The sequence below is a fragment of the Eupeodes corollae genome, chromosome 1, assembly GCF_945859685.1.
Source record: "Eupeodes corollae chromosome 1, idEupCoro1.1, whole genome shotgun sequence".
NCBI lineage: Eukaryota > Metazoa > Arthropoda > Insecta > Diptera > Syrphidae > Eupeodes > Eupeodes corollae.
The window spans coordinates 211,737,216-211,859,111 of record NC_079147.1 but is presented as its reverse complement, the minus strand read 5'-3'; the positions used below and the strand labels follow the sequence as shown (position 1 = coordinate 211,859,111).

The 121,896-nt window shown below is 33.5% G+C and overlaps 2 protein-coding genes across 2 annotated transcripts in view; one reads left to right on the top strand and one right to left on the bottom strand.

Moving 5' to 3' along the window:
* Positions 1 to 8,613: 8,613 nt before the first annotated feature.
* On the top strand, positions 8,614 to 87,576 carry LOC129942726 (uncharacterized). Its single transcript, XM_056051770.1, has 12 exons — positions 8,614 to 8,760; positions 31,304 to 31,632; positions 40,770 to 40,942; positions 41,724 to 41,789; positions 51,076 to 51,219; positions 51,379 to 51,508; positions 69,243 to 69,376; positions 73,513 to 73,657; positions 81,903 to 82,162; positions 82,217 to 82,306; positions 83,070 to 83,202; positions 86,817 to 87,576. Exons 1-12 carry the CDS (start codon positions 8,694 to 8,696, stop codon positions 87,435 to 87,437), a joined length of 2,292 nt encoding a protein of 763 aa, XP_055907745.1. The 5' UTR covers positions 8,614 to 8,693; the 3' UTR covers positions 87,438 to 87,576.
* Positions 87,577 to 101,323: 13,747 nt separating this feature from the next.
* The window catches only part of LOC129954275 (uncharacterized), a 214,844-nt gene continuing 194,271 nt past the window's right edge, over positions 101,324 to 121,896 (bottom strand). The window contains exons 21-23 of the mRNA XM_056068118.1: positions 119,126 to 119,264; positions 118,268 to 119,047; positions 101,324 to 102,810 (exon numbers count right to left, since the gene is read on the bottom strand). Of these exons, the coding sequence (XP_055924093.1) occupies positions 101,807 to 102,810; positions 118,268 to 119,047; positions 119,126 to 119,264 (1,923 nt within the window). The 3' untranslated portion in view covers positions 101,324 to 101,806. The remainder of the gene's footprint in view (positions 102,811 to 118,267; positions 119,048 to 119,125; positions 119,265 to 121,896) is intronic.

The window sequence follows — 121,896 nt, the reverse complement described above, 5'->3', positions numbered from 1 at the left end:
AATATCAACCAGTTCTTGGTTGAAAATTCACTCCTTTCCCGAATTTTAAAAAGGTTGAACTCGTAGAAACGTTTCATTATTTAATTTTACTTCATCTTGATACTTCCCACGTATTGGATGCGATTCGTAGTGATAAATCCCCAACAATACCTTCAAGATACATCAAATAGTATTCCTTTTAATAAGCCAAACAAATGAATATTATAAGAAGTAATTTCTGCGCAGCTTGATGTGTTTATCGGTACAAACAAAATTATTCCAAGTCGGTAACTCTCTTCCCCTAACCCATCTCTTTAAAATCATTTACTTATAAATATTTATTTAACTAATTTTCTAACCGTTCAACACAAGTTTTATTGGATAGTTTCAAGCCTGAAATTCATAAAACAAATGATGGTTTTCCCCAGAGCACCGTTTTGTTTCCAAATCTTTGTCTGATATTCATTGACGATCTGTTGTCCGTCACTTTTATTCCATTTAATTGTAAACTTGATAACAATACTTAATAACAGTACTCACATCTTTGGCTTTCTGATGTGAAACTTCAACGGCAGCGTATCTTATGCTCATTAAATTCCTATCTCTACTTAATTGTCCATTGGAACAGAATTTAATGCTTCCAAAACTAAATGCTGTGTTCAAGATGCCACTATCCATGAGTGGCACTTGTATCCAGGAAACTAATCAATTTTCAGTATTCCGTATGTGTATACAGATCACCTCTTATAGAATGATCACATATTCGATATTTCCAAAAATACTGCTAAGTGCTTAGGATTTCTCCAACCTACGATACGAGACATTTTTCACCCATTTTAATCTGGCTATAATTTACAAAACATTCATTCGCCAGGCGCCCGAAAAACAAGTTAAAATCTCTTGAATAAAATTCAAACCAGGGCTTCAAAAATGGTTGTCGGTAGAACTATAACCGAAACATTTCCCTCAAACAATGCTTCAATGTTCCATGCCTTCCGTTGCTTTTTCGATATTTTTACAAACAATATTGTCGAATATGCTAGCTGCTCCTTAAGTAATTCAACTGTAATACTCCCACTTCCAGGAATGTTTACAGTTTACCCTTGCGCTCAATTTCAGGCATACTGTCAAGAATTGAGTTTCTTTCTTAAACCGAACATCGAGAATGTGGAATTCTTTGGCCAGCTTTGCTTTTCCCTCCTTTTTTGTTGTTGAGAACTTTAAGACCAATCTGCACCGGTATCTAATCTTAAATCCGTGTTTAAATATAAACAGATAGAGTACTACTAACCCCTTGAATGCCTGTAAATTCTTAAATTTTCCAAAATACCAATCGACCAATGATAATAAACTTTGAATGCGAAGTAAAATTAAAATGTTGTAAGCGATTTCAAATGATGAGATCTCAGAACAAGAAGTCCACCATCTATGTTGTCAGTGAATTTTTACTAGAACGAGTCTTGATTCAGGTAACATTGATCGTACGTAGAGCTATCAATGTTATTACAATTATAATAATTGACACATTGATGGGATTCAAACACATTTTAAGTTCTTCAATATTAACAGACAGAACATTGATAATGTGGTTTGCATTTTGGTTGTGTCAGGGTTTTGTGTTTAAAACGGTAAATTAGCTGTAGCAAAATGTCTGACAGTGTTTTCAGGATTTTTGAAGGGAATTTATAAATGTATAGAAGAAGAATTAGTGTTAGTTGAAAATATAAAGCCTTAAGAACATACAAATAAAGACTTAAAACTAAAACGTTACCAAAAGCTTCGCGTTAAATTGAGAGAATGCCACTATTCTGAGTGCGAAAAATAAATTGAATAGCTTGAGGCAAAATTTTGGCCAATAACTAAACAAAAATTTTATAAATTTCAAAGGTCAGGAGCTAGAGAAGATGAAATATAAGAACCAACTTTATGGTATTTCTAAGAGTTGCTATTCCTGAAAGAATCAGGAATCTCCTAGTAGTGGGTTGAACAACAAGCTGCAACTCCTGCAACAAGCACCCAGACATCATAAGCGTCCATTGTCTAAAAACAATTAAACAAAACTAAAACGTTATGTTTGTCAATGGTAACTGATGCGTTACCTGACAATGTTACTTGACAATAATGCTTGATGGTGTGTAGGGCCCTTTAAGAGTGCGTACAATCTAATCGCTGCCATTTTGTCATGGGCTAGATGAATATTGATTACCACCTATTTCTTGGTATTTCTTGTTTATGCAAAATGGTGTCAATTAACGCTTATCCAAGAAAAACTTGTTAATTTGTGTGTTACAAGTGTAGGGTGTTCTTAAACTGCCATACACCGAACCGAATTTCTTTCTTTGAACACATATAAATGTCATAGAATTAATTTAACGCGTCACTCAAACGTAACATAAAATGTGATATCTGGGCTTTTCACGCTAAAAATCTATCATAGCATACGCCACGTGTTTCATTTACCCTGAATAGGCTTCAAGCACATTAACAACTTAAATACGTTGAAATGTCACTACATATCAGCATTTCATTTTCAATGCCTCAATTATTCGGAGCCATAATGTTTAACGTATGAAACACGTGTCACGTTTTACTGAAAATGGGTCAACCTTTTTATTTGAATTAAAATATTTAACTAACCAATTCCGAAAAAAAAACAAAACAAACACTTCCTAAATGATTCAATAGCCCTTATTTGTACACTCGGCAGGACAGTTTAACTTATTATAAGACCAAATGGTTTAATTTGCCATTTATTACCTAAATTTTCGTCCATCGTAGCCAAACCCTTCGAAAATACAAAATGGCAATTATTGTGACAAAATCAGAATTGAAACAATTAAACACAAAATGTTACAAGTAGCATCTGATTTCGATTTGTGATTCTATAAATTAGACTTTTCTCTCTTTGACGCGAGGCACGATGGGCTTTACGCAGAACGCAGTGTAGGTGGTAAATGGTGGTGGCACGTTCGGTGGTCGAAGGCGGCGCGGCCGGCGGTGAAAAGCCTTCAAATGCCATGAACCGTTTTCCAAATTCCACCAACTTAACAAGTTGGCTTTAAATCCAATTTTATTAGCTATCCTATAATAGTTTAGACCAAATGATATCGACAAACGAGAAACGGCCCACCATCGCGACCCACGGACGATAGCGATTCTATACTCGTACATATTGTATATAAAATAGAGAATGTGAAAATTTCAAAAAAGCCTTAATGACAGCCATGATGAGTATTCGTAGTTGCTCCAATGGATATATTTGATCAGAGATAGCCACACAAAACTGGGTGAATTTATTTTATCCCTATAAGTCTAGCTTGAATATATATGGGAGTTCAAATCCTGTATTTTGTGTGCCTCCATCTATATGAAGTTGAACCTATAGAGAAGCTGCTTTATAATTTAATGTGGGTGGTAATTAAAGCATCTGGAGTCTGGACGAGTGCCATGAAAGTGTTTTTGAAATATATATTCAACCAAAATCTGAGTATATCTAATTCCTAACCTAACCTTATGTACATAATATATAATGCTCGAATATATATATACGATAGCCAACAACTGACTATTGAAACATTATATAATAGACTATTCCAGTCCAATGAGGTGAGTTTTGTGTGGACCTTAGACATTCATTTGAAACGTGTGGCATATAGTCGTAAAGGAAAGCCTGTTTACTGCATCACTATATACAATTCAATTTGTACCATGCTTATTGCTAACATTGATTTATTTTATATATATTTATGGCGGCTTATTCCAAAACTAATTAACAGTTTGTTGTGGTTGTGTTAAGCGATCTGGTTTATAATATTGCTATCAATTAGTAAGTTTGGTTGGTATACCTTACCTACCTACGTTGTGTTTGGCGTTTAAATGCGTGGTTGTTTTGTTTTTAATTTGCTTAAGGTTTCTCTCTATTCTACATCTAAATATAATAATTTAATTTTAAAGAGATTAAAGATAAATATATGAAATGTTTTATTCTATAAATATAGAAGAAATACGATAACAGAAGCCTTTCAACTAAAATTGGCGAATAAAAAGGAAATCTCAAAGCACCCTGAATTAAACAAAACATCTTTGATTCGATTTTCAAAAAAAAAAAACGTTTTGTTATTTGAAAACACATAAAGAGAAACCGAATTTAACAAAACAAAACAAAATAAATAAAATTTAATGCACTCGTGTCTATAGGGGGTTTCTTATAGATATAGACCTTTTTTTCTTTTTTAAATAATTTGTACCCACTAAAGGGTTATAATTGACCTAAACTTGGTTAAAATTTCAACACCTTAGAAGAATAGGTAAAGATTTTAGGGAAGATACTGGTCTTAAAGTTTTGCATATGACAATAAGAGCCAAAAACAGAGTCCGATGTGCAGTTAAAGAATCTTTGTACCTGACAGGTTAGTGCCTGGGTAGTGCGTTGGAGGCCTTGGAAACGATTCCTGCCTGTTCCATTTAGTTTTTTGTCACGGTCACTTCCTCTTGCGAGGAATTGAAAAATCCTCCAAGAGTAATTCTTGTCAAGAAAAGTGCTTCTCAAAGAAGCCGTTCGGATTCGGCTTAAAACTGTAGGTCTCCTTCATTTCTGACAACATAACTCGCACACAGGAATGGTTGAGATTCATTAGTCACAAGGCCCTAGTTCTGAACGCACGTTTGCGTCACCTAATTTATTTTATTTTTTATGCCCGAAATTTCGCTCAACTGCGGTGTGAAAAGTCATGATGTAACCGGCTTAATCGACAAAACGTTGTTTGTAAAAATATCGATAAAGCAACCAATGTCAAGAAAAATTGCATCGATGTTCGAGTGAAGTAAATGTTTCGGCTATAGTTAACGTCTAACATTTTCAAGGCTCTTTTTTGGATTCTATACAAATATGGGAATTATATTCTAGTTTTGGACGAATAAAGGCTTTGTAAATTACAGCCACATTAAAATAAGTGACAAATTTCTTGCACCTTCGGAGAAATACTAAGCACTTAGCAATATGTTTGGAAATGTCGAAAATATGACAGAGGTTATCTGTGATACACATACCGAGTACTGAATGTTAATTAGTTTCCTGAAAGCAAGTGCCCCTCGTGGCATGGGATGGACAATGCTGTCAAGATCTGAATTTACTGAGTTTCAGACAAAATATCATTTATCAAAATAAGGAAGAGTGTCGGAGACAAAACGCAACCGAATAAAACGGTCCGGAAGGTACTTTCTATCCCAACAAAGAGATTTGCCAATACAAAATTAATCCTTTTTCGATAAAAGAGCTTGTTGCCAAACTCTATTACATCCCTTAGGAATATCAAGTGCATTTATCTTAATTTCTCCAAAACGGTGTTCCACTGTTCGGTGAGATAGACCATTAGATCACCAGTGGACCTATTGTTACGAAAGCCGTACTACCGTAAAGTTTACACAGCATTAAAGGACACCCCTTCAGAACACGTGAACTAACTAGATTCCAATTTTGACTTTCCAATAGAAAAATTACTGAATGACAAATTTATGGAATAAAACAAGGATGAGTTTTTTTTCATTGTCTACAAATTTACTTTATTTGAAAGATAATCTTTTGAAATTGTAATTTCCTTCATGTTGCTGGCTGTGTTGTCTGGCTCAGAAGGTCCAATTTTTCAAGACTTTTCTCAGCATCTGTGGCCGCATATCGGCAATAACATGACCAATATTGTCCAGCCTTCAAGCTGTCTAATCGTTTCGGGCTTATTTTCGTTGGCTCATGTCTTCACATACACCCCCTCTTATATATTCAAGCAACTTTTAATCGAACGATCTGCAATTCTCCAACAAATCAATTGAGGCACGAAAGGCTTGACCTGTGGCTCCGTCATTTTGAAACCACAGCTCCCGTGCATCATCATTGTTCAATTTATGAAGAAACAATTCACTAATTATGTATGTCAACATCGACTGAAACGTCTTAGCCAACATCGTTTTCAACAAAGTAGGAACAATTATTGCATCAACTAATAAATCATATCCAACAGTCAATTATTGTGAAAGTTACGAAGTATTAAAATACCCTTGAGGATTGTGATCACTTTAAATACTGCAGTTTTGACTATTGGCGTATAAATTGAATCTAAAGTCAGCTTTATCACTGAATAAAATTCGTATTCTACGTATTTGGAACAGAGACATGATTTTCAAAATGAATTTGCACAATTTCAAAGCGTTTTTCAGGCTTCAGTATATTTATATGAAAATGTCAAACTAAATTTAAAATAGGTTACTTGGCAGCTGACAAAATGGCCGCCGGTTAAAATAGTGTTACCAACATAAAGTTGGTGCTCTTGTCTTTATTTAAAAATCAATGTTAAAAGAAGAAAAATAAAACAACAGAACTCAAAATTTTGCATATACAGGTCACTTATCGGTATCGAAATATGGTTTCCAATTTGCTTTGGTTTTTTTTTGTTGTAGAGGGTTACCCATACCCATTTTGCGGTTTCATAAGTAAAAGTAAATAAAACACACATAAAATATTATTTTTTATGATATTTATTATTATAAAGTTTGAACGTGAATATTATGGGTAAAACACAACATCATTTAAATGTAAACCACGGGAATTGTTGCTAGCATCGACTCTTTTAAGGTAATTTTCGACCACTTTTTCACACATGTTGGGCGATATCTCAGCTATAACTAGAGGAATGTTTTGTTTTTAAGTCATTTAAGGGTCTATCTGCGTAAACATAGTATTTTGGTAGTGTCAAATAGCATGAAAGCAGGCAAAAAAAAGTCAGTTATCATATAACCATAACGCTTGACATAGACAGTCGTTCCATTGTAGTTTTCTAAGCAAAACAGTCCAATCACACCTTCGGACCAAAGAGCGCACCAAATATTGACTTTTTGCGGATGTAATTGCCTCTCTTGAAATGCTTTAGGATTCTCAGAACCCCAAACACCACAATATTATTTATTAGCATACCCACCCAGTGAGAAATATTCCTCGTCGCTTAAGAAAATTTCGTTCGAAAGATCACAGTCCACGGCCTGCGCCTGTTGTTCAAGTACCCAATGTAAGATCCAATTGCAAAATATGCCATAATGTGCAGTAAGACAGTGCTTATTTCTGAGAACAACAAGGAATGAACATTCAGGTCTTCTGCAACACTTTCACTTAAAGCAGCGATATTTTAAGTGATACTAGGAAACGATGATGAACATGCCTTTCAATATCTGTAACCAATCCAGTCTCTTAAAATTTTCTTTCAAATTTTGCCAATTAAGATTAAGTAAACCATAATCTTTTCTTAAAGTACGATATGTGGATGTGGCAGAATCACAATTTTATATGCATTTATATGCACTGGGCGATGGTCAAGTGATACATTTTTGTAAATGTCAGGCATTTTAATTAAAAAAAATGACAGCTGTCGAATTGCAGCCCCATTCTTTGAAATCTCAACATTTTCTTATAGAATGATCATTAAGTACCACCTTAACATTTCAAAACAAAAACGGTTCGTTTTTGGTATTTATAGTCTCTTGTTTCACGAAACAAAAAAACATGTTTTTCCTCAACCTGTTTTCTGCAACAAAAATAATAGGCTAAAACAAAAGAATTTAAATACAATTAATATGTATTTATGATGATTTGCATGCGTCCTTAAAGTGGCAGTACGTTTCCTAATAAATAGAAAACCATTAATCATAACAAATTATTAATCTTTAATGTTAATGGAAAAAAGTTTTGACTTAAAAGTCCAGTTTTTTTTAAATTACATTTTATTTTATTATCAATGCACTAATTTACGATTTATTTATGAGCATTTTAAACACGTATCAGAATATTTGACAATTTGTTGCATTGTTAAAGACCAATTAAAAAATTAATATGAACATGTTTTTTTTAATGAAAGTAAAATCTTAAAATATTTTTTAACAAAACAAGCTTATTCCATCGATTTCGTTCCGCACCTCATTTTCAAAAAATGTTTGGATCATGAATCACCTATTAGTCCAATTATTACGTTTGTTGTCTTCTGACGTCTTTTTAAGTTTAGTGTGCATTTTCAAATAATTTACACCGCTGTGTTGGAACTTGCACTAAAAACAAATCAATGTTTTGTGAAGTTACTTATTTAAGGCTTTTCTAAAATTCTTATAACGTTAAAGCAATTTAAAAAAAATATACTTAACAACAAAATTGGATCATTTCACATGCTGTGACGTGACGACTTGTGCCTAAATTAATACTTTTTATTATAAAAATTAAACTCTGAACATTTTGTTGCTCTTAAAAAAATATTACTGGTTAAATTCATTAACTAGAACATCACTTCAATTAGCGTTCCTTTCTTTCAACTTCAAGACATTGAATAACTATCATGCATTATTAGACCTGATGCCAAAGCTCCATCATTTGTGTTTGGCTGTCGATAAGAAGAACATCTAGCTCTGAATTTTTGGTGAAAACATTTTGTTTCTTGATTCATCTCGAGTGTTTGGAAATTTAGTTCCTAAAAACTGTGCCATTTACGTTTAAAAGCCCGTTCAAAATATACTATTTTCAGTATGAACGGATTAATCTTGAGATTTGGAGAACGAATTAGTGAATATTTTTTATATTAACATTATAATTTTTGTTTTTCTTTTTGGTTTCTTTTGATATTTAAGAAACCATTTTTGAAGTGTTTAAACTAATATTTTAAATACAAACAATACCCTGATAAGTTATGGGTGGGGGAGTGGTATTTTTAATCGTCGTGCCGACTTTAAACTTTGAACGTGAGCTTGTGTATGGTAAGTGATTTCTTTAATAAAATATTAAAGTTCTATCAAGAAGATTTATGTAAACGAAAGTGAATTTAATTATTATTTGTTTTTATTTCTTGTGGTTGGTTAAAATTATAAAATTTTAGCAACCCAAATCTTAACGAATTATCACAAATAAAAATGAGATTCACTTTTTTATATAATTTTAAATTGCATCTTTGTTTTGTGCGAAAGATTTGCTGACTTCAATGCATCCCGCTAATGAACACTGTGGCGTATAAATACTAATTTCACTTGCTAAATATGTATGATAATAAGTTTTGGCTATGAAATAGATCAAAAATAATTGAAAATGAAGTCGGTATGTTCTTCGATTCTTGTGTCCATTGCAAGCAAACTATTTCGGTGTTGTATTTTATTGAATAGAAAAGGTTGTCTAATTTTTTAAAATCTATAAAGCTGCATTTCCATAAATAAACAAAATTATTTTTTAAATATTTTGTTTCCATATTTAGAAAATGAGGTAGGGGTAAAAAAGAAGTCGGTGTACATAAGCCTTTAATTCTTGAACATTGCAATAAAAGGGAAGATAAAGCGTAGTAAGGAATTAAGAAAACGAATCTCTTATTTTTTGTGCGGCCAAAGTTGGACTAAAGTGATAATTGATGTGCATTCCAAGAAGCGCGAGTATCACGTATGAACTTTTTAAGGGGAGAAACTGGCTATTTTACTAGAGCATAGTCCTTTAATATAACGATAAAAAAGGATGAGACAAGAAACCTTACGACGATGTCCGAATGAATTGCTTGATTTATTGGTGTCACTCCTGCTAATCATTTTAAAAGCTCTTCTTAGTGTTGTCCAGGAGCCTTACTTAAGTTTCTGGCTAGAGCACCAGCCCATAGAAGGGTGTTATACTAAAATTTTTTAAATTAGATACCCAGATTAGAAGGAGAGAAAAATGTCTTGTATCGTCTCAGGAATCCTTAACATCTTGCGCCATTTTTGACAACATCGAGTATGTGATCGTTCCTCAAGATGTGGTTGGTGATGCACATATAGTCCGGTCAATTTAGGCATTTGAAATTCCCTAAATTCCCACCAAGCTGAAAAACGGTAAGATTGTTTGAAATATCATTAAAAACTACATACATTTTATAGTACCCATCTTTCCCCTGTAAGGAAAAAAATTTATTGAAGGTCAAAGGTAAAAAATGAGTTTTTCGCGATTTTCAGCAAAACGGTAAGTTTACCATACAAATATTTCAAACAAAAATTGAAGATCATAAAATTACCTACAAAAAACTAATTGATTTTTTTTCTATGAGCCACCGTTTTTTGAGATATAACGATTCAAAAAGTTGTGAAAGTTGTAATCGGCATAATATGCACACGTTTCCTCGCTACCTATATGAGGTAGTGTAGTTAGCTCGTTTTTTTTTTTGTGGTTTCCCCAGTAGGCCTATTCCAAGGGTCAGTTTTGATCCTATTTAATTTGAAACTATTGAAAAATAATGGATATTAGCAGAGACTGAAAAGATAAAAGCAATTTAAGTTAAAAAAGGAGTGAAATTTAGTCGTCCGAGACGTAAATTTCAAAACCTTCTTCTTGTCCTCCTTCTTGATCTTCTTGTTCTTGTTCGTCTTGTACTTCTTCTTCTTCAACATTAGAGCACTACCGGCCTTGACAATGTGTACATGCTGTCATGATACTATGGCAAATATTTGTGTATACTAATTTTAAGGGGTATGCTCATTTTCGGCCCGGAGTGTACACCAATGAATTTAGTATCAAATAAAAGGTTGTTCCAAGCCGGATATATCTGCACAAATATTTTGTCGATAACTGATGGGAGATCCGAGATATTTGAGATTGAAGTTCGAAATGTTCAACCATTAAAAATCAGCACTTTTTCGACATAAATGCTAATATCTTTGGATATAGAAAAGCAAGAAAAATCAAAAAGGTGTGTAAAATATCTTTCAAATGAAACTAAAATTACATTTCTATGATTTATAAATTTTGAGTTATTTTTAATCAAACCTTTGAATAACAGCATTTTTTATGCAAACTTTTGTACAATAATATCTTTTAAAATTCAATGATGATATTAATTTTTTTTGGCACCAATAAGTGGCTTAGTTCACAACCTTTATTTTCATATATAATTGTTTAGGGTTTCTTCAACAATTTATTCACTTTGCCAAAAAAAATCTTATCTCAACACTAAAATAAAAATAATGCTTATATAATAGTGGACAAATTAAAACAAAAAATAAATAATTCTTATTAAAGTGGTGGAAATATTAGAATAAAAAAGAAGTTGTTATCACAATATCGACAAAACAAAATTAAATTAATTAAAAAAAAAATAATAAATAATTATAAACTAAATAATAATTCAAAGTAAAATAAATAATTTTAATGGCAATGGGTTCGGCAAAACATAATGAAAGCATATGCGATCTAAATCCTAGAATTGACCTTTGGCAATTAACGCATACCTGTCTTCCATTTCCCACACCTAAGCTAGGTTCACTTGGGAACTATTTACGTTACTTGGATTTTCATTAAAAGTTGAATCGTAATCCATTTTTGTCAAAAAACATATTTTAAGAAGAAATCACATCAAAAAACCAAATATCAACTGCATCAAACCAAAAAATATAACGGAAAAAAACTTATTGACACATATTTAATAGCGTGAGTGGTTAACTCTTTCCTGTATGTTAAGCTTAAACCGCTCACACTCTTCTAACATTATAGTGTTAGGTATAACATTCTTTATGTATTTTGGGAGCATATTTTTGAATTATTATTGGCAAAATGAACAAATTGTTGAAGAAATTATATATGAAAATAAAGGTTGTAAACTAAGCCACTTATTGGTGCCAAAAAAATTAATATCATCATTGAATTTTAAAAGATATTATTGTACAAAAGTTTGCCTAAAAAATGCTGTTATTCAAAGGTTTGATTAAAAATAACTCAAAATATATAAATCATAGAAATGTAATTTTAGTTTCATTTGAAAGATATTTTAAACACCTTTATTTTAATACCTTTTTGATTTTCCTAGCTTTTCTAAATCCAAAGATATTAGCATTTATGTCGAAAAAGTGCTGATTTTTAATGGTTGGACATTTCGAACTTCAATCTCAAATATCTCGGATCTCCCATGAGTTATCGACAAAATTTTTTTGCAGATATATCCGGCCTAGAACAACCTTTAATTTGATACCAAATTCATTGGTGTACACTCCGGGCCGGATGTCCCTTATAAAATGAGCAATCCCCTTTGATCGTTTATTCTTTAAAATCACTTTTCTACAAAATATGCCAACGATTCTGGGATTTCATTATTTAAATCTTCAAACATGCGACCTGATGGAGGGAAGTTGGAATTATCAAACACTGCGGTTTGAATATCTTCGCGAATGATATCTGTAGCTGCCTCTAGGACTCTGAATTGTTCTTCTTTTGTATTAATTTTTTTTTTTCGTACCAGGCTTGATTCAAAATATCATGATGATTATCTACTAAGCATATGAATGTTGATGCTCCCGATTTCTCAGTGATAATAAGCTTATCACCATTCTTCAGTTTTGGTCGTAGCTTAATCGTTCTGTTATCTAAAATCGTAGTTTTCCAAATATTCTTTAATTCGCTTAAAGTAAACTGACAGTCATAGCTATTTTGCATGCATGTAATATTTCCTCCATTGCTCGATTCGTAGCTTCGTCTTTAGGACGACTGATTTTAAGTCCAGTGGAAGGTTTCATGAAAGAAGCATAGCAATCGTGATGATATTTAGCTTCTGCATTAACTAAATCATTTTCAAATTCGACTTAAGCAAGAACAGCTTTTGTTGTAGTATTGTTACAATTCTGAGCTATTTCCAGAATTGAATAACCTACAGTGATGTTAGAAACATACCGATTTTTTTTGTATAGTGCCTTCCTTAATATCAACTAGGAAAAATCAAACTGAATTTGTTATTTGTATTTATTACAAAAACATATTGGTATACTTTATAATTACTTTAAAAAAATAATGATCTGATGGTAAAAAAAATAAATATAAAATATATAAATTTACCCCATAACATCCCTGCTCAAAACTAACCGGATTTTATACAAAACTTTAAGTCTTGATGTTTAGGTAACGGTTTTTCTTGTCATATAGATATAATTGATTAAAAAAACTAAGCAGGTTGTGAGCTGTCTAAATAGAAATTGATTCGATTAGTAAAATGGCTGTAACACGTCACACAAACGCTATTCGTTATAAAGTGTTAGAAAAATATCAAGCCGGTACAAAACAAAATGTGAAATGCTGAAAAATCCAACTTTTTCAAAAAGATTAGAAGCGGATAATCAGTAGAAGCAGAACATCGTGGTGGTAGCCCTAGCAAATCAATATCTAAAACAGATAGGCACATACAAATTTTTTTTCTTAAGGACCCTTTTCCGTCCTCGAAAAACATCTGTGAGGATCTAAATTTATCAATAACGCCATCTAAGGTAAGGAGTCATTTAAGGGAATGCGGTCTTTATGAGTTCCAACCAGCAAAAAAGCCACTACTTACTAAAAAAAAATCCTAAAAGAAGGTAAAATATGATAGGTGTATCGGAAAAACTTTCAATTTCTTAATTAAAATATTTGATCAGGGTTGAATTTGCAAAATATCATCTGAACTGGACTATAAGCAAATGGAAAAGTCTGTTTTCATTGATGATGTAGGCGTTGGTCCGATACATCAAATCGCATGAATTATGGACCGTTTTCAATATAGGGATATTTTAAATTAGTAGTGTAAGTTACAATAACCGATAGAAATATATTTAAACATATATTACAACTATAGAGATGTATATACACGGAGCGTACTCACGCATCTTATGACGATATATCTCAAAAAAGGGTGGTTCGTATTAAGTATTAATTAATTTTTTGTAGATAGTTTTATGGTCTACAATTTTTGTTTATTTTTATTTTTATTTTTATTTTTATGATAAAACTTACCGTTTTGCTGAAAATCGCGAAAAACTCATTTTTTTACCTTTGACCTTAAAACAAACATTTTTCAAGTTTAGTTTAGTTAACTTTACTCTTATTTGTTGGTCTAATTAATTAAATTAAATTAATTAATAAGTGCCATAAATGATGACAATTGGAGCGTATTTCTCTTTAACGACGCAAGACTGCGTTTTCAAAGCATTTAACTCCACTCGGCTTCTTATTCAATATTGTCCAATCGTCGAATCGCATCATCTTGATATTGCCACATCGAGAAATTACGAGGCCAGAATAAAGAATAAATAAATAATAACAGCAGTAGATTTGATCTTTCCGCAGTAGAACAAAAAATATACAAACAAATAATTTTAAAACTACGTCATACATACGAGTCCATATATTTATATGTGTGTTTTTAACGGATGGGATTAAAACCATATATTGGAATACTAACTCAATATAACAGTCCATAACTGTCGAGCATCTCTAATGGAGATGGCGCAACAGTTTAATATTCACCTTTGCTGGGTGCCGGGCCATAGAGACATTCCAGGTAACTGTAAGGCAGATGAACTCGCCTGCAGGAACGGTACAGTACAGCCCATCCTACCACGTTTGGCAAGTACTGGCATACCAATCGCTACTTGTAAACTGCTACTAATGCAAGACGCTGCGAGGAGGGCAGGCACCAGGTAGACCAACATCACCACGTGTCAAGCCACAAAAAACATCTGGCCAACACTGGATTTTAAACGTTCAAGGTGCTTGCTCTCTCTAAGCAGACCGCATATAAGCTCGATAATAGCTGTCATAACCGGACACTGTCTAATAGGAAAGCACGCCACGAGACTAGGCGTATTCTCAAATGATTTTTAGAAGCTGTATGGACGAGGAAGAGGGAGAAACGGTTCTTAATCTTCTCTGCACACGCCCTGCTCTAGATCGAAAATGCAAGAATTACCTAGGAGAATTCTTCTTGAACGATCTAAACGATCTAAATCATATCGGTATAATCGGCCTCTCACGTTTTGTAAGGGACTCTAACTGGTTCCATTGAGCTTAGGAGGAAGCCTCAAGATTCATGTGGTATCACAATGGGCCATTAAATTGGCCTAAGTGTGTCCGTTTCCATCTTGGACAGCCACTATAACCTAACCTAACTCAATATTTAAACTTTTTTTCACAGACTTTCTATCAGTTAAATTTTGGAAAGCTCAGGGCAGTCTGACATTTACTGACATTATTCATTTCTTTACAAAAAATTACATTTGCAAGAGTGTTTACCTATATTTGTTTCGTTATTTAATTTTAACTCGGCTTAAAATAGAAAACATTAGCCCCCTGCAGTAATCGGAATAGAGAAAGGATTCTAATAGAATATATATTAATGGCATAGCACCATCGAAAACTAATGTAGCATCAATGTATTTCAGCAGTTTAAGTTCTGTATCATTAAAATCAAAACCTGGTTTATTTGGCTACAAATATCTACATAAAAACGTAAAACTTTCATTTTTTATCAGTTCTTTGTTCAGGACATTTTTTTTGTTTATTCTTGAAATTCTGTTCTAAAATACGAATTGAAAGCTATATACATTTCTTATGAGGATCCATGTAAAGATTAAGAATGTGTTCAAAAAGATATATAATTTGAGTGTACTGATATTTTATTTTGTTTATAATAATAATTCTTGTAAAATGAGGAATTGCCAGTATCACCCAATAAATATACAAATTTAAATAAGCTCTCAGAATCCTGTAGTTTCGTAGAAAACGGAAACATTTTAGAAACAGAGACAGAGATTTGTATCATGAATAAAAACGTCCAACTAATTTCCTACTGTCATATCAAGTTCACAATGAATTAGTCTCGTTCGGACGGTTTTTACAGCTTTATTTGTGTATATGTTTTAAGACAGCTGTCCAAGAGAAGGTTTATTAAACATAACAAAGTGCAGTAGATTAAATTTAGTGGCAGAAGATTTAGATCTTGCGAAATGTGCAGTAGATTTACTGATTTTGCAGCAAAGTGGCATCGCTGATTATAAGAAAATGCTTCGAAGGACATGGGGCACACCAGAATTTATTTTTTGGTTTTCAGACTTGAACCCATCCTATACTTCTTGTATTGATCGGTCCGAAAAATAATTTCTAATTCAACGAAGGAGGGATTTGGTGGCGATTCAAGTTATGAAGATTCAGGCTTGTTATATATTCGAAGTAATCATGTACTTTTTCAATATTTTCAGTGTCAGTATCATCTATACTGATCCATTTACACTGTGGCATAGACGTAATATTTTTGTAAAGCATCTTTCTCTAAAAATTTTATGGTTTTAATACGTTGTATATTTTATTCTGTAACGATATTGTGATCCAATAAAATGGGAATTCTAACTTTGTAATATATTCTGAAATGGTTTTGTCAAAAATGAATTGACACAAATAAATTCCTCAGAAGTCATTAAACCCTTAAATGGTTGACGATTCTAACTTAAAACAAAAGCTTCTTTGTTGGGTTGCTACAATTGTGTCTGACTTTATTGATAGCCAATGTCGAGCCAGACAAAAAATGTGATCATTATTATTGTCTAAAACTTACAACCCAACACCAAAGCTCTGTCCAAAAATAACAATAACAACAAATCAAAAGAAAGTAAAAGAACACGCAAAACAGGCAGACACAAAAATTGAAAAGTCAAAGTTAAACTGTAACTGACATTAAAAATCAATAAAGTAAATGCCGAAGCCAATACAGAAAACAATCCATAAACAATGAGAGTGTTGACAGATTGACATGATGACAGAATTTCAACTATATACGAGTAGTATGAGTGCCAAACAGGAACAGGAACGGGAACGGGAACGTGAATCAGAACGGTCCTTGTTATATGCAGATTTATGAACTTCAGGAAAATGAAAAGGAGGCAAAAACACTACACTAACACAAACACACCCACATCCACATCCTTTCAATCCATACGTAGACACAATGTCATATTGATGTTGATATTATTTTGTGTGGCAGAAAAAAAGAAAAAATGTTCAGCCGGATTTCCGGTGACAAAGTCTGTTGAATTGCTTTTTGATTGAAACTTCTGAGTTAGAGATAAAAGAGCTAAGAGGCTACAGAAATGTGATGGTGTTTATGATTTATTGTGTGTGAGAAAAGAATAAATGAGCGTCAACAAAAGTCCTCTTTCCTTTCTCTGCCTTTTGGTATCAATTTACCGAAATGCTATTCATTTTTATTTGTTGAATTTTGTATGAATTGCGGTTTTTTGGTATAATGAAACATGAGGGTTTTGGTGGTGCGTATAAATAAGGAGTTGGGGTTTTGTGTTTTGTTTATAATATTTTTGAAATATTTGATTTTTGGGCATACAAATGAGGGAAATAACTACGAAGGGAGTAGTGGTAGGACAAAAAATCGATAGGCAGAGCTGTGAAGTAGCGAGAGACTAGCTTGTTAAAAGGACGCAAAAGAGATGTTAGGAAATAAGCTACGTCAGAATTTTCAAAACAACATTCAACCTTTTTGTGGCTACAACTTGAAATATAGTTGAGCTGGTGCTCCCATATCTTCCTTAAGCCTCTCGGATTAATACGTCACCATCCAAATTTCGTCGTAATGTTTCTTTCCTCACCCGTCTTAATGTTATTTTAATAGGCTAAGTTCTAGTGAAAAAATCAGTTGTCTACTTAAAAGAACAGAGAATCGTTCAGTGAGAAGGTTTAATGCCTTATCACGATTTGCCTCTCTCTTCCCATACAGTGCTCAAAAGTTCAAAACCTACATATTTCTTCTAATCTTTCTTTTTTCTCCCATAATGCTCACACGATGTTACTGGCATATAAAAGGGTATAAAAATGCCTTGAGATTGCGCTAATAACACAAAAAAATATTTATCACGGTACGTTATAAATAAAAAAACCAACACTTTTGAAATACAGACTTGTGAGATGCAGAATTTTGATCATGCAATATTTTGTACACACAAATATCTTGAAATACAGTATCTTGAGATACAATACTTTAAATACAGTATTTTGATCCATACAGTATTTCGACCCCAACCCAGTTTTACCTCTAAAAGTCGGTTTATTAATAAATTAGAAGTCGAGTGAGTTCCAACTCATTTTTTCATCAAGTTCTTAAGCATTATAACTCTGATTTAGACCTCAGTTTGATCTAGAACTTTATAAGACTCTCAAATTTGGGTGTCTAAGATTTTTGAAATTGGTTTAGTATTGGCTTTATTTTTCCATACACCAAATTTTTGGATTAATTCTGGTATTGGATGTATGTAGGAGTTGCATAATGTTAAATGTTGTGGACGAGGACGCTGACAGTTTCATAAAGTGTAAAATTCACATAAGCATTTAATTATTTACTTGTCGTGAGCTTTAATTCATGTTATAATTTAAATTATACTTATTAGCATTTATAACGACCACAAGTATTGAGTCTGCACAAATAGACATAAGAGCTATTTAAATTATTACTATAAGGTTTTTGCAATATTGTTGCATTTTTAGTCTTGACAAAAGTCTTTTGCTGAATTTACTGAACCCACGATTTCTAGAAACTTTCAATATAATACTTGCTATCATTTAAATTGCATGCATCATTTCTCTTGATATTTAATCGAGTAAGATGTTCAGTGCAACACGAATATACGTACATCATACATATGTAAGTATATACTTAAATATGTACATACATTTATCAAACAAAAATATTTTGAAATAACACAAATCTTAACCGAAATCCATTTAAAAAAACACAATTTTTATTTCGAAAAAAGTGAGAATATCAAAACCAAATGCTTAATCCAACAAAAACTGACATATTTTTTATTTTATTTGTAAAATGTCAGAATTTTGAGTCAGAACCAGCTACGGGGTTCTACAAAAATAGCAAAACACACGTTAGAACTCAGATCTAATCAACCGAGATCTAAAATTCGTAGAACTCAAAAATGATTTTAAACCGAGTTCTACAAACATAAAGGTTTGAAGAAATTCTCGAGTTTTACATATGCGGCGTTCCCAAGACTAAACAAGAATTCCTTGATCGAAGTGAAGTTAAATTTGTGATCTAAGATCTATGTCCCTTAGCAGTGTTTTAAAAACTAAAATTGATTTGATAAGACACCAAGAAAAAACCAAATGTTCAGCGACACATTATTGATATCTCGACAATTTGTCATCATTTTTGTATGAAAATTTAAAGTGAAGATAAAGATTTTTGAAGAAAAACTTATTTTAAAGGTAAATTGTCTGAATTATAATACAAAATTACAAAAACTATTTGTAAATAGAGTCTAGTTCGTGCGACACAGTCGTGCACATAATTATCAAAACTAGTCTATTGCAATTGTTTTTACAGGAGAATGGTTTTAAAGCTGATAACATTTGAGTAAGAAAACAAGGAAAGAAGAAAGGTTCTTACAAAAAGTACGGACCAATTGTTCCACCATCCTGTTGGTTGTTATGACAGTTTCTCAACACACTTGTGGATTATTATAACTCGAAATACGGGAATTTTGTTTATCGACATTCAAGTATTCAACCAAAAGTGAGCTTCATTGCTGGACAATATTCGCTTATGAAAATTTCGAACACAACCATTATTTTCAAGATACATTTGCACAATTTGTAAGCGTTGTTCAGGCTTGAGTCTATTCATATTGAAATTCAAAACTAATCTTAAAATAAATCACATGACAGCTGTCTAAATGGACGTCTGTTAAAATAGTGTTTCCAACTTATATTTCCATACTTAAAATAAAAACACCCATTAAAAGCCTCTTCTGATTAATAGGGATAAGAGAAAAAATTGTTTGCATACACACAGAAAAATACAGCAATATAAAATTAACATAAAAAAATGTTGTTTTAATATTGTTTTGTTATTTTACTTTAAGTGTTGATTCATCAATTTTTCATTACAAAACCACATTTTTAGCGTTTACTGAAAGTAAATTTCATATGATTTAACATTTGAAATAGTTTGATTTCGATTTTAGTATATAAGCAATGTCAGCTTAACGCGATTTCGTCTTGAATTAAAATTTAATGATTTTGAAACAAAATCGTTTCGTATTGATTTAATAGTTAAACCATTTTCGAAATCTCCGTTATATTTTTGTTTTCTATTTGAGAGTTCATCTGCCTAAAATTTATTTAATGAACAATGGTTTCGCGTTAAATCAACATCCATCCGTGTTGAAGTGTTATTGAGCAGTGTTCAAGTAACATTGAATTGCAACACAGTCAGTTATTTAAATTCGAGCACCTGCATTTTTCCAAAAACTAAAATATTGGTTCAAAGTGTTCCCTATTGCTGATCAAAATAAAAATATTAATTTAATACCTTCAAATCTGCATAATACCGAAATAAGTTTATTCTATGCAGACAATAGTGAGATAACTTCTAAACTGTGGTCAAAAACCACAATAAATTACGCAACCGACGCAAGGAATATTATACTAAATTTACCTGTTGCTGATGTAAACCAAAGCAAGCTAGAAGAACGAGGTTTTGGAAAAATTCAGTCTCCAAGAATCTACGAATTCCTGAAGAGTTTTTGTGTAGCATCGCATTAATAATTTTGGTTTTGTATTTTTCTTTAGAGGCATCGATTACATATGTAAATTTTAAGTACTTGTCCAAGGAGGAAATTAAAAAAGCTATAACACAAATCGGAGTAAGAGCATGTAAGTGAGTTTTAAAATAGGGAAATATACATTTTTCTAATTACGAGGATGAGCGTTTGAAGCTTAAAGTCAGAAAATTAACACTGTAATTCTGGATCAATGACTGGAATAATGTTCATGACATGGATTTTTGATGCAGTTTTTCATGACGCGGATCTCCATAGATAAATAAAAAAAACATTCGGGGTATTATTGCCGCATGAAATTTTTGAAAAACAATACATATTCAAGTACAGGATTTTACAAAGCAATTGTTTCCAAATCAGTTCTTTGTTCATACAGTTTATTACCTAGGAGAATTTTTTTACAGAACTATAACAAGCTGACGATTTCGATTTATTTAAACAAGTTACTTAATATTTTGTTTGTTTTAGTTTAATATAAATATAAACGATGAGATATTGTTTTGAAACCGAGACCGATTTCAAGCTGTGAGTCCAAACTCAAAGTGTTGAGATCGATGTCTCGATGAAAGCTCTATTAGATAAAGTTCTAGTTTTGATATGCAAAAAAAAGAGCAAATGCTCGGTTGTATGAGATCTACATATCAATCAACCCTATCTTAGGGGGTAGAGCAAGCCGTGCAACTGATTGGAGCATATTCCCATACACTTCTGAAGAAATAGAAGAAGTGCAAATGTTATGGAGCAGTAATAATGAGTTTCCTTACGCCATTGGTGTTCTGAATTGTACTCATGTGCGTATAAGGAAACCATTCTATCACTACGAGGAGTACATCAACCGCAAAAGATACTATCCAATAAATGTACAGGATACATCCAACGTAAATGGGAAATGTAGTAATGTACAAGTATTGAAGTTTGCTGACCAGGATCAGTATTTTGAAAAATAGTTTCTTTTTTAATCATATAAATATAAAAATCAATGCCACTTTTCGTTGTAATTTTATAACTCAACAATGCCTTTACCGATTTGGCTAATTTTGGTCTTGAATTATTCGTGGAAGTCTAGAGAAGGTTTGTACGTAGAGAAAATTAAAAAAAAATCTTCAAAAAGGTATAAAATCAACATCTTTCTATATTCCCATATACAACCATTTTGTACGTAAAGAAATCGCGATTTGTTGATCACCTTGAAAATGTAGAACGAAGCTGTAACAATAATTGAAGATATGAGTTTAAAGATTGTAAATAAGGCGTTAGAACATTTGGGTATGACCGCAACAAGTCGTAAGATACATGATTTTTTTGACTGTGAATTGCAACGTGATTTACATTTATTTGTACAATCGGATTTAACTAAATTAAATATTCAACAAAAACATATGTATGACACAATCATGCAAGCCATTTCCAATAATACAGGTGGATTATATTTCTTGGATGCATCTGTAGTACAGGCAAATCTTTCGTTGTATCATTGATTTTAGCGACTATTCGATCGGAACAGAAAATTGCATTGCCACTTGCATCTAGTTAATTGCTGTAACATTATGGTCGGACCGCACATTCTGTATTAAAATTGTCATTGAATGTACATTGTACGGGTGATTGAAACTCCAACTTGCAATATTTCGAGAAATTCTGCTATGGAAAAAAATTCTGCGATTAACGTCAATTCCTACTAATGAAATAAACGCCTGTTTGAAATCATCAGTTCTTTGGAGATATGTACAAAAATTGACACTTAACATTAATATGCGTATTCACTTACATTATGCTGCACTGCCCATGAGTTATCAAAACAATTTTTAGAAATTGGTGATGTCAAAATACCAATCGACAGTACCAACGGATCACTTTACCGAACAATTTTTGTACAATTGCGCAATCTATAGATGAGTTGGTTGAATGTGTTTATCCGAATTTTCTTCAGAATTACAGAAATCATGATTGTTTGAGAGAACGCACCAGTTTAGCACCGAAAAACAATCATATCAATGCCATTAATTTTCAAATTCAATCGAAACTGCCAAGTGTAGTCACGACATATAAATCAATTGACAGTGTTATGAATCAAGATGAACCAATGAATTATCCAATTGAATTTTTAAATTCATTGGAACCCCCTGGTATACCACCACATTGCTTGAATCTGAAAACTGGTTCTTTGATTATATTATTACGAAATATTAATCCACCAAAACTGTGTAATGGCACCAGATTGGCAGTGAAAAAGTTATTGCCAAATTTGATTGAAGCTACAATCCTAACTGGTAAATTAAAATGAGAAGTGTGTTTAATACCGAGTATCTTTATGATTCCAACTGATATGCCATTTGAATTCAAAAGATTACAATATCCTGTGCCTTTATCATTTGCGATGTTCATAAATAAGGCCCAAGGGCAAACACTTCACGTTTGTGGTGTCAATTTGGAGGAATCATGATTTTCACATGGCCAACTTTATGTTGCCTTTTTCAGAGTCGGTACCCTCAACTCTTTATTTATTCATGCTCAAAATGAAAAATGCTGATAAATATAATATAAACAATATATCATTTGGACTTTTAAATAGCTAGCAATTTGAAATATTTTTTTGTTTGAATAAATGAACTTAATAATAATTTTTGTTATTACTATGCCTTATACGTAGCGAAGCACGTACCGAGCCGCTAGTAATCACATAAAAAATAATTCCTCAGCACTATTACTGTACTAATGATACCATTTTCCTTCTTGACCCGACTGATCACATAGAAACTACTGTTTTAACTAGCGCAAGTGCATACAAAGAGCTTTGAGATCGTTCTCATATCACTGAGTCAGAACTGTAGAGAGGGAACTCGATCGATCTCACATGCGAGTTCAAGCTCGTCAGCTCTGACTTTGAGAACTTTCTCATCTTTTAGCATATGACCCATTGTCTTTGTCGGATAGAGCGACAAGAAATGTAGTTTTCTGGCTTCAGTCTCAGTCTCGTTCGATTTCCCAATCGCCTTCGATATCAAGATCTTGTATTTTTTCAACAGATTTAACTTCCCCAACCCAATTATCTAGAGTACAATATACAAAAAAAATGTCAATACATAATCGTCTACATTTTGGTTTTTAGAAACTTGAAATTTTGCTACAAGAAATCTTAAAAAGCAAATCGATTCTTTAGTCCAATAACATCAATGGTCACTTTATGGATTTGTTTCGAATCGATTTTATAAACATTAGTATTGAAGACTTTAGCTTAGTACCCGTGGCATGATGGTTAGTGCGTTGGACTGTCATGCTAGAGGTCTTGGGTTCGATCCCTGCCTATGCAATCTAAAGTCTTTTTACGGGTACTGCCTCTTGCGAGGAATTGACAAATTCTCCAAGAGTAACTATTGTCATGAAAAAGTGCTTTCTCAAAATTAGCCGTTCGGAGTCGGCATATAAACTGTAGGTCCCCTTCATTCCTAACAACATTACTCGCATACAGGAATGGTTGAGAGTTGTAAGTCACTAGGTCTTGGTTCTCAACGGACTGTCGCGCCACCCAATTTATTTATTAGCTTCTATAACACAACACAAAACATTTTGACTATTAGTAAACATTTCTTTTTAATTGATTATTATTTGCTGAAATGTAAGTATTCCAATAAACATATATTAAAGAAATGTTGTGTACACAATGTTACGTACATAGCCATGGTATACTTTCAAGAATATTCCAATAGTACCAAAGTTACAAGAAAAACAATTCCGAAAGATAAGATTTCATTTTCTTAATTCTTTTTATTGTAAAGAAATATTAAAATAATATTTACATATATATATTTTTTGCTTTCCATTGATATTGAAATTTCAAAATAACTATGGATTTAAAAAATAATATTCGATTTTTACTAGAAATTTTATTATATTAGAATAACCCCTGTGGGAAACTCTGGGATAAATACTCCAACCAAAGACGGAAACGTTTCCAATCCGGTGAGGAGTAAGAAATTCAAAATTCTTTATTCGTAATAATAATGGAAAATTATACTTAAGAAATAAATGTATACAATTATTTTGATCATTATAAATGATTTGAAATAAATAATTAAATATAACTTAACCCAACTTGAGCTTTTGCACTTATTTCAATTTATTTAGAAACTTTATGACAGTAAAAGATTTAAGTATACTTTAGTGGTTTGAAAAATAGTTTTTTGTATATTAATACCATGTAAACATGTTCCGCTTTTTATTGGTAGTATTTTTCGATAATCTAAACCGTAGTGATCAGCATTTTAAAAGAGATAAAATGTTTTTTGATTTTATTTTCGAGCAGGGTTATTTCAACGTGAACTATAGTGTTATTTTAAAGTTGAAACCATTTCATTTTAAGAGTATTTTCATGTCAATTCAACAGGGAAACCAATTGTCTCAAAAAGAATCATGGTAATAATTCATAACAAACTTCTTAACAAACATATTTTAACAAGGATTATTAGTTGAATCGTTATGTTATTTATGTCGATTTAAGTTTAGTTCATGTTATTTTTACGTTACATTTCTGCGCATCATTTCAACGAGAAAACATGTTAAATTAACGTGAAACATTATGGAAGCAAAATCATAGCTAAAAAATGTTGAATCATTTGTTTAAGTTGATTTTACATTGATATTTTTCTGTGTGTATTAAATATTAATTCCAACTCTGGATGAACTATAGATGGGTTACCACCTTAATGGTCTTTAAAAAGTTCAACTTTTTCGTCTTTGTTTGCTGAAATGAAGATCACGGATTCCTCGTGTTCTGGTCGCCTTGAGAGTAGTCATTCGAGACTAAACATTATCTAAAAGTTTTCTTTGTTTTCCCTAAAACTTGGTTTAATAGATAGTCAGAGCACATTAAACTCCACCCTTCCCTTTTATCTTATGGATTTTTTTTTTTTTTGAGTTTAAAGCCCAACTAACTTTTACACACTCTTGATTTGTTTTTAAAATTATTTTTATAACCGTTTCAAAATTTAAGAAGTATGAAAAACCTAAATCCTTTGTCATTTTCCTTTTTGTGAAGGAAGAATGCGAGCTCCTTTTTTTGTTCTTGATTCCTTAACGGGTCACGAAATCTCATAAACAATTTCAAGAATTTCGTTGAATGTCTCGAAGGGGTTTTCAATTTCCCATGGGAATTCCACTGCGAAAGCTTCTGCTTCTTCGCATCTTCATTTTTTCTGTCCACTTCTGCTGCGATGCTACGAATTGTAATCAGGTCCTTTTTTGTTTTTGTTCGTCTTTTGTGGTTTCTCTTAATTTACGTTAATCCCAAGTTCATGAGACAGCTCTGAGGCAACCAAACGAACGTTGCTGGCCGTCAGATAGGAATTATTATTTGTCTTGGAAGCGAATCCCAGCATGTCCTTCAATTTCAGTTAACAAAAAAACGTCCTCTCGCTCGTCCTTTCTTATGCCAAAACAAAGGTGTTATCGATTTAGTTTTTGTTAAATTATGTGTGTGTTTGTGCGTTCTGGTATGGTCATGGCTGTCCTCCTGTAAAATTAATTCATTTTAAGGATTTCGTCTTATGTTTTTGGCCCAGAAGGTTCTGTTCTTCTGATTATTAATAAAGATAAGCGTATACGTATACAAAGTTGGTTTAACTAAGTTCGTATATTTTGTTTTTCTTTTAAATTTTTTGTTTAATAAGAACTAAGTTTCAAAAATAGGTATCCCAGCTATTGACCATTTGAAGATGTAACGTAGATTCACCTGAACCCTGCCGCTCCGCGCCGGCCGCCTTCTGCTGGACAGATGTGGTATGAAATTTTGGAAACTTGATGTGGTTTGGAAAGGGTCACTTAATTCATTTTTTGTATGTTGCTCATCTTGCTTCTTCTTCTTCTTTTTAGTTGTCCTTTCGGTTTAGTTGTCCTTTTGATATCTTTTTTATCAAGCGAAATCTCGCTTTGGACTTTTTTTTTGTGTTGGAAGCGTAGGTGGATCAGGGTCTGGGTATGGGTTCTGTTCTATAGGCAAATTCAATTTATGTGGGTTTTAGAATTTAAATTTAAAAGACAATTTTGTTAAAGGGGTTGAAAGGTGTTCCTTTTTATCTACCTTTTAGCTAACATCCGATGGACATATTGGTTTCCAAGAATTTAATAAAATCGAAAGAGATATTGTTTTGTGTAGAGCCAAGATACAGGTTAGAAAAGAAGTTTTCGTAGAACAAATTTTAAATATTTCTTCGTTTGAAATTGAAATTGAAAAAGTTTTTAAGTTTTGGCTTTTATAAATGTTACTTTTTGCAGAAAAATATTTTTGAAAACTCTTAAAAATGAGAAGTGTAATCTTTTAGTCACGAAACCTTACATTCTAAAGAAAATAACATAAAAGAGTAAAAACTGTCACATGACATATTATGTATGTTTGTCTTTTATTTCTAGAAATTCTAGTTGACAGTTAAGTCAAAATGTATCATTCATCTTCATTAACAATTTCTTGAATATAATATTAAATCACGTGTTTTACTTTAATATGAGTCTTGTATGATTATTATGATACAGATACTGCTAATTTTTATAGAAACTAAACGATAAAAATTGTTCAAAAATTATGAAAAAAAAGCGAGGACAAGAATAAGTCAGGCCTCACTAAAATTAACATTTTTATTGTTAACTTTAGTGGGGGCCTTAATACCCATTTATCCCCCTTAATTCAAGCTATAAGTATAACTTAAAACTAACTTAAATCTAAACTTATAACTATGAGTAGGAGGGGGGGGCTGCTAACAGGACCTTGTGGTTATAGGAGCTAAAGTTAAAATCAAATGAATGTGGTTCGGACCAACTGAAGCATACGGGTCAGACGTTCGTGAAGGTCATATAAGGTCGGGTGTCTTGATAAATAAGCGGTTTTTTTCAGTTTGTGGGGTTTTTCAAACTTCGGGGGTTAATGTTGAAAGAGATCTATTATACAAAGAGGAGCAATCAAGTGAACCAGAGACAGGACGATAAAGGATGAAAATTTGTCAGCAGTTTCTCTAAGTACTGTAATAAGTCGAGTGTTAACAGATGGAGGCAGTCACGATAAGGGAGTAAGATCAACAAAACTTACCAACGAAGGTATTGCAGTGCAAATCGAAGACATTTTAGTTAAATTTCTTGATATGGAGACTTAACCTGAAAAGCATATTCAAGAAGAAGTCGGGCAAACGTTATATAAAACGATCGGTTTTGTAATGATTAGAATCATTCTTTGAATGATCTTTAAACATCTTTGGCCTTTTTAGTTATTTCGTCAGTTTGCGGTTATATGAAAGGTTCATTTCTATGTTTTCTACTATCCGTGTGGGATGATTGTGAAGATAGTAATGACTGAGAGTAGTGTTAATGCTTTTGCGTGGAAAATTCATTGTCTGAAATGTTGATCTCTAATCCATTTTTCGTACATCAGGTTGGGAAATTCTCAAGATCTATTTGGATTCATATCCTGCAATGATTTTAAAAAATTTAGTTTCGTCAGCGTATATGGATATTTAATAATGTCAATGCCATTAATTGTGAGGATAAAGAGGCGAGGTCCTAAATAACTACCTTGAACGTGCGGTAAAAAAAAATAAAAACCTTAAGATTTGAAGACCATAAGATTATCTATCTTACCAAGTTTTAAGGAAAACACAACAAAATTAGATAATGTTTAGTCCCGAATAACGATCCTCAAGACGACAAGAACACGAGGAATGACTTCAGCAAGGCTTTTTAACAAAATTTCTTATAATCTTATGGTCTTCTAATCTTTAGGTTCTTAACGTTTTTTCCTTAAACGGATTACTCAAATTTCATAACAATTTCATTCGAGTTTTCTAAAGTTCTTAGAGTGAATAATACTAACTTCTCAATGTTTGGGATTGATAGATCTTTATTTTATCGTGCTGTGCTGGGTTAGTAAGGGATTGCAATTGAAGCTGAGGAGTTAACTTAATTGTGTACTTGGATAGATCTCTGTTACTTCATTATCCATTTATTCCTAATTCCTAAAACTTTTCCATTGAACCAATTATTTGAGCCAATACAATAACACTGGTCGACAAAATTAATTTTTTTTCTATTACATAAACAAAACAATACTTTTTTAAAGGATGAGGATGTCCTTGATTCAAATCTCACCTTACATTTTGATTTAATAAATCAGCCATTTAAAAAATACCGCTTTAAAAATGATAAAACAACTAAAAACTGTGTTTTTCAGATCAAGTTAAAATGAAAAACATCTCTTAACAATAAATTGTTTAATGATTCTGTGAAGTTCAAATGTTTTTTTCGTAGATGTAATTTAAAGCATTCGAAATTCTTGTTAGTTTTGAATCTTTATTTTAATATATGTATATGATGTTGCGAGAAATTGTTATTGAGTAGTACAGTTGAAATCTAGCAACTTTTATTTTTTTTTTAAATATTATATGAATAAAGAGGCTGGGATGCTACCCACACTGATAACCTCCCATCCCGTCTGTCGATTTGTCTTGCTTGAAAGTTTGTAGGTTTTCGTGTTGGGTAAAAAGTTGTCAGTTGAATTATTCTTAAAAAATTTGAAATTATCAACAATATTTTTCATATCAAGAAATAATCTAGTTTAAAAATCTAGATTTTCTAATTTTTTGTAGATTTTATTTTTTTTATGAAATCCGACTTCTCAGGAATTTGATGCTTAGTCTGACTCTATTCAAAGAATTGTCTCCCTGTATCCTCACACTGAAATTGTTATTACGGGCGATTTCAATGTACACAATTCTTCATGGCTTCAAATTTCGGGCCAGACAACACCAGAGGGAGTGTGTGCTGAAATCTTCGCTGAGTTGAACCCCCTAACTCAGCTGGTCAACGAGCCCACTCGAATATCGGACTTAGTAGGTCGTGCAGAAAGCACTCTGGACTTGTTTCTTACCTCTGACCTTGTTAAGTACACTGACCATTGTGTTATATCAGCAAATTTCTCGTGTCGAAACTGTCCAGTTAAAGAAAGAGCTCCTAAGAGAACCGTTTGGCAATACGGGAACGGATGCTTTGATGGTCTCAATAATGTTTATTATCTTTAGCTGGTACTATGCTTCCTCGATAGTGACGTTGATGCCAGCGCTGATGTGATTACAAGTTTGATTCTCCTGGGAATGAGAACTTTTATCCCGAATATGGTTAAAAGCAGCAGACCTAAGGAAAACGCATGGTTCGTTGCGAGCTATAAAGAGGTTATTAGGGTTAAGAAGGTAAATTTCCGTTGTTTTAAAGCCAATCGAACTGAGGAAAACCGGAATAAGTTCAAGCAAGCCAAGAAGGCCTACAACGCCCATATTCGACGGACGAAATATTTGCATGATCAAAACTTACTGCAAAAAAAACTGCAATGTCCCAAATGCTGCAATGTACAAATTTTTGGTCATTTGGAAAAATATGTTCCTCGGTTCCTGCGTTCGTTGTCAATGACACTCCATTTGTTAGCTCTTTAGAGAAAGCTAATCTCTTTGCTAGGCAGTTTGCCGCCAATTCAACGCTGCCAGTGAGTGTTATGACTCCGCCTGTCATCGAGCGCGTTAGTGATTCTATGGGACAAATCTTTTTTCGCACTGTGGCAAGAGTTCATAAATCCGCTGGTAGGGATGGTATCCCCGCTATTGTTCTGTAGAGTTATTCTTCAACGCTGGCAAAACCATATTTTTCACGTGGTCCTAAAGAAAGATGTCTTAGGGTATATCACAAGATCTTGTTTCGCAATTGTAATTAATCAGGAAATCTTTTCCTGCTAAACCGCTTGCTGTGACTGCAAAATGTTTGCCATTTTTGTAGTGAATTTTAAAAAAGTAATGCAAGATGCTTATCTTTCCTTTTTTAGTAAATGTGTAGTTGTCAAATATTCAAATGCAAAATTAAACCAGCTTTAAAAGTGCCAGATGCCCTTATATAGTGAGCTATTCAAAACAAAACCGTTTTTTGGGAACCATTTATCGTTTTAGCAGTTTTCTTCATTAGCGTATTTCAATTTTTGCATAAAAAAAAACACTGGTGTTAGAGCACTTCCTTGAGGAACCCCAGCCACAATGGCACAATTTTATCGTAATCTGAATACCGACCTGAATACCTGTTTTGTTAGATCATTATTAGTAAACTAAATAAAGGTGATTTTATTGATTCACTGTACACAACATATAAGAATGCGGCATACATACATAAGGGTATAGCATAAACCTCCCTTAAAAGTAGTGTAAGAAAAGGCTAAACCTATTATGCAAATTTAAGATAGAAAAAAAATAAAAATAAAGTTTATTCGATTTTGAACAAAGAAACATTTTATTTTTTGTTTTTGTTTCACGGCTTCTATTTTCGTCCTCAATATATCTTGTGACTGTTTTAAAATATCATATGTCTTCTGTATACCCATCAGCCATCTAAGCTATTTGTGGTGTATTATTTTCTTAAAATGAAGTTTATAATTCTCTTGTCTATGAATTTATGACCACATTAAGGTTTGTTTTTATTTGTTGTTATTTTCCCTTCTTTGATAAGTGTAATCGATTTATGTTTAGGTTGTTTTTTATTACACGTATCCTTTTTCATCTTGACCTCAGAGGAATGGTTTTAGTTGAGTTTCAGGGTAGGACTTTTGGCTTTTCTTGACCTAAATTATTATCCGTATTCAAATTTTTTTTTTCTTGCTAGTTTTTGGTTGTTTATGTGTTTTACATGGGATACACCTTTAATCCCAGTTTTGTGGAGGAAAAAATGGTTTGACAAGGACAACAACTGCACCAACTCTGCGACAAGTTTTTGACATTCAAATCATAAAATAAACAAAATTTAAAATCAGTTTTGATATTTTTCTGAAAATAGTTTTTCTTCTTTTTTTTTTATTTCATGTTTTTAAATTATGGCTTCAACAACAATAACGAAAACAAATCAAAAACCAAAGGCAAGCAATTAAATACTAATCAAGAGGTTATTCTACCATCTATACCGACAGTGACCACTGGTGCCGGAAATGCAACCCGACTACCATCGAATGCAGATACATCCGGCAACAATTTAAACATCAATCTTCCCGACACTAATGCTGTGCTTCGTCTTGAGGTCGAACTACGTGATAAGAATGCACCGAAGAATCGTAGGGGTGGACGTGGTGGTGGGCGTGGTGGTGGTGGTGGTGTTGGACGGGGTGGCGGCGGCGGCGGCGTTGGTCAGAATAGAGGCAAACTAAATTCAAATGACGACAAGGATAACCTTATGGTGCCAATGGAAAAGGTATGTATATATACTGGTAAATAGGGAAGGGGAATGGAGATGGATATAGTTGGGTTTTATCATTTTCAGCACGATTTTGAATTCAAGTGCGATAATGTGTAGTTATGCATTAAAAGTTAGAAGCTGTACTCGTATATGTATAAAGATCCTTTTATTTATTTTTTTAAATACCCATCCAAGGGGGTGTTTTTATTATGTCCTGTGGAAGCAGAAAAAGCTAGTGGTTCCCTAACACAAATGATTGAGTGAATGGAGTGCATGATTGGATAGCACGTACTTATTCCTGGCGGGTGTTGAAACTTGAAAGCTCTGCCCTGGCCTGGCCTGGCCTTGCCTAGATATATACATTATAATGTATACGAGCACATTGAGTTGGTCGAACAGTGTGTTGCATTTTGTGGAGAGATTTTTATGGAATTTAGATCGTGCTATATACAAGGATTAGGACTGAGAGCAGATACATTGTTGATAAGTGAATAAAAGTCAATCATTCGGGTTTGAATTTATCAAGATCTGAAATTTAGAGAATGAACATGTGTGTATGAACTTCAAAGTGTTTGGACAGCTAGACGGAATTTATTGTTTTGTTTTGTATTTGTTTTTTAAAAACTTGTATTAGGTTTGGTAAAAATTTAAGACTTTTTGAAAAGCATTGTGGTTTGGCTTGTGTTTCTTCATATTTTGATAATATAACGGGTATAACACCTGTCAAACTAAGATATTAAACCAATTTTTTTTTCGTTGAAATTCCGACATTTACGAAAAAATTTGAAGAAATTTGAACAGAGTGGATTGATAACAGGTATTGAAAGGCATGTGCATCATCATTTAGCTCGTACCACTTGCTTCTATAAATGATAGTGTTGCCGAAGACCCGAATGTGTCGATTCCTCGTCGTTCGCAGGAATTAGGACTGTCTTACGGCACATTATGGCGTATTTTCCATTAAGATCTACACCTACATCCATATAAAGTCCAGCTCACACAACAACTACTGAAGTGCCCGTGGCATGCTGGTTAGTACATTGGACTCTAATGCTAGAGGTCTTGGGTTCGATCCCTGCCTATGATATCTAAAGTTTTTTTCACTGGTACTGTCTCTTGGGAGAAATTGACAATTTCTCCAAGAGTTATTCTTGTCAAGAAAAGTGCTTTTTTTAAATAAGCCGTTCGAGGTCCAATCCATTCTTGACAACATCATTGCAACACAGGAATGGTTGAGAGTCCTAAGTCTTTAAGCCCTAGTTATCAGCGGACTGTTGGGCTGATAAGTATATTTAAAAAAATATGAATTTACACAACAACTGAAGCCATTAGATGACCATTCACAACATCGTCGGCGATTTTTCGAACTTACTTTCGAAATTTTCTTCAGTGACGAATTACACTTCCTACTGGATTGGTATGTTAATAAACAAAACTGTCGTATTTGTAGTTCTGAGAACTCTTAAGTAATTGAAGAAAGGCCAATACATCCACAAAAATTCACTGTTTAGTACGACAATGGACGACTGTCACTGTCATTTCGGAGCAGTATGATCATATAATATCCGATTTTGCTATTAAAGAATACAACTTTGAAGAATATGAACAAGACGGTGCCACATGCTACACATCTCGAGCAAATATTCCTAAATTGCAAGACACAATTTTTGGCCGTGTAATTTCTTTTAGTGTCGAAATCAACTGCAAATAAACCTTTAACTCTTGAGCACTATCAAACCATCATTTGCATAGTTATGGCTCTCAGCCCAACACTGCCCAATATGTGTACAAAATGTCGAAAATTAAAAAAAAAATTCGTGTAGAGTTATTTAAAAGATGTAGTGTTTTACACATAATATCAACGTTCAAACTTTATAATGAAAAAGAAATATCTTTTCTGAATATATTCCTTCTGATTTCTCTGAGAATGGACAGTATATTTTTCCTTTCTGATAAGTTGCACACATTACACTCGAGGTGTAAGCCAGGGCTGTGTGGAATGAAATTTAAATCTATTAGTTCACTACGTATTCTGACCATCATAGAAATCACACGGACATTATTAGAATCCCTAAAATAGTTGTTTTCTGCAAGGTTATGATTTAATCGTCTGTACAAGGAATTAGATGCTTCAGCAATATATTGAGGTCTGCATTTCTCATCAACTTTTAAAATGACTCCATACAAGATGTTTTTAGCGGTTGTTATATCCTCGAAGGGTAATTCAAAATTAATTTGGCATTCCTGAGCAAGATCTTGCCACTCTCGATACCAACTGTTTTGATCTTGTATCGCTTTTATGGCCACTCTTTTCACGACCTGTGAATCATTCATTTTAAAAATGTTAAGCAAGAAGTCCGCTAGTAACTTCATTGTTTTGATAAATAAAGGAGAGAGACCCGTTCCAGCAATCTAACGTAGTTTGGAGTATTTTTCGGCAAATGAAATATTCTTTTTATAAAGTGCATAAGGAGTTTTTCAACCGAATTGTACTTTTAACCTATACCTGGGAACCAAATAAAAGTTTGCTCTCAGCTACTGCTTCACTTATTTATGAATTATTGTTTCCATGTCATATTAATAGCAGTTTTTGCTTTAACCAATTTCACCTTCAAGTGTTTTTCAATAGTCTCCCACACATTAAAAATTTTCACTATTAAAGCTCCATTTTTCATTTGATGCATTACGATTTACGATGAGGTTTCAAACCAGTCTAAGAGTTCTTCACCTGTCCATACAGCCGCTCTCGTTCCTCTATTCGGCTTATAGAATAGTGCACCTCAATCGATTGTATCAAAAGCTGTTTTAAAATCGATAAAAAATACATAGAGCTTTTTCATTTGTTTCAGGATTTTCTCTGCCAAACTCCTGAATAAAAAATGTTATCTATTGCTGAATATCGTGGTTCAAATCCAGCCTTGAACTCCCTCAGCAAGTTTCCGGTCTCAATCAAATATCTTGTAACATGCATTTTAAAAGGAAATTTGTCTGTAGTTAGATGCATCAAATACCGGTCCTATCTTGTGGATTGTAAATATAATAGCATCTCGTAATCCATCTGGAGACAGTTCTCCCTCTAAAACTGTATTAAATTAGCTTAAAAATATGCTCTTAAGCATGACAGCCCCATACTTAAAAAATTCCACTGGAATACCATTCGAAATGGCTGCTTTTAAATCTTGAAGCGCCTCCAGCTTTTCTTCCAACTTGCTAAATGTAAATGCACAGTCCCGAGAGTCGACTACGAATCCAGTTGCTGCGAATTGCCACTTTGTCGGCGTTATTGCATGATTTAAAAGATCCTTGAAATAGGAAAGCATTACATTTGAAGACAGTTTTGTGTGGGTAGTAAAGCGTTTTCCATTCAGCTCACTAGCCAGTTTCCAAAAATCAGTGGAATTTTTACAAGATGCTAATCGGACTGCTTGCTTTTCTGCGTATAACTTTCTTTTAGCCTTACATATCACTTTAAGCTTCTAATTTGCCTCTTAATAAAAATCCTTAAATAATCCTTTTGTGGAGTTACGGAAAATACTCCATCACGCATATGATGTTTTACGAGACATTCTTCGTCAATCCAGGGCTCTTTCTTTTGCATTTCCTTTGCTTTGGCTTAGTCCTTCTTGTTGGTATGAGGCTTTCACAATCTGCTCTAAGAGGAAAAAGTCCTCGATTTAAAGTGATTGGAGTTGCAAGTCTGGAGCTCGTCGAAACTCCTGAGCCTTAGCCCTCTTTCCATTTGAGTTTGGGCAGGAGCCGCATAAAGGTTATTTCCTTATCATGCTTTGTTTGAATTTGTATGAATGAATAAATAGATAGCCTCAGATAGGTATCGATTTTTCGATTTTGCTTTCAGAACCCTGAGAATATAATTCAAAATTGAAATATGCTCATTCTTCTTTTTTTGAAAAATGTCTAAGAAATCTTAGAGACATAAACTGAATAATATTAAAACCATTGAAAAATTTCACCATGGCAACCAATACTTTGATATTGTTTCATGGAATGAGATTAAGCTCAATCAACCGTTGAAGCAAGAAAGAAACTAAGTTACAATCAGATGTTTCTATGGTTGATGTGACAATCCTTTTTTGTCTCCACCTTGGCATATTCCAAAACCTGCATCCAGATATACTAATACTTGTAAATGTGAGATGCATTTCTGTAGCGTGTTCAACGGTTTTTAAATTATTTTTCCCCCATACACTCCCCCAAAATGTAAAATAGTAAAATCCGTATTTCACTATCAGTTCATCATGAATATTCAGACGTATTTTCCATACAAATGCCTTATCCAAAAAATTCCCAAGGGAATACAAAAATTTATTGTCTACGTAAATCCCTACTTCATATCAAAAACTAGGTGGTATAGGAATAATGCAAAGCTATGTATGAACGACTTTATATAGTATGTACATATAAATATCATAGCCATTGAAAAACTGAACTGTAGAAAATGTCTTGAAATTGCAAACGTAATCTAGATAAATAGTTTTCGACGCATTAATTACCTTTTATGTCATTCTCGACAGACGCCACCACCAGCAGGAGCGGTGGCATGGCGTCGGCAGTGTTGCCACAACAAGGAAATGCTACCAAACTATTAAATTTTGATGAATCAGAGTAACGTTTTTTTGAAAATTTCCCGAAATTTATGATGGTCAAATTTTCTTGAATATTGTTCTTTGGTACATTAGACGTTTTGTTTTTCAAACAAAATTTGTGTTTCTTTTTTGAATCTGAACGTTTAAAGCTTAACTAGTTCTAAGCTTAAGTATAATAAGTTTTCCCATTTCAATGTATTCAAAACTTAACTTTCTTGTCTATGCAGAAGAAAATGACAAGTGAACTAACAAATGTCAAAAATTTACAAATGTCAAAGAGTGACTGATAAGTGTTCACGTATGTTTTGAAAAAAAATCTGAGCACTAATAAAGCTCTTCGCTTAGAACGTACCGAGCGATGTGCTCGGACTATGTTTAAATAATTTTAAAAGCTAAAAAAGAAAAACGCATATTATAAACCGCCATTTTGAGAAGGTAGATATGTAGAAATGACAATCACAAGCAGTCTTTTCTGTGCAGCTGAAAAGTGCCGGTTTGGCACCATAAACTTGTTTGACCTAGGTAATAGAAAATAAATATATAAAGAGAAAATATTATGACGAATTTATATTAACAAAATTAGTGAACCTAGAAGCACTTCGCCGCATTCAGAAAAGAAATCTGGTCTCGGAAAGTTCATGTAGATCTTTGAGGAATACTCTTCCAAAGCTTAATACCTAAAACCAGCCAAGGCAGGAAATCAATAGCGAAAGTGAATCTCAGTTTCACTTCATGTTGGTATCCTCAGCTACGGCAGTGAGTATTGTAAGCGATTTCTAGCTTTACTGCATGGAGAGAAGTTAAAGTTGTTTTTATACCCAAAGCAGGTAAATGCTCGCAAGTCAATCCTAAAGATCTACGACCTTCAAGGCTATCATCATTCCTTCTTAAGATCTTAGAAAGATTGATTGATATCCATTTAAGGGCAAGTATTGATACAAGACTTCTGTCTTTCTCACAACAAGCCTAGTGTAAAGGTAAATCGGTGGAAACGGCGTTACACACCTTAGTACGCACCGTCGAATATTCCCTCCATCATAAAGAGTTCACTATGGTTGCTTTCCTTGGCCACCTGGCCAATACTAGATTTAGAGCGTTCAAGGTCCTTGCTTTCTGTAAGCAGATCACATGTAAGCTCGATAATAGGAGTCATAACCTGACATTGTCTAATAGTAAAGCACGCCACGCGGATAGGCGTATTCTCGAATGACTTTTACAGAAGCTGTATGGACGAGGAAGATGAGGGAACAGTTCTTCACCTTCTCTGTACATGCCCTGCTCTAGCTCAAAAACGCAACAACTACCTCCTAGGAGAATTCTTCTTTAACGATCCAAACGATCTATGTACGTTTCGTAAGGGACTCAGACTGGTTCCATTGAGCCTAGAAGGAAGCCTCAAAATTCATGTGGTATCACAATGGGCCATTAAACTGGGTGATTCCATCTTAGACAGCCACATTAACCTAACATATAGGTAGGCTATATCTTCCTGAGTATGGTACATTCCGTTAGACTGTTCCACCTGCGGTTTTATACTCTCAGAAAAATTGAGAAAATTTTGCCTTTCATAGCTCCAAGGGGAATATTTATCCTTTCCGCAAGTGACCTATGAATGACCGATCCTTGCCGGGGCAACTCACCACCCCGTTCATTTCCATCAATGTCACCATGACTTTGAACCCAAATAAGAGTAACACACATGTTGATATTAATCTTGATAGTTGATAGCTAACAGGCTGTTGGTTAGAGTTTGATATGAGTTTTGATTGCTTCTCTGATTGCTAGTAATTCCGCTTGAAATGCAATGGCACAATCAGGTAGCCGAAAAGATTTAGAGACATTTAAGAATTCAGAGAGAAGATCTCGCACAACTCCACACTTCATATTTGACCCGTCCGTCAGTAAAGATAGTGGATAGTCGATATGCTATACACTCAATCTTTTCTGGAAAGAAATCTTCTGATCAATCAACCGTCAACCAGATTGACCACATTGCGATCGACACACGACACTTCTCCAGTATCCAGGATATCCGAACATTCCGAGAGGCCAACATTGACTCAGTCCAGTACCTCGTTGTAGCCAAGGTACGGCTGCGGATATCCCGATCCAAGCCAAAACAAGGAAGTACTGTGAGAAGATTCGACGTTAGACGGCTACAATCACAAGAGACTGCCAAGTCCTTTTCCGATCGAGTCTCTAATAACCTCTTAAGGAGTCCTATGCTTCCTGCGTTAAGCATTGAAAACCAGTGTCAACATTGCATTGCAGCCATCAGAGATGCCGCCTCTGAGGTGCTAGGTTTCACACGGCCACCACAGCGAAACCCCTGGTTTGACGACGAATGCCGACAAGAGCACGCAGCGAAACAAGAGGCATACAAAACGGCGCTGCACAAAAGGACTAGAGCTGCTCGCGAGCTCTACGAGCAGAAGAGGAGAGAGGAACACCGGCTTCTTAGATGGAAAAAAAGGGAGCATGAGAAGCTCGCGATCGAGGAGATAGAGGGATGTCACAACAGAAATGAGGTTCGTAAATTTTACCAAAAGGTAAAAAAAACCTCCCAAGGGTACCAGCCACGAACCGAAGCCTGTAAAGACGATCAGGGGAACATCGTAGTAGAACCGCAGTCGATGCTGAGAATATGGAAAGATCACTTCTCTAAATTATATAACGGTGATGACGAACCGAATTCCAATGTAAGAGAGATAGAACCACTCAACCTCGGCGACGCAGATCAACAATTCCGCCTACCCGACCTTGACGACCTAAACTTAAGTCAAACAAAGCTGCTGGAGCTGACGGCATTGCTGCCGAACTATTCAAAGCAGCAGGCGATGATTTGGTACGGAGCATGCACCAACTCATCTGCAAAATATGGTCGGAAGAAAGCATGCCCGATGAGTGGAATCTCAGCATAGTGTGCCCGATACATAAGAAAGGAGACCCTCTAAACTGCGCCAACTACAGAGCCATCAGTCTCCTTAACATTGCGTATAAGATCCTCTCTGCCGTATTATGTGAACGTTTGAAGCCATTCGTCAACAACATGATTGGTCCTTATCAGTGTGGCTTCAGACCAGGAAAGTCCACTGTCGACCAAATATTCACACTACTGCAGATCTTGGAAAAAACCCAGGAGCTTCAAATCGATACCCACCATCTCTTTATCGATTTTAAAGCCGCGTATGACAGCATCTATAGGGAAGAGCTCTACCGAACAATGTCTAGTTTTGGCATCCCTGTCAAACTTATCCGTTTTTGCAGAATGACGATGCTTTATCAAGGTCGGAAAAGGTCTTACCGATGCATTTGATGTCAAAAAATGGTTTTAGACAAGGCGATTCACTGTCATGCGACTTCTTCAACATCATTCTGGAAAGAATTGTGCAAAACTCAACCGTCAACACTAGAGGCTCAATGTTCCAAAAATCCATCCAATTACTCGGATACGCAGATGATATTGACATAATTTTAAGATCAAAGCTTGATGTCAGTGGAGCGTTTTTGAGCATTGCGACGGAAGCGAAGAAGATGGGTTTATTGGTCAATGAGGGCAAGACCAAGTATATGCTGTCATCAAAAAAGGACACTGAACAACGACGTCTTGGACAAAACGTCACCATGGACAGCTATAACTTTGAGGTAGTTAAGGACTTTGTCTACCTAGGCACCGCTATTAATGCAGACAACGACACCAGCGCTGAAATCAAATGAAGAATAACTCTTGCAAATGGACATCAACGCTCCAGCCCGAAAGGTCTTCGAATCCAATCCCGAGGGACGGCGCAGTAGAGGAAGACCGCGACTCAGGTGGCGCACGCAGGTGGGAGAGGACCTCAACTTTGGCGTGCGAAACTGGAGACAGCTAGCTAGGGACCGAACTGGCTGGAGACGCTTGTTGGTTGAGGCCCAGGTCCGCCCCGGACTGTAGCGCCACCTTAAGTAAGTAAGTAACCAATATTTCAAGACTAAGTTTGTTTGCAAACATAGAAAATACAAATACAAATACAAAACAAAGAAATTTTTACTTATTTTCCAAAAATGTATATGGAATTCCGAGTGAGCCTCCATCCGTCAAAATTCTAATTCTTAATAATGTTTGGCAGCATGTTTTAAAAATATGAATCCTTTTGGTTTCAATTTGTCAAAAATTCATAAAACTATATTTTTCAAACATAACTTAAAATGTGGACTCCGTTAAGAAAATCAAAAATCACTTTCAGGCTTACATATGTTCAACTTAAAAATCGTCCTTCTGCATCTGCATTGTCAATTTTAATGCAATTCACAAGATCGATTTATTCGTCGCACATAAAGCTCCTACTAAAAAGTACCACTTCCTCTATATCCTCAAGTAAAAATGTCTTGTCACTAGAAACTAAGTGCCTTAAGATTTTGTGTGACAAGTTAACCAAAACGGCAACATTATTTATCATCCTTCTATAGTCCTTTACCATACACATAAGCATTCGTTTCCTCAGATCCATATTCTTCCCTTAACTTACTTGCACTTTTTCTGATTTTGCTTATTTTTTTACTTAACAGGTTCTAGAAGAATTACTCACAAAACTTGAAATCGAACATGTGACATGGTCAACTGGGAAAAAAGGATACTACTACCATGTTGTATTTCCGCTTCAATCTGGTGAACCATGTGAAACGACATTACATTGTCTGACGGAACTAGGCATTGGCACGAAATTGAATTCCAGCGTAAGGTAATTTTCGTCCTTTATCTATCTATCTAGCTATCAATGTAGTACAAGTATATCCTGTATGAAGGAAGGAATGTAGTTATGTATGTGCATACTTCCAATAGCACTCATCGTCATTTTCATCGTCATTGTCCTCTGATGCCATTTCCTCTTGTTCTCTTGCTCTCTAGTTCTCTGATGGCGTGTATGTCATTCATGATCTATTGATTATCCGCCATCAGTCGGCTGACAATTTGCATACAAAAGGACGATGCGTATACGTACTCGTATATGATGTATTCTATTGTGTGTGTGTGTGTAGTGTAGTGTAGGACTAAGGTGTGGAAGGACCTCAAACGTACTTTGTATGAAATGAACTAGGGATATACAGTTACAGCAGGTATAACTAACAGCTTTATGTATACACGGTAAATTTGAAATGAAACTGGTACAACAAACGAGACGAGATGAGACTAGAAGCGAGATGAGCTCATGATACAGCGAAAAGACTCTTGTAACACAATGGCTCAAAACACACTACTCGCTCGGATCAACATCACAAAAACATCCAAGTTAACATATCCAATCCCTTCATTTTGCATATCACTTTCAAAACACAAACAACAACAAAAAAGGAAGTGGAAATATACATAAAAACAGTTTTACTACAACAGGATAACATAGAACATACATACATACATATAAAAAAGTCTTATTACATTTTTCTTATTTTTTTAACTTTTTTAAAAATTTTCTTTTTTATTCTAACACACTTCTGGGGGTTCGGCATTCATCCCGTTGGTAGCGTTTTGCCTTGCAGTGTTAGCTACGATGCTATATCGAATCCTGCATACAACAATGAAGAATACAGGTGAGAGTTCCTTTTATTTTCATGCACCGCATAAGCTTTTTCTTTAACTGAACAGGGTGTTTAAAAAAAAAAAATAAGGCAGTGCTTCAAAAACTTTGTATATTTTTTAATGTTTGAAAATGTACATATGTGTGATCGTTCTGGTAATTTTTGCCCGTGTGTCGGTTGCGATAAAATGATTTTTACATTTTGACATTAGCGTGGTAAACAAAATGTATTCTGCTAAATTTTGACGTTTTTAAAAATGGAAATAAAATTACGAGCGCTTTTAAAATTATTGCTTTCTGAAAGTTCAAAAATAAACCGCGACGTTCCTTTTGAATTAAATTGTATATATTTTTCCTGATCCACAGATCAAACCAAGCATTTTGGACATTTTTGCACATTAATAGAGATTGTAAATTGTTGTTCGAATTTATGGTCCTTTTTTGAAGTCATTCGTTTTAACATTTCATTATTTAATCTCTCTTAACCATGAAGGGGTTCAGATTTCAGACGTGAATAACACGAGCAAAAACTACTTATTTTAGTTGAAAGAAGTTGAGAGTAAGAATTTAAAATACAAAGACGTTGATGTTTTAAAAAACATCTATTGAAAAACGAAATATGTCTATAACCAAAGATATATATAAAAGGTGATTTTTTTGAGGTTAGGATTTTTATGCATTAGTATTTGACAGATCACGCGGGATTTCAGACATGGTGTCACAGAGAAAGATGCTCAGTATGCTTTGACATTTCATCATGAATAGACTTACTAACGAGCAAAGCTTGCAAATCATTGAATTTTATTTCCAAAAAGTTGGCAGAAAATCCGCTTTTTTATCGACAAATTTTGTTCAGCGATGAGGCTCATTTCTGGTTGAATAACTACGTAAATAAGCAAAATTGCCGCATTTGGAGTGAAGAGCAACCAGAAGCCGTTCAAGAACTGCCCATGCATCCCGAAAAATGCACTGTTTGGTGTGGTTTGTACGCTGGTCGAATCATTGGACCGTATTTTCAAAGATGCTGTTGGACGCAACGTTACGGTGAATGGCGATCGCTATCGTTCAATGCTAACAAACTTTTTGTTGCCAAAAATGGAAGAACTGAACTTGGTTGACATGTGGTTTCAACAAGATGGCGCTATATGCCACACAGCTCGCGATTCTATGGCCATTTTGAGGGAAAACTTCGGAGAACAATTCATATCAAGGAATGGACCGGTAAGTTGGCCACCAAGATCATGCGATTTGACGCCTTTAGACTATTTTTTGTGGGGCTACGTCAAGTCTAAAGTCTACACAAATAAGCCAGCAACTATTCCAACATTTCCGAAGAAATTCGGGCTATTCCGGCCGAAATGCTCGAAAAAGTTACCCAAAATTGGACTTTCCGAATGGACCACCTAAGATGCAGCCGCGGTCAACATTTAAATGAAATTATCTTCTAAAAGTAAATGTCATAGACCAATCTAACGTTTCAAATAAAGAATCGATGAGATTTTGCAAATTTTATGCGTTTTTTTTTTTTTTTAAAGTTCTCAAGCTCTTAAAAAATCACCGTTTATTTATTTCGAAGACTATACTCACGCAACAAACTTCTCCATCTATCCCGGTCCCTAGTTAGATCTCTAAACTAACTGTTACGTGGACTGTGCTGTGTGCGTGGATTCAAAGACTGTATCCGTACAGCCCGTAGAGCTCGTCGTTCCATCTTCTCCTCCACTCACCTTCAATGGATATGAGAAATTGATCACGCGAAGAACTAGGGGGCTTTGCCACTCAATTGCTTTAAGCAGTTAACATGAGTGATTTTTCGTTTGATCTCAGCGCTGATGTTGTTTCCTGTGTTCATAGCGAAGCCTAGGTTAGACAAAGTCCTTAACTACCTCAAAGTTACGTCTGTCGATGGTGACGTTTTTACCGAGACGTTGTCGTCGGTGTTGTAGTTCCTTTCTTAATGACAGCATGCACTTTGTGTTGCGCATGATTTGCTCATTACCGGTTCTTTTAAGTTTTTTTTTTCAACTTTTATTTCGAGCGTGTAATCCTGCACAAACTATAAGTTTGGTAGGGATGTCAAAACTAGACACGGCTCCATATATTTTGTTTCCGTAGATGCTGTCATCTGCGGCTTTGAAATCAATGAAGAGATGGTGGTTGTCGATTTGATGTTGTAATGTTTTTTTCCATGATCTGCCGTAATGTGAATATTTAATTGACTTTGGACTTTAATGGTCTAAAACCACACCGATAATGACCTTTTAAATTGTTGACGATAAGCTTTTTACGTTCACATATTAAGGGAAAGAAGATTTCTTAAGCGATATTTAGTAGAGCGATTCTTCTGTAGTTGGTGCAGTATAGAGGCTCTCTTCCGATCGTATTATACAGATAAGTTATTATCTCCTGCTGCTTTGAAAAGCAAGGCATTCAAGCCATCTTCCTTACAGAGGAATTCGGTTCGTCATCGCCGTTATACATTCTGTGGAAGTGGTCCTTTCATATCCCCAGCATTTACTCCGGTTCTGCTAATGTTTCCACTTTCGTCGTTGTAGACTGCGGTTCGAGGGTTATGAAATTGTAAATTTTGTTTCACCTCATAAAATTCATATAACTTTTAAATTTCATGTCCGTTTTTGAACCTCTCAAAATCTTCGATCGATCTTCTCTTTTTCCTTCTAAGAAGTCGGTGTTACTCTCTCTCTTACTGGTCTACAAAATTAAGTTTTTTTTTTCTGAAACACAAATTAAAATATACTTTTGTGAATTTGTTTAACTAAATTTGAATCCCATTTTTTAATTTTCTATTAGATCACGAAATACATAGCCTTAGCTTCTAGATTTAGTCAGGTGGCTTATTCGTAGCTCCATTATACTAATCTGTCTGAAGTTTTGAAAAGCATTGAATTTAAGTCCTTTATAGTATTAAATAAGTGTTTTATGCTTAATTTTTGGTGCTTTTGCCTCACTGAGATTTAAGCTTGATGTGCTTTGAATCAAAAACATCTGTTTTCAACATTGTTTTTATATTTTTTGTAAAATTACAATGGTTTTTCAACTGTTTAAACCGTGATATCGTTAAAGTACGAAAGAACTAGCTTGCGAGACTCTACGGAAAAGCCAAAATCATTTCACAGCTTATTACAGAGAATTGGATAACTTGAAGTGTCAAAGGCTTTAGAAAAGTCCAATAACTTTAATACTGTCATTTGATCATGTTCAATTGCGATTTTTATTTCATCAGTCACAAAAAGTGAGGCTGATATACACCTGCGATTTGCCCGAAAACTACATTCCTTGGGACTTAAGAGGATTTTAAATGATAAGAGTAATTCTGTAACGGCTTTAAAATATTTTTTTTAGATACCATTAGAGGAACAAAAAAAGTGCAATCTAATGAAACTCCACGTGATTAATATTCTGTTTAATATTTGTCAAAAAAGAAAATATGATAGGAAATAAGGTTCCATTAAATCTAAGCGCGTCGCATTATCCTCTGGTTGTATCCTTACAAAGTTTCGTTTAACTGTTTATACCAGTTGATTACTCTTCAATTCGAGAATCAAAGTTGGTATTAAATAAACTACTTCAGTAAGATTTGTGTAAAACCTCTAGCTTGTATCGTTTAAATGAATGTTACAACATAGCAGTAATGCCAGCATTCTACTCGGCTATAAGCGGAGCCTCTAAATAAACCTTTTTGATACTGATGACAAAAATTTAAACAATGAAATACCATTAAGTGATGAATTGATAAATCGAAAACATCTTAAGGGATTAATGTATATAAGCCTGGGGCATCTAAGCTATTTTTAGTTTTACGCTGCCGGAATATGAACTCAGTGCTTTCAATGCTATATAACAGGAATATCTAAGTGTATTTGAGGATATCGTTTTGTGCATTTTAATGTTGCCCTTATTTACATTTACAAAATGTAAGTGGACTACCAAAACCGATAGGGTATTGGAAATTAGGGCAACATTAAAATGCGCAGAACGTAATCTTGTATATCACGTAAAGAACTAAAATGTTCGCATCAAATGCATTGAAAGCAGTGTGCTCATATACAGTCAGCTTAGAACTATATAATAAGAAATTGTCAAGAGTAAAGATTGGTAAATTGAACGGTTGTCTATACGTTTTTAGCGATAAGTAAAAAAAGGCTCGGCGTTACCAAAATGTTTTCAAATTTGATTGTAGTATTAAAAATATAATGCTTGCTACAATTTGTATGCTATCGTTGCTTGGTACCTATTCCACTTGCAAGAAATAATTTTTAAATCAAGAATATTCTTAAAAGTTTCTTAACTACAAATCTACAAATCTGCTAATGAAAATACCTTCAACACAATATTCAACATTGTTTTAATAAAATGTATCGTCTCTTTACTGATTATTTGTTATCAATGAAAAGAGTATCGCTTCAGACAATTATCAACAACCACCCACAAGGCGGCTGCTACTATAATGTTTAGTCGAATTTTCAAAAACGTCTGTTAAACTCTGAACACCCGGTTTCTCTCTGGTTAATGCATTCTTGTTTTCATTTAAGATATAGGGTTAGTCAAAAGCTCTTGAGAATGTTAAACAATTTCTATTTTGGCAAATAAATAGTTAATTTTTCTGTTGAGAGCACACAGAAGATAAAATAAAAAAATTCCTAAGTTAACTAAAGAATGTTTGAGTGAAGGGGACTCAAGAAGTCAACCCATATTGTTGACGGGTTTATTTTGTGTGTCCCCTGTTTGTCGGTATTGTCATTATTGTTGTTGTTCTTCTCAATGGTCCTTAATATCAAAGCACTTAAACCTTTATTCTAATTATTATTTTGTAATTGTCAAACGGAAATATTTACTTAAGAAATAATTTACTTTCTTTTAAGAATAATTTAATAGAGTTTATTTATTTATGTTTTTGTTATGGTTGCATGTGCCCAAAACACAATGACATACAATTTTGAAGAAAATAAATATATTTAAAAAACTAAGATTAAGAAGAACTCGCATAACGCTTAAATTTTCAAAGGTCAGATCTCAGTGCCTTGCAGTTTCCGATGCGGGCGAATATTGAAATAATTGTGATAGTGCGAAAATGATAGCAAATACATGTAACTAGGTTAGAATTTAAATCTTGTCATCTTGGAAACCTCCACTTTCCATTGACGTAATCCTTTTTTTATGAACAACTTTACAAAAATTAATACATGATTCAACTTTTAATGCGTTTGTGTCGGGAATTTAATTTTTTAGAGACTCTAGAGGGTATAAAATACATAAAATGTAGGTCAGTTGTATTTATTTCACTCTCTTTAAGTAATGAAGAGTAAACAGAATAATCCATGAATTGGAAGCTTTAACTTTTAATGAAGAGACTATACAGGTTTGCTCATCAAGTGGTTTCTTCGAAAGATTATTCAAACATTTTCATCTGTTTTACTCTCGAAATCTTAAGAGAAATTAAGTGTCATATCTCCGCGGGACTACCAGGGTCACTTTAACTACATTCACAAATGCGCCAGCCCGGATGGTTCCCCTACTTTTGATGTCAAAAATGTTCTTCAGGTTGAAAAAACCACGGTTTGTCCATCAATATTAATCTACAGGCCTCTTTTCGAGTGGTTGGAAAAAAGCATTTGTCAATCCTGTCCCTAAAAAAGGCGAAACCTCTTTACGCTCTTATACTATAGCTGAACTGCATTTACGTTCCTTCTTTTTAGGGTCATGAAAATGCTGATCAAATTTCACCGAACAGTAAAACAGATGTTTACATAGTTTTGGAAAGCTCATGATATTTCAAAGACATTTGATAGATAAATCCCTTCTATGTTAGGTTAGAAACCCTTCCTCAATGACAATATCCATGGTTCGAACCTACTCGGGAAGACTGGATAGCTTTCTGTTTTAGGTATGCTCAGTACCTTTCACAGTGATCACATATTTGACATTGCCAAAAAGGCGGCTTAATGTTAATGCTTTCTCCGACTTTGCAAGAAATTGTTTACCCCTTCTGATCAGGCTACGATTTACAAAGCTTTTGCATAGAATTGAAGAGAGTACTCTAAAAATATAGCGATTGTTCTCCTTGTGTAATTTGAGACATTCACTACTCTTAAACACCGCCACAAGGTTTAATACCTATAATAAAGAGAGTGATAGGTTTGTGTGGATTGTGAGGTAATGGCATTATCGGATGCTTCTTCTTCGAAAATGAGGCCAGAACCAACAAACATTTAGTTCATATGGTAAATTGGTGGTCTCAGAACTGCAATTGAATCCCTTTAAATTTCCAAATCCAAAAACGATTAAAGCCCTTAAGTTTACTATTATTGCTCTTACTTATAAGGTCACAATCCATAAAAAATAGGCTTTTTACATCATTTCCAAAAAGAAACTTTTACAATCTTATTCTAGAACGTTTTAAATGTATATTATTTTTAATGATTGGGGTTACTTTAATTAACAATACAAAGTGGTTGTCATTATTATAATTGCAAAACGTAACATTTTGATTGTTTCTTTAGCTTCTGTTGATGACTTTAAAAAAATCTTTTTGAAGAAGGCCTTTTAGATTCAAACAAAAAATGATGCCTTGTGTTTTAATTTATATTTTTTAAGCTTAATAATTAAATAGTTGGCGCAAAAGTTCGTTGAGAACTAGGGCGTAGTGACTTACAACTCTCAACCATTCCTGTGTGAGTGTAATGTTGGAGGGATGGAGGGGACCATCCTGTACCCGTAAATAAAACCTTAGATGGCTCCAAAATTTCCTGTACAAGCATCAATATACCATGTGGATCAAATCATAAGAATTTGAAAAACGAAAAAAGAAAAAAGAAAGGTGGTGTTATAATTTCCCAGATATCAGGGATGGGGGGGATCTACAGCTTATAAGACTAATCCAAACGGGTTATTCAAAAAAGCAAGCCAGACGCAGTACCCGTGAAAAAAACTTAAGGTTGCACAGGCAGAGATTGAATCCAAGACTTCTAGCACAATACACAATAACCTTCACGCCACGAATACCTAGATTTCCTATAGAAGAAAGTACAAAACTAACTTAAAAATTAAGTTAAGAACAATTAAGAAAGTGTTAATAATTACGTCAAAACCAAATTCGTATTGAACCAACGTTTGCAGGAAACAGTTTTAAAAAAAAAACCCACCTTAATTTAGCGAATCAATTTGCTTGAGGTTTGACAATACATTTTATTCTTTGAAAATGAATTTTAACAATTCATTCTAAGCTAAAAGTATCAAAAGCTTTTGGCTTACTTCAACGAAGTTTATCTCCACATAAGATTAATTCGGGTGATAATTTCGAGAATCTAAAGAATGTTCCATCAACTCTTCATACAGAAGAGATTTAAAAAACTTTCTGACATTGTCGAATTAAAAAACAACTCTATGTTAGTAAAAAAATCGAGCAAGGTTTTGCTGGTCTATAGGAAACTAAATCTCTCCAAATAAAAATTTTAGTTTCTATCACCTTCACTTCACGTGAAAGTGTTTTTATAGGTACCTACTTATTATTAAAAGAAAGTGAATTGTCGTAAAATCCTATTATTTGTCGTTCTTTATAGACCAAAAGAAGGCACGGCAACAGCAACAGCAACGGATTTAACTTTATAACTTCATTTTATAGCAAGGATGAGAGAGAAACTTTGGTCACACAGAAAGATTTATGGCCATAAAATATAACAACGATGGCGAACACTGTGGTTCTGTTGATTATGTTTATTTTTTTCTATTAAATAAGCTAAATTTTATAAAAAAACAAAAAGATAGTCTATTTAATTTTGGTTCTAACTCAAAAACGAAGAATCTAGATTAAGAAAACCAATGATTTTGAAAAATGACTGCTTTACTGAGCTGTTAAAAAAAAGATCCATTGGCGGTTCTACGGCAAATTTCGTTCTGACGTTTCATAAGAAGGGTGTTTCTTAGAGGCATGAAACTTTGAACTAAAATAGACCAGAAATGATTTCTTTCTTCTGGCAATACAATTTAAATATGATTTCTGGGATCTGACGTAGTCTAACTACGTTGGAATTAACCGTGACGGAGCTTTAACTTGTCATTATTTTTTCCAAAATTGTTTCTGTTCGGTATTGTCCTCAAGTGATCAATAATATTAAAAATTTATCGGCGTAGACTAGCTACTTGACATTACCCTACAGAAAATAGTCAAGCGATGTTAAATCGGCCGATTTTGGAGGCCAATAACAAACGTTTTCTTCAATTGATCCGTCTTGTTGAAACCACTACTAGTGCAAAAAGCAAAATCAGTAATGATGAATCTATCTATACTATTCATTTAAAAGTTCTGACCAGCTTCATTTTTATGAAAGTAAAGACTATTTACTCCGCCAACTCATGAAGCCCAGCGTCAGTTTAATGTGTCTTAACGCACACTTGACGAGTGTTCTGACTCTAAATACCGCAGTTTTAAATTACCGCAATCGCTAAAAAGAACTCAATTTAAAAAAAGATAAGAATTATGATTTGCGTAATAAATTTATACAATTAAATTAAATAAATAAATTGGGTGGCGCAACAGTCCATTGGGAACCAGGGCCTTGTGAATTACAACTCTCAACCATTCCTGTATACGAATACTGTTGTCAAGAATGGAAAGGACCTACAGTTTTAGGCCGAATCCGAACTGTTAATTTGAGAAAGCACTTTTTCATGACAAGAATTACTCTTGAAGGATTTGTCAATTCCTCGCAAGAGGCAGTACCCGTGAAAATTAATGATTTTTTTTTTAAATAAGGTTACATGTTATATGTTTCTTGTTAATGTAATATTTGACTGGTTAAACATAATGCTCGTAGAATTTTGTTGTACGTTAGCCTTTAAAAACCTTGCTTCTGGTTGTCTTTAGAACTTTGAAGTTATAGAAACATTTGAAGGCAAGATTTGAATTCAGGACAACTTAATCCTTAAACAAAACTATTGTTTGTTTTTGGGGCTACTTAAAGAAAAATGTTATTTTGTTGACTAGTGTAATTTGTGCGATATGCTGGACATGTCAAATTTGTTGACTGAAACTTTTTGTTGGGATTTTAAACATTTTAACTTTCTACTTAGGTTAAAAGCCGTGCGATACCCGTACCTCTTTTAATGTTAATTCACTTTATTCTGATTTTACATTTCTTTACCGTTAACTTAACATAATGACATAAACTAGACTAAAATTTAATGTAGACTAAATCTACATTTTAAAGATATTTTCAAAAACATAACTTTTAATCGATACAAATTGAGTTTGACGATTTCTTTTTCTATTAAAATTTCAGCTTGGACGACAGCGAAGATTTTTCAAAGTGGAATAATTTTGTTGATTCAATAAAATCTAAATTAACCGTAAAGCAAGTCGTTGATGGTGTACGTGCTGGGGGTTGTTTAACATTTGACTACCTCTTGTTAATTGTTACAGCTGAGTAAGTATTTATAAACTTTCTAAATACAAAACAATTATAACTATGAAGGTACATCCTTTACCTAACCTATAACTCTACTTTCCTAAAGAGTAGACTATCATACAGACGACAGTCACCCGTTTAAGAGTACCTAATAAAAAAAAAACTTTTTCATTTCAGTTCGTTGGCAGCTCTTGGTCTTATAGAAAATAATGCTTCGAATATTGTGGCTGCTATGTTAGTTTCGCCACTAATGGGACCGGTTATGTCGATAACTTTTGGAACTATTATATCAGATAGAGAATTGATAGTAAGTAAAATTTTGCAAAGTATAATAAATTGACTTCGAAAACTTTCGGTTAGGTTAGTTAAAGTCTGATGGGAACGGGAAGTATTTATATGTAAGTCCTAAGAGTGATGTGAGTTAGAAGACACGTCATTGAACTTATGTTTTATAGAAGAAGAACTTAATTGAAGTTCTGAATTTTGTGGAACCTACCTTACACCTACATAAACAATATTTTTGTAGTCTGACATTGAAGTGTTATATTTAAGGGAATATCTTAAACTTTATTGATTAACAAAAAAATTTGTCGCTATGTTGAACTTTTTTTTTATATTTTTGCATTAAGTGTGAGATTCTGTGCAAACACGAATTTAAAATTGGGATAGATGAGCTTTGAAATCCATGTTAGTTGAAAAGATGTTTTCTACACTGATAAGGACTTATCAGGTTGTTGACGATGGGCTTTGAACGTTCACATACTACGGCAGAGAAGATTTTGGAAACGATTTTAAGTTGACTGTCTTCTTTTTTAGGATCGGGCAAACAATACTGAGGTTCCATTCATCGGACATGCTTTCTTTCGACCATACCTTACAAAAAAGTTGGTGCATGCTCCTAACCAAATTATCTCCAACTGCTTTGAAGAGCTCGACATTCAGGCTATCTACTCCAGCGGCCTTGTTACACTTCAGCTTAGATATGGCAATCTTTACTTCGTTTAAGTCGGGAAGTCAGGATTGTTGGCTTTCGTCGTTTATATTGAATTGATCATCCTGCTTTACAGCGGAATTCGGTTCGTCATCGTCGTTTACAGTCTGCAGAAGTGGTCCTTCCATATCCTCAGCATTGAGTTCGGTTCCAATGTGATGTTTCCACTTTCGTCTTTGCAGCTTTCGCTTCTGGGTTTATGGACCTGTGACTTTCGTTTCACCTGTTCATAAAACTTTCGAATTTCATTCCTGTCCTCTCAACATCATCAACCAAACGCTTTTCATGCTCTCTCTTTTTCCTTTTGAGAAGTCGGTGTTCCTCTCGCCTATTTTGAGAATAGAGCTCATGAGCAGCTCTCGTCCTTTTATGCGGCGCTTTTTTAGATTTTTTATTTTTTGTAAAAAATTGTTCATTAGATTTTTCTCAAAAATTTTACCACATGTCAAAAACGTTATTCTTCGTCCCATACAATTATTTTTGAGATAAAATCGTTTTTGTTTTTAAGATATTCGAGGATTTTTTTCATTCTTTTTTATTTATAAAAGAAACCGTTAAAAATTTACTAGTTTGGTATCACGGCACAATACATAATAAACAATTTAATTCAATTCGCTAGCGTTATTGGTTCGTGCACTATTTTTTGTTTATTATCTGTCTACTGGATTATTATCTGTATAACAACATTTATTAGAAGTCCATTTATCTATTGGTTCTTGAGCTATGGACGACAAAAAAACTTCGCTAAGGTGCATATACAAGCACAGACATCTCTCTAAAAATCTGTTATTAAGACTCTTTAAACGTCAAGAAAAGTCAAAATTTCCAATTTGACAAATCGGACCGATTTCATAACTATGGGAAGTTAATATTTACATGAATGAATTTTCAAAACCGATTTTTTTAATAAACACGGTAGAGGAATTCTTAAAAGCATTAAAAACTTAATTGAATTCGAAATCTAATTTAGAAACAAACTAAAATAATGACACACAAAATGATTATAAGGCTCATCCTAACATGTGGTTTTTGTAGGCGGTTTACAATTTCACCTGGTGTAGCAAAAGAATTTTTGATTTTGGAACGGAAAATATTGAGATTCTGCCAAGGATTGTTTAGAAAGCCAGATAAGAATCGGTTTTCAAACAAAAAAATGTTCGAAGCAACTCAGGTTACACCATTATTGAAGCACCAAATAGATCTGCTTTCTTAAAAAATGGAACGGATAATGTCGGGTATTAAGATACAAACAGTTTTAGTTTTAATTTAAGTCATTAAGTTATATTTGAATGTTAAATATTCTTTAAATTGTATATCTATTAAGTCAGATATACATATATCTTAAATCGGAAAAAAAAATAAAAGATTGTAAATAAACTTGTACTGAGTTTATTTGTCTCAATAAAATTTATCTTGAACGCGACACAATCCCGATTCCGAATGCAAAAACAATTATTCAACTAAATAAACTATGCTAATAATTGATTAAGGTTTGACTTGAACTTTTTATGGTCATCTTTTTCACTTCGTACAAAGAAAATAGTAATTATGATATACTCAGGTGTATACGTATTTTTATTTTTTATAATCTTATTTTAGTCTTGTAAGTTTACTACTTAAAATTTAAAGTTCGATGATCTATAAATGTTGTATGCATTTAAATTGGTATTTTTTTTCGTATGTATCAATTTTATTAAATACAAAATTAACATGGTGTGTTTAATAATGAGCTTAAAGTCTACATATTTCGCAATCCTAGCACTGCCTTCCTGATCAAGATCAAATAATTAGTGTTCCATTGTGTACAATGATTCTTTATCCTAGGTTCTAAGTTTTAAAGACTAACATTTTTACAAATAAAATGTTTGACTGGGGCGTAAGAACCAGGTCATGTATCCAAAGAATCTGTTTAAAAATATGTCCTGTATTTTAAGATTTAAAAATGTACCTGCAAAAAAAATTATTTTTGAAAATTTAAACGCCATTTGATTTCTCAAAAAAAAAACTTAATTTAGCAAAATTTTTATTTGAAAATCGTTAGAATGGGTTTTTTTAAATAATTTTGTTTGTATATATAACATTTTTAAATTTTAAAAAATTTGTAAACATATGATGACTCATCTACAAGATATCGATTTTCGAAAAGATTTTTTTCAACTATTTTTTAAAAATCAATACAATGAAATTTTTATTTAACAAAATTTATTGAAATCGGTTGATTAGTTATTGAGAAAACTTAAATACAAAATAAAATTTCTGTGAGGGGTACCCTTCTGGAGCATCACAAAAATATTTGTTTTATATGGAAGGATTCCAAATAAAGAAAAAACAAATTAGAGAAAATTTAAAAAATCTATAGGTTTGTTTTTGAGAAAATTTGAAATGTAGATTTTTGACGAAAAAATGTGTGTTCAAAAAAAGCCTGGGATTCGACCCACATTTATAACTTCCCACCCCGTCTGTCGATTTGTCTTCCTTAAAACTTTGTAGGTTTTCGTGTTGGGTTAAAAATATCAGTTGAATTGTTCTCAAAAAATTTAAAATTACCAACAATATTTTTCATATAAAGAAATAGTTTAGTTTGAAAGTCTTGTTTTGTAAAATAGATATTTAGTCGAAAATGAATTTTTATCAATTTAAGTTGTAATCCTTAAATTTTTACAAAATGGATGAATGAAATTAATTTAAGAGATATCAAGAACCGAATATCAATTTTTATCAAATTTGCGTACTATTTTTGTAGATTTTATTTTTTATTATACATATAATATTTCTTAGGAAAAAACGGACTATTAATTTTTATAAAAAAAAAACTTCTGAATATCGAAAACAATATTTTCTTTGAAATAAAAAAAGTTTTAAGAATATATTTTTAATTTTTGGGTCTAAAGTAAATTTTTACAAAGTTTTAGTAGGTATTGTTTTTTTTTAGGTTTTTATCTTTTGTTTTGAAAGGATATTTGGGTCAAAAATCAATTTTAACCAACTTTTATTAATTTTTACTTGCGACATATAGGAACTATATGGCAAGTTTTGCATTCGTGCAAAATTTCGAACTCGAGATTTTAATCAAACATGATATTACGATGGTAGGTAAGTCGAAAAAAGTGGGTCCCGCGATTCCGTCGGGTCGGTTTTGTCTGTCTGTCCACGCTCCTACAGCCTAAACCATTGCGTCGATTGAGTTCAAACTTGGAAGTTAAGGTTTTGAGCAGATTCGCGTTAGGCGTTTAACAGTGGCCCCCCTACAATTTTGTTGGTCAAAAACCGAAAATTCGAATTTTCTCAAAAACAAACCGATAGATTTTTTTTAAATTTTCTTTAAAATTTTATTTTTTAACTTGGCTTCTTTTTATAAGAAAACCATATTTTTGTATCGCTCAGGAAAGGTACCACTCATAGAACCGTTATTTTGTTTTTTAATTTTCTCAGCAACTTATGAACTGATTTTAATAATTTTTTTTCTGAATAAGCTCCTATATTGCCTTAACAATTTGATTAACAAAAATGCAATTTTTAATTGTTTGGATTTTTTAAAAAATATTGAATTTTTATTTTTCAAAACTCTATATCTCAAAAACAGGTCAACAATTTTTTACGAAATTCAAACGTAAGACGTATATTTACAATCACTAAACAACTGCATTCCAAAAATATTTTTAGAACAAAATTGGAAAATTTTATATATAAAAAATTAATTTAAAAAAAAAACCGCTCTAACGATTTTCAAAATAAAAATTTGAAAAATCAACGGTTTTTTTATTTGTAAAATGGCATTTAAATTTTTGAAGACAAACTTATTTTTCAGGTAAAATTTTGAATCTTAAAATATTATTTTTTTAATTATTTTTAGTGTGCATGAGCCCGAAAGAGCGCATTATTTTGACAAAATTGTAATAACATTCCTATCTTTCATCCAAATTAATGCATTTGGTACACATTTATATATAATATAGGTATATGATTTTAAAATATTATTCTTTACGAATAAGATTGTTTCACACATGATTTACTGGCCTTCGCCTATATAGAAAAATAAATACTTAGTACCTACAAGTTAAAGAAACTGGCCAGAGAGAGTATATGTATTTTCTATTAGAATCACTTTTTCAACGCATACCCATCGTACCTATTTATAAAGGTATAACGTACAACTTCTACAACTACTGCTTACGTGTCACTTCTTAACTAAAATCCAAAACGCACAAGAGCCTGACTGTAAACAACAAATGAACAGCAATTTCTTGTACTTGTTCGTATGCTTGTTTTTTAAAACTTTAGTGAAAAAAATAGACTGAACGTAATAACTCCATGTTTGCGCTGAAAACTTAAGAAGAAATGTAGTATGTACCTTCTAGCCACCAATAACATTCCCTCATTATCATAATAAACATGTCCTTATCTATCTATCTGCATAAAGCTAAGCACGCCAAGTGAACTATTCTATGGTCGTTTTAGACATCTATCTGCTACCTAACTACACAACCAATAGGCGATCGCCTTACAATTTAAACATTCATGGTCTGCCTCTTTCTTATCGTATTTATTTTCCATCCTGGTTCTTCTAATATGAAATTTCAATAAAGCTATCTAAAGGAACAAAGCTTTTAAGGAACAAGTTGAATCTATATGAATCGCATTGTAGGTTTATAGGTAATAGAAACCATTTTTCATATACAAAGATCGTACACAAGTAAAACAAGACTTATGAATGTAAATAAATACAAATATCGGTAAAAGATCCTAAACAGCTGACTTAAGCATGAAAAAGTTTGTTTCATCCCCTTATTAGATACAATATTAAGCCATTTTGTTTGTTATATAAAGTGCGTTGATATAAATAAAACAAAAACAAATTCATCAACCTTCATATGGAAGCTCTTTATGTGAAAACATATACGAGGTTAGACTCAAATAAAATGAAGGAAATTGTGTTGACTTTTTGGGTCGAAAATTAATTATCTCCCTTATTCTGCTGGCTGCTTATGGAAATGGAAATAATATTTTTCTCTCGCTCTCCCTGAATTTCTCCACTTTCGGTACAAACGCCACGCCAACGACTCGGCATCTGGTCGCCCTAAAAGTTTCTGCTCATGAGAGTACTATGGTTTTCATATACAAAGATCGTGCGGTTTTTTTGACAATTCAAATGGCATTTATATCTTTGAAGCCAAACTTATTTTACAGGTATATTTTTAATTCTCATATAAGTACTTTTTTAAACAGACTCTTTGCATACAGGAGCAAGTTCGTGCGACCCAGTCGTGCATTTTATTTTGTTAAGGTTTTTATTTTTTGCAGGAAAAATTGTCTATTCGATTTTTCTCAAATTTTTTCCCAATGTTGAAAACAATATTTCTAATAAGAATTAGTTGGAAGCCATAATTTCAATTTTTTAAAAAAGATATTTGAGTCAAAAATCAATGTTTACCAACTTTTGTTAAATTTTCTTTTAAGTTTTTATTTTGTTTGGAAAAAAACTGTCAATTCGATTTTACTCAAAATTCAACCGAATGTTGAAAAAAATTTATTTTATAAGGTAAAATAAGTTTGAAACCATAATGTCTAGTTTTTGAAAAGAATTTGAGTCAATATTCAATTTATACCAACTTTGAGTAATGTTTTGTTTTTTAGGTTTTTATTTTTATAGAAAAAACTGTCAATCCGATTTTTCTCAAAATTTTACCAGATGTTCAAAACGTTATTCGTTGCACAAAATTGTTTTGGAGATAAAATAATTTTTTATTCGTAAAATTTTCGGGGTGACATATTTTTTTTCATTTTTTTGTTTTTTATCGAAAAATGTACTGGTTTGGTATCAGGTTACAATATATAATATACAATTTAATTCTTGTTTCTATAGTAATTGGTTCGTGAGATATTTGGGGTTAACCGAAATTTTCAGCTTTTTTTTAACTGCTATGGTAAAAAACACCATCTACGCAATTTTCGTGAGAGCCCTTTCTGCAACTTTCTGCCTTATTATCTGTATAACAAAATTTATTTGAAATCGATATCTCTTCTGGTTCTTGAGCTATGGAGGTACGTACACACGCACACTTTTTTCTTTTGACTATAGGGACCTTGAAACGTAGAGAAATGTCAGTATTTTCAATTCGAAAAAAACTCTTATGGGAAGTTAATAACACCTAATGCGAGTCCGTTCAAAACCTCAGTCTTCAAATTTGAAGTCAATCGAATCAATGCTTTGGGCTATAGGGACTAGGACAAACAGACGGATGGAATCGGAAGACCCACTTTTTTCGAATTCTCTATCATCGTAGAGCAAATATTTTGTTTGTTGACATTTTTTTACAACTGTTGAGCTGTCATCCAAAGCAAATGTTAAGATAATTGAACTAGAGCTTCGGTTTAGAGTCACATTACGTTAAATTACGATCTTTTCCTTAAGATTATCGAACGAAACGTGAGGTCGAAGCCCCATTGAATTCCTATGAACTGAACGTGTTTGTGATTCATCCATAAATTGGATTTGAACAAACGTAAGATCAAATAGTGAAATGGTATTTTTTTCAATTACCAGTAGTACCAGTAGTTTCATGCCAGTGGTCTTCAATTCAATCCCTACCCGTGCCACCTAAAGCTATTTTCACGTGCATTGGCTGTTGCGAGAAGTTGACAAATCCTCCATAAATAATTTTTGTCATAAAAAGTGCTTTCTCAAATTAGCCGGGTTTGGCTTAAAAACTGTATGTCACTCCATCCACTGACATTACTCTCACACAGGAATGGTTCAAAAGTTCCTTAAGAGCTATGTGCCCATTATTTATTTATTTTAGCTTTTTAATTTGCATGGTGTGGAATAAGAATTATTTGTTTCTTAATAAAGTTCTTAAAACTTAAAAACCCATGTTAATTTTTTCAGAAAATTTCGTCATTCAAAATAAAAAAAGGAAAATACCTTTATTTTGGGTTTTGAGCAAATTTGCTAAGAACTAATATTTTTCAAATATGTACTTCTTAAATAAAAATAAAGAACGTACAACATTTTTACGAAACTAACAGTAAGGAGTTGTAAGCGAAAAAAATAAATTTTTGGAATTTCTACAGTTCAATAAATTGAAGTGACATACAAAGATTTCATAGATTATTTCTTTCAAAGTCTTCTCATTGAATCATTTTCAATTATTTTTAATCCATCTTACTAACAGAATAAATAGTTAAACTTCAAGACTTTCCAACTAAAAGAGCGAGTAAGTGAAAGTGTAGCCTAGTAGTAGTAAATATTTTTGCAGGCACTAATTAAAATCTAAATTTTTATGGAACTATTTAAAGACACAAAAAAAGAGAATTTAGAACAAGTCTTTCAACTCACTTAGGTATCTGCAAAGTCGGTCGGCATCCCATAGTCACTTCAATTCTATTATTTTTCTAAGCTTAACTATATAAATACATAAATTATATTTCTATGGCGGCACAACTGGGCTTGACGGTTCACTTTCTCTTTCTCTCTCTCTCTCTATATATCTGTCCTCTTGTCTAAAAAGTAATTAAATTTTTCAGTTTTCAAAACATAGACTATGAGAGACTTAAAAAAGGAGAGTTTTTGTAGCACATACCATACGAGTATATAAGCAAAAAGAAACACTTTCAATCCTTCTCTCAACCAAAACCGTTAAGCTCTGTGGCATTCTTAGCTTTCATAATATGTCTTTCTACCAAAAACCAAATTACTGAAACCACCATTTATACAATATTTGTGCTAGTTTTAGGTTATGAATGCTTGGAATATCTTCTTAGTCCTTCGTATTCAATTTCATCATCATCATTATGATGATGATCATCATCATCATCGTTGTCCTGATGATAATACCATGGAGAATTAAAACAGAATTCCCGTCTTCACTCTCACTCTAAGTATATATGTACCTACTCCATTACCTCGAAAAGATCTAAGATATAGCTCCTTGGTGAGGCGAATAGATGTACATACATACATATATATTCTATTCTGCCAACGTTTTAGTTGCATTATGACCACAGGTATACGACCACACAGAAGATGCATTTTCCCACACTTTTCATATGCATATATAGGACGAGTACATAACATGGAATTAATTGAGGTAATATACCATAAGACAACAACAACTGTCGGAGGTACCTAAGGATCGGGTCCGGGTCCGGGTCTGGGTCCGGGTCCGGGTCCGGGTCCGGGTGTATATGTTTAGTTGTCAAAGGGTAGTTCAAGAAGTCATTACTTTAACGTTTATCCTTTAGAATTTCATTTACAGGACTCGACAGAATACTGCACCATGCGACTACCTTTAAGTATGTTGATGTTGACGTTCTCTATCTCAAGCATCAGGGTGTCATCGTGTTCATAGTTGGATTAAGCTTTGTTTTTTTGTTTTTAGTTTTTGTTTGCTTTTTTTAATTTTCTAATTTAGTTTAGAAGACACTTAGCATAGAAGAAACAGCGAGAGTGATAAATGAGAATGTCCTGTCTTCAGCTACTTAACGGATGTAGCTGTTAGAAATGATGGTATTATGGTTATAACGGCAATGGGAAACCACTGCACCGTGCATCACCTTCTGAGAGTCTAAAGAAGGAGAACCCTAGCTTTATGCAGGTGATGTACCTATAAAAATATTTTAAAAGGTCCTTGCAGCATTTGCAAAGGTTGGAAGTTGAGTAAAATTCATAACCATGCACAAAAATTCGAAAGTACAGTCGACTTCACATAAATGCAACTGACATTTGAATAGAAAAAGTTTGTTCTAGATGGTGTAGTAAAAAAGAGATTTGAGACATTCCTCGATAGATTTTAGATTTTAAATACATTTTTGTATGTAATAATATCATCAAAAAGTGTGGTAGCCGTGGCATGATGGTTAATGCGTTGGACTGTGATGCCAGGGGAGTTGAGCTCGATCCCTTTCTATGCCATCTAACATATCCTCAACTAAATTGGTCCAGCAATGTCGCGATGAGCTTGCGAGCCTGAATATTAACCTCGGTGTCACCCTGATCTGGGTTCCGGGCCATAGTGGTATCGTGGGAAATGAACGGGCTGACGAGCTAGCCAGGCAAGGATCGGCCCTTCATAGCTCACTTGCGGAAATGGTTAACATTCCTCTTGGTGCTATGAAGGGTAAAATCTTTTCTATCTACCAAATTGAATCAAACCGAAGGTGGAGCAATTTACCCAACTGCATTATATCTAGGAAGATATAGCCCACCTATAACAAAACCCGTACAAACGATCTTCTATGCAGGCCAAGGCAAGACATATAGGAGTTCATGCAGAGAAGTTGGGTATCTCTTACAACAACTTTTGCCGTAGCTGTAGTGACCAAAGAGAAAGTGAAACCATAATCCATTTCCTTTGCAAATGTCCTGCTTTGGCAAACACTAGAATGAAATATTTGGAAAAGCATTCTTTTAAGAACTTGATAAGCTATCTGAGACAAAGATTAGAGACCTAATCTTTTTTCTCAATGCGACATAATGGCTCTAACACAATCGCTATGAAGCTTCTCTATAAATCTTTCCCTTTCAATCAAAGGTCAAACGAGTTTTTGGTATCAAAACGGTGCACTACAGCGCTAGTTGGATTCAGGCTAGGTTGCTTGAGATCGCCATTTCTACCTACCTACCTATGCCATCTAAAGTTTTTTTTTCACGGGTACTGCCTCTTGCGAAGAATTGACAAATTTCCTAAGAGTAATTCTTGTCATGAAAAGTACTTTTTCAAATAAGCCGTTCGGATTCGGCTTAAAACTGTAGGTCTCCTTCATCCCTGACAAAAGTAGTAGCACACAGCGATGGTTGAGAGTTGTAAGTCTTTAGGCCCTAGTTGTTTTACATAAGAAATAAAAAACCCTTCAAAAAATACCACTTAAAATTGGTAAAAATCGTCGGTTTTTGACTAAAATATCTTGGGAACAAAACCAGACATTGAAATTAAACTTTTTTCCCCCATTCATATCTTGTTTTTAGAAAAATCCATTCAAGACCTTCATAAACAACTAAAAACTGATAAGAAATGGCTTTCGACTCAAGAATCATGAGAACAAAGAAAGGTATTGACTTGAAACTTTTATATTTTCCATAAAATGTTGTTACTAATTTATTTAAAAACTTTAAGAAATATCGGCAGAAGATCCCAAAAATTATCAGTCTGAATCTCATTTTAACCTGTTTTTCAATGAGGCACATTTGATAGGCACAAATTTTATGCAAAATTGACAAAATTTTTATAAAACAAACTTGAAAAGAAAGATATAATTGTGTTAAGAGAGCTTTATTGCGGAATGGTGTTCTGCAGGTTGCCTTAGGGAGATAGTTGAAGTAAAAGAAGATCAAAAGATCAAATAAGCGTGTTCAACTGTAGTTGGTTTTCTAAGTGTTTCTTTTTTCATACCTATGAAAGCGTTGCTGGTCGTGGGAACAGATATGTGTGGTACCAGAAGTCGTGCATTTTGTTTTAATGTTTTTAAGATCTGTAGCAATTTTATATGCAATAAAATATGATTGTGGTTGGTGTGATACGACCCGTTTGTAGCTAAAGCTTTATAGCTTAAGATTTTCCAAGATTATACACACATCGCCCAACATGGTTTTACTTTGAATGAGACTTACTAATGCTACTGCACTTCTCCATTTTTAACGATGGCTGGGTTTTCTATAAATAACACATTAGTTTGAGCTTAAAATGTAATAATTTCAGTAATTTTGTCTGCCTTATGAAGAAGTTTGGTTCGACTCATGAAGATTATTTTTTTTTCTTTAAGTATTCCTTAAATATAAATACATAGGTAAATAAAAGTGTTTTCATATTTATTAAGATTGAAAAAAGTGTGGAAGCCTCTGTCCATTCTTTGGGGGATCATATAAACAGAATTTTAATCTCACGACTTTAACCTGAATTTCGACAAGATTAGCTATGTATTCTGTTATTGGCACATTCTTAACATTTCTACAAGTTATAGTGAGATTATCATGAACTACTTGTCAGAAATATGAAAACGGTAATGTTGTTTAGAGATAAAGCTCAATTTTGGTTAAAGAAGATTCGCTTCTGTGGGGATATGTAAAGTTTACGCCGAAAACAATTTACTGCTTAGGGGATAGCTTTCGCCGAGTTAAAGCCCATATACGGTTAGGCTAAGTTAGGTTAGGTTAGGTAAATGTACAGGCGATTGATGACTTTACCGCAATACTGTATATTCATTCTTATACCCCGAAGAATTAAACTTCCTTGAAAGTAAAATATAAAAAATCTATGATATCTATGGATGCTCTTGTTCCACTCATTTAGAGGCTTTTATGAAACCCAATAGGCGGTTTCCTGAAATGCGTGCCTGTTTTTCAAGATCATTGAAAAATTGTCTGCCTAAGAGTTTGTTTCCAGTGCGGCAAAGTGCTGGGCAGTGACTTAAAAAGTAAGCTGTATCTTTCCTTTCTTCTTCGTCTTGCATCATTTGCACATGTCATCGGTGTGGCTGGTTTTCCAGTAATGGGTCTGACTTAGCCTTAAGGCGTTGCTGTTTGCAACAGTTTCTTTTATATAAAAGTCCAGGGGTAGAAGATTGAGTAGATTTTTTTTTTTAGATTTTTAGATATTTTATTCACAAAAAATTCAACAAATCAAATAAGATAAAATAAAAATTATAGGCTGTGACAAAGCCGTCTGCCAGTAGAAGATTGAGTATTGCTTCCATTTCTGTAATGGGAAAGCACCCCATCGCTCCTCTTATGCATATGCATGCCATTCTTTGTGCCCTTGTAAGGGTTTTTAGATATTTAGATTTCTTTAACCCATTACAATGTAAATGAGTACTGCTCTGATAATTGCTGTGGACATCTGCAGTATGGTTTGAGGATTTGGTCCAAAATTTCAGCTGAAGATATTTTTAGATGAGTAGAACGGAATCTCTCCAATGTATTTGGGCCCCAGTTCAGCTTTTTATCTAAGAATACTCTTAGGCATTAAGCTTAATTTGATAATTTAAGTGAGGTTCCTTCCACTAGGAATTGTATAATCTGGTATTTTCATCTTTTAATTAGCACTAAATCAGTTTTGATGAGGCTAATGGTCAAGCCACAGTACGAAGGAACTTATGGCCAACCTAACCTTATCCTTTGTTATCAGACTTGTTGGGGCTATTTTTATATATATATATTTTTAGAGTAAGTTGATAGCTCTGATTCGTTATTAATATGATTACAGCTCGGGAAGTAGGTATTTATGAGTTCCGTCAAGATTCTGCCCATCGATCAGTGGCTATTCTTAGTGACCCCTTTAACGCATCTCTCACTGACTTGTTGGTACATTCTATTTTGTCGTAGAATATTTCTTGAAGCCCTTCTTTTGACTCGTTATGACTCTGCCTTAAATCTTTTTTGACTTAACTTGACTTGAGTCTCAGTAGACTAGGCGTCTAGTGCGTTTGGCAACATTGAAAAGTTTTCTTGTTTATTTCCTTATGTTGCCAACCTCATTAGTACGCCAAGATGGTTTTTTGCCTACCTTAAGAGGCAGTTTAAAAGTGCAAATATCTTCGAAAGCTTCCCTTAAGATTTCTGTAAGATGGTTAAAACCGTATCTAATGATTTCAGTCTATTTCCCTTCTTTCGAACTTCATTGGCAAATTGTTCTTTATATTGCTGGTTGTCAATTAAATCAGTTAAACTAAAACTTTGACCCAACTTTTAAGAGAAGACTCAGCAAAATGAGTACTTACTCGCAACGCTAAGAACATATTTACACGTAATAAAATACATTGCGAATATTACAACGTCAGTATGGGTGTGAACGCGCAATGCTGTATGGCTTAGAAGATTTCCATTGGATACAAAGTTGCAAGAATAGTGAATTTGGCCATAGTGAGAATAGTAACGTCGACAGTAGTTATAGCCGATACGCCAATGCCAGTATGGGAGTCAGGCCCATACTGAAACTGATTACTGACTGACGGCATGTACAACGCTCCCAGCAGAAAAGTCTATACATTATTGTAATTGTAGAAATATATCGATACAGTTGCTATACGCATGCACTATTGACATTAATCCATTGTATCCATGGTATCAATTATAACGCCATAAATTATGGCGGGAGAATCTAGTAGCAATGCGACATCTCCAGTACAGTATGGGGCTGAAGGCAATGCTGTCTCGTCAAACTAACTATGCGCCCTTGTGTTACAAGCAAAGATTGTGGTACTATACATTATAGTACATAATCTCATACTTATAGGAGTTGTTGCAAGACAATGTAGGAATATCACAGACACTTTTTTAGTACGCTTCTCCAGGCCATTCCGTGTAGACAAAGCATTAGTACTCGAATGAAATCATGACTCTTTTCACAAGTACTAAGACCGATTCCTATCGATTTATAACCGAGTATTTGTTCCGAAGAAACAAGCTTAAACCTGGTTATTATACCAGTGGTTAGTATTCGAATCGATACCTATATTTATTTCTTCATAGAAAAAATAAGTTATAGTTCTGATAAATAGATACGGAATACTAGTTTTTAGAACATAGCTATTTTTCGTTACGGTATGAATTCTAAAGCCTTTTCTTACAATAAAGTAAGTGCAAATTTTGCACCTCCGTCCAAGGATAAGTTTATGGGTCAAACATTTTTAGATCAATTAGGAACATTTCTTTCCACGATTCCCTTATACCTAGCTACAGTAATATTTGTGAATAAACGATCTCAGTTTTAACTTTTCTATAATAAATGTCAGCTTTCAATATAACAACACCTCCATCACAGTTGTTTTGAAGCTAATAATACCTTTTTATTTTCTCAAATCGTGAAAATAAAAGGTTTACTTATCAGGGCCACCAAAATTTAATAATTGTATCGTCTCAAAAAACCACGTAATCCCATTCTTTTTGCACACTATTTTAGTTTTGAAAAACTATAATAGAGTAATTTTCCGTTCTTCGTTAAGTAGGATTTTCTTTAAGTTTAATTCGTTTAATATGGCTTGAATTTAAATAACTCTTAAGAAATTGCGTTTAAACGAATTTTTTGTTTTATTTTTTCCCCAGAATCACACGAATCGGATGTGAACCTTAAAATCGCTTGTCTTCAAATGTTTTATGTTTAACTTCCCATAGGAAGTTATTGAAATCGGTCCGATTTGTCGAATTGAAAATTTGACATTTTTCGACGTTTCAAGGTTCCTAGAGATATAGAAGAAATAAAATAAAAGAATTTTAGAGAGATGTCTGTGAGTGCGTGTGTACGTGCGTTTGTGTGTCCGTACGTCCACGAAGTTTTTTTTTGTCGCCCGCAGCTCAATAACCTGTAGAGATATCGACTTCAAATAAATTTTGTTATACAGATTATAATGCAGAAAGATGCAGAAATGGTTCTCAAGAAAATTGAATTAGTGTTTTTTTACCATAGCAATTTAAATAAAAGGTGAACATTTTGGTTAAAACTAAATATCTCATGAAACAATAGCGCTAGAGACTTGAATTAAATTGTATATACTTTATTGTTACGTAATACCAAACAAATATATTTTTCGCAAAAAATTCTAATTAACGATTTTTTATAAATAAAAAAAATAATAAAAAAAATATTTGTCTCCTCGAAAATTTTACGAACAAAAAATGATTTTATCTCCAAAATAATTTTGTGCAACAAAAAATAACGTTTTCAACATCTGGTTAAATTTTGAGAAAAATCGAATGGAATTTTATCTCACAGAAAATATTTGTTTCGATATTCGATAATTTTTTTATAAGAATCCAATGGTCGGGTTTTTCATAAAAAAATAAAATCTTATTAAAATTTGATGTTCGGTTCTCGATATTTGGTGAACAATAGAAGATATTGACTTAAAATTAATTGTATTCATCAAATTTGTATTTGTTTATATTAGAACTAAAAACTTAAAAGAAATGCTACTAAAATTGGGTAAAATTGGTTTTCGAAAAAATCTCGTGAACAATACTATATTTTGAAATCACACTACATATTTTATGATATGAAAAATATTGTTGGTAATTTAAAATTTTTAAGAACAATTTAACTGACAACTTTTTTAACAAAACACGAAAACCTACAAACTTTCAAGCAAGACAAATCGACAGATAGGATGAGAAGTTATCAGAGTGGGTCGAATCCCAGCCTCTTTTTTCAGTTCTTAGTACCACCCTTTATGTTTTCACTGTACGAATCTTCAGTTTTAAGCAAGAATAAAAACCGTTAAACTTGGCCCAATTATATTAGCTGTTGCTGTTCGTTAGGTCTCGGTGTCTTATCAATTAGCTTTGGCTTTTAAAACACTGCTAAAGACCCGTTGGTCTTAAAATGTTAGATCAAATTTTATAGCCTTTTCACACCAACCCAAAACTGGGTTTTTGGGAATTTTTTTTCGAAAACTCGAACTTCGTTTACACCGAACATTTTTACGTTTTCATTTGACATTTAAATTTATTTAACATCAGTTGTCAATTTTGTATTATTGAAAAAATTTGTGAGTAAAAAGTTTTGTTCTTCTCAAATTTTTTGTGAAAATGAAACTAATCCTAACCAATTCAAATTGCTTTTAACGAAACACAAGCTCGTCTAGAAAAACAGTTCAATTGACGTTCTGGGACGGGTGGAATGGGCTCACGACATGAACCAACTAGAACTACAAGCTTGCTAGGCTGCAGCTATCCTCTTTGTTCACTTCAACCGGTCCGAACAATTCACTACGGAGAAGCTAACTGTCTAGAAAAAATATCATAGAATCAACAGCAAACAAAACTGTTACAAAAAAAATTAATTTTATTTAAAACATTTTCTTTTTCTTTCACAACAAAATCAATCCACAATACTGAGCTTATGCCTATTGCTTCTGTAGGCCACATGTGCCTTAAGAATCGCCATACATTGTGGGCATTTGAACCACTTAAAGGCGGGGTTAAGAAGATTCTGAACGATTTCGTGTAGGTCCTTATGGGCGGAGCAGAAAAAGTCAATTCCTAGTTCCTGATTCTTACCAAAAATCACACTCACACATCACAGCGATCACTGAAGCTGTTATGATGGGCTGCAATTTCTCCATGGCTATCTTTTTGGTTTCATCCTTTGAGGACTCGAATGCCTTGTCCAAAGGACTGAAGATCTTCTTAATGTTGGCATCGCTGTCCATCAAGGGGCGTTGCCACGCAGTTCCCCAAAATTTTTTTTTCTCTTCCATATTCTGTAAATAAAAAAGAAGCTGAAATTCTTATTTTGTAGGGACTTACCACGACCAAATTTATTTTAAAATGAAATATTTGTTTTGACAGCAGCCATCAACCGTTTTGTTTGCATTAATTTGAGCGCTGGATGTTTCGAAAGGTTTGTTTGTTTAGTTCAACTTTGAATTGCTACTAGTTTTCGAGAGGTTTTATATAAAACTTGTGGCTTACGAAAACTTGTGGTTTACCAAAAATGTATGGGAAAACTTGAGTTTTCGATGTAGGTTTTCGGTCAAAACCCAAATCATGTATTTTTATTTTTTAACGCTTACTTTTTGACATGTCAACTGAAGTGGTTATTGAAGCGCCGTAATATGAAAAGTGTGTTTGATTTCAATCCCTTTAGATCGTGGAATTTTCATTTTCTAAACATAAGCTTCTAGAAACAAAGTTTGCTTAGTGCTGTGCTTTGCCACATTACAGCCCTGAAAATCCAAGAGTTGGTTCATTCGGTCTTTCTGATTCCTTTTTTTTTATTTTTATTTTGTTTCCCTTTTTTAACAACAAAAACAGTATTTACTTTTCTATTGTTTTAAATAATTGAATAGAAAACAGAAATGAACCTCTATAAAGTGAATTGACATTTGGCAATAGAAATCTGTTTTTTTTTTTTAATTTAATTTTTCGTGCAATCAACTAATGGAAGATGTTTAGCCTCGAGCCTCTAGCCTGATAGACTTTATTTCATTTTGCAATTGATTTTAAGTTTCATAAAAATTATAAATGTTTTTGTTTTTGGGTAACAACAAAATAATTCAAACAAATAATTTTAAAACAAATATTTATTTTTTGAAACTTTTTAAATTTGTTTTTTTTTTTCAGAAAGTCGGATTCATTTCACTGAGTTTGGGAATGTTCATTTCGTGTGTATTTGGATTTATTTTCGGCCTGATTGTTGGTACAACCGAACAGCCTTGGGGATCAGGCGATTGGCCGACGGAAGAAATGCGTGGCAGGTATAAGTTATTTGTGTGTTTCATTTATTTAAACAATTCCAGGAAATCATACACATGTGTATACTGAAGGACATTTCATGAAACAAACTTTGGGAAGGCGATTTTTTTAAAATAAAATTTAGCTACAATTAAAGCTGCTAATTAAAGAATTGAGAATTGATATTAAACATTAAATTTCTTGTGCCCGAAAAATTTAGAAATGTCAGTAAGAGCTTTGATTTGCCACAAATATGTTGTGTTTCTCGTCTAAGCTTTAGATGTATGACATGGTTTGGTCCTGTACCTTATACGTCAACATGCAAGTTTCGTTCCTTTTTCGTCCTTCCAATATCCCTTTTCTCTTATTATGTCCATAGGGTCTTTGTTAAATATGCTGATTTTTTTCTTTGTCTCAGCTTAAACATAATTTACTAATGCAAATTTGATGTCAACTTAAAGGTTATTATGTTTCCTCTGACAAAATTCATCAGAAGCTCTTTTCTAATTTTCTTCAAGGTAATTTTCTTTTTTTCTTTTTAATCTCCTCTTCTCTAACAAAATGGTTAATTCTGTTTTTTCGCTATATATACATATATCCTTCGGACACCTTATGGATTATATCACACCAAGCGACTGCTGTGCGATGCTTGCAGCTTGACCTTTTTAGCTCTTGATGAGGCATTAACAAACCTGATTTGAGAAAATTGTGTTGGAAGTGAAAACGACAAGGACATGTCAACACAGTGTATATTTTTTCATTATCCTGTAGATAGTTCAATATTATTTCAACATGCTATATAAAGGAGCCTCTGAGATAGGTTTGATGATGATGGTTCAAGGTGACCTTTTATGTAAGCAATGATCAATTTTTGGGGACAGAAAGGTAATTTCTATATTTTGCCTTAAAAACACAAAAGAAATACTTATTAGTTGAGTCATTATGTAGGTGTGGAAATTACTCTATTATTTTATATTTGCCTCACGTTTAATGCGAACACTAATTATTTTTGAATGATTCAAATAGTTCTCTTTGTTGTAATAGGTTGACAGATGTAGATATCTGTCAAAAAGATACGTTAACTTTGTGTCTTCCGTTCCTCATTGCAATTGGAAGGATCTTTACCAGAAATACAATAATCTTCAACTAAACACGTTTACATGAGGTGGTAAATTAGCTCTAAGTTCCATATTTTTCTCCTATTTACAAGCATTGAGTATAGAAATGGCTTTTAATTGCTATTTTAAAAATGCTGGTAAATTCTGTCATACTATTCGGTTCTATCTAAATCTCTATTCCGTTCGACTTTTTGGTATACTGACAAAATATCAGTATTATACCTAAGCTACAAGAAATGGATCGCTTTTCGCTTGATCAAAGTCTTGTTTGAAAAGCAAATGCCATGGCGCAAACAATATGAGTTTACACTCATCACGCCTGTTATATTCCAGTTCGCAAGACATCGAAATTGACAGCAAATGGGAAAACACAATTCACACCGACGCACGAGGAGAACTTAAGACTCGATCAAAAATATTAAAGTGTCATCGATTTTAACATGTTCTGAACGTTTTGAGCATGTTCTGAACATCCTTAGCTGTCACATTTGACATTTATGAATTAACTTGTCATTGTATGCTACCTGTCAAACGCTTGTGTTCAACAATCTACTCGGTCATTTATTATAAGCCCATAAAGCGCGTTGTGATTAAACTCAAAAAAACGTTTAAGAATAAACAGAAAACAAAAATTCTAAGCTCTGAACGTTCCGGAGTTTAAAATAAACACACTTTTTGTTTGACCAGTTCAGGCTCCGTGGCATGATGGTTAGTTCATTGGACTGTCATGCCAGATGTCTTGTGTTCGATCCCTGACTATGCTATCTAAAGTTTTTTTGACTGGTACTGTTTCTTGCGAAAATTGACAAATTCTCAAAGATTAATTCTTGTGCTAACTCAAATAAGCCGTTTGGATTCAGCTTAAAACTGTAGGTCCCCTCCATCCCTGACAACAGTACTCGCGCACAGGAATAGTTGAGAGTTGTAAGTCCAATTTATTATTTATTTATTAAAAATCAGGCTCCGCTCTGAACGAATTAGAAAAACGCATATCATTTGCTTACTTACCTAAGGTGGCGCTGGAATTCGGGTGGACCCGGCCCTTAACCAATATGAGCATCCAGCCAGCGCGGGGTCCCTAGCTATGTGTCTACAGTTTCTCACATCAAGTTGGTTGGTGCCTTCTTCCACCTGCGTTAGCCATCTAAGTTGTGGTCTTCCTCTGATGCGCCTGTCCTTTCGGGATTGGATTTGAAGACCTTCCGGATTGGAGCGTTGATGTCCATTTGCCTCCACATGACCCAAGCCGCTGGACTTTTATTCTTTTAACCAGGTCAGTGTCGAGGTTCAGCCCGTACAGTTCGTCGTTGCATCTTCTCGTTCTCTCTCCATATATACAAAAGGGACCAAAAATAACCCGACGAATTTTTCTCTCGAAGCATCCTAAGACGCTCTCATCTCTCTTTGACATGGTCTAGGCCTCAGTGCCATAAATGAGAACCGGGATGATGAGAATGAGAGTAGATTGTAATTTTAGATGCTCGAGAGAGGACTTTACTACTCAATTGCCAAAGTCCAAAGAAGCAGCGATTTGCAAGAGTTTTTCTTCGTTTAATTTCAGCGCTTATGTCGTCTTTAAAGTTTATAGCGTAAATTGCCTCAAATTTATAGCTGTCCATGGTGACTTTTTGTTCAAGACGTTATCGTTTACTTTCATTTTTTGATGACAGCATATATTAGGTCTTGCTCCCATGGACCTTTAAAACCATCATCTCGGTTTCCGTCGCAATGCTATAGAACACACCACTGACAGCACACTTTCATCTTCCAATTGTGTATGTCAATATCATCGGAGTGTTCGAGTAATTGGATGGACTTTGGGAAGATTGTTCCTCTAGTGTTGACGGTTGAGTTTTGCACAATTCTTATAGTGCCTTGTCTAAATCCTTTTTTGACATCAAATGCAGTAGTGAGATCTTTTCCGACCTTAATAGAACAGCGTGCATTCTCCATCGTCATTCTGCGCAAACGAATAAGTTTGACAGGGATGCCAAAACTAGACATTGCTCTGTATAGCTCATATCTATAGATGCTGTGATTCGTGGCTCTAATATCGATAAAGAAATTGTGGGTATGGATATGAAGTTCTTGGTTTTTTCCAAGATCTGCTGTAATGTAAATATTTGGTCAATCTTACTCTCACTCCTCTCCCACTTGCTAATTTGCCTCTTAATTCGAGAGTATTTCAACAGACCTTTTGAAAGGTGTATTGTGTATTACGCCTTATCCTAAGTCACCCTCAGTTTGATATCGGGAATAAGAAAAGCTGAAGTCATACTATGTAGTTCGTCGCTATAAATGCCCTCAAACGTGGTTTTGAATTGTACTTCCTAAAATTAATTCAATTTAAATGAAATAGGAAAGAAAAAGGTGTCTTTAAAAAAAGGAACTTGAAAGAAACACCTACATACACCGTGGCCCTGAGTTTGTAAACTTTTTTGGGGGAAATTAGTTTTCAACTTAAAGGTTAGGTTAAAGGACCATATGAACGCCAAACCAAATTATCAAAAATCGCTTGAATTCCTATTCCTATAACTAATGTGTTTCTTTCACGTCTTTAACCCTTATTTTGTTGTATTGACACTTCAAACCTAACCTAATACCAGGCCAATAACTTTGTATTCCCTTCCCAGTTTCAAGTAAAACAAACAAAACTTTTACTTATTCCTTATTGACAGAATCTTCTTTAATGTGGTTTACCAGAACCTATGCTGGCTGGCTAAAAGTTTGAGGCTAAGCAAAGGATACGAGTATGAATGAGTTCGTTGTGTATTGGGTGACAGTTTAATTTTGCAAAAGATCCAAGGCAATAGGCATTAGGCATATCGTATTTTCATGAGTTTGTATTTCATTATCCTAGAACAAACAACAATAACAAATAATAATAACGATGGAAAAAAGGGGAAAAATTAATCTTCTAATGACGACTACAACGACCGACGACGGCAACGACAACGTCAACAAAACCAACGCGACGAGGACGACGCGATTTTGGGGTGCTTAATGTTTTCCTTCTCATTTTTTTTTCTATTTGAATACAGAGGCAATGTACGTTCACTGTGGATGGCCCTACCGTGGGCGCTTACATCGGGTACAGGTGTTGCTGTTGCCTTATTACAAGGATCAACTGGACCGTTAATTGGTGTTGCTATATCAGCATCCTTGCTGCCGCCAGTGGTTAATTGTGTAAGTAAATTTATAAGAAGGAACAAAAATAAGAATAAGAACAAAATAGCAACTTATTTTATTTGTGTCCTTTTTTGTGCAAGTTATTCTCATTTTTGTTTTCGTCTTGTATTTTGTTTTGTTTTAATATAATATCCTTTTTCTAATTAAAATTTGGCCGAGAAGATGAGAAAAAACCACAAAGCAAAGTGGAAAAATGTAATTTTAAGCTCTCTGTCAATGAGTGAGTGCGCGTTCAGGGGGTTGCTATGGATGGGTGTTTTTTTTGTTGTTAAGGTTTGAAATTCAAATGACCTAAGGTCCGAGTATTTTTTTTATTACAGGCTCAGAGATTAATTAACTTTAGCTTTTTGTTTTGTTTTTATTTGTGTTACACAAAATGTAATAAAGTCATTTTTGTGCTAAATTTGGGCTGGTGTTTGGGGTGGAAGGTAGAAACATACATACACCACTGGTATTTTGAGAATGACTGATATCCAATACAATTCTGTAGAAATAAGAATTGGAATTTGAAAATTTTCCTAGAATTGAAGGAGGCATTTATGAAAACATTTTTTTCTGTCTAGCCTAATGCTTGTTTTGTTGTATAAATTGGATTTTAAATTAACTTAATTTTGTTTTCAATAGAAATAATAAAATACAATTAAGCAAGCGTCAAAAGACCACTTTTAACAACACATGAATCAATTATGTTTTGGAGAATTGGCTCAAAAATATGTAGTTACTGCATTATTTGAATGCCAATTCAAAAAAGAGGCTGGAATGCAACCCACACTGATAACTTCCCATCCCGTCTGTCGATTTGCAAGTTTGTAGGTTTTCGTGTTTTGTTAAAAAAAAGTTGTCAATTGAATAATTCTTAAAAATTAAAAAAACTACCAACAATATTTTGTATTTAATGAAATAACTTGTCTTTTAGTCGCAAACCAATTTGACATATTTTAGTAGCATTTTTTTTGTAATTTCTATTTCTTATTTAAACTAATACAAATTGGATGAATGAAATTAATTTGAAGTCAATATCTTCTATTGTTCACGAGATATGGAGAACCGAACATTAATTTCCACATTATTTTTTTTTTAATAAAACGGGCTGTTGGATTTTTATAAAAAAATTGCCTAATTTCAAAAACGTATCAGAGATACGAAATACGTCCAAATTTGTATTTTTAATTTTTGAAATGATACATGGGTAAAAAATCACTTTTTAGCAACTTATATAATTTTTTTATGTTTTTAATTTTTTGTAAAAAAACTGTCCATTGGATTTTTCTCAAAATTTTACCAGAAGTTAAAAGTGTTATTTTTCGTTGCACAAAATTATTTTGAAAATAAATCATTTTTTGTTCGTAAAATTTTCGAGTTGGAAAAAATTTTGTTCAGTTTTTTTGATTTATAAAAAAAAAGTTAGATGATTTTTTTCCAAAATGTATTTGTTTGGTATCAAGGTACAATATATAATATAAAATTTAAGTCAAGTCTTTAGCGTTATTGGTTGTGAGATATTTAGGGTTAACCAAAATGTTCAATTGCAATTTTTTTGGAAGTCATTTCTTTAAGCATTATTGTCTGTATAACAAAATGTATTCATCGCTACTAGTTCTTGCGCTATGGACGATGAACAAAACTTGCCGAACGTACGAGCGTACGCACAGACATCTCTCTAAAAATCTTTTTTTTTGACTCTAGGGACCTTGAAACGCCTAGGGAAATGTCAAAATTTTCAATTCGAAAAATCGGACCGTTTACAATAACTTGCTATGTGAAGTTAAAAATAACTTACTGACCACGTACGGGTGCTGTAGGTTAATCCATTACCTTTAAACTGATGCCTTTCGGTATAAGAACAATCTCAATACAAACTAACAAGAACTTATACTAAAATCAAGAAAATTAAATCAATAAAACTTTTTTCATTTTAAACCTTTACATTCCTCCAAAAAGTTTGGAGTCTGTTTATAACGATCTCTCCTTGGCATTAGACTTTCTTATAAATTTGTCCAGCTCTGACACAAATATCTTACTTTTAGGTGATTTTAATTTACCACACATTGACTGGATTCCATCCGAAGACGAATCCTACCTTGAAGCCTCTCCTTCTTCTTCACAAATGGAACTATCTCTTCTCGATAAAGTCCTTCTTACTGACTTACTACAGCAAACAAGCTGTATTAAAAACTCAAAAAATCGAATTCTCGATTTAGTCTTTTCTTCTGACGCTATTAGTACTCTTGTTCTAGAATCTAGATCAGGAATTACTAATATTGACAAATATCACCCCCCTTTGGACATTTTTTTTGACTTAAGTAACCACCTTACTAATCACAGTAATTCTTTTGATTGCTTATATAATTTTGATTTCAGAAGAGCCAATTTCCAGCAGTTGTCTGAAGATTTAACCATTTCTGGAATTGCTGATACACTAGCATTTTCTAACATTGACGAAGCAGTTTCAACTTTTTATAGGATCCTTAATTATTGTTTTGAAAAAAATGTACCGATAAAGAAATCAAGAAATACAAACTTTAGCCATCCTTGGTACACGAAAGAATTGCGTTTACTGTGTAACAAAAGAAATAAGGCATGGAAAACGTATCTCAAAACTCTGTCTCCAGTCAACTTCTCTCTTTATGTTGAACTCTTTAACCAATTTAAATCTCTTTCTAATTTTTTATATGCTTGTTATGTTACTGATATGGCCACCTCTTTGAAAGAGAATCCTTAAAAATTTTGGAATTTTGTAAACTCAAAGAAAAAATCAGATGGCTTTCCAGTTAACTTCACTTACAAGAACCTTTCGTTAGATAAAACTTTTGATATCTGTAACGCTTTCGCAACGAATTTCCGTGAGTCATTTGTTAATAGCCCTCAAGAAGTTGATGAAGAATATTTTCATAATCTTCACACTTTTTCGAAAACTAGCTGTAGTCACATACCTGTGCTACAGAGTACGGTTCTTGATCTTTTATCTGCGTTGAATGATGACTGCTCAGCCGGTCCTGATGGTATTCCCCCCATAGTACTAAAAAAGTGTAGTAATGCTTAAGTTGAACCCCTTACGATTTTATTCAAACTTTCTCTAAAAACAGGCAAATTTCCCAGTATATGGAAGAAGTCATTTCTAACACCAATTTTCAAGAAAGGTAACAAGTCGGATATAAGCAACTACAGGCCCATTGCAAAGCTTTCTTGCATTCCTAAAGTATTTGAACAAGTTGTTTGTGAAAGCTTAGCATATTTTAGTAAAAATATCATTTGCGAACAGCAACACGGTTTTGGTGAAAAAAAGATCAACCGTTACTAATCTCCTCACATTCTCAAACATATGTTCAAACGCTATAGAACAAGGTTATGAAGTTGACTGTGTATACACTGAATTTTCTAAAGCTTTTGACCAACTTAGCCACGGAATTATTTTATTTAAACTTAAGGCTCTTGGTTTTCCAACATTTTTTCTTAGCTTGGATTAAGTCATACCTTGAAAACAGATCCTGCTAGGTAAAATTTAGAAATTGTCATTCTGAACCTTTTGTTGCTCAATCTGGTGTTCCCCAGGGAAGCCATCTTGGCCCTTTTCTGTTCATCCTGTCTATTAACGATGTATCGTCATGTCTACGCTCAAGTAAACTTCTCATTTTTGCTGACGATATGAAGATTTTCAAAATAATAAAGTCCAACCATGAACGTATTCTTTTACAAGCCGACATTGATAGTTTCACATTTTGGTGTGGGAAAAATAGCCTTTTACTCAACCCTTTAAAATGCCAGACTATAACTTTCACTAAAAAACTAATCAGTAACGTATTTAACTACTGTATATCACAGCAAAAACTCTGTCGTGTCTCCACATTTAAAGATTTAGGTGTACATTTCTGTTCCAACTTAGAGTTTACACATCACATTAATTTTATTGTTAATAAGGCAAGTTCTATGCTTGGTTTTATAAAACGCTGGGGAAAGGAGTTCAATAATCCCTATGTTACCCTTTCTTTGTGTAATTGCCATCTTGAATATGCTTCGCAGGTATGGACTCCCTATTACGAAATTCATAGAAAACGTTGAATCAATTCAACATAATTTCATTCGCTTTGCCCTAAAAGGTCTTCCTTGGGAAGATCCCTATGATCTGCCTCCCTATGAACATCGTATTCTACTTCTTCAAATGCAATCTCTCCATCAAAGGCGTGTTAATAATGACTTAGTATTTTTTCATCAAGTCATTAATGGTGAAATTGATGCACCTTATTTGCTATCTTGTGTACATTTGAATTACCGGGGCGGAACTCATCACCTGCGCACATTTGATTTTATACAAGAATGAAGCTTTAAGTCGAATGAGCATTTTATATAACTTAAACTGTTCATCGATAGATTGAAATTTAAATAAGGTGGGATTAAAATCATTGTTTAGAACCAGTACTCCACTATCGTAAACGTTCTCATTTTATTTTTTGTTCTGTAAAAGGTAAATGTTCATTATATTTTGTTTTTTGTGTGTGTGTTAGGCTGTAATTGTATTATTTTTTTACTAACAACTAACACATGCACTTATGATGAGCCTCTGATCGTAGTTTGACGCTTGCTATAAGCTTACTACTTTCTGAAATTCTGAAGTGTAAAAAAAAAAACTTGGTGTTTTAATAAATATGATTTGAAATCATGAAAATGAAAATGAATGAAAATAAATATAAACCAGCATAAGTGTTCATATATGCGTTTAAACCCGATGTAATGGTTGGGCTCATCAGAAGATTACCATTACAACTTGTCTTGACGCATATTTTCTGGAATAAATCGAGGTTCCATATAATCCGAGCTACATATATAATTCACAGTAGCTCTATGTAGCTTAGATTATATTGAATCTCGATTTTTTAGAGAAAATATGCGTCAAGACGAGTTGTAATGGTCATCTTCTGCTCACTTATGCTGGTTTATATTTATTTTCATTTTCATGATTTAAAATCATATTTATTAAAATAAACGGTGTTCAGGAAAAAACAATTTGACTTTTAACAGTCAAATATTTCTTCTTCATAAGTTGGTGTCTCTGACTTGATTTTTATTTATTTCATATAAAACTTAAGAACAACATAAAAGCTAGAACAGCCACAGTAAAGTAAAGCTTAAACCTATTTAAATCGGCCAAGACACTAAGCCTCCGACAATTAAACTATCGTTTTTCGTTTGCAGCCACCAAAACTAGTTCTACCGCCTCAACCTATCTTCCCGGTCCCTACTGAACCGAAAGCGCTTATCGAGAATGTAAAGGAGTCACCTTACTACAGTTTTATTATTGATGTGTTAGATAAGCGGAATCGAATCTCTATCCTGTATCAGCCCTCGATTGTTTAAATAAACGTACGCGCATTTCTTGTAGTATTCGTTATTCGGGTAATTGGGGCCCTTCTGTTCGTCGGCATACGCAATTATTTGAGTTACACTACCTATCAGATCGCTAGTGTAAATGCTGAACAAGATCGGCGAGTTAATTGCTCCTTACTGAAGACCCCTTCAAATACCAAAGATTTCGGTAGAAGTTACATTGCCACTTTTGACAACAAACCGCCTACAATAAAGCATGTCATAAAGGATATACAACAGTGATTTTCTTATGCCAAGTCTGGTCAGTTTTATGTTCAGGCCCTCTAACTATACGGAATGCCTTCTCCAAACTTGACTTAGAAATGAATGTTTGATCATATCTTATGGCCAAAATTGTAGTATTAAATTTATTAGAAGAACATTTCCTGCGGCCCTACTATATAATTCGATTCTACAATGAAATTGCTCAAAAATTGGTACTATGTATCTATTTGACTACTTTTGAATCAACGAGATTCAAATAGTTCTAGTAGTGCCAACTATATTCTTATAAACTCTGAATAAAAGAGGAACTTCGTAACTTGAAAGCAGAATTCAAAACAAGGCAAGATCGAAAATTATCACTCTAAATCAAATGTGTTTGCGAACGAAGTTTTTTTTTGTCAAAGTGTAAGTAAAATGTTAAATATTGGTTCCATCTACCATCCCAATTACACCGGGAATTCGTGATTTTTGCCAAAAATAACGTTTTTTACTTTCGTTACTCTTCCTCATTTATTTCAAAATTTATCATCAGCGGGCACATGACTCTTTCGATTGAAGTCAAAACTTTGACATGGTTTGTTGTACAATTCCAGCGTTCTTGTCACCACCGATTTGGTTTTGGTAACCTCCTGTTGCCAAAATCTTCAATGCGGAACAGCATTTTGTCTTCGGCTAGTAGTCATGTCGGATGATATAGTGTTAAGTAAGAACTTAAATCGGTCTTTAGAAAGACGATGGCTCTTAATAAGACTAAAACAAAAGTGTATGTATAGTTTTCATTAATAATGCGTTCAAATATTCTACCGAACATAAAGGGTGATTTTTTAAAAGCTATAGAAAAGTTTAAAAAAAAAACACATAATGTATCGATAGTACAGTCCGTTTAATGCTAATGTTGACCTTGACTGCGCCTCAAATGGTCCATCCGCTTATTCGAATTTAAACATACTCTTTATAACATTTCGGCCAGTATCTCAAGAAAAAAATCTTCAATGTTGTTTTTCCAATGCGTCAATTGAAGCGGACTTGTCTGTATAGACATGACCTTTAACATAGCTCCACACCGAACTCGCCTCTTAATAAGTCCATTGTTGCTCGTGCTGTGTAGCATGTGGCACTGCCTTGTTGAAACCACATGTCATGCAAGACAAGCTCTTGCATTTTTTGTAAAAAAAAGTTTTATATCACCTCACGCTAGCGCTCGCCATTCACAGTTACGTTACTATTCGCATCATCTTTAAAGAAGTACGATCCAATGTTGCCACCAGCCCATAAACCGCAACAAACTGTGACTTTTTCTGGATGCATTGATAACTGTTGCAATGCTTCCGGCTGATATGCACTCCAAAATCGACAATTCTGCTTATTTACGTATCCAAAATGAGCTTCGTAGCTGAACACAGCTGGATCTTCGGCCAACTTTCCAAGAGCCCGTTCACCAAAAATTTTACGTTGCAGTAAGTCGTTTGGCCTTATATATTTTATTTTCTTCAGTTCGCACTGTACGTAAGCGTGTTGGTGATTTACTGTGCAACAATGTAAATTTGGTGCAAAATTTAGTGACAATAGCCCGAATAGCCGCTTCAGTGGGTCGATTAAACTGACCAAAAAAAGAAAGAAGCTTGCGATGAACTTTCTTAACAGAGCACGCATTTTGATAATGAAATTCAATAACTTGCAAGCGTTGTTAGTTTGTATAAAACGATTCATGGTTAATTTATAGACACAACTGAAGATGTTTGACAGTGAAATAAAACACGAAACGTGCGTCATCTGTTAAAAAAAGTGTTGCCAAAAATAGAAAATCACCCTTTATATAAATACAACCCTTTTCCCAAATTTTGATGTTTTATTTGTTTTTTTTTTGTCAAACAACTTGATACTCGTTTGAAAGTAAACATTTTTTTTAAAAACTAGATGGTATAACCCGCATCCGATTCTACTTTTATACGTAGTACGATTTGAAAGTAGGATCGGAAATCGGATAGTAGGGCCCCTGTAATTTCTCGAAAATGTGATCACAATTTCCCACTGAGATTTCGTTGCTTTACTACCTGTAGACTTTTTGGGTGCAGTTTGCTTGACAACCGATACAATACCTTTAAGATGGCGTTCATGAATTAAAAATGCATATGGCTGCGATGTTTATAATAATAGAATTAAACCTCTTTTTGGAAAACTCTATAGTACTTATTTCTTTTAAAATTGACATAACTGACATAAAATTGGTCAGTTTCCATCTTTAAGATTTTACAAAGTTGGAGTAATCTCAAATGATGTTTCCATAATCTGTATGGATACGAAGTGGAAGATTGACAGCCACTGCATTCTTACTTCTGTCAACCAAACTGGAAGTTCTCAGAACTCTTAGAAATATAAACTGGCCAACATTTACAGAACGACCAAATGTCAAAGTTTCCGCTCTTTTATTCAATTTTTTGTTAAATTTTGTTTTATTTCAAAAAATGTGGAATTGATAATTAAAATTTAAAGCGAAATAGACAAAAATGTAATATTTTTAAATTTTAGCTACACAATATGAAAAACAAAAAAGAATTTATAGATTATTTATGTACAATATATATAATTATAGATACATATGTATGTATATATTCATATGTTGTTATTCATAAATAAATACTTGATACAATTCTAGGGTCTGTTTTGGGCATTGGCATGTATATGGTTGATCTATCCAGATATTAAGCTTCCACATTTACAAGGCGAACCATTCACAGGAAATTCATCATATCCATTTCTCTACACCGACTATTTGCCAACGGAATTTCTTGTTAACGGCATTGTATCGGGTCTTTTGACAGTTATAAACATAATTTGTATTTTTATAACTGCTATTATTATACTCAAAATCAAGGAAGTTTCAGCACCATACACAGCTAGTCCGGATCTTAAACGGTATATTATTGGTTTATACTTTTGACTCATACCATTTATAAACTTATTTTTCAGATTCTGGGAAACTGATCTTCGCACGGTACGAAAGACTAACCGGTCAACTATAAGAAATAGGAAAAACACTTTCCGGGATAAGTTGTTGCAGTAAGTTAAAGTAATATATATGTACATGTTTAAATATAATTAATATTGCCCCTGTGCACACATTAGTCATTTTAACACTGCGGTGACGCTGCTGTGCTACACAAATTAAGTTGAAAGTGTGCTAATTTTATCCCAGAGAAATAGCAGTAGGTACACCAATACTTATATTATTAGGCCGACGTGTTTGTTTGTTTGTTTTAACGCGCTTATCTCAAGAACTATTGGTCTGATTAAAACATATCTTGCAGTGTAGATAGCTCATATTTTAATGAATGCTAAAGGCTTTAAAACATCATGCTAAGACTAGGGAGTTTTTCCTTTTGAGATCTTCTACTGTTCGCACAATAGTTATAAACACAATCCGCGACAGCATATGCCTACCTTTTAAAGTTGGCTCATCATATCTCTTTTTATGCTAACGAAATTTGTTCTATAATAAAGCATGCTAGTTTGTTTAAATTATCAATATAATTCGGTTGCTTCTAGTTCGAAGAAATTGAAGCCAAAGCGCTCTGTACCAATTTTTGAAATAGTACAAATTTCATATCCTAAATACATCACCTTTGTCAAACAGATTAGAGAAGAATTTTTGAAACGAGACATTATCTTATCGAATATTGGGTTGATCTTTTTTTTATTGCAATGTTTTGGTTAACATGGAAATGTATATATGATTCAGGAAAAGATATAAATTTAACTGTTCATTAATATTTTTAACTTTTATAAAGGTTTCTAAATTAATACTTTTTTTCTTATTTTTTAGCCACGATGCTATCCAAGAACCAAGAAGTAAGAAATTGGACACTGTTCTCGAACAAGCAATCAAAGAAGCCTCTGATGATGTTACATTTAAGAAGGTCAAACGAATGAGTTATTCAAATAATGCTGCTGGTGAGGTAAGTTTAATGATCGAAGATGCTTATCAATCAAAATCAGCAGTCCTGAGTAGAAAGAAAGCAGTATTTGTTCAACATATACCTAAAAAAAAAGATAGATCCTTTAATTATTATGAACCGATTGCACCTGAAAATCCTTAATAATTATCAAATCAAGAAGTATTTATGAGACCCAAAGCAAAGGGAGCCCATGGACTATGACCCTTCTCCGACAATCTTTTCCTTTTTTATCAATGATCTTCTGTTTGAAACTTTTTATCCACTTACCCGACGAGACGTATTTAATATCACAACCAACTCTAGCGCGATGTAATCAAAAATTCCGAACGTCCAAGATATAGTACGACTTCCATCTAGGGGTTTGTTTTCCAGTTACTTCCTTAAATCTCTTGGAAAGTACTCAAAAAAGAGTGTTAAAAAATGTTGGACATAATAAGATTGCTGATTTGTTAACATCACTTGAATACTGTAATAATGTTTTGTTTTAGTCATAATACTTTCCTTCCAGTCCAACTCCGTTCCTTCGCCGTATTACGAGAATATTAAATTCCTAACCAATCTAAATTCAAAACCAATGTGCACCGAATCCTTTTATGTCCTTGACGTAATGAGGGTACTTAAACCCCCTTAATTTCGATCTCAATATAAAATAAACAACAACATATAGAACGAATTTTTTTTCTAGAATAAATGATGATTTCATGGAAATGTCTCCCGTATTCAAAAACCTAACAATCAATACATTATTTCTGTTCCTTTCAAGTTCAAATGTATTTCCATTGAAATGCAAATAAAAATCCCTTAAAATGTATTTTAGTTATATTAAATACATTTCAAAGAATTAATTCGATTCTATTCCCAAGTTTTTAAAATAGAAAAAAATTACTTGGAATTTGTATTTTCGATAGAAATTTCAATTCAATAACTGTAAGCTATTAAAAAAAGATGTGTTCAACATTATGTAAGCTTCTTCCATCATAAATATATATCAATGTTTACAGAAAGAGAGAGATAAATTTTTTCCACCTGGATCTATACCTGATGATAATGGTGCTCTAGTATGCTTACCTTGAGTTCGATAACCTCCAATATTATTAAGTCCCTTGTAACAATTGCTCAAAAATTTAAAACGCTACGAGTATGAATATATTTACATCATAGGCCTCGAACGAAAAGTAAAAAGCATTTTCACACTAAAAGCCAAGTTTCTAAATCTAAAAATCTGTTGATTTTTGTCAAATTTTGCAAAATACGATAAGAAGACGAACATTAAAAATTCAATGTAAGATTTTGAGGTTTTGAGGGATGCTTTAATCCTTTAATGTTTTGAAATTGGAGGACGACGTTTAACACTTCTCTCAAAACGACGAAGTCTGATGAATTCAAAATATTGGAGAGAATGTTCACTGGATTCTACAGTTTCTGAAAAATTTGCTCCGCCTCACTTTCCTTTGGAATAACAAAACTAATATGTTTCTATTTTTTCGAATTTTATTTTATATTTTTAACCTAATTTTAATTTTTTTTCGGTTTAAGTTCAACTCCGATCTAAGTAAATGTTCTTAGAAAAAAATGTCAAACTTCCTATTCATTAGCGGCGAAAAATACCGCTATTTAAGAACTCCAACTTTCGTAGTAAATATTTTTGTACGACGCACGGAAGCACTGATACTTTTTTTCGGGGTTCGCTATTCGAATCTACGCAGAACGAAAAAAGGTCATCCTATTGACTATTTTGGACGTCAATATTACTATTTGGTAGTCAATTTTCAGCTGATAACCGCGATAGTCAATAGAACAATTTTTGGTTTTCAATTTTGGGATCCGAATTTTGTTTACAATTTGGTAGTCAATATGACAACTTTGGTGAAAGGAAATTGAAACTACGGTTGTCATATCGACTAATGTGGTATTCAATACTAAGACTGATGTAGTCCATAAAGTAACTTCGGTACAAAGGACAATTGCGGTAGTCAATATAACAATTTTAGATATTTAATTTTGGTAGTCAATAGGACAATTACGGTAGTCAATATGGCAACTGCGATAGTCAATAAGACCGCTGAGGTAGTTAATATAACAATCCTCGATAGTCAATTTTGGTAGTCAATATGACAACCAAAATGTCATATTGACTACCGAAGTTGTTCTATTGGCTACTTATGTTTTCATATTGACTACCCGAAATTGAAAATAGAAAATTATTCTATTGACTATTTTTGTATTCAATGCAACAATTCGGCCAAATTTCAGGTTGACTATGGACGATTGTTGATATGACAACGTGTTCTGTGATAAGTATCACTATTTAAGGATTTTTTCAGAGCTTTAACTTTAAGCCATGATTTTGAAGTGATTTCTAAGCATTATCACCAAAGCTCAAATAAAATTTTTTGTTTTCATACATATATATCTTTTCTAAGGTATGGTTCAACATCAAGTTTTTCAAATATGTACAATGCAAAAACATAAAATTGATGTTGAAAACTGGTAATTTTAAAAATTGAGCAGATGTTTAAAATTGAAGTTTAGATTCGAAATCATTACTGAAAATTGATTGATTGTACCCGAGGCATGATTGTTAGTGCGTCGGACTGTCATGCTAGAGGTCTTGGGTTCGATCGCACCCTGTGACACCTTAAGTTTTATTCACGGGTACTATCTCTTGAGGAATTGACTAATTCTCCAAGATTAATTCTTGTCATGAAAAAGTGCTCTTTCAAATTAGACGTTGGGATTCGGCACATAAACTGTAGGCCCCCTCCATCCCTGTAATTACTCGCACACAGGAATGGTTTAGAGTTGCAAATCTCTTGGCCCTAGTTCTCAAAGGACGGTTGCTCCACCCAATTTATTTTTATTTATTTTTCAAAACCATTAAAACCAAGATTTATCAAAAATTATATCGAGTCAAATGAAGATTTATAACTAATGAGAATTTTCAGAATCTGAATTAGATACTAAAATGATTTCATTATACAATTTATTGTTAGTGTGTTCTGTTCAACCTTAGCCTTTAAAATCCCATTTTTGATTGCTTTGGGTAATATGTGATAGAAAAATTTTAAATCGAAATTCAAGAGAATTTAATCCTTAAAAAAATGTTATTTCGTTGACCAGTGTTATTCGATTGGCTACACAAAATGAGGGTTATAATTTGATTAATTTAATTACGATTAATATACTTATATGGATAAATCTAAAGCTTTATCATTGAATAGGAATTCACAGTCTCGAAGCTCCTCCTAGCTAAACGATGTTTGGCAAACATTTCTCCTTGTCGTTTGCAATTAGTTTGAAATGTCCAATTTGTATCTTAATTCTGGACGTGTAGCGTTTTAAGCTTTTCACTTTATTTAACGCAGAAACACCTACACAAAATAACACAAGTGGGTAAATAGAATATGTATCTAAACTCTTGTTGGCAAATGGCAACGGCAATAACAATATAAACATAAACATGCTTTTGCTCTTTATACAGTTTTTGTTGATTTTGTTGACATCAACTTGAACGTTATTTTATTTACCATCTAAATTAAATTCATCTGCTGACGTAGGTACATATACGAGTACGTAGTGTTAATATAAATATATATTTTCTCAATATTTTGCAGTTGACACAACGATTAGCCCAAGCAGCTGGCTTGAACAGCAATCAATCCAACATCAACAATTCGACAACAGCCGATACCATGGATTCCGTGCGCAATTCAAAATTAAACGTTGACCTTCAGGCTTTGGATAAATTGGTGTCCTCTTTGTTGGAGCATCACCAGCAACAACAATCGCAACCCGGTAGTGGAGGTGGAGGCTTATCCACAGGAGCATCAATGAAATTGAATCGTCGACGTCCAATGTCACGTTCGGCCAATCATTTTATGTACAGCCCTTCAACAATGGCAACCAATGAGTTTGGCGGCGGTGGAAATAATTTAAGCCTCGCAGCAATTAACAACAATACCGTTGGCGCTGGTGGCACCGAGGCAGGGAACACCACCACTAACAGCAGTAACAGAAACTCCAGTGCCATTCAACACACTGCATTGATGCCAACTATTTTGGAACAAAATCGAAATCCTGTAGGCACTTCGCGGTCATTGGATCGATCTGCTGCGACAGCTGGTGTCCGGAATGTCCTAAATAGCATTGCGAATGCACCGCATCGACTTAGCCAAAGCCTCAGTTCCAATCACGACGAGGACAACGTCAGTTTGACCAGAAACATTCTTGATTAGAAAACCCCTATAATGTTTTCAACATTTTAACATAATCAATTGAGTATTTGTGTTCTCATAGCACATAATGTACACTATACATATATATGTTTTTATGTATGTATGCAGAATAAAATAAGTACGGTCGCGTACCGCAGCACGATTCTTGTTTTAACTTGGACTTCAGCCACGGGTCAAGTAGTGCATTGTGGTTGAGCAATTCGCGTTCCACATTTTAATTGAACATGGCATTAGTTTTAGCGCAAAGTCGTCGTCGTGTAAGTTTAGGTATGGATGTAGGCCGGACAGCCGTCCAGCCGCCCAGTCAGCCAATCGGCCGGGTGTATTTGCCGACCTAATTGCGTCGCACCTTTAAGCGAATAAATTGGCAAAGTAACCTTATTACTATTCACATCCTGTGGTGTGAATAAAATGCTTGAACAATGAAAAAAAAACTATGTAATATTGTGTGTGCACTGTACATGTAGATGTAGTTTAGTGTACCTACGTGGAATTAATGAAAATGAAAATGGCCAAAATTGTGGAATTCTCATGAATCGAAAAACGAAAAAATTCCATAAGGTCGAAAGGTTTCAAACTAAATTTGCAAGGTTTTGTTTAGTTTGATTAAATATCGTCTATAGATAATTTAAGCATTTAGAATCACTACAGATGAACAAAATTAAAAAGAAACCCACCGGCTGATTAAAAAATTAAGTATACGCCTGAGTGAACCATATTCTATTTTATTTTTTCCTTATACTTGACTTCGACCAACGAATAAGCTGCGTTAAATTATAAAATAAGTACTTCTATGTTACCCAAACAGCCAGTAGTGATTCAAAGGCACACTTCGCAGAAGTTTTCATTCAGATAAAAAATTTGTAGACCCGGAAAAATGTCCAATAATGAACGAAACAGACATATTTTGTTCGTATTTAAAATAAAAAACTAGTGAACCCGTTCGGGAACGGTTTTGTTTCAAAGTTCCAAATTAATTGTATGCCTGAAGAATTGCGTGTTATTCGGGGAGTCTATATTATGGCTATGTTGTACGATTTCTAGAGATATTCTCCAGGTCTTTTCAACTCTTCTCGAATCGAGCTGATTCCTTTTCGACCGTTCTTTGCCAAGTACTTGAAGGCCGTAGATCGATATTTTAGAGTTCCTTTATCATCTGACACGATTTTAACCGTCATAACCGTGGTATAAATGTATCTCTTTGTTCCTTCTAAACGATGATCACGAAGCTTTTAATTTAATACCATATACTAGTGGCATTGTGCGATGGACTGTCCTGCCAGAGGTCTTGGGTTCGATCCTTCCATATGCCATCAAAAGATTTTTCTCGGGTACTGCCTCTTGCGAGGAATTGACAAATTCTCCAACAGTAATTCTTGTCAAGTGCTTTCTCAAATGTGCCGTTCGGATTCGGCTTAAAGCTGTAGGTAACCTACATCCCTGACAACAGTGCTCCCACAAAGGAATGGTTGAGAGTTGTAAGTCACTAGGTCCTAGTTCTCAATGGACTGTTGCGCCACTCCATTTATTTATTTATACTCGCAGAAAATTGTTAAGAATTGCAGTGAAAGCACTTTGAATTTAGGTTTGATTTTGGACAGCTTCTGAAGTCGGAACAATTTTTTTAACTAAAGGAAATAATGTGATGTGGATTTCATCCAGAATCTAAGCTTAGGAATAATGACATTTGACCAGGAGATATGCCAATTACGAAGCGAAGCACTAATAAACGTTGCATAAAGAATATTATTTTCGCGACACGATGCACTTGATGGAGGACCAGCAAAGTAATTCGATTTAAATATAATGGAATATCTTTGGGGTGAGTTTGAAAGAAACTCTAGGATTAAAAAACATCATGTAGTTAAAATAAACTAGTGGTATTCCACACTTTTCAAAACGTGTTTGAAGGTGGTTAATTCTATCGTGCCTAATGCAATTCTATAAGTAAAAATAGAGGTTCAACGATTGTATGTATATTGAAGGATTATCAACAATTTTAACCTGTAACAGTATTCTTATTTAGTTTAATATTTTGTTTTCAGGGCCATCACGCCACGGGTACTACATTCTATATTCATTATTATAAAACATCAAATCTGTTACGTCTGCATCAACGTTGACGAAAAATAACAAAATAATTTGAATCAACCCAAAACCGAAGGGGAATAGGAATGACAAAAATCATCAGTGCTACATTTTTCCTGGGATGATTTTTTGTTTCCGGTGTACCTGAGGTATATCCTAATATGAGCTGCATTCACACTTTCTCCAAAAAAAAATTTGAACATCCTTGGAAGCTCATCCTAAGACAGCTCATCAAGTAGAAAGAACTCATTCCAAAAAATATGATATACTGGAAAATAAAATTATCAAAAGAAATGGTTTATGCACTCGATTAGTTCGTTCAAATACACAAACCATTTTATTTTGATATTATTTTCCCAGTATTTCATTTTTTTTTTTTACTAAAATCGATGAAGTATTTACAAATCTCCTCCTTTTGACACCTTATTTTTTGAAATGGATTCAATGCAAGAGCTGGAAAAGTTAGACTCACCAATGGAATATTCATACCTAAATCGTAGGGGAAAGTCTCATACAATTTTCCATTACGAAAGGATTTCGTGATACGACTTTTCGAGATTCGTAAAAATTTCCGATTACGATGGAATTCGTGATAGACAGAAAGATTATACAATATATGATACCTTTATAGGTTAAAACCTGGACCGTGAGACGATAAAAGAAATCTCAAGAGACTATTTCTGTCGCCTGAAGTGGTAAGTCATTGGTCTTTCAAGACCTTAAACGTAGCATATTTCATTTGAATTTTTTGTGGGGTTTGCAGATCATTCATTAACAAAGTATATTGGTACTTAAGTACAATTCCTTGTCACTCGACATTATTGTCGGAACTTGTGTTTTTGCTTTCAATTCCTTTTTTTATTTGAAAAGATATTTTTAACCTGGATTATTTTTCTTTTAAATTTTAGTCTTATACCGATGGGAAAGGTGCCGGAATCAGTTGGTTGTATTTGACTTCTTTCTAGCTTGAGGAACTCCCATAGAACATGCGGTATAATCTAAAGACATGAAGGATTGTCAAACATTGACAAAGTTCAAGTATTTAAAGTTGGTACAAGAAAATTAATAAAATTCTTCTCAACTTTTGGTATTGATCATTTTGGTTTTTGTAATTTTAGGTTGATGTATAGATAGATATTGCTGCTTCCGTCGTAAAAATTGTATTTTGTCATCTCCTTTTGTGTTCATCAAGAACACAGCCTTAAAATAAAATTGTCTAAATTATATTGTTCAATCAAAATGCTTTAAAAAAAATTATTGAATGCTGTTTTCTTTAATAAATTAATATTATTGCAATATTAAAAGTAAGGCATCAAAAGGAGAGTATTATTCTATTATCCTAAGGACTAATTTGATCGTCAAATGAAACAAGATAATTTTGTATGCAAAATTAATGGTTTTTAGTAATCAATCTACAGGAAAATACAAGTTCGTTTATTAAACTCCTAAATATTGCACAATTCACTTTATTAGAAGAAGAAAATTAAAATATAAACTTTAATTTTTTGATCCAAAAATAATGTCAAAACAGATTTAAGGACAAAATTACACACAGGGTCATATTTTATTGTTTGCCGGAGCTCAAAACAAAACTTTTTGGTTGGGTAAATTCAATTTCATACAGAAATTCCCTTGAGATACCAGGCGATCGTGTTGAGAAGAAGGTAGTTCCTTTAACTACGATCACCACTCCCACTGTTCATAAATACATCCATACACTATTGATTTTGTTCTTTGTATGTTTTGGTGATGAGAAGAAATCACAGTTACAGAATGAAATCAAAAATAGTGGGAGTGTTGATCGTGGTTGTATGTAACCGAGAACGCAAAAACTTCTACACGTTTCTTTTTGCAATGGTTAATGTTTACCTTCTTCTAAATATGATCGCCTGGTAACTCAAACAATTTTTTCTATGAATTTGAGCTTGTATGGGAAAGAAGAAAAAAGAAAAGAACAACGATTGGGTATATCCTTTTGTTTTAATTTTTGAATTCTGTTTTGCTCTATAGTTTTTTTTTTGTTTTCTTTCGTTTGAAACGAAGAAGAAATCGAGAATTGTAGGTGTGGCGATCGGAAAAAATAGGAATTCCACGTTTTATTATTTATGGAAAATTAATTCCCTTTAAACCCAAAAATGTTCGTTTTTGTTTTTGTTATATTGCCAAGTTGCGTATGTATATGTTAAACCTGAAAAATCCATTCATAGTTTTGAAAGGAGTGATCGTGATTGGAAATGGGTAAAACAAAAAAAAAAACACTTCACACTTCTATGGTGATGGTGATGGAGAATTTATACTAACTTTTAAACATGTTTGCCTGGTACCTCAGAGAAATTTGTCTGCAAAACAAACAACAAATGTAAAAACGACGAGCTTTTTGTATTTACAGTTTTTGTTTCCTTTCTCCCAACACAATCGAAACAGAGATTAGAGTGAGTGAAAAGTAGATCAGAGCCGGCGTTGTCGCTGAACTTAGACAAAGTTGGTGATAGTAAAAATGTATTCATGACTCCTTAAGTCAAAACGTTAAGATTTGATCATTGCGGTGGTATTGATAAGGCGCATGATTTATTTCTGTAACTTTCAATGAAAGTCAAATTTGTTTGCTGATCGGGAAAATCAAATTCATGCCGAATATATTTGTCTGTTTGGGCTTGTAAATTGATAAAAAAAAAAATGGTGGACCCTTGCAAGTATACGTATACAATATAAGAATTGAAGAGGGTTGTTAAAATGCTGATATATTGTATTTTGTTTCATGTCCTCAAATGAAGTACCAATGTGCAATTTTGTTTGCTTGTTGGCATTCTTATCATAATCCTGGGGCCATCTATACAAAGATATTAGACGTTGGTCTTGGCTATCTTTCGGACGTACCTAGATAACGTCATAGTTTGGTTACATAATTTAAAAATTCGAATTCAATAACACCTTTACGTAATTTGTATTGATCTCATAATTTATGATCAAATTCAGAGTTATAAACTTAGTGATCAATAACTTCGATTTTTTCCAGGATCTTCACGCCACAGGTACTACATCTATCCTAATTCCTCCATCTACGATGCTGAACCATACAAAATAATTTGTATTAACCCAAAACCTAATCGGGAATAGGGAAGACAGAAACCATTAGTGTTAGATTTTTTTTGGGATGAGTTTTTGTTTCCAGTGTAGTACTCGTAGCGTGATGGTTAGTGCTGTTGGACTGTCATGCAAGGGGTTTTGAGTTCAATCCCTGCCTGTGCCACCTAACTTTTTTCACGGCTACTGCCTCTTGCGAGGAATTGACAAATCCTCCAAGAGTAATTCTTGTCATGAAAAACTGCTTTCGCAAATTAGCCGTTCGTATTCGTCTTAAAGCTGTAGATTCCCTCCATCCTTGACAACAGTACTCGCACACATGAATGGTTGAGAATTGTAGTCACTAGGCCCTGGTTCTCTACGGACTGTTGCTCCACCTAATTTTTTGTTGTTTTATTTTGTTTCCAGTGTCTCTCAGGTATATGCTGAGATGAGCTGCATTTAAACCTCCCGTACGAAAAATTCGGACCAATTTTGGCAGTTCATCCTTGACGAGCTCATAACTTGGAAAGAACTCATACCAAAAAATATGATATACTGGAAACCAAAATTAACGAAAGAAGTGGTTTGTGTATTCGATTAGTTCGTTCAAAAAACTTAGTGAAAAATCTGATAAAATTTTTGGATTTCGTAATATGATATTTCGAAATTCGTAAAAATTTCCAATCACGATTTCTTTTTGTTTTTAGAAATAAACATAACCTGGATTATTTTTGTTTTGAATTTCAATCCTGCATCGATGGACAACTTCAAGCTGCAGGAATCAAGTTGGTTAAGGTTGATTTCTTTGCCACCTGATGTTTAGAACATGCAGGATGATCTGAAGGCTTAAAGAATTGACTAACACTGACCAAGTTCTAGTTCTTAAGGTTAATACAAAAAAAATAAACACATTTTTACTTAACTCTTGTTTACTTACTTTTCTGTTGAGTAATTTTAGGTTGATTTTGATGAATGGGAAGATATTGCAGCAGCCGTCTTAAAACATAAGCTTACCTGCTATGCTTTCATTTGTTTTCATCAAAAATTCATTTAAAATATGAGTAAAGTTTAAAGAAACCATGTAATTATATTTTTTAGTTAAAAATGCTTTCTAATAAAAATAAATGGATTAAATACTGTTTTATTTTATGCACTGAAATTTGTATTGTCACCAAATTAAAACAAAAAGGATTACAAGTATTATTGTTACATCGCCAAATGTTTGTAAAATTGAAGAAATGGCTTCTATTTATTAGTCTATAGAGAATACGTTAAACTCCTACACATTAAGCATCATTTACGCATTTCCAAAAAAGGCAATCAAAGCATGTAAAAAAGTTAAATTCGAAAATAATACAGAGACGTTTCATTGTTTGAACTCAACTCAAAACAAAATTATAATTTTTGGTGGTACCCAACGGTTTAATTTTTATATAGACATTATTCTGAGATACTAGGCGAACATGTTAAGAAGCAAGTGTTCGTTGTCCCTAAACAAAGAATCGTGTAGTTCTTTTTATTCTACGATTGCCACTCCCACTTTTTATATACATACATACACTATTTATTTTGTTCTTTTTGTTTTGGTGAAGAGACGAAATCACAGTTACAATATGAAAGCAAAAAGAGTGGGGATGGCGATCGTGATAGCGTGTAAAAGAGAATGTAAAAACTACTACACGTTTCTTTTTGCAATGGCAAATGTATACCTTCTTTTGTGTTGCCCTTTAATATATTCTGTTTCCCTCTGCAGCTTTTTGTTTTTTTTTTCTTTCGTTTTAAACGAAAAAGAAATTGAGAATAGGAGTGGTGATAGGAGGGAAAAAAGGTACCCCACGTTTTATTGGAAAACGAATACTTACTTCTAAACATGTTCGCTTGGTAACTCAAAGGAATTTTACTTTACTCGATTTTTGAGTGGTTTTTTCGCATCTGCTTTAAACAAAACATTTGGCTCTAGGTTGAGTTGTTTACTTTTACGCATTTTCTGTGCTGTCTCTAGGCTTTTACTCGAAACGATCGAGAAAGTCAAAAGAGTGAGCTAAATGCAGATCAGAGCCGTCGTCGTCTCTGGTACTGAACCTAGACCAAGTTGATGTTAGTAAAAATGTATGCATGATTCTTCAAAAACGTTAAGTTTTGATCATTGCGCTGATAATAATGTCGGGAATTAACTTAGGCGCATGGTTTATTTTTCTTACTGTCAATGAAAGTCAAAATTTTTGTTAATCGGGGAAATTCATCCCGAATATATTGATCTGTACTGGCTTGAAAATTAATACAAACAAATATCTACGTTGGACTCTTGCAAGTACAAGTATATAATAAAAGGAATTAAAAATTGAAGATCGATCTTCTTCCCATAGAAAGTTATGTAACATTTCTCGAAGTTTTAAGCTCCCTAGAGTCGAAATAAAAGATTTTAGAAAGATGTCTGTGCGTGCGTGTGTACGCAACGTTTTTTTGTTGTCCATAGCTTAAGAACCAGAAGAGATACAGACTTTAAATATACAGATAAAATGCAGAAAGATGGAGAAAGGGCTCTGAAGAAAACTGCGTGGGTAGTTTTTTTACCATAGCAGTTTAAAAAAAAGGTTAACATTTTGGTTAACCCTTAATATCTTACGAACAAAAAACACTAGAGACTTGAATTAAATTTTATATTGTGACATGATACGAAACAAATATATTTTTTTGAAAAAAACCCAATTAACAGTTTTTTATAAATCTAAAAAACTTAACAAAAATTTCACTTCGAAACTTTTACGAATACAGAATCATTTTATCTTCAAAACAATTTTGTGCAATGACAAATAAAGTTTTTAACATCTGGTAAAATTGGTAAAATTTAAGAAAAATCGAATTGATAGTTTTTTTTAACAAAAAAAACCTAAACAGACTACTTAATAAAAATTGGTAAAAATTGAATTTCGACCTAAATATCTTTTCAAAAATTTGAGATTATATCTTCCAACTGATTTTATTTTATAAGAAATATTATTTTCAACACTCAGTTAAATTTTGATTAAAATCTAATTGACAGTTTTGTATACCAAAAAATAAAAACCTAACAAAAAAAAACAATACTAAAACTTGGTAAAAATGTACTTTCGACTTATCTTTTCAAAAATTAAAAATATGATCTTCAAACTCTTTTTATTTCACAGAAAATATTGTTTTCGATATTCAGTAATTTTTTTTATAAAAATCAAACATCCAATTTGTAAAAATTTATGGAATGCTGCTAACATTGGTAAAAATTTGTTTTCGACTTAAAATCTATTTAACAAAACTACATTTTCAAACTAAACTATGATATGTTGGTAATTTTAAAATTTTGAAACTGTTTAAGGGGACGAACGCAATGGTTAGGGTGAGACAAGAAACCTTACGACAATACTGTGCAAGAGGTTTAAGTAAATTGCAGGAGCACCAGCTTAGATATGGGAGTTAGACTCAAACTTTGGACGTCTAAGGTCTTGTAGATAATAGCCAAATCAGAGGGGGAGAAAAACTTCTTGCATCGCGTTTGAAAATCTTGCGGCATTTCTGGCGACATCGCGTATGAGATCGTTCCACAAGAGGTGGTTGGTGATACACATACCGAGAATATCGAAATGTTCAGTCCCCTCGATGCAAGTGCCATCTACATGGCAAGGAGGTATATCTCGCTTGCTGGCATTCTTAACATGGTCCTGAAGTTGTCGATAGAAGGATAATAAAATTTGTTTCTTGGTTCTCGGCTATCTATCGGACGTTAATCATGCTACCAAGATAACGTTGTAATTTGGTTACATAATTTAAGAAGTCAAATGCAATGAAAAATAACATGACCAGAGCTGACCATTGTTTTTATTGAAGTCACAATTTAATATCAAATTTTAAGTTATGATCCAAAAAGATCAATATAACTAAATAAATATAAGAAAAATAAATAGTAAATATAAACAAATTAAAATAAACAATAAATATACAAAAAAAATTCACATTAATTTATCAAAAATATTTTTTGTTTGTATAAAACCTCACTTACCTTTCAAGCAAATAAGAAAATTGTTCGCACTGAAAAAAATTGGAAATGGCCAAAATCGGCCACTAACCTTTTTTAAAATTAGACCCAAAAGCTTCGTGAAACTCATTCTCAACTAATACGCTCAACATTATTCACATTTCCAATTCTTGAAGATGAAAAAAAAAACTCCTGCTTGTTTTCGTTGTGTAAGTAGTTAGTTACGTTTTCATGAATTTTGATTTAGATGGTATATAATTTATTATTTACCGAAACCGTTTTAAATTATCTAACTGTACTTTGAAAACAAGATCTAATGAGGCATCTTTACAATATCGTGCCTTCTAGTATTGTCACATACATATAGGTGTCTTGTTCTTTAAGCTTTCTACACGATAGGTGTTTCATTCCAATTGGAATTTTAGGAAGCATTTCGTTCGGCATATTTAGAAATGTTGCTATATTCTCAACATGGCGCATCAGTGTTCTTATAAAAAGTAGAGACAGGACTGTCTCTAATATAACCCTACAAACATGGATAATCTCTTAAGTGTTTTGACTTTTTTCACATCCCCAAACCTGTGCTTCCACAATTACAAAGACCTCATACTTCACACTATGAGTTACCAACTTATTTCAAAAGTATCTGTCCTATGCTCTTAATATTTCACTTTTGGCTTTAATCAGTTTTTTCCCCGAGGTTTGTTTCCCTATCAAGGTTACTAGCTGCAGTTATTCCCAGGTATTTGTAAGCTTTTCCATCTTGTAAAATTGGATCTTTGGCCTTTTTACCCGAACCTTCGCGATACTGCAATATGTATTAAAAGTGTTTCGAATTTTCAAATGATGTCAATTATTATTTTGTTTCCCAATTTAATAAGAGGCGACACGGTTTGAAGTTTTCTTTATTTGGATTTCAAAATGAAGACAATTGTAATGTGTATTTTACATTAATTTTTAGATCCAAAAAACATGAATACAAAAATTTACACAGTAATTTTATTGCTTGACGAAACTCAAATCAAAATTATAATTTTGCCCAGCTGTGAATGGGTCAATTTTATACAAACATTCTTCTAAGATACTAGGCGAACATGTTAAGAAGCAGGTGGTTATTGTCCATAAACAAACAATCGTGGGGGTAATTTTGTCTACGATCGCCTCTCCCAATATTCATATACGAACACTATTTATTTTGTTCTTTTTGTTTTGGTGAAGAAAAGAAATCACAGTTACAATATGAAAATAAAAAGAGTGGGATTGGCGATCGTAATAGTATGGGCAAAAACTACTTCGTATTTCTTTTTGCAATATTAAACGTATAACTTTTTCTTAAGATGTTCGCCTGCAGCTCATAAGGCTACAAAACAACAGACAACAAAATTCAATGAAGAGTGAGTGAAACGCAGATCAGAGCTGTCGTCATCCCTAGACAGAACCTAGACAAAGTCTATGTTTGTGAAAATGTATTCATGACTCTTTAAGTTAAAACGTCAAGTTTTGATCATTGCGGTGATAATGATGTTGGGAATGAACTAAGGCGCTGGGTTTATCTCTGTAACTTTCAATGAAAGTCAATATTTTTGCTGATCGGGTAAATCAAATTCATCCCGAACAATTGATCTGTACGGGCTTCTAAATTGATAATAAAAATGGTGGACCCTTGCAAGAATATAATAAAAGGAGTTAAAAATTGAAGAGAGATCTTCGACGTTTGACATATTGTATTACTGAAATGAAGTACAAGGTGGTATTGTTATTTACTTGTTCGTATTAAATTCATGATCCAGGAAGCTTCCATACAAAGATAGTAAAAGGCGTTTCTGGGATCCTGGCCATCTATCGGTTGTTAGTGATATTAGCACCCTACCGTTTGGTTACATAATTTAAGAATTCGAATGCAATAACACCATAATATGAACAGAGGATTACTAGCTGGAAATAATTTTTATTGAACTCACAACTAATAATCAAATTCAGAGTCATAAACAAAAAAGATTGATAACTTCGATTATTTCCAGGACCATCATGTACAACATCCATCCTGGTTCCTCTAACATAAAACTGTTACGAACAAATTCTTCAACACTTCCTTCTACGTTAAAGAACAGAGAAAAGAGAGAGCCGAAAAAAAACTCACCAGTCCCGAAAAAAATTTTTTTACCAAATATGTTAACGATGGTAGTGGAAAATCTTATAAAATTTTGCATTACCAACGGATCCGTGATATGATTTTTCGAGATTCGTAAAAATTTCTGATTACGATTTCCTTCAATTCATAAAAATAAATTGGGTGGCGCAGTAGTCCATTGAGAACTAGGGCCTAGACCTGTTGTCAGGGATAGAGAACAAAAAATACTATTGGTGAATTTGTCAAATCTTCGCAGAGGCATTATCCGTAAAAAAAGATGGCATAAGCAGGGATCGAAGCCAAGTCCTCTGGCATGAAAGTCCAACGCATTAACCATCATGTCAAGGGTTTTTTCAACTCCTTTTGTATTTAAAAAGAAATTTTAATCCTACATTGATGGACAACTACAAGCTGCAGGAATCAAGATGGTTGTGGTTGACCTGTTTGCCACCTCAGGTACTGGTATAGAACATGCAGAATGGTCTGAAGGCTTGAAGAATTGTCAATAACAAAGGTCTATTTCTTAAGGTTAATACAAGACAATTTATAAAATTCTTCTTAACTTTTGATTACCAACTCTTATTGCTGTAATTTTAGGTCGATTTTGAAGAATGCAAAGATATTGCCGCCATGTGCCGCCTTAGAATATATTTTAGGATGCCTGCATTTGTTTTCTTCAAAAATTCAGCTAAAATTTGAGTTGCCTTAAAGGAGAATAATCTTAATATTACATAAGATAAACGGGTTAAACGCTGTTTTCTTTTATATATTGATATCTATTGTAACCAAATCTAAGCAAAACGGATTTAAAGAAGACGAATATTGTATTTATTATTTTGAGGACTAAGTTGATACTAAATGATTTTTTGTACAAAATAAATGCCTTCTACTATCAATCTCTGAAGAATTGTAACTACATTTCTTCGTTAAACTTAATTCACATTCAGCACTATTCAAGCTCCTTTATTCGGATTTCGTTAATTTTTAGATCTAAAAACAATTTCAAAAAAGATGGAGGCAAGAATGTACACACACGATCAGTTTATTGCTTGAGGCAACTCAAATCAAAATTACTTACTTATCTGGCAAATTGTTCAATTGCATAAGGAAATTCTTCTGAGATACTAGGCGAACATGTTTAGAAGCAGGAGTTCTATGTTTTTATGGACAATGGACAAGAATTGCCACTCCCACTATTCATATACATAAAGTATTTATTTTGTTCTTTATGTGTTTTGATGGAGATAAGAAATCACAGTTACAAAATGGAAACAAAAAGAGTGGGGGTGGCAATTGTGTTAGTTTGTAAAAGATGACGCAAAAACTACTACATATTTGTTTTGCAATCATAAACATGTACCTACTTCTAAACATGATCGCCTTGTACCTCAGAGCATTTTTATTATGAATTTGTTTTTTTATTCCGGTTGTCACCAAAAAAAATCGATAATTATGGGCGTGGAGATTGGAGAAAACAAAGTAGGAATTCCACGTTTTATTGCGTATTGAAAACCAATACTTACTTTTTAACGTGCTCGCCTGGTAACTCAAAGGAATTTTACTATAAATGTGCTGATATCAATTTTTGATTGGTTTTTGTTTCGCATCCACTTTAAACAACAAAATTGACATGTTATTTTCTTCAGCGTCTTTTTTCTTTAATTTTTATTTGCGGGATTGCAGAACTTGTATATATGTTAAGCCCTAGCAATACATGCATAGTTCTGAAAGGAGTGGGTGTGGTGATCATGATTAGAAGATAAAACAAAAAAAAAAAAAAACAACAACTAAACACTTCTGTGGTGATGGGGAATTTATACTTACTTCTAAACATGTTCGCCTGGTATTTCCTAAAAAGTCGTCTACAATAAATGCAACACAACACTTTTTTCAATAATCTTTTTGTTTCCTTCCCTTTTCTCCCCAAACGATCAAAACTGTGAATATAGTGAGTGAAAAGCAGATCAGAGCCGTCGTCGTAGCTGGGTCTGAATCTGGACAAAGTTGATGGTAGAAAAAATGTATGCAAGATTCTTATGTTTGTCAAAACATTAAGTTAGGAAAGTAACGGATTGATCTTAAATGACTGTTTAAAGTCCTCAAATGCAGTAGAATGTGCTATTTTTTTTTTAACTTGTTCGTAATATTATTATGATCCTGGAGTCTTCAATACAGAGATAATAAAGCGTGTTCCTTGGATCTTTGCCATCTATCGGAAGATAGTATTTCAGAATTATGAACCAAAAAGATCAATAACTATAATTCTATTGATCGGATTTTCAAGGTCTCTTAATGTCGAAAAAATAATAAGCTACACACCACATGTACAAAAAAACTCACATTTATTTATTAAAAACAAATTTGTTTCATTTAATTAAACCTCACTCACCTTTTCACAAAATATTATTTATTTAAATTACATTTATATTATTATTTTATATTCATTCAATTTATAGCACAGTATTATATACAAATCGTAACTATCTAACTTATACCATATAAAATAAATATTAAATATTAATTTATGTATTTTATATTATTTTTGTTTTAAACTATGTGTAATTAGTTTTAGTCATGAAGCTGGAAAAACTTCTCCTCAATCCTTACACACAAATCGATAATTATTAAAATACAAGATTTAATTTATTTATTTATGTACAATAATAATTTCTTTTTAGAATAAATTCATTTTTATAACTTTAAAAAATTAAATCGAATAAAAAAGTTTTGCATTTATAGCTTTTTTGATTTTTCTTTTGTTAAATGCATTTTATGTAGTTTTTGTGTAGATGTGTGTTTCTATTATAAAATGATATAATTTTGTTTATAGTATCTAGCTTGTCCATTGAGTGGCGATGGAGATGGCGATGGCGATGGCGATGGGACACAGGGATAGGACTTGAGCTTAGTTCAACTCAGATTTCTTGGGAACGAATTTACATCATCATCCAATAAGTTTCTCTTTGTGTCTTGTGCTGTAGATGGCGGACTGGCTGACTGGATGGCTGGATGGTTGGTTGGCTTGGATGATTTTACATTTTACATTTTCCCATTCCACTCGAATGCAAACAAAATTCAGTCTAGCTCTTGTTCGTGCTCCTGTTCGGCATCGTCCTCCATTATTACCTCGTGGAGGACGCTGATGCGTGTCCTCAGGGTTGAACAGGATATTGTTATTGGAATGGAGCCGCTCGGAGGAAGGGGTGGCGGTGGTATGCTAATAACTTCATGGGCTCCCAAGCCAGATTCCACGGTAACAGCGCAACTGTCGCATTCATTTGATGTTGACGTCAGCAGATTTGGTGGTGGTGGTGGTGGTGCTGGTTGTTGAGCTGGAGCTGGAACTGAAGCTAGCGTTGGCGGTGTCGATGTCGTTGTTGATGTCGATGTTGATGTCGATGAGGAAGGCAACGTTGTGGAAGGTCTACCTACGTGAATCAGTGTCGAAGAAGAAGCGGGAGGAGGTGGAGGAGGAACATCGTTTGTTCGATTTAATAAATAATCCAGGTCATGAGATATTCTATCGAGCATCCCGTTCGAGGAGGCATCCAGGTCCACCACGCCGAGAGCTTTGTTTTCGCCTGACACGTCCACAGTTTCAGCTGATGAGAAACTTTCTTTCATACTGTCGGTCCTGTTTTGTTGCAGTCTATCAGCGAGGACACCTGTGTCTCGGGTCCTTTCAGAATGGTGGTCCATAGACGAGGATGTTATCATGATAATGGGTGGGTGTAGGGTTGATGTTTGCCGACTCATATAGCTAGCGTCTGTTTTTGATGATGCTGCCGTCGCTGCTGCTGCTGCTGCTGCTCCTCCCCCTCCTGCGGAAGAGCAGGGTGGTGATATCGATGTGCCAACAGCAGCGGGCATATTATGATCGAAGGGATGTTGTGATGTGAGTTTTTGTATCTCAGCAATGGTGACATGCTTTTGGGATTGCGGTGTTGCTTGTGTTTTCGTTAATGAAGTAGTCATTGTTGGCAGATTTTCCACAAATGGTTTAAAATGTTGAATGTCGTTGGGCTTTGCTGATGACATCGTCGTCGCCGGAATACTTGTACGTATGCCAATAATGCTGTCTGTAAGGAAAAGAAAACAATTTATGATGTCAAAAATAGCTTGATGATATTAACACTTAGTATATAATGTATGTATGTGTATACATTTTTTAATGTTGTGCCATTGCAGTTAACATTTTGTTTGTCGGCTGAGTATCTGTACAATGTAAGTACCGACTTATTCATACATTACATTGGGGAGATGAGTTTCTCTGAGGCAATGTTAGGAAAGGACTCTCAAAGAGGGAGACAAACTTATACCCTCAAGTTTGGATTCGTTTTTCTGTTTTGGGTTGTTATTGGCTTTTAACACGAGGCAAATTCCATCCCCGAATCATTTTTACTAACCCGGCAGGTATGAGTATACAATATGGCAAAGGACAGCTATTTATTTCATTCAAAAAGGTTTTCGTAAGAAAATCGAATTCAAATAAATGCCAGACAGAAAGAAAGTAACAAATTCAGATGACAAAGAAACAGAAAGCAATCAATAATTCAATTTCGATATTTATTGTCAAAAAATAGCAAATAAAATGAGAGAGAATAAAATATATGATCCTAAGTGGCGACGGCGACGAACGTTTGGGACGGATTCTAAATAAAAAAAAAGTCTAAGCACTTGAATAAATACTCAATAGAGTGATTTAAGGTTTGTTGGGTCTTCGGGGATAGTTGTCAGGATTTATATAAATTCCATAACGATATGTTACAGTTATCTATTTGTGGTCAAATTTAAAAGAATACAACTGGCAAAGGTCATGAGGGTAGATAGAAAAAACTGCTTTAATGGAAAAATAGGAAACACGTAAATCAAGGAAGAATTATCGAAACAATCATTCATACTTCAAGTTGCCCCTAAATATTCAGTGAACGCTTCAAAACAACGTTCGTGGATGAACAGAACATGGCGGTAATATGAAGTAATAAGACGTTCATTTTTCATACAAAGTACATTTGTTTGATCTTACGTCTTAATATTAAAGATGACTTTAAAGGTATGTCTAGCTTATATGTATATGTTCTTATGGACTATGTTCTAGTGATATAACCAGCTAAATTCTTCCTCTTAAGCGCTTTTTAGCGTAATAATCGCTCTTCTAGGAATTTGTTTAACAATTTAAATGAATTTTGGAAAAAAATATTTTCTTTGAAAAACAAATAAATCTTATTTAAAATTTGAAAGGACATTTAAAATTGATGTCCGTCATTTCAAATTTGGAGAGAACTCTAATAGATAGTCCAATATTTTGCAAAGGTTAGGGTAGGAGCCAATTCTTTGCAAGAAAAAACTTTAGATGGCAAAGGTGCTAACCATCACGCCAAGGGTAGTCCCAAAAAAAACTTCCAATTACTTATAGAAATAACCGAAACAAACCTCAAGGAAAAACTAAATAAATCCAAAAATACAACAGAGGAAAAATACCTTTGAACTTTTTGTGAAGTATAAGGTCTTTCTTTTATGGTAGCAGAACAGGTTTGGGGGTCTGAAAAGTATTAAACATTTTTTCGTTTGTTTGAAAGTCGAAATAGAGGCACCGCACATTTTATTTGTCATAAGAAGTGCTAAATATTCGGAGCAAAATGATTCCTAAAATTCCAATTGGAATGATACCTCATGGTACAGAATGATTGAAGAACAAACTATCGAATGTCAGAAGACAATGCAAGATATTGTAAAGATGCTTTATTCGATATTTTATTAAAATAGACTTAGACAACTTAAAACTGTCTCTGTTAATAAAGTTGAATCTTCGGTGCATAGATTTATTTACAAGCATTCTATTCACGATTTATGCAAACTTCCACAACGAAAATAAGGATACTTTTTTTTCATCTTCAAAAATTGTCAACTTGAATAATGTAGAGAATACGTGAATTCTATTTTTGATATCGAGAATGATTTTCAAGAAGCTTTGGCTATAATTTTTAAAAAGATCAAGTTAAGTGGACAGTAATGGACATTTCCAAATTTCGTCGGTGCGAAAAATGTACTTCCCTGATTCAAACTGACATAATTTCAGATCGCCTCAAGAAAGGCGAAGGGTTCCACAAGGAAGTCATTTAGGACCACTACTTTTTAACTTATTTATTAATAATATTCGGATTGATTTTAATTAATAGTTTTGTCTTATGTGTGCTACAGAACTATCTTCATAACTTATTTACTTGATGTACTTATAACGATCTGCATTTGAATGTTTCAAAATGTTATAGTAAGATGTTTCACAGTGGTGTGTCTCTAATATTGTATTCTTACGATAAACATGGATCTTCCCAATGCAAAGTTACTGGAATAAAAGGTTTGCGTGTGATATTTGATTTAGGATTCTCTTTTTCTAACTAGGATAATTTATTTCTAAGACCAGAATGGATACAACCGCCTCAATGTATATCCTCCAAATTTTAATTTTTGTCTTTCTATACATATCAATTCTTACAATCAATGTACAATCTTTAAATACCAAATAAAAGAAAAGTAGGCGGATACCACACCCATTTAGTAGATAACCGACTCCTTTCACTCTACTTAATTTCATTGATTTTGTCTTGGGTGTATGTCACGACTCCTGAGTACATAATTTTGTGTATAAGTGGTACACTTAAAGATAAAAAAGGAAAACAAGGCAACTTAAATTATTATAGACTCATAAGTAATATTTCGACAGTTTATAAGTTGCTTTCAAAAACACTACAAGATTTCAACTAGAAACAACCCAGGGAACAGGTTGGATTCACAGAAGGTTTCTCACCAACAGACCACTTACAGACGATGAATCACTAAATAAAAAAGTGCAATGAATTTCGACAACCAATATAAGTCTCATTTATAGACTTCAGTAAAACATTTGACTCCGTTAAACACAATAAAATATGGACATCCTTGAAAAACCAATATATGGATCTAAACGATATCAAAAACATACATATATGTACAAAAATAATGTAGCACAAATATAAACAGAGAGTACATTACGAAAATGTAGAATAACAGAAGGAGTAAGACAAGGGACCCACTTTCAAAAGGATATTTTCAAAAGACGAACTGGAAAATTAAATATGGCATAAGGATATATGAACAACTCGTTAACAACCTAAGATTTGCAGGCGATGAAGTCCCTATTTTTACAAGAGGTGTAAAAATACAGAAGATGACAACGGATATCACTGGCATATGCAACAACTATAGACTAAAAATTAACAAAACTAAAGTTTTGACAAAGCCCACATCAGAGAAGATATAATTATAGACGGAAAACTACATAAACTTAGGACAGATAAAAATCAAGAAAAGACAGAAATTAACAGACGCATCAAAAACAGCTGGAAACAATTCTGGTGTTTAGAACGAGGAAATATCTCTTTGACTCCGCTATTCTACAGGTGCTCACATATGGATTACAAACCCTGAGCTTAACTACAAAATCACTTGACCAGCTAAGGATCTGTCAGACGAAAATGTAATATAAGAATAAGATATGAAGTTATCCGCAACAATACCCGAATAATTTACTTAAATGGAGTTGGGCAGGACATATTTCAAGACTTCAGGATCAAAGATGAAGAAAGATATTTACAAAATGGAGAATAGAAAGTAAAAGACCAACAGAGATGACGATTTTGACCAAGTAAACGAAAATAAGTACAATAATGCAAAAATAAAGACATATGCGCCACCTTGGAGGAGGATTATGCCAATAACTAATAAAAATCAAATTCAATTTCCATAATTTTAAATTTAACTCAATTGTTTTTATATTTAATTTAATTTTATTTTGAGTATATAAATCTAAAACGAAAAAAGCAACTTTCAATCACTTGTTAAGCTGAAACTGTAGACAATTTTTTTCATTTGCAAACCTACCACTCTACTAAATTTCATTATTCTGCAACACTTAGAAGTAGTATTTTTGACTACTTGCTTTTTTATTTTGGGTGGGTACCACGCCTTCAAATAGATAATTATAATTTGTTGATGTTTCCCTTTTTTTGCATACACGTCTAGTCCAGTTAATAATGGTTTTCACCTAAAAAAAAATCCAATAGTTTTGAAAATCGGCACACTTACTAAGCGATGTCCCGATGACCCAAAAAAGGTCCCCAAGAGTCCGAAATGAGCTCTAGCGGCAGTTAAGAGAAACATGGAGAATGTTTCAGTTTTTCAAGTTTATCTCGAAAACTGTTTGTCGTATAAGACAATTTTGTTCCAGAATATTAAAGCTCATCGAATTTTATAAAATAACTCTAGCGGCAGTTAAGAAAAACAAATGGTTTTTCATGTTTATGTTCAAAACGTTTTGTCGTATCTAAAAGCAATCTTTTTTCTGAGGAAATATGATATTAATTTGTTTGCACTTGTTTTAGTTTGTAAAATAGCTCTATAGGCATTTAATGAAACCATGTGATAGTTTTTTCAAACACGTTGATGACGATTGTGTACCTAAGACCTTAAAAACGTTTATGGAAACTCTTATACTAAAGAAAACGAATAGAAAAAGAGAGTGAGTCGCATTAGGGCATAGCATTATATGAGTTGTGCGTCCCAAATCATGCATGTCTCCAATACTACCTTGCGCTAAATCAACTGGATAATTTGGAGTACTTTCTTTGGAAACATTTCAGAAAACAGATGACAGATTAAAAAATTTAGCTTTTGAGAATTTGTTCGGAAGAAATGCTACAGACAAAACCATATGACACTCTTTGGTTGGCATCAAAGTTTATTAGAATTTACAATGTTGCAGGAAAGGGTGCATGCACGCTTGTTTAGTGCAAAAACTAAAATCATTCCTCTTCCGTTCATGAACTCTCCACCGTACGAATATAATAACTTTACACTGAATTGCGCTATGCTGGCAGTTTGTGTTGCAAAATTTTACCAAAAATGCCTGGTGGTATAACATTTGACCAGCCTCTTTTTAAACAAAGTAAAGAAATCATTGCGTAGATTCATCTGAGTCCCGTCTATCAAAATGCGTAGTCAGATTGGGTGGATTTCCACTGTTAATGTCCTTGTTGTTCCGATAGATTTTCTGATAAGTGGAAGTGACCCGCAAGAGTTAATGAGCACTAAATACGCCCGGTTTATGTTGAAAAAATGCTGCAAGGAAAAGCATTCGCTAAAGCATTTCGTGTTTTAATAATAATGATGGAACAAGTCGACATAAGCCAACATGAATTAGAGGAAATCCAAAATCTCACGAAAAATGTTCTTGATGAGTCTCCTTCGTTATCTGCACTAAAACAAAACCTTCATTTGATCCATTTTAGTAAGAAACTACAAACATTCAGTTGTTTAATATGATTACATTGCTTAAAGATTTTATTCACGCTTAGCGGTCTGGAGATTGGAATGCCCATATTAACTGTGTTAAGAACACGATTTCCATGCCGCCGGACACTTCTCGTACGCCAAATCATGTCACCTGTATTTGCAGGACATGATAAAACTGCCTTCTGTGATGACCCCAGATGAATTTAAAACTTTGTGCAAGAGGATAACTTTACTATGAGAAGAACTGACCGATTTTGGACAGGGGTGTGGTCGGACCAGACTATTAAACAAACTCTAATGCGTGGAATAAAGAGTATAGGTGGCTTGACAGCAGGGCGTGGATTCACTGATAGTAGGGCTGACTGCTGCTCATGAAATTTTCTCATCACTCGAACAATTCACTGGCATCCTTTTTTCTACTAGTGAACAACATGAAGATTTTGGGGAGGCACGTAAAATTAGAGATGATACAGACATTGGAAAGCTATCAAATTGGTTCCAAATTCATCTTCCATTTCCAGTTACAAATGAAATCATGTCAAAAGCGAGTGGCATCATTGGAGATGATAAAGTAGCTTGCTATAATGCTTATTCTCTAGGCATGCAGGCAATGAGCCATAGTGGGACAACGAGTTTCAGAAGTAAGAAGGGACATACAAATAGAATACTACATTTTTTAAATGCCGATAGAGTTATTTTACAAGCTTAAACAAATTAGCATTATATTTCTATATGAGATGAGTTTGTTAAGATCTAATTTTGTAGAAGATTATTTTTTGATACGCCAGATAGTTTTTAAGATAAACCCGAAAAACCGAAAAAAAACCGTTTGTTTCTCTTCACTGCCACGGGAGTTATTTTATAAACTATAAGAGATAGGAAAAAATAAAAGCTTTTTTTTTATAGAATTTAATTATCTTTAATTTTATGGAACAACATTTTTTGATAAAAGAAGTAGTTTTCGAGATAAACGTGGAAAACTGAAACAATCTCCACATGTTTCTTTTAACTGTCGATAGAGCTCATGTCGGATTCTTGGGGAATTTTTTTTGGGTCTTCACCAGACATCCCTTAGTAAGTGTGCCAAGTTTCAAAATTGTTAGTTTTTTTTGAGGTGAAAACATTTTTTTTCGTTTATTGACTAGACTAGACCTACTTTTGTTCGAAAGCTCAAAATTCTTTACGATGTATAGAAAGTGTTGCTAATTTGTAGTTCTTTGCTTGATTGGTTTTTTATTAAGGGTTGGGTCATAAAACGGATGAGATTGTTCCTATAAATAAGTAGTAGTGCCAGAACTTGATTGGGCACTACCATGTCTTATGATTCTAACTGGTTCTCTGCTTGATAACTAAATAAATAATTTTATTTAAATATTAACGGAATTAATTTAATTCATGAAAAATAAAAAAAAGAAAAACTTAAAGATGTTCTTATCTTGTTCAATCCTGTACCTGGGTTATATGCAAATGTCCCTTTCATGTCTACACATTTATAAGATATAAATAATCCTGACACGAGGTCACATACAAATCTACATTAATATCAAATCCTCTTTATTATCCTTGTGCATAAATGCAACAGTTTGTTTTGTTTCCATTTTCCACATTAAATCCCAACACGCAGTCGGTTATAATAATATCTGTTCCATTGTTCTCAGGTCATGTTCATACTTATGTATATTGTATCTATGAGTAAATATATTGTGTTCTCTTAAGTGTATGAATATGCATAAGTACATGATCCTGTGCAACAGTTAATATTACCAACGTTCGTTCTTATTTTCTTTTTTATTTCCATTTATTTATCTTCATGTATGTAGGTACCTTCATACATAACAAAGGTTAGGTTTCTACAAGAGAAATGATTACCTACTGTTTTTGAAGGCTTACAGCTGCTATATGGCTTCTATATACGAGTAAGCTTGGGGCTAAATTAACTTTCTAGATTGAATACAAATAAAAAGTGCACTCTTCTTTAAACTGGGTGCAGATGTACACGTCACGTACTTATACACCTTGAGTAAAAGATTATTGTGTAGGTGTATGTATATTCTATATGCAAATGATTTAAATTCAGGATACAGGATGGCGCAGAGGAGAGGTAGTACCAAATGTATAAAAGTAAACAACGCAATTTTTATAGAGTGCTTCGGCACATGATGCGATGCTGGAGCTTAGATGACATAAAACAATGAATTACGAGATTTGACTCATAGTCTAAATGCTTCGAAAGATCCTTTATTTTGCTTTTTTGTTTGTTTTCAATATTTTTGTTGCTGTTGTTGTTGTTTTGCAATGCATAACCTATATTATGCCATTGGCCTAGAGGCAACGCGTACTCGTAACACACATGTGTCTACCTCTACCGCTTCTCATTAAATTTTTTGAATTTTTTGATGTGAGTTCTTCATTGAGAATTCTAAAACAGATGCGATATGGCGGTAAATTTCTCGTCATACATTATGACAGTCTGAAACGGAAATACGTATAGGAAGCTGTAGGTTTTTGAAAAAAAAAAAACTAAAAATTTCAGCAATCAGTGTTGACACACCAATATTTTTTTTTAATATTGTAATTAATTTTTCGGCTAAGAAAGTGAAGTTAAATAAAATATCAAAATTTTCAGCATTCGACATCTGTTGACACCTTTTTCGAACGCTTTGGTCATAGCATGAGTAATGTAATGAGTGACTTGCACTTCCAGCAGAAATACTTTTGAACTCTACAGAAACACTTTTACTCTCAATTCTTTAAATTTTGTTGTCAATTTTATGAAATGGTGTCGGTCGATAATGATGGCAATGTTCTATTCAGTACACTCAAAAATGATAGTCTAAAACCTTTTTTAATACGGTTTTCTTAAATCCTTTGTATTGACATAGATTTCAAGACTTTACTTTTACATATTAACTGATAACATAAATAATAGCGACTTAAATCGCGATAGTATGTGGTTGAATTTAAACGTCTTTAAGTTACAATTTCATATTTATGAGTGAAACGCTTTTTAAATTGCATATATTTTAAGAAATTACCTTTACTATACACTTAATAAAATACTATAAGGCAATCAGGACTTTTATCGCGATATTCGATGGTTTGGTTTAGTTAAAGGGAGCGGATCAAAATGCTGTATTTTAAAATACTGTATGGTCAAATTTCTGTACGATACTATACTGTATGATGATAAGGTGAGGTGTATTTAAAAAGTACCCGGAAATTTTAAATTTCGGGGGCTGGAGAGTCCGAAGGTCAATTTTTGTATTGTTTTGAAATATGTCGTACATGCCAATTTTCAGCTATATTTACTGTTTACTTTATCTGTGGAAGTTGCTAAGGTTCGACGTGTTCTTTTTGTGGGCTCTAAGATTTTTCCTTATTTAAACAAAAGAAGAATTGAAGTCAAAGAATGTGTATTACATTTTTCGTTTTAAATGAAATAAAGTCAGTGTGTGAAATGTTACAAAAAGACTGGTGAGTATACTATGAACAAACAAGTGTTTACGAGTGGCATAAGCGTTTCCAAGATGGCCGCGAACACGTTGAAGATGACGAACGCTCCGGTCCACCAAGCACGTAAATAATCAACGAAAATGTGAAAAAAGTAGAAAAAATGTTTATGAATGATCGCCGAATCACAATAAGAGAAGTTGCTGATGAAGTTGGCATGTCAAATACCTCATGCCATAACATTTTTTCAAATGTTTGCACCACGATAACGCACCTGCTCACTCCTCGTTGTTTGTTCGTAAATGTTTGGCCAAAACAATACCGTAGTCATGCCCCAACTACCATATCAACCGATATGGCTCCGTGTGACTTTTTCCTGTTTTTCCTCGATTGAAAAAAATAAAGGCCGAATAGCTGAGAATGCACAAGGACAAATCAAAAAGTGAATATCAAGAGTGCTTCGAAGATTGGAAAAAGCGCGGGCATAAATGTAGTATAGGGCTACTTTGAAGGGACCACATTAATGTAAAAGAATAAATAAATATTTTTTTTTTAAATAAAATTTCGGGTACTTTTTGAACGTATGGTTAATATTCAGTCTCTCAAAATACTAATTAAATGACGTTTGTTAGGAATTTTGAACCATTCTATTTTTTTTTATTTTTTTGGAGTTAATATCGCTCTCCCAAGCTGTTCAGTTGCTTGTTTAATCGCGTATATCTTTGCCTATTTGAAGTGAGGAAGTCAAGAGCTTTTGAATGCAAGCAATCTCAAGAGTTTTTCCAAATGTCCAACAACGCCAAAATAAAAGCATTTTCGGCGACATATGGCGGGAAAATGCGGGCAAAAACACGTCAGTCGAGAGCATATTTGAAATAAGCGTCAATATGGTGGTTTCTCCTCTATTTCAATTTTTGAAAAAGTTATACTTTTGATGTACTTATCCTCAGAAACGCGGCAACTACGTACTCTCAAAAGCACATTTCTATTAAACTTACTAAGACTACCTACAACTTTAACATTAACTGGTTTCCTTTCAGGTCAAAAATAAACCCTTAGCTCTTAGACTATAAAGTCCCGTACAAAACGTGACGAATTCGTTGATTTTCTTACTTATTCTTCGAATCTGTTCGATTTCTTTCTTAAACATCGTAGTATTGAGATGGCTAAAAAAACTTGACCACGGTTATCGAATTTTTTTCTTCAGGCAAAGAATTGTATTGAAAAATTCCCTCCTGCAAACTTTTCTCTTAAAGATATTTTTCATCAAATGAGTATTAATAAACCTATTAAAATTTCATAGTCACATTTCAGACACAAGCTGACTTTTGATCTGTGTTATCTAATATCTCGCAAAAAGCTTCGTTACCATCACCATTTTTGTAGTATTGTTTAATAACTTTTAACTCGTTGTTCGATTTTGATTTTACATCCATTAACGAAATTAACTCTCTTTCTTTGACTTTCTGTCACTTTACAAAAAATTCAGGAATTCACTTAAAAATTGCATTGTTGAAAACTACTTATCTTATTTTAAATCGTTGTCATCTTTCTTTAAAATCTTTAACTTTTGAAGATTAAATGATCTAATATCATAACTATATGCAATATAGTATTGCAAAAATAGAACGAATGTTCATTAAAGTGGCATCACTTATTCGAAAAGTTAAATTGAAAACACCAGGAGCAGCATAAGCAGCAGCAGCAGCAGTTCTCCTCATTATAAATTTCAAAAGTCGAAAGTAATGAAGCAATACAGCTTAGCATCAGATAAGTTTTCTATAAACCTGATGATGTAGGGTAGAAGCAAATATCTTATATCTTTTCAAAACTTTTTGTATATCAAAAGAAAAGTTATAAAGAAGAATGTGTCACACGTGTATTTTTGGCTGTAGGTTAGGTTGGTGAATACAATACTTTATGTTTTTGATATTTTCTTTAAAAAATAATAACTGTTTCTTGTTTGTTATTAAACTTAACATAACAAAAGGGTTCTTATGTTTTATGATATAGGTATGAGATATGTTGATGTTGAAATTATTATTATTGTGATGTTTTTTTTCCTTTTAAGTTATTTTTATAAACAACTTTCATTGAAAATTTTTACCCATTCTTCATTTTGTATTCAATAAAAGAAAAGAGAAAATAATCATTCGTAAAGAAAATACCTGTGGGTTGTGAAACTTTAAACCATGAAAAGAATTTATCAGTCTTAACCATTTTTGAGAAGAGGGAATATAAAATCGATTTTTTCACTTTTACAATCAAGTTCCAATTTTCCAGGTGTCAGCATCCGTGTGAATCTTATGTGCTACCTTTAACCACCTGGGGAGGGAGGTAAGGTATGCACTCATATAGATTTATATAGAAAGTCTATTGCCGATTATCGAGTTCAACTCATACACCAACGTAACCTGTAATTCTTTTTTGGTTATTTATTTTACTTCGTTGAATTCAATCGTTTCTCCATTTTTTATTTGTGGCTGGAGATACCATGTGATTCTGGAGAGTTTTAAAGGGTTCAAATAGTTTAAGGAGATATTGTTGCAAGAAAAAAAAACATAATAAATATGAAAATAATATTTTTATTTTTAAAATCATTAAATGATAATAAAAATAAAAATGAACCAGCATAGTGTTCAAATATGCGTTTCGCCCCGGTGCAATGGTTGGGCTCATCAGAAGATGACCATTGCACTTTGTCTTGACGCATATTTTCTCGAATAAATCGAGATTCCATATAATATGAGCTACATAGAGCTGTGTTCGGAACAAACAGTTCGACTGTTAACATTTCATCTTCCAAAAAAACATAAATTTACAATGTCCGTTCAAGTTAAATATTGGGTCAAGAAACCTTGTAAATAAGAACGGTACCTACACTCTGGAAAAACTACTGACATTTTAAAGATTCACAAGTGTTTTTATTTTAACGGATGTTTCCATTTGTTTTGCACACTTCTGCATTTCACTGGGCAGCTTTCATTTTTAAAACTCTCACATTTTCACATTTTAATGAAAAAAAAAACTAATGACATGAAGAATTTAATTTATGTACGTTACTCAAAAACAACTGAGAATAATAACGGTGTAGCTCGTAGTGTTGAAGAAAAGCCACAATTAATAGGTATAATTAAGTCTTAAGGATTTCAAAGTTAAGTTAACACAAGCCAACTTTAGTAACATCTGCAAACTCTCCGCTCTGTAAGAGGGTGATTTTTTAGCTACTATCTTTTTGGTGTTAACAGCTGACGCACGTTTCGTTTCACTGCCAAATATCTTCAGTTTGGTGTATAATTTAACCATGAATCGTCTTACAAACGAACAACGCTTGCAAATTATTGAATTTTATTATCAAAATGCGTGCTCTGTTCAGAAAGTTCATCACATCACGCGCTTCTTCCATTTTATGGTCAGTTTGAACGATTCACTAAAGTGGCTAATCGGGCTATTAAGACTAAATTTCGAACCAAATTTCGCAGCAATTGGGTCTGTGTTACTCAACAACGTGAAAAATGTTGCAGAGGGATTTAGGTGTGATTTCTTTCAAAATACAGCTGGTGCAAGAATTGAAGCCAAACGACTAACTGCAACCTAAAATTTTTGGTGAATGAGCTCTTGGAAAGTTGGCCGAATTTCCACTTTCTTGCCGAAAAATTGTGTTCAGTGACGAAGCTCATCGGGTATATAGATGGGCAGAATTATTGATTTTGGAGTGAATATTAGCCAGAAGCATCGCAAGAGCTACCAATGCATCCACAAAAAGTAAAATCACAGTTTGGTGCGGTTTATGGACTGGTGGCATCATTGGACCGTACTTCTTGGAAGATGATGCAAATCGTAACGTAATTGTTAATGGTGAGCGCTGCCGTGAGATGATATCAAACTTTTTTTTTCCCCAAATGCAAGAGCTTGACTTACATGAAATATGGTTTCAACAAGACGGTGCCACATGCCACACAGCACGCTCAGAGTATGCTAAAATTGGACTAAGCGGATGGACCATTTGAGACGCAGTCAAGGTGGACATTTGCATGAAATAATCTGCAAACATTAAATTATATGGACCGTACTATCGATTCAAATAAAGATTTCATGCATTTTTCTGAATTGTATGTGCTTTTTTTTTGAAAAACTTTCCTATAGCTTTTAAAAAATCGCCCTTTGTTGCACTTTAAGCGAACGCAGATGTAATTCCTAATCGTGATTATTACAACTGTGATAATTTAAGCTGTAAAACCTTAGGCTGTGATATTTCAACCTGTAATATAACTGCCGTAATAGCCCAAAACTTAAATTTATTTTTTCTCTGTCCAATAATTTTAATTTTTTAATATCTTCTTGCATGTTTCCGTCTATTTGAAAAAGTTCCTTTGTAACCACTTACATACAAAAATAATTACCCGTTTATAAAAGAAAAGTTTACATTCTCATTTAAAAGAAAAACAATTAGACTGTATTTTTACTAATTTTAGTAAGGCGTTTGAAAAACTCCCAAAATCCACGCCCATGTTCCGAATTTCGATCGAAAGCGAATTGAAATGACTTTACAATTTCAAGTGAAATGAAATTGCATGTTCTTCAATTCGATCGATTTCAAAAACTTCGAAATTGCTTCGAACTGTCAGAACTGAAGGATAAAATAAAATAAAAAAGGATAAAATGTTTGCTGTTTTGAAGATGGATGCAATATTATCAGCAATTTTAAGTGCAAAAATGAAGCGGAATTCAAGAGAAAAGATAAGAAGACGAATTTTCAAATATATTGGATTTACCTGAGACAATGTAAGTGTGTGAAAATTATGTGGAATTTTTCTGATAAAGAAAGTAAATTCTTGATTTTCTCTTTTTAGCTTTCATTGTAATTTTAGATTAAGTAAAGACGTTTTTTATATGTTCTAAGGAAAATAGAACCTTTTTAATACCTTTATCGATTCCTTCAATTCAAAAACTTGATGCAACCCTCCGATTCTTAGCAGAAAGAGCTATCAAAGATCAATTCATAGAAATACAAAAATAAGATTTGAATGAGTTCAAAAAATGGAATAAACCGAAATACAGAACATTTGCATGTTCAAAAATCTAATTCACAATAACGAATTGTGGGACACTCAAATTCACTTTGGCAAAGTGTATACACAATAAGTGGAAACCCGAACATGGGCACCAGTTTTGCTTCTTAAAATAAGCAAGCTTTGTTTAAGCGAATAGTTTGTAAAATGGATGTAATCTTATTTCATCTATAAATCATACACAGTACTTTTCAATAGTTGCAAATGAAATAAATTCAGAGTTAACTCTGGAATTCCACAAGGTAGTCATTTAGGACTAATTCTTTTTATTTTATTTACAAACGTTTAAATGTCTGTGTTGTACATCATCTATGCCGTAGGTGTTACGATTTTGAAGATTATTTTCAATAATTTCAATGGTTGTGAATAAATTAATTAAAGTATTAAATTTGGAATTCCACAAGGTTGCCATTTAGGACCTATGCTTTTTCTTTTATTTACAAAATTTGTACCATCTGTAAATGATCTGCGCTTTGGAGGTTAGGATGATGGACCTTCCACCTTATCAACACAGATTCAAACATATTAATATGCCAAATCTTGAGAGCAGACATTTTGAATTATAATTTGTTTTTATTATGTTTTTAATAAATTGAAATATTGACTCTTTGTAGCTTCTGTCTCGAGTCAATTTAACATTCCAAAATAAACATGAGAAATTTAATCAATTGTACACGTATTTCAAACTGTCGGACTAAATGTTTTTTTGTTTCGCCAATTATACTTATTTATAAAATATTACCGAATTCTGTGTATCTAGTACTTAGCCAAATCTAAACCTTCTGATAAGAAACTTGCCGAATCAAAGAGAATGATAAGTTTGACGTTTATGTGTCAAAAAACAAATTTAAAAAAATTAAACTAAATTAAAAGTGTAACTCTCCTTACCATGACTATAAGGGTTATAGATAGGATCTTTGTTCCAAATACCGCACATTGCATTCATTTAATTTTCTAGGGGTTCTGTAATTTATAAAATTAATCCACGAAGAAAGAGCTGCGAATGATTTTCTCCTTCATTTAATGAGTAAATGGGGTTAATCTGCTTTTATTTAATTCTGCACAGCTAAATAGGGGGTGTTTTTTTTAAGTTTGTTTTTGTTTTGAAGCAAAAATTGTATTCACGAATTCGGGAAAAAGAAAATAAAAATTGAGAGAATGATGAGGATGAGTTCAAAACACAGCTGAATGAAAAATTAATTACAGATTTAAGGCGTTCTTTTATTTTCGATGAGTGAAAAATCGTAGGTTAAAAATTCACCATTAGATGCTTTGAAAAGATTTAGTTTTGTTTTATTAAAGACCATCGTCCCTCTTTTCAGTTAAAACAACAGAACGTAATATGTACACTCAAAATATTCCATATTTTCTGCTCTTAAATTTTCTAGTTCAACTTAAAGCTGAAAATATAATGACAAGCTCCTTCAGCGCCCTCAAATAAGGCACGAAAGCTACGAAAGGATCAGAATTCGGTAACAAAATGGGAGCAAAGCCAGAAAGTAAGGCGATGAAGCACACAAAAACCGACTTAATAAAAATGTAATAATCAACGACGTGTACTGACAATGACCTACTTATGACATGCTGCTGGCTGTTTTGTTGTTGGTTAAAACAAGAAATAGGATCTGAATAAGCCAGAGTCACATATTCATACAAATATATATATACATTTGATTGTACATACCTGGTGAAACACCTTGCAGGATGTCTAAAGTCTTCACAGCGACGAAGTTAGGACTTTCTGGCCGGGCACAGTCTTTGATTTGCTCTACGTGGTGCAAACTACTCATCCCATGATGGTGCTGGTGCTGATGATGATGCTGGTATTGATGGGGACGTCCCATCTTGGCTGCTGATGCTGATGCGCCAGTCGGCGTGTATGCATTATACAAATCCCAGGTTGTGACTTCATGGTGTGGCCTTCGCTGCCAGGAAAATGTTTCGCTTTCAGAATTTTCTGTTTTACAACCATTGCCACCGCTACCCGAGTAATTGCCACCACCACCTCCACCACTCACACCCAGGAGTATATTACAGCAACGTGATTTTGTATTACTGTCAGTGCTACTGAGGCTTTTGTTGCTGACATCATCACCGCCTTTTATATCACTGATGGCATCCCGTTTGGCGACATTTGTCAGCGACGTCGTCGTCGTATGATGGTATTGTTCTACTTCGTGTAGCTTAGTCTTTTTATCACTGTAGCCTCCCAGGGATAGGCAACCACCACCACCACCAACTCCACTGCCGCCTCCACCGCTACCTTCCTCACCAGGTCGCACCACCACCATGCCGAGGAATGTTTCGACGGTCTTAGCTGGCCGCAATCCGGCTACCATTTGGCATCTTGACGGTGCAGTCGAAATAGTTGTAAGTGGCAGTTGGGTCACCGATGCATCTGGCGGTGAATGCTGCAGTGATGCACCACTTTCATTGTCTTTTTCTTTCTCGTAATTTGTATAAACTAAGAAAAACAAAAAAAAATAAGACAAAAGTTGAGAACAACGGATACCATTGTAAAAGTAGCGAGAGATTAACTTACAACTAAGTGGACTATTTATTGAGCCTGAACAGTAGTTGCCTTGGAGATTGACGCTTGTCTTGCTCGAAGGACTGGGCATCGCCGACGAACGAAGACTTTGTTCGGCTTTTATAACAAAGCAGAAAAGTACAGAGAATCCCTGAAAGAAGAACAAACAAATTTGATACAAATTTTAAAGATGTCAATTTAAAAAATTCAATGATTCAAAATTGAAAAGTTCTGAAAAAATAATGAGACACAAAAACGATGACACCTGTTACCTAGAAGCATCTGTTTGCTACAAATATTTCGGAGATTTTTAACGAATTCAGAAAAATGCTGGAGATCTTTGTTTGAATCGATAGTACGGTCCATACAATTAAATATTTAAAGACTATTTCATGCAAATATTGACCTCGACTGCGCCCCAAATGATCAATTTTGGCATACCCTTTCCAATATTTCGGCCGGTATCTAACGAGTAATGCTTCAATGTTGTCATCCAATCCGTCAGTTTAGGGGGTTTGTCTGTATAGACATGAGCTTTAATATAGTCCCACAAAAAATAGTCTGAAGGCGGTTAATCGCACAATCTAGACAACCAATTGACCGGTCTCGAACGTGAAATAAAATGTTCACCCAACTCGCCTGTGCTGTATGGCATGTGGCAGCGTCTTGTTGAAACCATATTTCATGTAAGTCAAGCTCTTGCATTTTGGGCAAACAAAATTGGATATCAGCTGACGTTGCGCTCATCATTCACAGTTACATACGATTCATCATCTTTGAAGAATTACGGTCCAATGATGCCACCAGCCCATAAACCGCACCAAACTGTGACTTTTTCTGGATGCATTGGTAGCTCTTGCAATGCTTGTGGTTGATATTCACTCCAAAATGGAAGAAGCGCGCGATGAACTTTCCTAACAGAGCACGTATTTTGATAATAAAATTCAATAATTGTCAAGCGTTGTTCGTTTGTAAGACGATTCATGGTTAAATTATAGACCAAACTAAAGATGTTTGACAGTGAAACAAAACACGAAACGTGCGTCTGTTAAAACCAGTGCTGCCAAAAAAAATATCTAAAAAATCACCCTTTATAGACAAATAAAAGAAAAGAACATTATCTTGACGAAAAGAAGATATCCTATTTACCCGTATGCTTCGGTTTGTCAATTCAATTGATTATAACATCTTTAAATAATTGTCTTTTTGTCTGACACAAGTAATAAACATTTAAAATAATTTATTCTTAAGCTTTGGGATTTTCCTGATCTTTTATTATGAGCCGTGGACTGACTTTTTGGTTTAAGGCATAATGCATTCAAAAGGGAAATGAAACTAGTCCTCTTATTTATATGAAAATATTCACACCCTTTCCAGTTGTATTTGGTGCACTCTTTGTTCTTTGAGCCAAATTTAGTTTCGAGTTTTATTTACTCAAATATTCATGCTTAAAAATTTCACTACGCATAATCGTTATTTAATTAGACTCAATATAAAATTTAAAATTAAAAAATAATGTTTCTGATGAATAAAATATCAAAGGGCTTAGTGGCTGCTAAAGTCTTAACAGTGAAAGGTTATTTATTTCATGGTTTTAGGTTGATAGCAGTGTAGTTTGACACCTGTCGGACTTAGCTGTCATTTTAAGTGTCATGATATCAGCTGACGTTATCTAATTACAATGTTGAGCTATTACTCTAAAAATTAATTTAAAATTACTTCAAAAATAATGATGGCAATCACTAAAGGCGTCGTAATCGACCAAATACGTATGCAATAGGCAAAATTGTGAGGGAAATGGAAGAGTTGTCGACTTTATTGATGGCTTGAGAAGTTGTTGTGGAAATATTTTAAATTTTGGAGAAGACAATATTGAAAAGCACAACTATTGACTAAGACACTTCTTCAGTAATCAAAGGAAGTAACTTATTGGCCTTAATCAAAGCCTCTAAATGGCTAGAACAAGACAACCCATACAAACCATAAGTTTAATCACACAAAACCTTACCCAAAAACCAGTGACTTTAATTTGCTGAACTTTAAGGAAACAATACGTATAAATAAAGCAATGTATTAAGCATAGGAGAATTTCAAATCCCTTCCCTCCACGATGAACATCGGGCAACTCAACTAGAAATAAGGTTTCAACCTCAATGTGAGGTTATTGGGGATAGCAAAAAAAAAAAGAGGGAATGAAGAGATGTTTTTGGAATTTCCTAGATTGAATTAATGGTGTCGTCTACAATTCCGGTCAGGTTGAACTGCTTAGTGAACTACTTATTCTCTAGCTCTAGCCCTAGAAGTTTAAATGAAGGACTTGGTCCTCCACGCTGGGGATTGTGCATCAAAGTGACATCCAAACCACATATAAAAAGTTAGTTGCGAAGCACCAACAAGGCTGGACGAATGGAACCACAGTAGTGTTGGCCTGACACTGATAAAAGGAATCTCTCAACTGCACCAACTGTTGAAGAATCAGTCTCCACAACATGATTTACAAAATCTTCTCCTCCGTAATATTTTAATGTATAAACTTTCTCATCAACAACCATATGCATATTGGAAAATTAAAAAAAAAAAAATAGTTAAATAAATAACATTAGTATGTCAAACTAAAATTATTATAATTATAATATTTTTTGATTTCTCAAATAGGCATATTTCCTCACTAGTTCAACTTTAGACCAGAAAAGTCCACAGTCGGTCAAATATTTATATTACGGCAGATTCTGGAAAAATCTCAAGAAGATCAAATAGACACTCACCATAACTTTTCATCGATT

Excerpts from the sequence above, each read along its gene's own strand:
- LOC129942726 (XM_056051770.1), top strand. The coding sequence starts at position 8,694 with ATGGGTGGGGGAGTGGTATTTTTAATCGTCGTGCCGACTTTAAACTTT. Across the intron at positions 69,377-73,512 it reads ACGGAAGAAATGCGTGGCAG|AGGCAATGTACGTTCACTGT; the intron begins GTATAAGTTATT and ends ATTTGAATACAG. Across the intron at positions 82,307-83,069 it reads TTCCGGGATAAGTTGTTGCA|CCACGATGCTATCCAAGAAC; the intron begins GTAAGTTAAAGT and ends CTTATTTTTTAG.